We start from the raw sequence: 144,179 nt of genomic DNA, 5'->3' as shown, positions 1-144,179 counted from the left end.
AAAATGACCGCAGCCAGTAGTAAATGCCTTACTTCATTTCATGTTAAAAAGGAATCGTTATCCCTATCTATGCCCTATGAGGTATTTCCTATGAAACTACCTTGTACTCTAGGTACCTTTAGTGAGGCCTTTAGGCGGCCAAGACACCCCTGCTTTGATATGATATAAGACCCTCTACAAGGTCAATTTTCCCTAATTTGTTACATCTTAAACATCAATGACGTATCAATCAGCCGAGTTCTGTGTCACCTTTTTGTTCAAACACTCCCATCATGCTGCCATAGGAGCCTGCCTAAAACCCACTCTATTCAAGTTGTAAGGCTAGAGTAATCTAGCTTTGGAATCGTTCCTGATCTTCTCTCCAAGGTTGGATCATGTCATTCACCAACCAATGGAACCCGGTTTCAAACAACCAACATCAAAGGATCACCACCTGAACTTACTTCTACTCTGTATTAGGATTGCATCATAGGGATGCAAGTCAAATCTTCGAGAACATGTTCCATTTGGTCATAATAAGAACCTAGCCTGGGTCAACTATAAGGCACCACTTGGGTGCAGAACTACTAAAAATTCATGGCTTTACCATATAAAGACTCCCGTTATGAATTGTTTTCAGAACGCTCTTAACGACCAAATTACGTTACAAATCAATATAAGATAAAGCTTAGTTAGAAACTCACGACGCATAGCCATTCTAAAAACTCCTTATCATCTCACCCTTAAACATTTTGTTGAAAAGTTCTTCATCATAGACTCGCGGGTGCGATCATACCAGCACTAATGCACCGGAGCCCATCAGAACTCCCCAGCCAAGCGTGTTTGGACACACATGATTCTAAGATGGGTAAAGCTTGACGCCCGTATGAAACCTACCCCTACCCACTGCTGTAACCCTATTTCAAGAATGTTAGTGGAAACACTAGGAGTAGTACAGTAATGTGCAAAAATTTATATGCGTTAATATAAATTGTAAGGATGCACTTAAGATAACCATTTCCACTAACGAAGATGTTTTTCATCGTGAAACAGAACTATGTCTTCACCAAGAGGGAACCAACCAACTAGCAAGGTGCCAACTCTGCAGATAGACGCTGCTACTTTTCAGGCTGCAGTCACGGCAGCCGTGGCAGCCGTCATGGCACAGTTCAATGCTAACAACGCCAGCAGAAATGGAAGCGGTGCTAACAATACAGATAATGGTAATATTCAGGAACACCAGCGGGTGTCCGCCAGCAAAAATACCTCAGGTCTCAAACTTACGAACAAGAAGAGAAAGTTTTGGAACATGAAAGAGCGCCACCAATCACAAAAATCCATTAAAAGGCAACAACCTATAGCCACCCCCACCATCGCAACAGCAGTTACGACGCATGCCCCGATACTAGCCACAGGATCTACCACCCAAACGTCAGCCAGACCATATGAGGGATCTCTCCCAAAGTGTGTCAAGTGCAGTTTCCATCACACAGGAGCTTGCCGAGAGATGCATTGTAAAAACTGCGACAGGAAAGGACATACCACCCGTTTCTGTAAGGTCCCGACCCAGTACCTCCCTTCAATCACCAGCACCAGGGCGGACCCAGTATGCTACTCATGCGGTGAAATGGGACACTTCAAGAGAAAGTGTCCATCCAAGAAGAATGACGGAGGAGCTGGAGGAATGTAACAAACAAACCGGCAGGATCAGTAGGAAACCATATTAGAACTTTTGTAATGTGTCCAACGACAAAAACGTTTAAGTACTATATGTTTGTAATGAAATGGTTATGCTTACTAAAAGTCACCGTCTTTCTAAAAGTAGTTAAAATACTCTCTCGTTCAAATCGAACCAAATACATTCATTTATGGTCTAAAGATCATTACCTCTAAGATGCGATGACCTTGTACATACATCGGGGTTAATCATAATCGAAATACTGAAGTTTTGAAACAAATAATTTCATCCCAACTCCTAATCCGTGTCTAATAGTAAGAGTTGAGTGGGGCCACCCACTCGACGACTCCCCAAACATCAGACCACATACGACGTTCATATACCATTCGATCATAGAGAGACCTGTCAGGGGTCATGATGTCAAATATCATTACTAATTCTCGAAACACACCTGCCGCCAGTACTAGGCACTGTGGCATAAATCATCTACGATAATGATAACATCAAATAAAGTTTATCACCCTAAAAAGAAACACAAGATACTTTATCACTCTAGTAATCTCTTCGTGCGAATACAGCTTAGCTAGTTTTATCTAAAAAAAAATATTGCTGTCGTCATCCAATCTTCATTGATATATCCCTCATCTTCCCAATTTAACATCTACAAAAGGACCTTTCACCTAACCCCTCCGAACATCGAAACCTTCGTCTCTCATAAACATCCAGCTCGAACCTACGGATTATCTTTTACTATGGAACCCCAAAACACGCATCAAAGGAGTGTTATACCTCCTAAACCTTATCACAAGTGCTTACAGGAGACCCTTGGGAATGTCATGCAGGTAGCAGACAAGGTCCAAGCACAGAAGCCTAGGAAAGATATGGTATGAGTTCTGCCATGAACTTCGAGCCAAGGTAGCCCAGGAGGGCGAGTAAATGTCCTACCATCTAAGAAGGCCTAATCGTATAAACCAAACCCACGGGCTTTCTACCGAGCCGCAAGAACTCTTAGGTCAAACCTGTCGATCTACTCAACAATAAAATTGAAGAACCAAGCTTTTCACCCTGGAAGGCTCTGTTCTTATTCTTCAAATAGAAAGACAAATTGCTCATAGTTCCATTAACCTCAGAGACCCTGACAATATCTCCAGTAGAAACCTTTACTATCTGCCTCACATAAACGAATAGGCCGACCAACCACAAGGAACGAGGTACCCTTTAGGAATCAGACCTGAGATCTAAATATCACCAGTCGCGAGTATTGGATAAGGATGTCCGAGAACAACCCTCCAAATTCGATGCGGACGCTGCAAGTCTGTAGTGATACCCCTCGGATGGGACCAACCCGTTCGCAGTATTCATAGGATGTGTCATACTTACTAGGATCAGTTCATCGTTATCGTTATAAGTGACTTGCTTATCTACCCTCGTAGTAAGAAGGATTACTAAGTTATTTGCTATGACTTCCTCACTTATACATTCCCCAGTTATATATAACGAATACCTGGTAGATAATAGCATGTGAGAATTCTGACTTGTTTCTTTTCCTCGTTGGGATGTGAAACTGAAGTAGAATCACACATTTTACTATCCGCCCCGTATTGGTTATATCATAATGTGTATGAACTAAGATTTCGTGTATAATAACTCATCTCTTAGTCAGAATCAAATAATGTAGAGCCGACCCTAGTCATTTACAAACTCCTTGCCTAAATTCGAATTTCGGGACGAAATTCCCTCTAACGGGGGGATGATGTGACAACCGTCAATTTTCGGGCAAGTCAAAGTCAACTAAAGTCAACAAGTCAAACCGGTCAACTCAATTTGTCGTGAGTACTAGAGTTTACGTTACGTAACTTCTAAACAACTCTCTATTCTAATGAGAGATCATAAATCGAAAAGTGCGTTCACCTAAATCTCCTTAACCTAAAACGGTGGTACGTAGAAAGCCAAACCGATACAACAATGTTACATACTCATCGGGAGTATGCAAGATCCCTAATCAAGGCTTAGCAGGGTTTAAGGACCTTGCAGTGCGTAGCCGGACACTCAAAAAGGTCACCAGTGAAACCTCTCCCACATATCTCTAAGTATGTGAAACCTCTCCCACATATCTCTAAGTATGTGAAACCTCTCCCACATATCTCTAAGTATGTGAAACCTCTCCTACATATCTCTAAGTATGTGAAACCTCTCCCACATATCTCTAAGTATGTGAAATCTCTCCCACATATCTCTAAGTATGTGAAACCTCTCCCACATATCTCTAAGTATGTGAAACCTCTCCTACATATCTCTAAGTATGTGAAACCTCTCCCACATATCTCTAAGTATGTGAAATCTCTCCTACATATCTCTAAGTATGTGAAACCTCTCCCACATATCTCTAAGTATGTGAAATCTCTCCCACATATCTCTAAGTATGTGAAACCTCTCCCACATATCTCTAAGTATGTGAAACCTCTCCTACATATCTCTAAGTATGTGAAACCTCTCCCACATATCTCTAAGTATGTGAAATCTCTCCCACATATCTCTAAGTATGTGAAACCTCTCCCACATATCTCTAAGTATGTGAAATCTCTCCCACATATCTCTAAGTATGTGAAACCTCTCCTACATATCTCTAAGTATGTGAAATCTCTCTCACATATCTCTTTGTATGCGAAATCTCTCCAAGTATGTCAAATCTCTCCCAAATTTCCCTAAGTATGTCAAATCTCTCCCAAATCTCCCTAAGTATGTGAAATCTCTCCCAAATCTCTCTCCGTATGTGAAATCTCTCCCAAATCTCTCTCCGTATGCGAAATCTCTCCAAGTATGTCAAATCTCTCCCAAATCTCTCTAAGCATGTGAAATCTCTCTCACATATCTCTTTGTATGTGAAATCTCTCCAAGTATGTGAAATCTCTCCCAAATCTCTCTCCGTATGTGAAATCTCTCCCAAATCTCTCTCCGTATGTGAAATCTCTCCAAGTATGTCAAATCTCTCCCAAATCTCTCTAAGTATGTGAAATCTCTCTCACATATCTCTTCGTATGCGAAATCTCTCCAAGTACGTCAAATCTCTCCCAAATCTCTCTGAGAACGAGGAATCTCTCTCAAATCTCTCTCGAAATCTCTCCCAACTTTCTATAATCACTCGGGGCATCCCGACCCTCGAAATTGGCGAAAAGTAGCCCAAGAATGGAAGTCTACGCGAAAAACGGACCTTAGGAACCGAAACCCCTCTTAAGGAACCGAAAGTACTATTCATGAGGGTCTGAACCGAAAGTACTATTCATGAGGGTCTGAACCGAAAGTACTGTTCATGAGCCGAACCGAAGCTGCTGACCCATGAACCGAACCGAAACCACTGTTCATCCGAGCCGAACCGCGCATAGAAGGAAGGTCCGAACCGATCATCGCATAAGAGGAAGAACCGAACCCGAAGGTACTGTTCATTACTGTTCACAACAGTTCCTTCGGTTCTGGCTTCCCTTTGGACCGAACCTCCTGACCCTCGCTTCTGACTTCGGACCGAGCCTTCTGACCGAACCCCCGCCTTCGCCCTTCGCCTCTCGCGCCTTTCGTTCCGACTCAGCATCAGCATGGACCGAGCCTCGGCCTAGGGACCGAACCTCGGCCTAGGACCGAGAGGTCTCGCTGGGAAAGCCCATTTTTCACCCGTTTTTGCATATTTTTGCATTTTAAACCCATTTTTAATTATTTTAACATAGGATTTTCACCCAAAACTTTATTTTAAAATATAAGACCCCTAAATTAATGATTTAATCACATTTTAAGGGTAAAATCATATATAAAAAGGAGTTGGTAAAGTACAAAAAGAAGAGTGTTGACCTTACCTTAGTTATGACGCAAGCAACCCCCACACCCACTCCATGACAACCCACACTCCTCTCCCCCATACCTTGTACTTTTTACCTCCCTCACAAGCCATCTCCATGATTTGAGAGCTGGATATCCATCCTCTCTCCTCATTTTCTCTCATTTATTCTCATTTCACAAGAAGATTAAACTCCTTTCTCTCTCACTTTCTCTCTCTAGAAATCCGAGATTCAAGGGCTGATCTTGTGAATTTCCTCCACCTTTGGTAAGCATAATCCATTTCCTTTAAGATTATCTCAATTATTTCCACTCAAATCATGAGTATCTTACACAAACTCCATTAAATTTGTGTTAGAGCTTCGAATCTTCAAGCGATTCTTCTAGTGTTCTTGGGTTGAACACTTCTCTTCTTCAACACTTATCTACTGAAATCACACAAGGTGAGTTCATACCCCTACATTTTCATGTTTTCTTAAGTTTTTAGGGGAGGAATACAAGCTAAAACACCAAGAACATAACTAAAATTTCCTAACAGCTTTCATCAGAAAAGTTGGACTCCATTCACGGACTGTTTTGGACACCTTAAACATTTTAGTTTTCAAAACTGTTTTAGGTGCATGTAGTTCCACTTCTTAGCTTTAAAATGACTACTTGCACATCTCCATACGATTTTCCTACAATTTATGGTGATTTTTACAAAACTGCCTATCATTTCAAACACCAATCCGGACCAGTCTGTGATTATGGACTTTTTCACCTAGGTTACAGGTCATTAAAAATCATGATAAAAATTATGAGTAAACTAGACACATGTTGGAAACTCCCAGAATTTACGGATTTAGTTTTCGACTTCGTATGATTTTTCTGTAAATTTTCAAAAACAGTGTAGGAAGGCTGAAAATTTGTTATCAGCTTGTAATTTTTACAACACTTTGTATTATGTTGAGCAAAGTGTATAAGGTCAAGTTCTAAGTATTGAATGTGATACGTTGTAAATTTTATCATCATAAACTGAAAATAAGTCATTCATGATAAGATTATTCATTCATTTAGAACATGTATATATATAAACTATAATAAGCATAGTTTAATGGATTTCATAATCCTACGCTTTTTCATAAAAGAGTTCTTATATATTACAAACGTTTTGGATAAAACTATAATAGGTATAGTTTTCGATACATCACATAACACACACGTACGAAAAGGGGCACATTCATACAGAAAGGTTTTACACTCCCGCATACAACTTGTAAACTTGTTAACCTAGATTGTGAGACATTCTCTTTCCGTACGTCCGCGTGCGGAATATAAAATCCTGTACGTTATAATCAGAGTCTCCCGGATGGAGAACGTGATAGTTGTATATAGATCTATATTGGGATTGACACCCCACACCTTGCTGCTAGCTACAGTTGGACCTGCAGGTCTACGGGTGATAATTGTCATTTCAGTTAATCGACGCCTGAGAAACGTCGTGGCAGGTTCATTAGTCTTAAGTATGATTATAGCGGCTCACATAAGGATATAACAATACACAAAGTTTACGGGATTTTTATAAAACTTTAATGGGTTTTTATTTCGATTTTAAAATCACTTTTATCTCAATAAGTACCGATATTACTGTCTACATTCGGTTTTTGGTATTTATGTCTACACATCATTTGAAACCACATTTATAGCTTTAAGTATAGGCGATACTTGTTATTTTCTCGGTCCTAAGACTTAGGACTACATATACATCAAATATTAACATACAATAGAAGTTTCGGGAACATCATTTAATTCAAGTGCGTTTATGTCAATTTAAGCACATTTTATTTTCCTTTAATAAGAAAGGTTACTTATACATTTTGGTCATCGGTTATGAGACTACATTACATAAACTTTATAAAGAAAATATCGGATTTTCTGAATACATATCATATCATTTTTACAAGGAAAATGGTCTAATTCTCCAATAAAATCTCTTATGAACTCACCAACCTTTGTGTTGACACTTTTTCAAAACTACTTGTATTCTCAGGAATTCAGTGAAAACAGGAAACCAACAACGTTTTGAGGATGGGACGATAAATCGTCAAACAGTTCATTTTGTTTCATAATGTAATTGATTCAAATCATGTAAACATATACTTTGGTGTAACTTTTTCAGTTATATTTATGATGGTTGTATTTACTTTGAGCACTATTATACTCGTTGTTGTGATACTCTACATGAAGTCCTCCACCCTCGAACGTTTCCGCCATCCTTGGTTTGGGGGTGTGACATATAAATAAAATGATTTAGTAAAGAATGTTACCCTTGATATGATGTATTTCTATGTAAACGTATAAATAAAACACTATTTCTATTTATAAAACATATTGTATCCCAAGAGGGTAAAGTTGTGTTGTGAGGTGTTTTGCATGACAATGACTTCATAAGATAGTTAAAACAACAGTATGAAAAGTATAGCAAAAGATCGATGTTTCACACGATTTTAGTCGTGTGTTTACTTGTTTTCCCCCCCTTAAAAGTGTTTAAAAAGAATTTAAAGTGTGGTTGTAGGGGTATGAACTCACTTGATAGATTGAAGAAGGTGAGACAAAAACCGAGCAGAACTTCGACATGAAAAAGCAGATTTTCTCGAGATTCTCGGGAATCTCAGGAGCATGAAACTTTCTTCGAGGCTTGAGTATGGGAACCGGGGCTTCGGGATAATTATTTCACAGAAAACGAGGCAAAACGTAAGAAAAACGAGAGAAAATTAGCAAGTTTCCCCGGAACCCTCGCATTCCTTTTATAGGGGTGCTGAACCGCCTCGGTACGCTGGGCGTACGAGGGTACGCGGGGCGTACTGGGGCGTCACTGCTTACGCACTTCGGATGGGAGGGCATAGAGGCGTAGGGGCAACGTGGCCGAACCGAGGCCTAGCACCCGGTTACGCTGGGTGTACGAGGGTACGCTGGGCGTAACTCGGATCAGACCGGTGACTCCCCCTTCGGATAATACCGAAATTCATTTTAAATTTATATATTTATTATTTAGCAAACTTCGAAAATTCATATCTTCGTCATACGAACTCCGTTTTCGACGTTCTTTATATCCACGTGAAGGTGAGACTACGATCTACAACTCTCATTTAGACTTCATCGGCAAATTTTGACATCATTTTTAATATTATATTTTTAATACGTCGGGACAGGAAAAGTCCGTTAAAGTTCCATAACTCCTTCATCCGACGTGCGTTTCCGTCAGACTTTTGACCGTTGCGCTTCTATTGTTGAGACCTTCTATTCTTATTTAGTTTGCGTCGGCTAAATGTCTCTCGATCTCTATTTCGAGTTTTTAGCCGTCTACTGTTATATTCGTAACTTAGAAAAATCATAACTTCCTCATACGATGTCAGATTTGGACGTTCTTTTTATGTATGTTCACGGTTTAATGATATCTACGACTTTCATTTAGATATTTAAGGCTAAAAAGTATTGTATTGGAACTTCACGTTTTTCGTTTAATAGGTGTTACCGGTTTTGTCGGAAATCTTAGAATGGTCATAACTTCTTCGTTATAACTCGGATTTTTGTGTTCTTTATATGTATGAAAACCTTGTTACGATATCTACCACTTAGTATACTTAATTACGGTTTTCAAAAAGTTTAAATTTTGACATGAATTTTGCTGTTGTTACACCTTTGTCTAAAACCCAAGCCCTACTATGTTTTGGGCCTATATCTCCTTGGTTTCACGTAAAGTTTGCAACTTTATGTGAGGATTAGATTGTAGAAGGGTGGATCTATGGATTGGAGCCCTTGCATGTCTCGAAAAGCTTCTGAATGGATTGAGAACTGGAGAGACTCGGCGAGTCACATGGGTGTACTTGACGAGTTGTATGAACATGTGCATGGACTCGACGAGTCTGTTGAAGATTGCCTTGGACTTGGCGAGTCTGTTCTTGGACTCGACGAGTCTGGTCGCAGACCCGAACCTCTTTTGGTTAAAGCCTTGGATTAAGTGAGTCGGTCGGCGACTCAGTGAGTCGGACAGATAAGACTTAGAGATCGTTGGACTCAGCGAGTCTTGGGGGCGACTTGGCGAGTTATGTTGTGTCATGAGAGTTTTCTGGGAATTGGAACTCGGCCAGTTGACGGGTTGACTTGGCGAGTAGAATCAACCAGGATGGTTGACTTTAACTGAGGACTTTGACGTTGACCAAGAGTTGACCAGTTTGACTTCCAAGGGTATTTTGGTAATTTTGGGTATTTATGGAATTGGTTCTTTGGTAGTGTTCTGTGGTGAAGATCGTGTCGGTGGTCGGAGCAGCTTGGTCTTATCTTTCCAGTCGGCAATTGCAGGTGAGTTATCCTCACTATATCGACAGGGTCTACGGCACCAAGGCCGGCCCTTTATCGGATGGAAATCCGAGTATTGTTGTTATGTTATTGTTATGCTAGATATTCATCCTGGTATTTTGGATGGTGATATGTTAGTGACCTGGTTAAGGTCAGTACCCAGTATATAGGATAATGTTATGCTAGTGACCGGTTAGGTCAGAATCCTGGTTTAGGATGGTTGCTATGTTATTGATAGGCTAGATACATCCTGGTTTAGGATGGTTGCTATGTTACTGATATGCTAGATACATCTTGGTTTAGGATGGTTTCTATGTTACTGATATGCTATGTGATCTGTTAGACTGATTGTCTGCTTAAGTATTGTTATGCGATTAATTGTTTTATGTGCATATGGTTGTTTGATGGGGGTTGGGTTGAGGCGAGTCCTGCTTTGTGCTGTAGGCCAACATACCCAGGGCGGACCGGATATTCCGAAGGCCCAGCGAGCGGTCCGGATAGGCTGAAGGCCCCAAGAGGGCGGACCAGACGTGCGGAGGCTGGGAGTGTGGACCAGGCTGACTGAAGGCCCGGTGTGGGCGGACCAGTCATATTATGGACTTAGAGAGTGGACCAAGAGGATTGAAGGCCCGGTGCGGGTGGACCAATCACACTGTAGACCCAATGTGCATGGCTATTCTATTAGTGATATGTTCTGAGTATGTTTATGTGTGGTTGGTATTTTGGGGGTAACTCACTATGCTTTCGGGCTTGTAGTTCAGTGTTTTGTTTTAGGTACTTCAGGAGATCGTGGCAAGGCGAAGGCGTGATCGTACCGCTCCTCATATTTTATGATTTTTATGATATAGTTCTGGGAGATACTCTGATGTTTAAACTATTTTGGAGACATGATTTATGAACTTAATGGTTTTTGAATGAGACAAAATGCTTTAATTTGGCTCGAATTTTATGGGTGTTACAAGTTGGTCTCAGAGCCTTGGTTTGAGTGAATTGGAGGAACATTTGTGTGAATCTAGTCTCAAATCAAGGAGAGATTTTCAAAAATAGTTTTCAAAAGGTTTTCAAAATAAGTAAAGGAGGACGCAGAGGGTACTATCATCCGGAGGCAGTAAGTAGACCCCAAAATGCCATGCAAGTTAATTGATTATGTGATATGTTAGAACAGCATGCTAGTACTAGGCTAGGGATCTTCAGAAATTGCATGATAGAATTGCCTGATTATATGATGCCTGCTAGCCTAGGGTTTCCTGTGTATGAAATTGAAATCATTACTATAGATATTTAGTGTATGCATCATGGTTATACATAACTAAGATCTTATAGCTTGAGAATGTCTGATTTGGCCTTATGTTCTGTTCTTGTATGATTGGGAGCTTAGGGTAGGATTGGATATTCAAAAGTCTATTAGGTCCAGTGTTATGTATGACTTGCATACACTAGTGCTGTAAGGTTGGTGGATGTTTCATGGATGTGAGGATTGCGTGAGATCGATAGGTCGGTTATGGGAGAGTGGTGCTCCTCTAGGAGTGGAGGATTGAGTGTTCGTTTTGTATATGCTATTGTTAGGGTGTTGTGGTGATACTTGATACAAATATGGGTAGGTGCGGAAGGTAGTATGGGCCCGTACTACTGAAAGGACAAGACCCATATGTGTATCAAGGAAGTCACAGCCCCTAGGATTTTGTTGGGAGCTAGTTCTCAGGATTATTATGAGGAATTCCTAATATTCTTGTGGCGTGTTTTCAGTATGGCGATTATGAGACGTCTCGGAGCAGCATCCGGTTCGGGATCGGGATCAGGGGAGGGTAATCAGGGTGGATCGGTACCACCCGAGGTCATTTGTCAGATGAGTACGGACAAGTTAGATGCTAGGATTCGTGAGATCCTGCATGATGAGGTTGTTGCTATGTTTCGGGCTGAGTTGCCGGAGATGTTCGAGTCGATCAAGAGCGCCATGGTTGAGTACTTTGATGAGCGTTATGCAGCTCTTACGGAGGAGGTTGTATCAGCGGCATGGGGAGGAGCCGGTCGAGGTTTTCAGTATCGGGACTTCGATAATACGAAGCCCCCAACTTTCGATAGAGTTCAGGATCCGATCGTTGCTATGAGATGGTTGTCAGACATGGAGGGTTGTTTCTTCACGTGTTCATGCCCTGCAGATCAGAGGGTGATGTGTGCTCTGAACCTTTTGAGGCTCGGGGCGAAGGATTGGTGGAGGTTGACTATGGGATCTTATTCGGATGCGTAGTGGGTTGCAGTTACTTGGGATCAGTTCCGGGAGATGTTCAACACTCATTATGTTCCACGAGTTGAGAGTGAGAGGTTGGCTCAGGAGTTCCTGGAGCTGAAGCAGGATTCAGAGTCGGTGACGGAGATCACCAGGATGTTCACTGAGAGGGCGATGTTTTGCCCGAAGTTTGCTTCAGAGCAGGCTCAGATGTCCCGATATCTGAGTACGCTTAAGAGGGACATCAGGTAGTTTGTGTCCACGCAGAGGTGTGATACCTTTTTAGAGCTGCAGGAGTCCGCTAGGCGGCGGGAGTTAGAGATGGAGTTGCAGTTGTGAGAGCAGAGGCATGCCTTGGTGCAGTCGCAGCCGGCGCCGAAACGGTCCAAGACCATTGACTCTATGGTTGGAGGTCAGAGCAGCCGCACTTGTGAGAAGTGTGGGAAGGGTCATGCCGGAGTTTGTAGTTTCGATGGTGCATGTCGCAAGTGTGGGAAAGATGGGCATTATGCGAGGGATTGCCAGCAGTCGGTCCCGGATCAGGATATGAGGATCTATTATCATTGTCATCAGGTTGGACACTTGAGGGTCAACTGTCCACAACTTGTTGCAAGACCATTGTAGGCTCCAGCACCGGCCACTTTGAGGATTATGGGTAGAGGTCAGGGTGGAACGGAGCCTCCGAAGGCTCAGGAACGCGCTTTCCAGCTTACGACAGAGGAGGTCAGGTCAGGGTCGGATGCAGCTGCGGGTATGTTTCCATTCTGATATATTGTTATTTGAGGATTATGTGGTACTGTAAATTTGTTCACTTCTTTTCGTATGCTTCATAGTATGATTGAGAATATAAGTAGTTAGGATTGTAGTTGGTTAGCGTTCAAAAGGATTCTTGCTTGAAAGATAAGGTATATGATCCCGTTGCTTGGAATAGCAACTGTGTCGCGAGAGGTGTTCAGTTGAGATTTGAACTTCCTTGGAGTTCGGGATGTGCAATGTCGGGGGAGTGACATGTGGAGCTTGCTCACTCCGGAGGGTTTTAATCCAGGAGAAGAGGGTATAACTTTCTAAAGTAAAGTCGATCTTGTTATGTCGGTTTGTCAGCAGAAGTTAGTAGCAGGTACGCTAAGTGGGGAGAATTGGAAAATTCTCCGGTGAAACAGCAAGTACCCAGGGTTGGTTTGTTGTTTAGATTTATCAGTGTTGTTAGCCGAGAGTGTGACATGATGGGAGCAAGTGATAGACAAGTGGGGCAGGGAACATACCATGGTTTTAGGGAAGGTAGTTGGTCGATGTGAGGCCTAGTTTTAGGCCACGGAAAGGATTCCGGGAATGGAATGGGAGTTCAGAACCCCTAGAGGGGTAGAACAGACTACATGGGAGAGATTCCCAGGAAGAATGGTTTAGGGCAACGTACATCGTTTTTGAGCGGTCCGGATAGACTGAAGGCCGGGAGGCGTACCAGTCAGGCCGAAGGCTCGGGGAACGGTCCAGATAGGCTGAAGGCCCATGAGGGCGGCCCAGACATGCTGAAGGTTCTGAGAGTGGTCAACATAGGCTGAAGGCCTGGAAAGGCGATCCAATCATGCTAAAGACTCTATATGTGTTAGTGGATCGATATGAGGAGAATGAGTAAATGTGTCGCCATGCAATAGTAAGCGATATGGTTTGGCCACAAGTATTGATCATGATGATGGAGTTGATTGGAGGCCGTGCGTGGGCATAGTTAGTTATGTGATCGGATTCGGAGTATATGGGAGTTAGAGAATAGCAGTTGCTCTACATGGATAGTGTAGAATGGAGTTTAGCTCAGTGTCACTAATAGGTGAGGTAAGGGTTGTTGAGTAGACTTCCTGCAAAGGAAGGGTGTGTAGCTCCAGAAGGAGTGTGGGTCCTCTGAAAGGGAGGCAGCATAGTAAATCGATGATCGAAAGTAGTTCAGTTATTGGTAGTAAGCACTGGGATTGTACCAGATATATGGAAGCACATACGGGTTGGATGCCCGTTAAGGTTATGGCAATGTTGGATGATCCGCCGGCATGTTTTCAGTCTCCTGGGAAGAGGAGGAGGATAGTGGTTTTAGATTGGAGATTTGGAACAGGGGAAGGTGAGACAGCAGGTTAACAGACTCGGGAGTAGTTTGGACCGGTGCTGAGGACGGTATAAGGATATTTCACTCGAAGGTCAATGACCTAGAGATCGTGATAGGGAGGTGTAAGTGGGTTGCACTCCATTGTGTCGAACCGAAGGGTTCGAGGGTGACGCAAGGATAGGATCCTTGGTTTCGAGTTTGGTTGTGGTCATGAGCTCTGAATGTAGTGGTGTTCCATCCTAGGGATGGCTGGGCCATCGTAGGCATGCCTGGTTTTCTGGCCCGAGGTTGTTTGAGCCAGGTACGGTGTGTATAAACTTTATAGTTGGATGTTCGGGAAGGTTGCTCGGAAGCTGTGAAAGGTTTCTTCATGTCAGCACGGTAAGGGATTTGATCCAGGGAGGAAACGGGATGAGTTTCCATTGGTGCAAGTTGAAAAAGGTAGCGCCAGTTGGGCGAACGATAGTGAGCTAATATTGGTTCAAGAGTCGGTGGTTTAGAATGGTATCCAGTTTTTGCAAGTGGCGAATGAATGTGTAAGTCAGATGTAGGGTAATGTCTTCTGGTGACATTTAGTCGATGAGTGTTTTTATCAGAGAAGCAAAGCCGGTGGCCGGCTTGAAGCAATATTCAGCACCCTGAAAGGGAAGAGATGGATTTTAAGGATTCGATAGCGGTGTTTGAAGGAATCTGGGTCGGTTAAGATCAGTGGATGCATTGTGGGAGTATCATCCGGAAGTTTGAGTTGCCGCAGGCTTCGAGGACAAAGCCTAATTTAAGTGGGGGAGAATTGTAACATCCCAAGTTCGGAATAAGAAGTGAAGGGTGCTAAGTGTAAATAAAGGAAAGGACTCGATGAGTAGGTACGCTTACTCGCTGAGTCGGAGCGGGTTTGGATCGCGAATTAAGTGACCAACTCGCCGAGTCAGAAGATGGACTCGACGAGTTGGTGCTGGAATGAGAAAACCCTAATCTTAGAGCTTGCACCCTATTTAAAGGACATGATGTCCTTCTCCCAGCCTCTTATTTCCCGAAAGAGTTCCAGAAAACACTAATTTCATAGGAGGCTTCATTGTTGAAGAGATTGGGACTTGGAAGAGGAAATTCTTGGAAGGAGCTTGAGAAATTAGAAGCTAGCATCAAGGGGCTTGTATAGATTTGGGATCTACATCAGATTTGGGCACATCTCTGAGGTAAGGAGCCCTTATCTTAAGTTATTTCCTTTGTGGTTCATCCTTGGTGGTTGTTTTGGGAGTTCTTTAGCTTGTTTGAGACCTATCTCGGATTTGGAGTTAGATCTAGGGTTGTTACTCTAGATCTAGACTCGTGATGGCCTAGAATGTCATAAAGCTTCAGTCTTTGAGTGGTTGGTCAAGCCCCTTTGTCTAAAACCCAAGCCTTACTATGTTTTGGGCCAGTCCTGGATACTCAACGAGTTGTATGAACATGTGCATGGACTCGACGAGTTGGAAGAACAAGTCGGCGAGTTTGTTGAAGATTGCCTTGGACTCAGCGAGTTTGTTCTTGGAATCGACGAATCTAGTCACAGACCCCAACCTCTTTTGGTTAAAGCCTTGAATTAAGCGAGTCGCTCGGCGACTCAGTGAGTCGGACAGGATGGGACTCAGAGATCGTTGGACTCGGCGAGTTATGTTGTGTTATGAGAGTTTTCTGGGAATGGGAACTCGGCCAGTCGACGGGTTGACTCGGCGAGTAGAATCAACCAGGAGGGTTGACTTTGACTAAGGACTTTGACTTTGACTAAGTGTTGACCAGTTTGACTTCCATGGGTATTTTGGTAATTTTGGGTATTTATGGAATTGGTTCTTTGGTAGTGTTCTGTGGTGAAGATCGTGTTGGTGGTCGGAGCAGCTTGGTCTTATCTTTCCAGTCGGCAATTACAGGTAAGTTATCCTCACTATATCGATAGGGTCTACGACACCAAGGCCGGCCCTTTATCGGATGGAAATCCGGGTATTGTTGTTATGTTATTGTTATGCTAGATCTGCATGCTGGTATTTTGAATGGTGATATGTTAGTGACCTGGTGAAGGTCGGTACCCGGTATATAGGATAATGTTATGCTAGTGACCGGTTAGGTCGGAATCCTGGTTTAGGATGGTTGTTATGTTAGTGATATGCTAGATACATCCTGTTTTAGGATGGTTGCTATGTTACTGATATGCTAGATACATCGTGGTTTAGGATGGTTGCTATGTTACTGATATGCTATGTGATCTATTAGACTGATTGTCTGGTTAAGTATTTCTATGCGATTAATTTTTTTATGTGCATATGGTTGTTTAACGGGGGTTGGGTTGAGGCGGGTCCTGCTTTGTGGTGTAGGCCAATATACCCAGGGCGGACCGAATATTCCGAAGGCCCAGCGAGCGGTTCGGATAGGCTGAAGGCCCCATGAGGGCGGACCAGACGTGCCGAGGCTCAGAGTGTGGACCAGGCCGACTGAAGGCCCGGTGTGGGCGGACTAGTCATACTGTGGACTCAGAGAGTGGATCAGGTGGATTGAAGGCCTGGTGCGGGCGGACCAATCACACTGCAGACCCGATGTGCATGGTTGTTCTATTTGTTATATGTTATAAGTATGTTTATGTGTGGTTGGTATTTTGGGGGTAACTCATTAAGCTTTCGGGCTTACAGTTCTGTGTTTTGTTTCAAGTACTTCAGGAGATCGTGGCAAGGCGAAGGTGTGATCGTACCGCTCCTCATATTTTTTGATTTTATGATATGGTTCTAGGAGATACTCTGATGTTTAAACTATTTTGGAAACATGATGTATGAACTTAATGGTTTTTTAATGAGATAAAATATTTTAATTTGGCTCGAATTTTATGGGTGTTACAAAAGATGGTATTGTCAACTTAAAAGACCATTCGTCTACATGTAGGAAATCGAAATTGCGTAGTATACCATGTTCTCGTGATATGTCGACTTTCAAAGAACTAAGATATAAAAACTACCATAAATGGGTAGAATGGTATTCGACAAAAACAAATGTAACAAACAATCTATAGAGAGGTGGTGTATCAAGTGTCAGTTCCTACTGAATATGAATAACTAGATGAAGTCATGGTTGTATACTTGTATTACAACCATTGATGGACAAAAGACAAACCGGGCGTCCACAAAAACCATAGATTTATCCTATACCAAGGTGAAGGTCTGATTGATAAACAATTTAGTTGTTCCAAAAGACCGAACACACACATACACATACAAACTATGACAGTCTATTCCAAAAGAAACAACAAAAAATGAATTATCTAGTAGGACTAAATTGAGAGTTAAAACTAAGGCTAAGTTTAAGTATAAGATAAAAGCTAATCAAGGACATAGTCAAGAATATATTAGTGTTGATCTAAAAACCCCTTGTTCGGTTTAGACTAATTTGTAACTTCATAAATATAAAGAATACCTTATTCTTTAACTTGTTTATATCACACCAATGAAACAAATCATTTACATAATACAAAAAAGAAACACATCAAAAAGGTAAACGGGTTGTGTCTATCTATGGCCAACTTTTAGACAACTACAAAAATTCCACGGTCTTGGTTAGTAGACGGTAAGGTCAGGATCGGGGGATTCTACACAAAATAATAAATAAAAGGTAATTAATAACATATTAACTTATAGAATATTACAGGAAAATGGTAAATTAGCATTTTACCAGAGTAACATCAAGCACATGCCTACATTCGGCCACTTAGGAACCAAATCTACAATTTTCCATTTCACGGGATTTGGCACATCCTTTTTGTTAAAATGTAACACATATCAAGAGGCATAGAGAAAACACCACACATACCTTAACATGTAACAACTATTGTCATGGAGCACTGTTTTCCATTTCACGGGGTTTGACACATGCTTTTGACCTTATTTCAATTACACGATTCCTAATTAGGTTAATAACGAATAAACCAAGTGTTTATGAATATTCTAATAGTAAGAGCATTTTGGAAATTTTAGTAATCTACCTTGTATTGTATTGGTGGTGTTTGAGGAGGCCTTTCATTGAATAAAATGATTGATCTAGAACGCTATAGGTTATGGTGATTTACTGAGAGCATACATCCCTTATTAATATTTTCTATTTTGAAACTATGTATCCCTTAACTTGATTGTTAGTTTCTTATATGTGAATATACTTGTTTACGTTCATGCAAATAGATTTTGAAATAATTTTGATGGAATATAATACTTATTCTGAAAGTGTCTTGACATCCTAATTATGCATGAATATTAGGATGGGTGACCTAAGTTGTCAAGTCCTTGTCATCCCTTTTTTGTGTGTTGATATACCATCTGCTTTCCAAGTACACATCTTTTGAGTTTGAATCATTAAATCTAATATTTTGTAAGTTTTTGGCTTGCCCATGGCATGGTGGTGGAGGCACCATGACTTGGCATTCCCAGTTTAAGGGATACGCATTCGCAAGGTACGAGGATGTGGCAAGGCCTTGGACGCGACATGGTGGCGGATAAGGTTTAAAACCCTGGATCATGAGATTAGTTCCTTATTTAAAGAAACTAACTCCTAAATTGCCTCATTTGGTAGCCTCTATCCCTGAGATCATATTCAACCTAAACCCTAGCCTCTTTGTGTTTGTTATGAGTGCGTGATCACATTTTGTGAAGGTTGAATGAAGAAGGAGCATCTCTTGTTGCTTGTGTGCTTCATTCAAGCTTAGATCTATCATCTTATTCACATTTATGAACATTTGGAGGTATAAAGTTGCTTTATTGCTCATTACCTTTCTAGATCTATTGTTATGACATTTTATGAGATCTTTAGTCCAAAGTCTTCTTTACTTGGAGTTTGAGTGAACTCAGAACCCTTGAGTGCATTTTATGGCTTCTGGACCATGGTGGTGGTTAGAAAGATGGCTTGCATGACTTAGGTAGTGTTTGTTTTTTGTCTGCAGATCTGCGTGACCTCTTCTGTCTGCGCCGCGTAGACCACGCGTAGACGTTGGCCTTTGTAGACTGTTTGTTTTTTTGAAGACTGCAGACCTAAAAATGTTTGTGCGCCCTCTTCTTGGCGCAGATGTGGACCAGAGTCTTCTAACATCTTCAGACATCTTGTAGCCTAAAAAACATATATATCTTTAATTTTTTGAAGTTTTTTTTAATTTATATTTTTTCCAACTTTTTTAATGATAAAAAATTTGAAAAAAAAATTAGAAAACCTAAAAAAAACGTTCGATGATACAAACATGATATTTTTGACAAATTTATAAATAAAGATTTATTACAATAATAGTCGTTGGAGTTGTTTATATTAATATGAAAAAAAAATCATAATATATTCTTATATTTTTTGCGAAATTTTGTAAAACATTATTTAATACAGTATCATCAATTTGTCGAGAAAATATTTATGGTATGTTTTTAATGGATTTAATTGAAAAATCGAACTTTATTTTCATCCATTTATGTATCAAATTCTTTGATCACTAATTATAATGTTTAGTTATAACTTTGTAATCAAAGTTGTTGGTTTTTATCAAATATATACGTTAATACATACCATTTTTATTTTTATTTTTTATACGATAATACATAAACGTTGATCTAGATTCGTTAATTATTTATAACCAAGTCATAAAAATATTAAAAAATCATTTTGAAAAACAAACAATCTTCTTTTTTCAGACTGCAGATGTTTGTTCCACCTCTTCTACTGTAGAGGTCTACAGATGTGGTCCGCCGAATGCAGACATTTTGCCTCAGAAAAAACAAACAACACCTTAGTTTGGTGTCCATTCTTTTGGTGCATTCATTAAGAACCTACATTTAGAGATGTTGACTTATAGGGATAGCTTAATGGATAAATTTGGAAAGTCTATCCATCAAGACCTTTGGTAAGATTAAATCTGAGCTTTTGAGTTATGGATATTAAGGGTTAAGAGCTTAACCCATTAATCTATTAGAAGCAATTCCCATGACATGACAAGTTTCTTGCTATAATGTGGTAGCCAATTTCTCCACAATTGTTTTGACATCTAGTCACCACGATGTGGCTATGGTGTTGGCCACAACGTGGTGACTCGTCCCTTGAATTTTTGACATAGTTGACTTTTTGGTCAACATGAAGGTTTTAGGCTGTACACTGAGGATTTGCCTCTGATTGATGTATAGATGGTTTGTAGTGTCAGTCTGTACTTCTGCATGAGTCGTGGTTTTTCTACTTGTATGCGAGGTGAGTTTTCTCATTATACTTTGTACTGCAGTATGTATCCTTTGTGTGTTATGATGTTGGTATGTTGTAGCAATCCGTTAGATTGGTGGATCTGTTACACTTACATGTGTTTTCTAGTTAAGGTTATTTGCATTTGTCGAAATATTCCGGTTGGGTTAAGATGGGTCTGCTTTATGTTATAGGCCAAGATACCCAAGCGGACCAATTAATACTGTAGGTCCAAGGAGAGTAGTCCAATTACATGTTGTAGGCTCAGGATAACGTTCCAATTCATACTGAAAGCTTAGGAGAGCGGTCCAACAATACGCTCTAGGCTTAAGAGGCGGTCTAGCCTTGTGTTGTAGGCTTAGTGTACATGCATTGTATGCGTATTGTCATGTGGGGTATTTTGGGTGTAACATCTAAGATTTATTAGGTTGGCTTCTAAAACTTTGAATTTTGATTTTACTGTATTTTTGCCCCCAAGATTAAAATCTTGATTTTTGGCTTGATTGTGTACGCGGGGCGTAAGCCTTGGTACGCTAAGAGTACTAGGCATTGTTCGAGTACACAAGGCATACCTCTTGGTACGCTTAGCGTATTAGCCTCCATGTATGTATGCTGGGCGTACGTGGCTCAGACCAAAACCCTATTAATTAGTGTTTGTGCACTACTTAAACCTCATTATGGCCCTAAGACCTTCCCCTACCTCATCCCATATTACTGTTTCGACCGTGTTAGAAAACCCTAGCCATTTTTTAGCCTCTTGAGCTTTTTAGAGTGATTTTGAGCTTTCTTGGTTGTGAAGAAGGTGGTTCAAGAAGGAAGATTTCCCCCCCCCTCCCAAGACTTCGGATACAACAACTTCTCTTCATTTTGTACCACTTGGAGGTATAAAGCTTAAATCTTGGTTTATGTTTCTCTAAATTTTTGGTCGAGGCTAGATCCTCCCTTTTTGTCCCAAAAAGTTTAGATCATGGTGACAATGAGCTAATCCCAAGCTTTCAAGTTGCATTTCCCTTCATTTCTAGGCATCTTAATTCATAAAGGTGTAAGCTTTGATGTTGTGTAGTTCCCATTCTAGAGTTAGAGTGTAATAAAGGGTGTAAGAGGCTTGATTTTTGTGTTTGGGCTTCTTTTTGCCATGCAAGGGCTTAAAGTTGGCAACTTTATAGCCCTAGAGGTATTAATGGGTTCGGATCTGAGTTTTTGGTGATAAATCTTAAGTTATTAAGACGTTCAATGGTTCTTGCATGGATGGCACGTATGCCCATATACTCCGCGCGTACTGCCTCTGGTCGAGTATGTTGTGCATACCAGTAGGTACGCCGGGCGTACAACCCAGTCAGCTTGGGTGTGTGTTGGGCCTTGACATTTGGGCCTTAAAGTGGTTTTAGGTTTTGATCTGTTTAGAGAAGACGGGCCTTAGGTTTTTGCTTTTGGGCCTTAAGTTGTATTAGTTGGTCCTTTTGGGCCTTAGAGTCTATTTTTGTATTTTGGGCTAAGTATGGTTTCGCCTATTATGGGTTTGGAGAATGAACCTTTATCCTTGGAGTTTGGACTTTTGGTTTAGGCCCACGAATATGGATTATAACCTAATTTGGATAGGGTTATTTGTTTAGTTAGCATGAGGATTCTGCAATCCAACAGCCTAAGCGTTTATTAGAGATTTGCAACAGTTGAGATGAGTTTCCTCCCTGTATCCATGGGTCGAAGGCACCAAGGCCCACCCATTATTCGGTTATGTAGAATGATAGTTATTGTGTGATATATATATTGTCTTTGCATGATCTGGTTGAAATATACCCTAAGGCGTGGCCCATTATGGCATGTTCGGGTTGAAATATACCCTAGGGTGGGGCCCACTATCATATGATCAGGTTGAAATATACCCCAGGGCAGGGCCCATACTTGTTTATTAGGTTGGAATATACCCCACGGCTTAGGCCAGTTGTATGTTTGGTATATGGTATTTTGGGAAAAACTCACTAAGCTTTTGCTTACAGTTTGTTGCGTGGTTTTAGGTACTTCCGGTAACTAAGGGAAGGGCCCGACTAAATGGCGCAACATTCACTCTCCACTATTTGCCGCACTTACTGATATTCACACTCTAATGATTTGTTATGATGATTATGTAATGGATTTTGGAATCAAACTTATGGTTGTGAAACATGATTTAAAATGAAAAAATTTCTCCTGGTTTTTGGATTGTTACAAGTTGGTATCAAAGCCTTGGTTTGAGGGATTCGGTCATACTCCCGGATGTGTCAGAACTCAAACTGAGGAAGTGATAATCTTTTCAAAAGAAAAAGAACCGAATTTTTCTGAAAAAGGTTTTCTTAAGAAAAAGGCAGAGTGTAATTGTATGAATTGTGTGATGCCTTATATCATAGGAAAACCGAATGCCATGTATTACTTGGAATTAATGTTCACCCTATTATTTGCTAGGTGTATGCTTTCAAAGTTATATATGCTTAGGATTGGATAGCTCTAGAATGATGGGTTCTGCCTCATTTCTTGTTCCATGTTTGGTTGTGGAGTTATGGTACAAACTTTATTTGACAGTCTATATGATTCTATTTGTGTATAACTTGCATGCATAAGACAACCAACTGTGTTGATTAAGGTTTCTGGTTCTGCGAGGATTCAGAAATCCTACAAGAATCTAGGATATACGTATTATGTTGTATAAATTATGTTTCTAAGTATAGTATGGTGAATTGGAGGAATCATGCCTAACCTTTAGGAAGGTTCAAGTAGGTTTGGAAGGTAGTATTAGGCTCGTACTACTGGAAGCACATGTCTTGTAACCGAGACGAGTGCAAATTTGGAGACTCCAAGGATACCTATGTGGAGAAGTCCTCTCGAACCTCTTTATTGATTGTTTTCTATGTTGTCTTTTCAGTTTGAGGATGGTGATGACTACACGAGGAGGTTCAGGTTTAGGATCGGGTTCTGGTTCAGGTGCTGAGCTGATTGATGAGAGGCTATGGGAGCTTATCACAGTCGAGGTTACGCATGGCATCCTTGACGCTACCCCAGTGATTTTCAATACCGTCAAGGAGGGTATTATGGAGATCATGAAGGAACATCTCAGGTCATTTCAAGTTGAGATTGTCGTGGGTCAGGTTGGGGCTCGAACTCCTTCGTTCCGGGAGTTCAAGGCATGTGGAGCACCTGAGTTCTTTGGAGTTAAGGTCCCAAGACGTCGCTTGATCACTGACATGGAGAATGCTCAGCATACGAGGTATTGACCCAAGGAGGCAAATATGGGATTCACATCCTGCTTGCTGAGGGAGCGAGTTCGGGACTAGTAGGAGGAGGTTACCTATGGGATTGGATGATTTTGTGGCTTGCTGTGACCCTTCTATATAAGGATTGGGAGTTGTCCTTACACAGAGAGGGTATGTGATTGCTTACGCCTCCATGCCGCTGAAGCCTCATGAGGCGAAATACCCCATGCATGACTTGGCGTTAGGGGCGGTGGTGTTTGCCCTAAAAAACTAGAGACACTATCTTTACGAGGTCTGATGCACTATTTACACCGATCCTAAGAGTTTGAAGTATTTGATGGATCATATGGATTTGAATATACAGCAACGGAGGTGGTTGGATGTGGTGAAAGACTATGACTGTGAGATTTTATACCAGCCTGGGAAGGCCAAATGTGGTAGTCGATGCATTCCTTAAGGAGGTGTTCTTCTTAATCCAAGATATTTGTTTGAGGATGACTCCCACTTCACCTTTGATGGATTTGATCAAGGAGGCTCTGGTGGAAGGATTGAAAAAGGAAAAGTAGAAGACTAATAGGATTAGAGGGCAGATTCCTTTGTTTGTTAGGGACATTCAAGGGTTACTGACTCAGTGTGGTAGGGTCTGGGTTCAGACATCAAGTGGCATGAGGCGGACAATCTTGGAGGAGGCGCATAAATCAAAGTTCTCTATTTACCCGGGGGCCACAAAGATGTACCGAGAGTTGAGATTGAGTTACTAGTGGCCCTGCATGAAGAGGGAATTTGCTTGGTTTGTTCAGCGGTGTTTGACTTATAGGAAGGTCAAAGCCAAACATCAGTGACCCCACGACAAGGTCCAACTGTTACCCATACCCATGTGGAAGTGGGAGGAGATCACTATGGATTTTATCACGAAATTGCCCTAGACTGTGTAAGGTGTAATCATTATAAACTATGTATATGTTGCATGCATTCATATGAGTACATATGGGAGAATATTAATGTGGATCTAACACTTTTACGATGTATACATATCCAACTTTATGATGTGTTTTGGCATTCTAGAAAGGTCAACATTGCACTAGGGTGTGGCAAGCCCTTGAGTTAGTAAGTGTGGTTGTGGTTGTTAACATGTTACCTAGCATCTCATGACATGATCTCCTACCAAGTGTGGCATATTTTTCTTTGAAGTGTGGCAAAATAGTAGAAAAAATATTCAAAATTTTTTACACTGCATACAGAAAAAGCAGGCGTTGTTGGTGTCAGTATGTGATGAACAAACTCGGTGGAGTGTTTGTAGGTATTTGTGTGCCAAAAAATCATAAGGATATAAAATCATCATGTGTAACAAACATAACAAGGTGGACAAACAAAAAAGATAGAAGAAGAAAAAAAACTAGGACTAGAATTTCATAACATAAATAACCCTATAGATTTATGACTCCGAAAACAAACATCAAGATTAGCATAAGCATATTCACAAGTCATAAACTATGGGAATTAACAAAAAAACTAGTAATAAAAACCTAAAAATATGAAAACAAAAGCAATAGCCAAATATATCTTCTTCATCTTGACCTTCCCTTTTCTACTTCTCTCATATAATGAGGTAAATAACCAAAAACCAAAAAAAAATACTTTTAATTCTTCACCTACCCAATAATGAATTACAACTTACAAGAACTAGAAGGGAAAAAAGGCAAACTGTACACAAGAATAGAAGAAGCCACCCAATATTCCCATAATGATTCTTTGAATGTTTCTGCCTGGGTCGGGTCAGGCAGTGCAATGAATCTAGGGGAGCCAAGTCCACTAAAAATCCCACAATCCATCAAGTTTTAGTGTTAAACTAATTCAAAATCTCGGACAAAATAATCCAAGGTTATTTTGGGAAAAACTGCCATACCTTAAGTTTTTGATATTTGAATAGAATTTTATTTTCCAATAGCCGTATTGCATTAGGTTTCTTTCATTGTTTAATGTAAATAGGATTATTTCTTATTGTTTTTTTTAACTCTAGTTCAACTAGTTTTGTTTTTACCTCTTCTGTCCCCTGTTCTTTTCATCACCTGATCATGTTTCCTTTTTGAAGGTTTCTAGAACAAAAACCCGCACTTGTTCTATTCTTGCATCTGTGTTTATTTACACTTGAAAGACTTGGTGAACAAGTAAATTTTCCAAAATTTCTTTGGTTACCTGTTCTTCCTTTCCTCTCCCCTGTTTTCCGTCCATGTTCCTTTGTTGCTGTCAGAAAGCTTAAACCTTACACTTATGGTTGAACTGTGTGTATATTTTTATTTTAGTCCCTTAATTTCACATTAATTAAAAGGCTGCAAAAGGCTAGTTATTGATAAGTTTTTGTTTAGTTTGATATATTGGCTGTTGTGTCTTGTTGATCGAACAGGTAAGTTCAATCTAAAAAATTGACTAATTGACAAAGACCCCCTTACTCAAAAAATGACACACACATTTTTTAAGGTTTACATGTTAGATAGATGATTGGCTGAGAATGGTTCCCCATTCTCAATCTTTTTTTTTCTCAATTGAACTTTTATATATATATATATATATATATATATATATATATATATATATATATATAAAGAGAGAGAGAGAGAGAGAGAGAGAGAGCTAGGTTCATATGTGGATGGGCATCTATTGTGTGGACGTAAGGACTAATGAGAATTTAGGAAAAATTAAATAATTAATAAATAACATAAGGGTATGATAGTAATCTTATCTGACTTTAACTATAGTAACTGTAATGCCCGATTTCCCAGGTACATTAATTAATATTATAATTTGAATTGTGTTGAGGTGACTCGACGAGTTGGTGCTTAGACTCGTCGAGTCAGGTCGCGAATGGGTAACATGGAAAATGATTAGACTCGACGAGTCAGGGGAGTGCACTCGCCGAGTCAGAGTTGACAAAAGAAACCCTAATTTCTCGGGTTTGGGACCTATTTAAGGACCCTTATAGCCACCATTTGCGGCTACCAGACCCTTGAGAGAAACCCTAAGAGTGCTTGAGCGTTTGTGAGAGGAAAGAAGCCATTATTTGATCTTTGTGGGTTGGTTTTGCAAGAAGAAGGTGGTTCCAGCTTAGAGGAGGCCAAGGAGGTTGCATATCTATGGATCTCAAGCAAAGAACATCATCCTTGAGGTAGCATATCGATCCTTTTTCTGTTTTGTTGAAGAATCCATGGATCTAGGGTTTTCTATACCCTTTATTGGGATGATTTGTTGGATATATGGTCCCTTATCATGTTTAGACTTTGGATCTGGACCCATAGTGGTCCAGAGAGCTTTATCCATCTTGCTTTATGATGAGTTATGGAAAAAATGGACTTAGGATGTTGTATTTGGGGCAATTTCTTCAAGTAGAGTTATTTGAACATTGCTTGAGTATCAATTTTGAACCTTTACGTGTTTATTGAGCTTGGGAAGGTCAGATCTACAGATTAGAGGAACAAATCTGACCTCAGAAGGCCATTTGAGTTCGAGCATGGAATGAACTCGCCGAGTCCATGAGCAGACTCAACGAGTCTGACCGGGTTGACCCATGACTCACACAGTTGGTGACTCACCGAGTTGGGGGAATGAATCGGTGAGTCAGTTGGGATTTAGGGGACTTGAGTTCACGTCTGAACTCGCCGAGTCAGTGCCTGACTCGACAAGTTGGGTCAAGGGTGGCCATTGACCAGCGTTGACCTGAGTTGACTTGTGTTGACTTAAGGGAATTAGTCAAACTAAGTCAGGGTGGTATTAATTAGAGATGTATTTATGCTATAGGAGGAAGCCAGGTCGGAAGATTGAGCACGAGTGATCATCCGACATCTTCGAGGTGAGTCTTCTCACTATGCCTTACCCGATGGGGTGATTATGTGTGACCGGAAGGTCTTATGTGTATAATGAATATGTGATGTATGTTGTATATGTAATATTTTATGATATGAGTATGATGATGTGGACCAGAAGGTCAGGATGATATGGACCGGAAGGTCAACAGGGTGTGGACCGGTAGGTCAACAGAGTTATGGGATGGAAATCCCCTGAGACACTTGGATCAGAAAATCCCATAAAGTTATGGCCTGGAAAGGTGTATGTGCTGTATGTGGTATTTTGGGGAACTCACTAAGCATTATTGCTTACCATTTGCATGTTATGTGTTTCAGGTACCAGTGATGATCACGAGAAGGCGCCGACATGATCAGTTCACTCTTATAGTGGAGATGTTTTAAGATTCTGGGGATTGTGATTTGCACTTACGTTATCTGAAAACAATTGATGCACGTTTTTGAGAACTGTGATTGGAGTATTTTATTAATTTAAAATGAAAAATTGTTTTTGAAAATTTGCGGTGTTACAGTAACTAGTTAAAAACATTTAATATTCCTTTAAATTAGGGAATTCAATATTAAACTCGCTAAAATCCCAGATTATCTTTGTAACCCTATTTGCCTCTTTTTCTTTCTTCTATACACAAGCACAATCCCAAATCAATGAATCTATTCATATTTCCATGGAAAACCGAAAATTCACAGCACTTGAGATCAGTAGGAGTGCGATTCAGCAATATAATGCCTCAATTTCTGATTTACATCCACATATAGAGACGATAAGGCAGAACATGTAAAGGGATGTGATGTGGGTTGTTGATTCACATGTAGAGATATTATTATTTTTGGCATTTATTCAGATTGAAGAGGCTGCCTTGCCTAACATATTCGTTTTTTATTTTCACACTCCTTAATTTTTGTTCCTGTTTCCTCTATTCCACCAGCTCAATCTATTCTAATTGATCCTCTTAAACAAGTGCAATCTCATAATACCCCTCGTGGTCGTAATAGTGTAACATCTGAACTTCCAGGTATAATATTTTATGTATTTTATTTTTAGATATGTGGAGTGAATCGACGAGTTGGTGCCTCAAATCGTTGAGTAGAGTCGCGTCTGGTGACGTGGATTAATGAGGGGACTCGAAGAGTCTGTGAGCTGACTCGCCGAGTCAACGCTGCTGAAGGAAACACTAATTTATCAGGCTTGTGGCCTATTTAAAGGTCTTTATGGCCTCCATTTGTGGCCACCTTCCCCAGAGAGAAACCCTAACCTTCCTTTCATTGTGTAGAGAGAGAGAAAGAGTCCTTTTTAAGCATTATTGTGCATGTTGGAGGAAAGATTTGAAGAGCTTGGTGGATCTAATTAAGAGGAGGCTGTGGTTCTTGCATTCTTCTGTCATTAGCTTCACTTCTGAGGTAAAAAGCTATTAGCTTGGCCTCATATTTGTTAGATCTCATTTTGGGGAGTTTCTAGGGTTTTCTCCCAAATCATCTTCTGCTTTTGAGTTATTTGAGCATGGTTGAGGTTAGAACCTCATATCTGGACTCAAGGTTCTAAATGGTGTGAGGCATGGCGTGGCGGCAAGGTCAAGCCTCAAGCTTAACGAGCCATGGCGATCCATGGCGTTTTTCAAGGTGTGATGTAAGGCGGCGATTTTGTATTAATTTAAAATTATATTACCACATAAATATAATTTATATTAAATATAAATACCTTTTAGAAGTGTTAGATCAATAACTAATAACAAAAATTTAACAAAAACCACAATACTTGTATCTCTGATTAGAAAAGACATAACAAAGAGCAAAAAACCGTGTCTCAAACGAAAAAACACGCGCTATAACACGCCATAACGCGCCTTGGCCGCCATATCACGCCTTGCCATGCGCCACACCTAACAGCAACGTTATGAGGCTTTTCGTAACGGCGGAGCCACGCCGCATGCCATGGCGCGCCTTGGCACGCGCCATGGCACGCCTTTTAGAACACTATCTGGACTAGAGAAGGTCTTATGAGTCCAAAGATTCGAGCTTTATTGAGCTAGAGACAAGCTCATGAGCATTTAACCCTTTTTGGAGCTTGTAATGACGTTATGGTGAATATATGCCATGAATGAACATAAAGATCAAATCTTTACGTGACTTTCAAGCCTAGGGAGTCTAGATCTAGTGTTTGGAGTGATAGATCTGCCCAAAAACGTCTGAATGGGGGTTTAGACTGGATGGACTTGTCGAGTCCATGTGCAGACTCGACGAGTCGATTAGGGTTTACTCGATAAAGTCTATGCACTGTAACTCGACGAGTAGGCGGGACTACTCGACGAGTAGAGTTGGTTCATGAGGCCCTGGAGGGATTGAGGGGACTAGACGAGTCCTCCCGGTGCACTCGACGAGTTAAGTCAACATGGACTGTTGACTCAAGTTGACTTCCGTTGACTTTTGGAGCTTAGACGAATTAGGTGTAATGGAGACCATGGAGGGGTAGAATAGTCTTTGACAGGTTTGTTTCTAGCAGCTCACCATGTCTCACTATGATTCGCAAACAAATCAAATCAGCATCTCAAACAGCATTGGATCCACTACCAGAATACCCATACTCTACACTCAGGACTATGAAGTGTGGGCACATCACTTTGAAGACTACATGGTTGGATATGAGGATAATGGCTATCCCATATGGGAAGCCATCACACTCGGACCGTTTGTTCATTCTGGAACGAGCACAACAGTTAAGACTCAAACAGAATATAACAAGTTGGTTGCTGAGGAACAAAAGATGCCACAGGATGAAAAAGACAAGTTGTTGTGTAACGTGAAGGCCATGAGAATGATAAGATTCGCGTTACAATCTGACATATTTCGGTTAGTAAGTTCGTGCAAGACGGCCAAAGAAATCTGGGATAGGTTGAAAGAGCTCTATTGGACCGATGAAGATCTTGAACACTCCATTCAAACATTGATGTTGTCGGAATCTAGAGTCTTCGAACAGAAACCTGAGGAGAAGCTAATACAAAATTTTGATCGGTTCAATCATCTCTTAAGTAAGATGATAAAAAATGGAATAGAGAGGGAGTTGATTGAGCAGAAAGTAACTTTCATGAACGGACTCAGACCAGAATGGATGGCTGTGGTTTCTACCGTAAAAGCACATGAACAGTTTACGTCTTATTCGTTAGCGAAACTTGTGGGAATACTTAAGTCCCATGAAAGTTTCGTAACCAAAGAAGCAAAAGTGGTTTCTGGTGTAGGATCGTTGGCCCTTGTCTCAAAAGCAAAAGGCATTGCAGAAGAAGAAGATTAGTCCGATTTGTCTAAATGTGACCTTACAAGTGAGGAGTATGCTATGATGGTCACTAATCCAAAGAAGTTTACAAGAAGAAAATTCCCGGTCAGCAAGAACCAAAACTGGCAGGGAAGTTACAGCTCTGAAAAGGTGAAGGATGAAGCGAATATCTCTTCTCAATAGGATGAAGACAAGAAGGAGAGAAAACTTGCAGGAGACTCTGGATACGATTGTAACTACTGTCACGACAAGAATCACTTTGCCAAGGATTGCATGTTGAGAAAAAAGGCTGAGAAAAGAGATGGTGAAGATGATGAGGCGTACTACATGCGCAAGCTGGAAGAAATAAAGAAAAAAAGACAACTAACAGTACAAAAGGTACTATGAATGCTTTGATTGTGCAAGAGAATGCAGAGGATGACGAGTTCGGTGGCGTAAAAGTTTGGTCAACCGACTCTGAAGATGAAGAGGTAAGAAATCCCCCTCATGGAAAGGATTATGTTGCAAAGGAAGAAGGTTCAGCTGCTAAATGCTTGATCGTCACAGCCAGTCCCTCAACCGAAAGTGCAAGTGAGGAACCGAATATGACAGGAAACAAATGTTTTGCAACAAATCCAGTAAGTGAGCAGATCAACGACTGTGATAGGTTGATCAAAAAGGTACAATCCATCCTTGAATCACTTAAAGTTCCATTAACAAATTATGAAGAAGAATTAAATGAATTAAAATCTAAATTTTGTAACTTAAGTGGTAGTCTCATTCAAACTCGCTTAGCGAAATCTAACCTAACCAACCAACTCAGCAGGGTGTCTTCGAAGAATGAGGAGAGAAGGATGTTGATTGATCTGAAGGAGGCGGAGTTAATTAAAGCTAGGGATGAAAGTTTTTATTTACAAAAAGAAAATTTGAAGTTTTTAAAACAAAGAAATGTTTTTTTAATAGCTAAGCGTTTGTATACAAATATTGCTCAGTTACATTTAAGTTGTGAAATGGGAAAGAATATTCACAAAATGATTTTGACCTTTCATGAATTTAAGGAAGACGAGATCATAGCAGAATGTGAATCAGAAGTGTCATCGGATGAAACATCTGTGTCTTACAAAATTGGTCTAGACAAAATAGAAACCTTCATTGATTCTAAGGAACATAAGTGTATGCTAAAAGATATTTTAGATGAAAATGATAAATTAAGAATAAAGTCAGATACATTAAAATCATTTGACATGTCCAATGCCAAATTGGCTTCCGAAAATAGAATGAACCTTGATACTACATCTGAATTTGATGAAGAAAGCGAGCTTAGTGAAATCTCGGTAGAAGATGTCATTGATTGCTCCGAGTTTGTAAAAAGCGATACTAAGAATGAGAAACCCCTCATCTCAAAAAATTCGGTTGAATTGGTTCACTTAACAAAATACAAGCCACAAAAACTCAAGGAAAAGGCGGTGGTTTATCAAAAAGTTCAAACTGTGCCAAATCAGGTGTATGCAGCAAAAGGAGTCACTTCTAGACAAACATCAGAACTAAGAGTCTTGGTGGAAAAAGACAATGCAGAGGGTGCGAAGATTTCTTCTGGTCTGCCCCTATTGACAACGCAGATGAAACCAAAGGCTTGTCTGAGCAAACTTCATGGAGGGTTAAAGGAAGATATGTTGCTGAACCCATCAAAAAACCCTCAAGTTTCGACAAACCAAGCACAAGTGGAACTAAAGAAATTCCAGAAGAACCAAAGAAAGAACCGAAAGTTATAAACAAAACAACCGAAACTCAAAGAGAGAAACCAAAGGCCAGCTTCAGTATAGATAAATCACATAAGGAACTAGCTGAACAGAAATGCTTAAGAAATCAAAGATATGTAAAGAATCTGAATGAGCGAAAGAGCTACTGGGATTCCCAAAATCCCAACCATGTGCCTCCTAAGAAGGTCTCAACGGACAAAGGAAAGGAAAAAGTAAAGGAAAATTTCAGCCCAAGTTCCTACTAGTCCAAGTCTCAAAACCGAAAGTCAACATTCGGTCTTAAACCCAGTTTTGGCCCTAAACCCAGGTTCGGTCCCAAATCCAGTTTCGGTCCTAAAGCGAGTTTCGATACATCTAAGTCCCAATGCAAGGCAAATTCTTTTAAGGACATCAAAGGAAAGGGCAAACTAACTTCAGATTCTATGTTCCACTCTAAGAAACCGTCAGCTAACCCAAGATCTCAAAAGAGAAATCAAATGCCAATACCATCTAACAAACCAAGTAATCCACTTAAGTTTAAACAAGATAAAACCAAAATCAAAGTGTATACAATAAAAAGAAAAGATCAAACCACTTTAATAAAAAGAACATATTTGGTTGATATTTCTACTGCAATTCCTTATTCTCTAAAAAACTCACAATGACCCAAGAGACTTTGGGTTCCTAAATCTGCTTAAATTTGCAGGTAATCAGTGATGAGCAGTTCGATGATGAATGGTATATCGACATTGGCTGCTCACCTCACATGACAGGGAGGAAGGAAGAGCTGAGGGAGTTTCGGTCCCTGAAAGATGGTGGGTCTGTCAAGTATGGAAATAATTCCTATGGAAGAATCAAGGGATATGGCATGATAACAAATGGAGAATTCTCGATTCGAAAAGTGGCATATGTAGAAGGATTACAACATAACCTCATAAGTGTGTCTCAACTAGTCGTAGGAACAGGTCTGAAAGTGTCCTTTGATGATGAAGGATCTAAAATAATTGAAAAACAATCCAATAAGGTACTCTTGAAATCAGAGTGAAAGGGAGAGATGTATCCATTAAATCTCAAACCAATACGTTGTAAACCGGAAATAAGTTTGCTATCAAAGGCAAATACAGATGAAAGCTGGTTATGGCATCGAAGATTGTCACACCTGAATTTCAAAGACATGATTAATTTGGTGCTCGGTGATCATGTTCGAGGACTCCCTCTTCTCAAGTTCGACAAGGAACATCTGTGTGCAGCCTGTGAGATGGGTAAACAAAGCAGAAAGAGCCACCCTACAAGGATCAATACAAATATTGTTGAAGCTCTTGAACTATTGCACATTGACTTGTGTGGACCTTCGTCTATCGAAAGCATCAATGGTAGTAAGTACATACTTGTCATCGTAGATGATTTTTCACGTTTCACTTGGGTTTTCTTTCTTAAACAGAAATATGAAGCAACTCCCAAGTTGAAGACATTTATTAAGAAGGTGGAAGTGCAACTGAAAAAGATTGTGAGAAATGTCAGGAGCGACAATGGGTTGGAGTTCAAGAATAATGACTTTGAGGAATTTCTAGCTGATAAGGGGATCACTCACAACTTTTCAGCCCCGTATACACCACAACAGAATGGCATCGTTGAAAGGCAAAACCGTTCCTTATGTGAGGCCACTAGAACCATGCTTTCTTTTGATTCACTTCCTTTATACTTCTTGGCTGATGTTGTGGCAACTACGTGTTACACTCAAAACCGATCCTTTCTTAATAAACGATTATCACTTACTCCTTATGAGATTTTAAATAATAGAAAGCCCAATGTCAGATTCTTCTATGTGTTCGGTTCAAGGTGTTTGATCCTCAACTCAAAGGCGAACCGAAACAAGTTCGATGTTAAAGTTGATGAAGGTTTATTTCTCGGTTATTCACTCTCCTCGAAAGCTTATAGAGTTATAAACAAATGATCCAAAAGGATTGAAGAAACATATTACGTCACCTTTGATGAGAATTACATAAAGAAAGTTCAAAGAAACGAAAGTCACTTAGGGGAAATTTTTCCTACATCAGGACAAGTCTCGGTTCCTATATCCAACCTGTTCGAGGAATACATTCGGTTATTCGATGAACCAGAGAAAGTGGCACACTCAGAGGCAAAAGTAGCCGATAACAAGATTGATAATCTCCAACAGATTATTGATGATGCGGCAAAAGAAATGACAAGTGACATTCCAAAACTGCAGGTAATCAATCCTCTGCTGACTCTCAAGACTACGACTCAACGTTCAAGGGGGAGAGTTCAAATGCACTAAGTGCAACCAATGTATCTTTTGAGGGGGAGAATTCTACAACATCCCCATCTAATAAAGGTATATTTGAGGGGGAGAATCCAACTCTAACAGAGGAAGCAAACTTTGATGCTACCTCTGGTTTCGCTTCACCAGTCGAGGGGGAGAAAGACCAGGTAACTGATGAAGGCGAGAGTGATTTCTCAGAATTTGAAGAAGAAGTGAATGCTGAATTGGATTTGAAATATGATCCAAATTATCCTCCGTTAGTGAAATGGACCAAGGCTCATCCTAAAGAGAAAATTATTGGTGAATCTTCTGAGAAAGTTCTTACTTGTTCTCAAGTAAAAGCGAAACAAACTGCATTACTATCTAAAGTTGAGTTCTGTATGTTTAACTCGTTCATCTCCAAAATCGAACAAAAAAAATACATGTTGCATTTGATAATTCTGATTGGGTTCAAGCAATGCAAGATGAGCTCCATGAGTTTGAACATAACCGAGTTTGGAGATTGATTCCCACACCAAAGGATGCTTCTGTAGTTGGCTTGAAATGGATTTTTATAAACAAATTGGACAAAGAAGGGAACGTTATTCGAAACAAGGCTCGATTGGTGGTAAAAGGATATTGCCAAGAGGAAGGGATAGATTATGAGGAAACTTTCGCTCCTGTGGCAAGGTTGGAATCGATTAGAATATTCCTAGCATACGCTGCCCATAAAAACTTTGAAGTCTTCCAAATGGACGTCAAATGTGCTTTCTTAAATGGAGAACTAGAAGAAATAGTGTATGTTGAACAACCTCCCGTATTCGTGAACGAGAAATATCCTGATCATTGCTATGTGCTGGATAAAGCAGTTTATGGTTTAAAGCAAGCATCGAGAGCCTGGTATGAAACCCTAACTCATTTTCTTAAAATGTCAAAATTTAAGCAAGGTTCGGTTGACCCTACCTTCTTTCGAAAGAAAGAAGGCGAACATATAATGATAGTTCAAATTTATGTTGATGATATCATCTTCGGCTCTACGAATCCTAGCTTAACAACTGAATTCAGAAAGTTGATGGAGACTAAATTTGAAATGAGCGCAATGGGTCCAATTAATATTTTCCTTGGTTTAAATATAAGACAGGGTCCAAAAGGCATCTTTATCAACCAGGAGGCATACACGAAAAGTCTGTTAAATAAATTCGGCATGACAGGTGACTCTAAAGTGAAGATTCCTATGGCTTTTGGTACGAAGTTAACACCGTCTCTGGAGAAACCTGTTGTTGACATTATGCTTTATCGACAAATGATAGGGTCCGTTATGTATCTAACAGCTAGTAGACCGGACATTATGTTTTCTGTTTGCTACTGTGCTAGGTTTCAAGCTAATCCAAGAGAACCTCACATGCTGGCTGTAAAGAACATCTTCCGTTATCTAAAGCGAACTTCATCTCTCGGTCTTTGGTATCCTGCTAAATCAGGATTCTTTATTCAAGCTTTTTCTAATGCTGCTCTTGGAGGGTGTGGACTAGACCGAAAGAGCACTACAGGTGGATGCCAATTTCTTGACGGAAAACTTGTTAGCTGGCAGTCCAGAAAGCAAACCTGTGTGTCACTTTCTACAGCAGAAGCCGAATACATAGCTGCAGCTTCTTGTACTTCTCAAGTTATATGGATTCAAAGTCAACTAAGAGATTACGGACTAAAGATGAAGAAAATTCCTCTCTATTGTGATTCAGAAAGTGAAATAAGGATTTGTCACAATCCAGTGCAACATTCCAAAACTAAGCATATTGCACTTAGATATCATTTTATCAAGGATCATGTCGAAGAAGGGAACGTAGAAGTACATTTTGTTCGATCTACTGATCAACTAGCCGACATATTCACTAAGGCATTACCTGAAGCTCTCTTTAACAAAATCTCACAAGGCTTGGGTATGAAGGAAGCAGATTCGGTACCAAACACTCAAATCTCTCATTAAAATTAAACAAGCGAAATGGAGCGAACGCTCGGTCTATTTCAGCTCCTTAATTTTTGGGAACCGAAATCAACCAAACGCTCGGTCTATTTCGGCTCTGAAATTTTTGGGAACCAAAGTGAACCGAACGCTCGGTCTATTTCGGCTCTGAAATTTTTGGGAACCGAAATGAACCGAACGCTCGGTCTATTTCGGCTCTGAAATTTTTGGGAACCAAATGCTCGGTCTATTTCGGCTCTGAAATTTTTAAGAACCGAACACTCGGTCTATTTCGCTTCACTCAATTGAGATATGGTTTCGGTTGTATACTGTGTAAATTACTTCTCTTCTCTTCATTTGGTATATGCTTATTTAATTTATATGTTTTCTGTTTTTTTTTTAGAAAACTTCAAAAATCCAAAAATATTTATTTTATTTTATTTTTATTTTTGTTCAGAAAACTCAATATTTCAAGATATTTTTCGATTTGTTTGTTTTGTGTGGTGTGTTTGTTCTTACTTTAATTAGGTCCCAAAGGTTTCAGAACCAAAGAATTTAGAGTTTCAACAGGTACAATTATTTCTATATGAATTAGTTAAGGGTCACTAGAAGCATGCTGCAACATGTTGACCAAAGCCTCTATGACGACGAATAGGCCTTAATGATTCGATCTATACCTATCGTTTCTTCCCAATAAGGCCATCTACATCAACTCCGTCTATAGCTACCTTACTTTTCTCATTTGAGTCAATAGTTTCTCTGCTTGGTCATATTTTTACAGCAGAAGGTACTTTCGGTTCTCAAACCACCTTCTTATATTTTCCATCGACTTTCATTTCACCAATGTAAGCCTTGAGACTCTTGGTTCTTACCACTGGGGTTTATGGTTGCACAATTTCTATTTTTGTGATCTTGGATATGTATGCCATGTGCTGAGTGAAACCCATAATCCAACTCCAATAATGAATTGATGGTGAATTATTAAATTCAAGAATTTACTGGTTACCCAATGAAATCCTTTTTTATTTTTGCGTGGTCTTTATGAAATTGTCTAAAACCAAGGCATTTCTTCCTAACAAGATCCAATTTATTTATTTTTTTGGAATTCTATTACATCCATTGACCCTCCAAATTATATCTCACCTACTTGTTCAGTAGACCACATTTGTCTCACAAGTACTTCTTCCAACACTTGATCTTATGTTAAGTATTAATGTTCGGTTGAAGATAAGCCACCCTTAAGCCTATATCTTGAAAAGAAGCCTTTCAATATTTCTTTATAAACATTTGATCGTATTTTTCGGGATTCCACACAAGCACTTCAAGTCTATTTTGACCTTGAAGGAAGCGATTCTTGCCCATAATCACCTGCTTTCTGTCTTTTCTTAAGACATCACGCACATTCCATACACAATTGCTTTATTTCTTTGTCGGTTGTCACTCTAATGCACGAAAATTTTATTTTCCAAAACTCTAGTTGCTATTGTTTCATGTTTTGTTTACATAGGGGAATTCATGTCTCTTAAAGTCATATTGAAGTTCAAAAGACGATTAAGGATAAGTATTTGGCGCATGAATTTAGAAGGTCCCTATCTGCACGCGTGCTGATGTATTTCTTGGAGCACCCAACCTGTCACATAGCACTTTTTCAGGAGACGTTTTAGTGATCACGTCATTATCCTCATGATTTTTCTCTCTCCTAGCAACGGTATATAAAGGGTTTTGACGATTCTTTGTCTTTTACCAGTCACAAAGTTTCTCTACTATAGCGGTGATTTGAACTGTTCATCTTCCTTCTTCGATCAACAATGGCGACTTCTTCTTAAGTTCAAGATCAGACTACTTCTTCGGCATTTCTTTCCATTAAGCCAAATCAAAACATGATCAACAATGGAGACTTCTTCTTCAGGTCATTCATCGGACTCCCCGAGTCGTCTATGCGACTCGTCGAGTTCATGCAGTCCATTTCTTATCCAGATGTTTTTAAGCCACCCCAATGCTCCATAATGCAGATCTAACCACTTAGGGCATGGTTTCCATGTAAAGTCGGAAACTTTACGTGCATGCATGGTCCTAAATGCCAAAACCAAGCTAAGGGAAAGGTTTAACCCAAAGAGAAAGGCCCAAGCTTGCTAAAGCAAATAACTTTATGGCTATAGGGACCAAGAGGAGTCCAGATCTAAAGTTACAACTTCAGATCATGCCCAATACACGAAATGTCTCCCAAAAATGCTAAAAATGGCCTTAAACCTAAATATGAAAAGATCTAGCTAAGGATAAGCCAAGGTAGCGACTTGTTACCTTCAAAATGATGACAAGATGAAGTAGAGTCAGATCTACAAGCTCCTCTTTGCTCCAAGCTTCTTATACTTCACACCTTCTTCACAAAATGCACCAAAATTACTCTTTAACCCTAACAACACTCAAGAACAAGGTTAATAACGATTAGGGTTTCTTATGGCCATCAAGAGGTGATAAGGGACTGAATGTAAGGACTTAAGGTCCTTTAAATAGGGTTCAAACCCTAAAAATTAGGGTTTCATCTCACAGCTCCTACTCGTCGAGTCCGGGTCCTCCGACTCGTCGAGTAGATCCAATAATCCATTCGGGCTACCCCGCCTCTACACGACGATTTGGGGGCAACCAACTCGTCGAGTAAGTCCATAAACATTTATATAATGCTTTAAAACTTATACCTGAGAGTCGACGTGTTACAGAGGGTATTTGCGTCCTTTAATAAAAAGGCAAACATAATTGAATCCCTTGCACCATTCCCTAGGGATGTTGAAATCTATCATGGTATTTAAAGAATTCTGACCAAATTGAATTCCATCCATCTGATAACTAAACAAGTCGTAAAAAGTATACTAGAAAAACAGCCTTTTACGACGCCCATTGCGCATCGTAAAAGGCTCAGACGACGCGCAAAAGCGCGTCAAGGAAGGCCCTATCATAAAGGAAGACGACACACTTTTGTGCGTCGTCTATAGACGACGCGCATTTACGATGCTCATTTACGACGCGCATTTACGACACGCAATGCGTATCAAGGAAGGCCCTGTCATAAAGGAAGACGACACGCATTCGCGTGTCGTAAACTTACGACGCGCGTGTTAATGACACACAATGCGTATCAAGAAAGCCCCTGTCAAGAAAGGCCATGTCATAAATGAAGATGACACACATTTTTGCGTATCATAATTTTAAATGTTTAAAAAAAGTATTATTTATAGATTTACTAATTGTCAAATTAAATAATACATTAAAAATCTCATAATACAAAATAAAATACCATAAATAACAAAGATAATTCATTTCACTAATATGTCAAATACAAATAATTATTCCAATAGTGAGTAAATGTTATAAAAAATGAACTCATTTATATACAATTGCATTATCTAGCTTACTATGTGCCAACAACTCTCTGTGTGTTTACTTTTGCTTGAGTATCGCTTCCTCCAAAGCTTCTACCCATGCCAAAATATGATATCTTAGGGTTCATGTCCAAATCAAGCAAAACATTGCTAGCTTAAATTCATCAAGTCCTTGGCGTGAAGTCTTAGATAGAATCTTAACTGCAATCTCCAATCCTTCTAGCTAACCCTAAAGATTATTATTTGCCATGTACCAGGATCAACCTGCAATCTCTTATTACTTGCAGCATCTTCTACCTATTTGACCAAGGTTGTGCCTTCAGCAGCAACATGCTGCGTTGCGTCAAAAAGATAAAAATAGATGACAACAAATACAAATAACTGCATTCTACTTTAAAAAAAATAGAATCCAACTCCTAAATCACAAACCTTTTTAAACATGCAAGAGACAGGATCCAATCCATGGGGTATTTTTGGAAAATAGTCTGAACATTCTTGACAAATCATCAACCTGCAAGTGAAGGGTAGAAAGGGAATTGGAGCTTGGTGATGCTCATGCTGGTAATTGAATCTTCAAACGCCAAGCCAGGTAGGTGATGCTCATGTTGGAAATTGACGCTTGGAATTGCTTTTCCAATTGTACGTACACATACACATGAGATGAGAATAAGAAACTACTGTATTTGATTAGGTTTAGCTTATAATAAGCTAAGGAAGGGGAATGTGCTAAGAAGTTATTATGTATAGAATGAGAAAGAATAATAACCAAAAATCATGTCTTAGACTTATTAACTTTTCACCTATTTGTCTTTCTTCCTAAAAATATTCATTTGATCTGAATAAATATTATGAAACTTGGTTTATTGAAAGCAAGTATTAAATGGTCATGGTCATGGTCATGGTCATGTTCATGTAATGTAGTAGTAGTCTTATTCAATCTAGAAAATTGCTAATTTTGTCCCACTGCCACCCAGGCGAAGAGTAAAGACGTAAATGCCCTTCCTCATAAAGCCTGTGTTATTATGATTATGCTTAAAGTAAAAGACAGAACAGAAAGAATGGGAATGGAGGTTGAGTACCTTATGAAGTAATAGTAGAATAAATCAGCATAAAGATTTGTTTGTATTAAGCCAGAGAAACAGGTTGAAAAGAAACAAACAAACAAACAAACAAAAAATCAAATGAAATACATGTATAGACAATAAGAATAAGAGAAAAGCTTTAACTTACATATCCATCCATTGAAATGGGGATGTGTGAGATACCGACAAATCCAGTTGAGAATATTCAATGCACGATATGCCCTAACAATACAATGCAAACAAACAGATTTTCATTCATAGCATCCTATTTTCTAAATGATTATTATACTATTTTTGATCATTTAAAAAACCATTTTTCATGGTTATCCAGCTTCATAATGATATCATGCCAAAATATAGAAGGGAGAATACCCAAGAAAGAAAACATATTGACCGATCAAATTGTCAACATTTCAACTTTGCTGCAGCAGAACCAACTGTGGGAGAATAGCAACAGCTTCCAAATAGATAGAAAATGCCCAACATATCTGCACATTCCTAATAATATTAAAACTATACAACCTTATCTATTGCTACATTTTTATATCTTTATAACACTCCAATTAGGCTAAGCTTTTTTTGAGGAGGGCATTCAGGTCTTTTGGACAAGAGCCAGTCCATGTTCTTTTCATATCTTCTTAATAATCAATATAACCGCACTTATTCTCATATATAATTTTGTAATGATTAATTGATTATAACATGTTTCATCACAAAGACAATGAATTAACTTAACTGTAGTCTGCTTATAATCCTGGCACAAGGTGAAATCTTTATAACATCGGGTGGGTCCACACTGATATTCAAACATAAAACAAGAGCAACACATCCTGTTTTCATCTACATTTAAAAAACATCATTTTAGAGCTAACTATAAAGAAATAAACTACCAATAACAACCCAACAAATCATAGCCTCTGATTTCAAATGCATAGCAGTATTAGCAACGAATGATCACAATTACAAGAACAGCAACACTAATAGCATGTTGGGTTTAGCATATAGCAACAGAAGCCTCCAGCAAATCTCTAAAGCAAATTACTTTGACGATCATGTGAACTCCAACTAACAAAACTAAACCACCCACTACAAGCTTTTTGCTTAATAACTGTTGGTGCAAGTAAGCCAGGTATGGCAAAATACAGCTTTATGTGGCAAGCATACATAATTATAGGTTACCCTACTCATCTAATCAGTAATAGTGGGAAACTAATAGGTCCAACAGAAAAAGGGCATACACCTTGTCTGATAGCAGATTATCTCATAAGCATATAAAATGCAAAAGGAAATCGAAAATGATGAAAGGGTAAATGCAGGAAACAACAGATTACCCGGTCCTTAGGCCGCCATTTGGAGACCAACCCACTTTCAGCAGGAAACAAAATCACCACTAGCAAATACACACTTATAAACTTCCAACCCAAGAATCTCTTCATTCAGTTTCATCAAGTGGCTTACATTTACTTTTTAGCCATTGCAACTCTCAATCAGCTTCCTCCTCTTGTAGTCTTTGGAAGAACAGTCTCTCTCTTCCCTCTCCTTTTTATTCTCATAGTAACTTCTATAAAAGATGGATACAAGGATTGGAGAAGACACAGATCAGACAGAAATCAGAACAACAAAGAATCTCTTGTGACAATCCCTTGTGACATGGTGCTGATGTGGACAAGTGATCCTAGTGGCATTGCTTACATACAAACCATGAATTTAGATGGAGAGTCGAATTTAAAGACATGTTATGCTAGACAAGAAACATCCTTAATGCCATTAGGGTCAATATCAGGGGTAATTAGATGTGAACAACCTAATAGAAACATATATGAGTTCACAGCTAATAGAGTTAAATGGTCATAAAGGTTCCCTTAGTCAATCAAACATTATCTTACGTGGGTGTCAGGTGAAAAACACAAAATGGGTTATAGGTGTTGTTGTGTATGCTGGACAAGAGACAAAAACTATGCTAAATAGTGCAATTTCCCCTCAAAAAGAAGCAGACTTGAACAAGCAATGAACTCAGAAACTATCTGGTTATCTGGTTTTCTATTCATATTGTGTCTTGTTGTTGCTATTGGGATGTGTTTATGGCTGATGAGTCATCAGGATGCAATTGATACGATTCCTTATTACAGAAAGAGCTATCTTATAAAGGGGAAGTTTCCAGGAAAACCGTATAAATACTATGGGATTCCAATGGAGACGTTTTTTGTGTTTTTGAGTTCTGTTATTGTGTTTCAGATCATGATTCCGATATCTTTATACATCACCATGGAATTGGTTCGATTAGGTCAATCTTATTTCATGATAGAAGACAAACACATGTATGATAGCAGTACAAACTCAAGGTTTCAATGCAGATCCCTAAGTATAAATGAAGATTTAGGTCAAATTTGTTATGTGTTTTCTGATAAAATTGGAACACTTACTGAAAACAAAATGGAATTCAGAAAAGCTTCTATTTTGACACGTGTATATATACTGTGTGTTTACTTGATTTCTTCAATTTTACCCCAGACCATGACTATTGACTAGCCTCTAAAAATCAGGTATGCATGCTGAAATGGTGTTGACACGTGTATATATACTGTGTGTGTGTGTAGATGTAAAATTGTAAAAAGTCGAAAATAGTGTATTGTATAGTTTCGCATTTTATGTTATTTTACTAATTCATTTGTTATGCGAAGTTAAAATGTCTAGACTTAGTATATTTTTGTACACTCATGTTTCCTATAAATAGGGACTGAGGTTAGATGTAGAAAGAGACTTTTTAGCAATAGATATCTCTTATCTGCTTATTTTGTAATCGGTCTTTATCAATATGAGATCTGACTAATATTTACTCCTTATGTTCTTAATCTTCATTCACTCAAATCTAACTTTTCTTTTCTCAAATCTCGATAACAATTCTCATCAATTGGTATCAGAGCAGGATTCAAACTGCTTAGATCTGATTTTCGTATAAGAATCATTTGCTTTTTGAGTTGCAATATTACTCAAAATTTTCCGCGCATTTTGGTTTTGAAAATCACTTTTGATCTTCAGATTTGAATTGATTATGTATTTGAATTGTTAAGTCGAGTAATCGATTAGTGATTTGTGATTAATTCGTTTGATCTAATTCTCAAATTCATCAAGTTTTCAAGTTTTTGGATATTTTCTGTGTTCATCAATGGCGAACTTCAACATCAATACAATGACTTCTTTCTCTCACTTGCTTGGTTCCTCAACCAAAATTCCGATGTTAATTCCAGAATACTATGATCAGTGGGCCGATCGAATGGAGGATTACTTAAATGGAATTGATGAAGAACTTTGGAATTGTATCGATGGAACAGTACAAGCTCCTGCTAATGTTCAACCAATTGGACCATCCACTGCATCTACTGATGTTGATGATCAACTAAAACGACTGAAGGATAATGAAAAGAGGTGTATGAGGGAACTAAGAGGTGCTCTACCTCCTGTGGTTTACAATTACATTCGTAGTTGTAAAACAGCCAAGGATATCTAGAACACTCTAAAAGAAAAGTATCAAGGTAGCAAAAAGACGAAGATCAACTCTGTGAAGCAATGTCTAGTTGAACTGAAGGAATTCAGACAAAAGGATGCAAAAACTCTTGAAAATTACTATGATCGTCTGAATGAGCTTATGTTTCGCTGCAATAGGTATGGTATCACTAGATCTCTCATGGAATTCAATTTAACTTTCATTATGGGTCTTCGCAAGGAATGGCGAAGTGTGAGCATGATGATTAAGAATCAACAAAGTTTTGATACAACTAAATTGAATGATCTCTACAATCAACTGAAAACACATGAATGTGAGGTCTCAGAAATGTATGAAGAATCAAAACAAGTTATTGGTGGTCCTTTGGCTCTTGTTTCAAAGGTATCAGAAACTGATGAAAAAGATGGTTCAGATGAAGAAGGATTTTTGATGAACTCCGATGATGAAGCTGTAGCATTCTATTCAAACAACAGAGTTAAGAAGTTTTTCAAAAAGCCTTTTAATCCAAAAGGAAAGACTAGTGATGTGAAGAATGCTGTCACAAGAACTGGAGGGGAGGAGAGGAAGAAAATGGAGAAAACAGATGAGAAATAGAAAGATGCGAATGAAGAGAAAAAGTTGAAAGGTGATTCAGGAATTTACTGTCACTATTGCAATGGTGCGAATCGTTTCGCAGCTGATTGCATGTTGCGAAAGAAAGAAGAGAAGAAGGAAAAAGTTAAAGATGAAGCTTACTACTCTGAAAAGATTGAAGAATTACGTGCTAAGACCAAAGGAGTGTCTTTAGTTGCTAAGGGAGAATCTGCTGATGAAGAAAGTGGAACATATCAGATCTGGTCTTCAGGATCTGATGACAAGGAAATGAGGCATCCCACACATGGGGCAATGTTCGCAAGTTTTGAGGATTGCAAAGAGAACATTTCAGGGAGATGTTTTGTATCTAAATCCACTGACAAATCACCCATGACAACCAAGGTACGTGCAATTCTTGAATCTTTTAATATTCCTTTATCTGCTTATGATGCTGAAATTGTTTCATTTGATGATATTGTGGCTTATTTTGATTTTGTTATTGTGTCTGCTAGTAATGAAGCTAAAAAATTAAATTTGCAACTAAGTGAGACACGAAGAGATTTAGAAATAAAGAAGAGCAGAGTAGAAAAACTGGAAATGCAAGTCAAAAATATAGATTGTGATAGGAATAATCTTACAAATGATGTTAGGTTGTTGCTAGCACAAAGAAACATATATTGTAATTCTGCAAAAAGATTGTATGCAAAATTAACTGCTTTACATCATTCTTCTGACATTAGCAAAGAACAACATAGGAAACTTTTACCTTTTCTTGAGTATGAACGTGAAAAAGTTGATGTTGTTTCTTATGATTGCGAAAGTACAATTGCTCAATTTGACAAAATACCTGATGATAGATATCCATATGGTATTGTCAAAATTGATGAATTTCTGAATGCTGATGAATTGGTTAACATTGTCAATGAAAGTTTGACAAAGAGTGAACAAGTGAAAATCATAAAGAAAACCAAAAATTCAATTCTTGCCTCACAATTCAATTATGATGATATTGATGAAAATTCAGATAATGTGAGTGAAATCAGTGAGATAGAAGAGGAAGAAGAGGTTGATTGTTCTCAATTATCAATCATTAATATCACATCTAAGATCAAAGGTAAAGAAATAATAGTTGATTCAATAGTAGAGGATGAAATTGATAAACCTTCAACTTCGCAACATTGTAAGTTTGATAATGTGGAAGTTGAAAGCTGGAAAACTGATGACACTGATGAGAACAAAGAAGAAAAGAAAGTTTCAAATGAAACACCTCAAAGAATTATGGTTGATCAAGTGTTTGAAAATACAAAAGAATTTGACAAAATTTTAAATGACAAAGGCTCACATTATTTGGAAACCAACACAGTGGTATATCCAAATTTTGTATGTACTGATAAAACCATTTTTCCAAATCAAGTTTTTGTCACTACTGGAAATGCTGAGAAAGTTCATCCTGAATTCAACAAAATGATTAAAAAAGATAATCAAAAGTCCACGACAGAAGGTTTTTTCGCAAACCAAAACACAGAAGAAAACAATTTAACTCAAAATCCTTATGTGTTTCAAAAACAAAAATCATTACAAAAATGGGTGGTTAAAGGTGAAAAATCAAACAAAATTTTTGAAAAAGTTGAAAATTCAAAGGTTGAAGTGAAACTAAATTCACACGAATTCAAATTGATGGTTGGAAATTATTCAACAGAAAATAATGTTTCAAAAAGAAAAGCAAGAAAAGCAATATTATGGCAAGTTCATAACAAACCAAGAGATGAAAAAGAACAAATTTCGAAAACATCACAATTTCAAAACAATAATACACAAATAAATTCAAGTTTTCATCAATCAATAAACTTTGTTGACAAGGTTCCATATATTCGCAAGTATGAAAACAATCGAAAATTTGAGAATTCGCAAAAATTTGCAAATAGTCAAAAGTTTTAAAATGTTAGCAAATTCACGAATACTTCATCAAGTTTGAAAAATTCAACTCAAGCCAAAGTGAAATTTTCACCAAAACAACCAAATTTTCAAAATCCTTCGGTCTCAAAACCAACCAAAGTTTCATATACAAAAAGAAAATCTGATGTAAGTACGATCAATCATTGGTTTGAAGGGAAAGGTAGAAAATATCAAAGTGGGAAGTTTTTAGAAGAACAAATCAAGAGTGCATTTGATAAGTTCGCAAATAATTCTTCAATTGCTAGTGCATCATCTCATAATTCGCAAGTTCCGGTTCAAAAATGGAAACCAGTTATCAAAAATGCGAATGTTGTGAAGGATAAGAATACAATCAATGGAAATCCAAAACTATTGAATGACTATATCTCAATATCTAGATCTGATGATGTTGATATAATGGATTTTGTTACAAAAAAAGTGAAAACATGGTTTTTAAATTCCAAAAATTTGTTTCATTCTACTAATGATGGACCCAATAAGTCTTGGGTTCCTAAATTCTTTCAATAAATGCAGGTGATGTGTGACGAGCAATATGATATGAAATGGTATATTGATAGTGGTTGCTCTCGTCATATGACTAGAAGAAAGGAAAATTTGCGAGATTATAGAAGCTTGGAAAATGCTGGAGTAGTCAAATTTGGAAATAATCACAAGTGTCAAGTGAAAGGATATGAGAAAGTGACAAATGGAAACTTCAAAGTAAACAGAGTTGCTTATGTTGAAGGACTTCAACATAATTTGATAAGTGTGTCACAACTTGTTGTGGGTACTGGAAATCAAGTTGTATTTAATGAAGAAGGAAGTATCATTTCAAATGCAAAGTCAAGTGAAATACTTCTCAAATCCAAAAGATATGGTGATATGTTTATACTGGACATCAAACCAATTATGGGAAAACCTGCTGTGTGTTTACTATCAAAAGCATCTAATGATCTCAGCTGGCTTTGGCATAGAAGATTGCCACATTTGAACTTTCGAAATATAAATAAACTTGTAACTGAAGATTTAGTTCGAGGGTTACCAGTACTAAAATTTGACAATGATTCTTTGTGTGCAGCTTGCGAACAAGGAAAACAACATCGAAAAGGTCATCTGATTGTGATAGATTCAAAAATAGTAGACCCATTGGAACTTCTTCACATTGACTTATGTGGACCATCAACTGTTACAACAATCAATAAAAAGCGGTATATTTTAGTTGTTGTAGATGATTTCTCTAGATTCACGTGGGTGTTTTTTCTCAGGTTGAAATCTGAAGTTGCTCAAACGATGATTGATTTTATCAAAAAGATTGAACTTAGTCTGAAGAAGAATGTACGAAAAATTAAAAGTGATAATGGTTCTGAGTTTAAAAATCAAACTCTTGATATTTTTCTCACAAGCAAAGGCAGTTCGCATAATTTCTCATCACCATATACTCCACAACAAAATGGTGTTGTTGAAAGAAGAAATCGATCTCTATGCGAAGCAGCCAGAACCATGTTAACATATGCGAATCTACCTCAATATCTTTGGGCAGAAGCAGTGTCCACAACATGTTTTACTCAGAATCGATCATTCATTCATCGAAGATTCAATGTTACTCCATATGAAATAATCAATAATCGGAAACCTAATGTAAAATTCTTTGATGTTTTTGGTTGCAGGTGCTTTATCATGAATCTCAAAGATAATTTGTCCAAGTTTCAAGCTAAAGCTGATGAAGGCATATTCTTAGGATATTCACAGAATTCAGTTGCATACAGAGTGCTTAATAAACGAACAAGAAAAGTTGAAGAAACTTTCAATTTAACATTTGATGATTACTATCTTAAACAAATTGATAGTAAATTTGAAAATAAATCAATACTTGTGGATTCAAATACTTAAATGGATAATTCTGAAATCAATGATTTTGATTATGACTTAATTTTTGGAATTCCTGACAGGGCAATTGACGCAGAAAATAATGCTCCTGATAATAAAAAATAAGAATCTTCAAAACATACTGATGATTCACCAATAACTACAACATCGATAACTTGTGAAAGTACGTCTGATGTTCGTATGGAGGAGGAAAATACGAGTATTCATGAAGATAATCAGCCAACTTTTGAGGGGGAGAATGAAATTATGAATCATCAAGTTGAGGGGGAGCATTCGTAGAACCAACAGGAACATCATTTTGAGGGGGAGCATCAAGATGAAGATCATGTTGAGGGGGAGCATGATGCAACAGAGACAATTAATCTTGATGAAAATGATGAGTTTCATGAACTAAATGATAACTTTTCTGTTGCAGGATCTGAAAATGAAGATATGTATGAAGATGCACCATTAGAATTTGATTCTAATTTTCCACCACTTGAGAAATGGACATGAAATCATCCAAAAGAACAGGTAATTGGTAATCCACAAGAAGGTGTGTTGACTAGAGCTCAACTTTGTGCGAAAAATGAGGTACTGAATGCAAACCAAGAACTATGTATGTTTAATGTCTTTATTTCGAAAATAGAGCCAAAAACAGTAAAGGATGCTATGGAACACTCAGATTGGGTTGTTGCTATGCAATCTGAATTGGCTGAATTTGAACGAAACAAGGTTTGGAGATTAGTTTCTAAACCTTCTGATGTTTCAATTGTCGGATTAAAATGGATTTTTAAAAACAAAACCGACAAAGATGAGAATATTATTCGAAATAAAGCAAGACTAGTGGTTAAAGGTTATTCGCAACAAGAAGGCATAGACTATGAAGAAACATTTGCACCTGTTGCAAGACTTAAAGCAGTTCGCATATTTTTAGCCTATGTAGCTCACAAAGACTTTGATGTTTATCAAATGGATGTTAAATGTGCATTCTTAAATGGAGAACTAGAAGAAACAGTGTATGTTGAACAACCACCAGGATTTGTAAACAATGAACATCCTAATCATGTTTATATCCTTGACAAAGTTGTATATGGATTAAAACAAGCACCAAGAGCCTGGTACGCAACACTTACAAATTTCTTGAAACAATCTAAATTTAAACAAGGATCAGTCGACCCCACATTATTTCGCAAGAAAGTTGGGTGTCATCTAATGCTTGTTCAAATTTATGTTGATGATATTATCTTTGGCTCAACTGATCCAGCATTTTCAATTGAATTTGAAAATTTAATGAAAAGTCGGTTTGAAATGAGCATGATGGGAAAAATTAATAATTTTCTTGGTTTAAACATAAGACAGAACAGGGAAGGAATCTTAATCAATCAAGAAAAATATACAAAGAACTTGCTTGAAAAGTTTGGAATGCTTAATAGCACAAAACTCAGAGTACCTATGGCAGTAGGAACAAGACTAACTCCTTCGTTAGATGCTCCTACTGTTGATTTAACACTTTATCGTAGCATGATAGGGTCTTTATTGTACTTAACTGCAAGTAGACCTGATATTATGTTTTCGGTTTGTAATTGTGCTAGATATCAAGCTAATCCAAGAGAACCTCATTTGACTGTAGTGAAAAATATTTTTCGCTATCTAAAGGGAACTGTTTCTTTAGGACTTTGGTATCCTGCGAAAACAGGGTTTTTCATTCAAGCTTTTTCAGATTCTGATCTAGGAGGATGTACTTTGGATAGAAAAAGTACGACTGGTGGATGTCAACTATTGGATGGGAAGTTGGTGAGCTGGCAATCAAAGAAACAGACTTGTGTGGCTATATCAACCGTTGAGACAGAATACATAGCTGTTGTTGCTTGTACTTCGCAAATTATTTGGATTCAGAGTCAACTTCGTGATTATGCAATAAACATGAAAAAGATTCCTTTGTATTGTGATTCGCAAAGTGCTATTCGTATTTGTCATAATCCAGTACAACATTTAAAGACAAAACACATTGCTCTTCGATATCATTTTATCAAAGATCATGTGGAAGATGGGAATATTGAAATTCATTTTGTTAAAACAACTAAGCAACTTGCTGATATTTTTACAAAACCTCTTGATGAAAAATCATTTGTTAGAATTTTAGCAGGTTTGGGGATGATTAATGCGAATTCAATTTCAACAACACACGCCTAAAAGTTTTGTTCAACAGATAGGAGTTAAAATTATTCAGAGGTTACCGTTCCTTCAGAGGCTTTGCATGGCTTCGCATCTACATCTTTTCGCATCTGAGATCATAACAACTAAGGTACCGTTTACAACAAATTTTTCATTTTGAAAAATCAAAAATCCAAAAAGATTTTATTTTGTTATGTTTTTTTTTTTATTTTGAAAAATCAAAAATCCAAAAAGATTTTATTTTGTTATGTCTTTCATTTTGAAAAAATTAAAAATCCAAAAAGACTTTATTTGTGTTGTTCTGTTCTTTAATTTTGAAAAATTCAAAAATCACAAAAATAATTTTGTTGTTTTTGTTCTTTAATCTTTGTGTGCTGAGATTTAAATACAGGGCTAAAATGCAAAGAGGTCTTACTTATGTGTTTCTATGGGAAGGTATCAAATTTGTTTTAAAAACTAGTTAGATTGTCCCTAGAAGCATGCTGCTGTATGTAGACCAAAAGCCTCAATATGATTCTATGTGTGTAAAGAAAGCCTTGATGAAATGATCTCATGAAAATTTCTTCCCAACAAGGCTTGTATTCGCATAAGTCAACAAGAGCTACTTTACTCTTCTCAAATGAGTTAAGAGTTTTCTGTTTTGTCCATTCTAACAGAGGTACACTTCGATTCTTATCCAATCTTTTTAAACCAAACAATTCTTACACTCCAAATTTTTGAAGAGATTTGTCCTTGAGGTCTTTGATAAAACCAATCAAAACCTAGACAAATCACAAGTCTGTGTTTGTGATCTAACATCATGAGTCCGTGATGAAAGTGAAAACCAGAAATCATAAACCTTAAGGAATTGACGGGGAACTTTGTTCCAGATTTTCACGAAACCTTTGTTTCAGTATCAAAACTTTCAAAACTTCAAATCATATTCAATTCGCATGTGTGGTCTTGATCAAATCTTCACAACCAAGAATGTTTGTTACCCAACAAGATCCAGAACAAATTTTCTTTTGAATATGATTTCAGTGTAAGTTTCATTCGCAAATCCTTATCATGATAAATATTCTCACAAGCAAACTTGTCACTGACTACACTGGTCAAACAGGTAATTTCATTTACAATTTCTCACCTTATGTTAAGGCTGGTATGTAATGAAATTTCAAACCAATCCCAAATGCCTTTTAAAAAGAAGCCCTTCGATACTTCTCTACAAGTATTCGATTGTAATTCACGGGAAACTACACAAGCTGTTGATTATCTCTCTTGATGATTAATGAAGCATCCTCTGCCTGGGGTTTTACTGCATTCATGTCAAATTAAATTTTTGACATCACAACAATCCAATTTTTTTTTTTGTTTCTCATCTTATTTTGTTGACACAATGCACACACGAAATCCTTGAGGTTCTTAGTAAAACCAACTCAGACTGATGATTTCGCAAATCTGGCATATGACTTCACTTTACATCCAAAAAGTAAAAGAGCATTGATTCCATGCGAAGGGTTTTAACGGTTCAGATTCTATAACGGGAAACTTGACAGGTTGTATACTCAAAATGGTTGGTATTCTATCCGGTTTTCAAGGAGATGGGACAATTACTTTTTGAAGCATGGTTATCTTTTTCAGTCATGATCCGATTTTCAAGGTGCCACATCGAATAACATTAAATATATCCCGCTTTAATTTCAAATCAATTTTGAGTAACCTATAAAAGGGGGATCAAGAACACTATGTACGGTTACGCAAACAAGAACTCTCACAAAACTTCAAAGTTTAAACCTTGATCAAACTTCATCTTTCTCAAAACCCTAACAATGGCAGCCACTCATTCCAACACTGATGAAGTTCTTTCTCAATCCCTAATGAAGATTCAAAGCACAAATTACCAATTTGATCCAAACGTTTCCTCTTATCCTGAAGAATTGAAGATGCTTATCGTTGCTCTGAAACGATCACCTCTGTCAACTGCTATGTTCAGTTCATTCTCTGTTCCAATGGTATGGCTATCCGTGGCAGCTTCAACGGCATCATACAATCACACGGCGGATGTGATTACTTTCAATTTAACCAAAAACAAACAGGTTAAACTATCCAAGAAGATGTTTGTTGAAATCTTGCAGATTCCAAACAACCCTCCGTTTGTCAAACCTATCAACTCGCAGATCATTCACATGTTCAATGAGATGGGTCATCAACCGGAGCTTGAGAAAATCAGTGACTTCAGAAAGTCTGGGTTGCCGTGTATCTGGAATTTCTTATTTGGCATTTTTCTAAGATGTCTTACAGGAAGATCAGTCGGATTGGATAGAGGAAGAATGGAAGTCTATGCTATGATTATGGGCATCTACTATGATATCAATGTTGATTATGCAACTCAATTGTGGAAGGAATTTGTTAAAAGTCTTGAAAATACAAATTCGGAGAAAGGGATTTCTTGTGCAAGATATTGGAGCTTAATTATGGAAAAAGTTTATGAGAAAGAAGCAATTCCAGTGATGACAGATGTTGCAGTTGCTGAATTTTCCTTCTATCAATTTACAAAGACTGTAGAAGATGATGAGGCAATTTTTTCTCATGTGGCTCGCATTCCAGATGCGATGCTTCGCAAAGTTTCTCCAACTCACAAAGTTTTGGTAAGATATTTGCGAAATATTGATACATCATACCAGACTGGAGTATTACTAGACGTTGCTACTCCGTCAAAGAAAAAGAAGGTTAGCAAGAAAGATGTGAAGGGTTCATCCTCACCAAAAGTTCAAGATGAAGCTATTTCAACTGAAGAAACTTTATCAAAGTTGAAGAAAGAACTCATACCTTCTAAGTCTGGGGTATTGAAGAAAATTCGCAAAGCTGAAGTGAGTAGTAAAGGCGTTACTATTCGCAGTATTCCCGCACCGGTTTCTCTACGCAAGAAAAGACAACGAGCTGAAGATGTTGCCAAAAATATGCAACGTACACTTGTAAAAAGGAGAAAGATGGTGATTCACAATGAATCATCTGATGAAGAAATCATACCGGAAACTCCACCAGTCACATTTATGGTAAATGTTTCTTTACCACTTATTCATACTTCACAATTTTCTACCACTTTACCACAAACCAAACCACTCGAAATAGTTTTTACCAAATCAGTTTCTGAGGAGGTACCTATTTCCGATACGGTTGTCAACGTATTTGATACGGGGGCACCTATCCTGAGTGTTGCAACCACAATCCCAATCTCTTTACCCATTTCATTACCCGTTACCACTTTATCCACCACTTCCTCAATATTTGATCATGCTCTTCAAAATCCATTCACAACACTTTTTCCATCTCAATCACCCGAAAATCCTCAACCTTTGCAACTGTTGTCTGATACTGAAGCTGAAGGAGGAGCCTTTGGAGGGATACTTGATGATATTCCTTTTGATTCAGATGAAGAAGATATTCCTGATCATATGCTGATGACAGGAAAACAGTTTAAAATTCTGAATCAGAAATTGAAGGCCATTATTCAAACGCAAGCTGATTCTGGTAGAATATCTTCTATATCAGCCATGGAGTTTGATGTCATGATAAAAGGGACTGAGAAGCGTATCATGGAGAAGGTTGATCAAACAGACAAAAATAATGAGCTTAGAATTAAAGCACAAGGGAGCAATTTTACTTCTGTTGTTCAAGATTTAAAAGCTGCTACAAAAGAACGTCATATTCTTTTTGTACAAGATGTAAAGAAAGTTCGTGAGGATGTAAATTTGAAGATTCAAAAGTTGAAGTCTGAACTTGCGAAGGATCTTCAGGATATTCATACTAAACATGCAGATGTTCAATAGAAGATTGTGGAGGTTTCTTCCAAACTCCAAAAGTTTATTGATGTTCCTGTTCTTGAAGCTCATAAAGAAGAAACAAAGGAGAAGTTTGATCAGCTGACAAAGTTGGTGACTGAGCTTAAAACAGCAGTTTCATATTCTTCATCAACTCAAATCATTACTCCTGAATTCTTGTCTCTAAAGATTAATACCTTAGAACAAGCAATTCGAAAAGCCCTTGCTCCACTTACAAATTTCACTTCTTTACTACAGAAAAGTGCTCCACCTGTTTTCACAGGGGTGCAAGGGGGAGAGAAAAGTCGAAGTAAAGAAGAGGAGGCAAAAACTGTTGGAAAAGTGATATCGACTCAGCTTATAGCCACTCTTCCTATACCTACGAAATCGATTTCTTCAACTACAATTACCACAAAAACAGTTTCCAAAGGTATTGTTATTGAAGAAAATGAAGGAGGTTCGAGTTCAAAACCTCAAACAGATGTTGTGGGAAAAGGAAAAGGGATATTGTACGAAAAATCAAAGGAGGAGAAGAAAGCTGAGGCAGAGGCTCAGTTGGAGAGAATGAGACAAGTACAAAGCATCATGAGGCAAAGGGCAAGTGATCCTCCCTCCATGAACAAAGGAGATCCTGCGAAACTTTACTCTTACGAAACAATAGAGTCGAAAGTTGTGGGAAGGGAGATGTATGAGTTCGAGAAGAAGCTGAAAAGAAGTTATGATATTGCGAACTCAGATCATTGTCAATTGGATTTCCCGATAAATGAAATGTTGTTCATCACTGCTCAATATCAGATTAGTGAGAAATTTGATAATCCTGATGACTATACTCACATGAAAATCAGATTTCATGCAGTCATGGGGAAGAATCCAGATGATGTTTGGTCTTTAATGAAGATCAAAAAGGTGCTGACAATTAAGAAGGATATTTTGTTTGAAGACATGCTTCAAAATTTCCGTTATTTTGTTATCAGAGTAAACAACAAGCAATATGACTTCACAGTAGCTGATTTTCCATTGATGAACTGCAATGATTTAATTCAAGTGGCTCTGATCTTGAAGCATATGGAAGAAAACAATATTAAAGGCTCTGAGATAGATGTGTTCAAGGTTGGCTTCGCACATGTGAAGACATTCATCGACAACTATTTCGACTGTTTGGCCCTTACAGATGATGAACTAGCTAATGTGTTGGGTAGAGAAGTAAAAGTTCATTGAGAAGAAACTTTATCTCAATCAGCTTTGTCGAAGTATGTTGTTGGTGAAATATGCCTAAAACCATTTGGCATGGTGTTTTCTGGAAGAGACACAAAAGGAAAACCAAAGAAATTTTTGTTCAAAGTCTCGAAGATTGAAAATATAATTCTTCGCAATATACGCACTTTATTGTACGTATGAATAACTGCAAGAAGAATAATGAAGGAGACAAGAAAGATCTCAAGAAGGTGATCTCCTAGTATGGAGAAGGGCGAAGGACAATCCACTCTGCAGTTCAAAAGCTTATGGGTTGAATTGCATCGACTGTTTACAAAGGGGGAGATTGTAGATGTAAAATTGTAAAAAGTCGAAAATAGTGTATTGTATAGTTTCGCATTTTATGTTATTTTACTAAGTCATTTGTTATGCGAAGTTAAAATGTCTAGACTTAGTATATTTTTTGTACACTCATGTTTCCTATAAATAGGGACTGAGGTTAGAAGTAGAAAGAGACTTTTTCGCAACAGATATCTCTTCTCTGCTTATTTTGTAATCAGTCTTTATCAATATGAGATCTGATTAATATTTACTCCTTGTGTTCTTAATCTTCATTCACTCAAATCTAACTTTTCTTTTCTCAAATCTCGATAACAATTCTCATCAGTGTGTGTGTTGAAGAATAGTTGAGATGAAAAACATACATGCCAACTAGAAATGGTTCTACATAAGAAAACAAGTGAACTTAAATCCACTGATGTGTTCACTTTCACCTGCAAACCAAAAAAACATAAGTAAGTTTCTGCTTCAAATCAAATCAAATTCAGGATCTTCCTTGTCCTTCTCCTCCTCTTGAATGAGTTTCCCCTTGACAGTTTTCGTCAAGTTATTGATAGCTTGCAGGACTTCTGTGAATTGTGCAGCATTCTCCATCTTGGCGAGGTCAGCTTCCTCTCGAAGCTTGGTAAGATCCTGCTCCAGGGCTGCAACACCTGCCTCCAATCCAACTATCTTCTCAGAATTTGTTTTTGACATGTTGACACCAGAACCGTAGCAGCTCTGATACCAATTAATAGGTTCAAGATCCTAACCCGCAGGTAGGAACCTTAACCAGGCCTCTTGTAGTTCGAGAAACAGGGAATTCTTCAGCAAATCGTCTAAGACTTTTATTCCAACATAAAACGTGATTTATCCCTAGAACATTAATTATATAGTCGTATTAACCTAATCATAATCCAAAACCAGATCCTAAAAGATAGGAATTCTAAACTAAATAAAAAACTATTATTCTAATTAAAAGGAAAGCTAAATAAAAGGAAAACATTTAAAAATTATTTCTTGAATCTTGATGCTTATCCCTTCGTCGATATACTTGACCAAAACGACCAACATGGGTCGTATCGGATGATTCAGATGATAAACAAAAAAACAAATAAATAAATAAAGGACATTTGACACTTATAAAAAAGATAACTGATACTTGTCGCCATACCAGTTACTTAGCAGCAACCTCAAGAAACTCAGCTAGGCGTGGGTGCAAATGAGTTGGACAAACCTACTAAACAAAAAACACCAAAAAAAAAAGTTAATATATAGTTAACATAAACTATTGTTAACAACTAGGCGTAATGAAATTGGATGACTATATTCCCAAATTACCCTTGCCAGGTCTCCAAGCAATGCAAATTGATATCTCGTACAATAGTTTTGATTCCAACTCCATCAGCGTGTGCTTTTGAGTGAATTCCTTGGGATAAACCTTCCATATACGCTCTGTTATCCCTTTCCTTTTTGAACAAAACACCATAGCGAGACTCCAAATATGTAATAATAATCGATCGATAGAGTTTCTACATAAGTTGTAGGTGATCAAAAATGGCGGAAATCAGGAAATGTAAATTGTACCTTTAGCGAGATTAGGGTAAAGCCATCACGAATTAGAGCCATCATTACCTGTGGGAGACCTAGGGGAAGTTGATCGCCTCTATCCACCTGCCAAAAAAGTGAATCGTCTTCCTGTAAGTTTTCGGCGCTTTCTCCCGATCTTGCCGCTCAACCGGACCAATGACGCCGGGAAGGAAAAGGACGTCGCTCTTCACCTCATACTCGTGGATGTGCCACATCGGCTTTTTTGAGTCCGGCAAGGTTAAGAACAGTTTTTATGTTATGACGTTTTCAACTCCTATTAACCGGGCATCGGCGACTGGACGATCGTAGATCAAGCGCTGTCTCATATCCTCGTTTTGATGGCGACGAAGACGGCGGCATAAATGGAAGGGGGATATCAGAGCACAAAATAGATAGACAGGGGAGGCGGGAGAGAAAAGAGTCGAATGAGTGTTTTAAAAAGCCCTAGAAATTATCCCAATGATTTTCTGATATATGAATTGTTGAGGTATACAATAGAGATGGTATCGTGATTAGGGTTTGCAGAGAAAAGGGAAGAATAGAACGAAGGGGATCTTGAAGCGGGGTATTAAAAATTTTAAGAATTTTGAGGGGATTTCATTTCCCCCTTTCAAGAACGCGCGTTTTAGTAAAAATCATAAAGCGACAATCACAGAGGACGCACGTTTTATATAATGTGCCCTCCGTGTTTTTATTTTTTTTACATTAGACACTAATTTAAGGGCACGCAATAATGCGTGACCTAAATCCTCAAATTTTTTGAACAGATGACACGTTTTTATTGTCACTCTCTTTTGCGTAACATAAATCAGTGAGCGTCGTGATTTGCGCGTCGTGAAAGGGTCTTTTTGATATTATATATAGAATGAATTACCATTTATTGTCAGGGATTACCTGAGGAAGAAACTTTTGCTCAAACAAATGGCTGAATTGACCATGACTTACATCATGCAATAATCCTACAAGAAAAGATTACATAAAATTAATAACAAAAAAAAAAAACAAAATTGATAGTAGATTATATAAACATATACCAGCTAGTTTATAGTATGTATATTTGTGAATTGGTTGGAAAAAATAGGTCAATGGTCAAATATGTGACATATAAAAAGGAAACACCCATTTTTTATACAAAAAAGGTTGACAAAGATGGATATTATTACTATTAAATTTTGACAAAAAGATGATCCAATTCTCTCTCACCTTTACTGTGTGTATATGCGGATCTAGAAATAGTTCAGGGGTAGCACAAAGTTTTACCGCAAGATATATAATATGATTTGTTTTTCAAATTTAGGTTAAATGGGGTTCAATTTTTCAGGTTTGGGATAAAAATTAATACCTAAAATTTACCTATTTGTCAATTTGTAGCCACCAATAGTATACATCAACATCTGTCGACTCATTATCCCAACCAATTGCATGATAACAATTTATTTCATTGACCACTTATATTCTGATATAATCTTTCACAAGTGCATCAATGAAAACACTTCAATATAATGTAAAATACTTCCGTCCGTAAGCAAACACAGACAAATAAACCAAATTGCAATCAATGCATAAGCATATGCCCCAACACTAGAAGAACTTGATGAACAAACAGGATTGATAGTAAAAGTTTGTTAAGGCATTGACTGCCATTAAAAGAGTGCAAACTAAAGATGGTAGAAATATGTATAATCCCACTTAACTACTTAAAGCATGGAATCCTAAGGATATATCAGTTGTGTCATCTTGCTTGACTAGACAAATAAATTTTTAGCTTGATCTAGTAGAACAAGAAGCTAACAAATGGTTGAAGTAATGACAAATGGTAGAACTAATACCAGTACAAACAATGATATTAGACAAATATCAATATAAACAATGACCCCCACTTAGAAATTTAGCAATCTGAGTCAATTCTATCTTATAAAAAATTTCACTTGTAGTTTAGGCATTTGATCAAATAGTTAGTATGCATAAAATACAATGTGTAATTAATACCATAAGTCATTCAACCATAGAAACCTTTTGTGAAACAATAATGTTAACAACCAGACACAAAATTAAGCGCACACACACACACACACACACATATATATATATATATATATATATATATATATATATATATATATATATATATATATATATATATATATAGGGGAAAAGCTCAATAGAGAACCATAATTATTGGTTTTTCAAGGTATCAACTCCTTTTTATAATTTCTAGAGCTTATTCTTTATCGAAAAAAAAAATCTAAAATATCTAAATTCATATATTAACATTATGAATGTGAAAATTATTTTTCGGATTCATCGTGTGAATCCGGATTCACGTTGTGAATTTTCAAAGATTCACATTGTGAATTTGACGTAAAAAATAAAAAATAAAAATAAAAATCATTGGAAAAAGGATAAAAAGTTATGAATTTCTGTATTTTTAGTTTTTTTTTTTGATAAAAAATAAGTTCTAAAAGTTGAAAAAAAAGATTGGTTCTTTGGTTCCTTAGTTAATTATGGTTCTCTATTGAACCTCACCCTATATATATATATATATATATATATATATATATATATATATATATATATATATATATATAATTAGGTTGATGTGAGACGGCCTAATTTTGTGAGACCGTGAGACACATTTTATTTATTTATTTATTTATTTTTAATTTTTTTAGTTAATTCAATCCCGAAAAATAAAATTTAAAACAAGAATTTTTGGATTTTCCATTTATTTTGCATTTTAAAATTATTTTTTAAAATATGTATAGTGTAATATTCTATTAGAATATTTCATGTATTTTTCAAAAAAAATGGAGTTTTTTTTTTATTTCTTTAATTTTTTTTAGTTAGTTCAATTTTAGAAAATAATATTTAAAAAAAGAATTTTTAGATTTTTTCATTTATTTTGCATTTTAAAATTATTTTTTACAATATGTCAGTGTAATATTCTATTAGTATATTTCACGTATTTTTCAAAAAAACGGGATTTTATTTTATTTTTATTTTTATTTTTTTTATATATTCAAGTTCCGAAAATAATACTTAAAAAATAAATTTTTATATTTTTTCATTTTTTTTTCATTTTAAAAGCATTTTTTAGAATATGTCAGTGTAATGTTCTATTAGAATATTTCATGTATTTTTCAAAAAAAACCGGATTTTATTTTACTTTATTTTACTTTTTTTTAGTTAATTCAACTTCCGAAAATAATATTTAAAAAATGAATTTTTGGATTTTCCATTTATTTTGCATTTTAAAATTATTTTTAAATTTGGTCTCACGATCTTAGAAAATTAAAATGGTTGCAAATGAACCTGAACCTCTATATATATATATATATATATATATATATATATATATATATATATATATATATATATATATATATATATATATATGAACATATGAGATTAATACCTTTTGTCTATGTTCCTCACAAACAACAATAAAGATCAAGTTTTAAAATAAGTTAGCAAATCCACTTAAGTTGAAATCTCGGCAAAAAAATGACTTGCAGAGAGTGATTCTTGAGAGAATATGATTTTCAAAATAAATAGGATTTTAAATCCAAACTAAATCATAGATTCTCATTATTCAAACAAAAATTAAAATACACGAACATAATGTGTTAAAGAACAAAGCATATTTCTTCCTTTCATTGGGGAATAAGTTCTAACCATGTATTTCTAGACTTCCAACGATTGCTTCCTTCTAACAGATGGTTTAAATAAAGATAAATTGTAGAACTAATACAGTACAAACAATGATATTAGAGAGATATCAATATAAACAATAACGCCCACTTAGAAATTTAGCAATCTCAATCAATTACATCTTCTAAAAAATTTCACTTATAGTTTAGGCATTTGATTAAACACTTAGGCCTCATTTGTTTTTCTACAAAAGTACTTTTTGAGCACTTTTCTCTTTTGGTGGGTAACGTTTCGCAAGTACACGTTTTCTTCCGCAAATTTGAAAAAAAACCAAAGATATTTTACCACTTCTAAAACAAACAGCACCTTAGTATGCATTAAATACGAGACGTTATACCATAAGTCATTCAACCATACAAAGATATTGTGAAACAACAATGTTAACAACAAAACACAAAATGAAGCGTGTGTGTGTGTATATATATATATATATATATATATATATATATATATATATATATATATATATATATATATATATATATATATATATATATATATATATATATATATATATATATATATATATATATATATGAGATTAATACCTTTTTTCTATGTTCTTCACAACCAACAAAAAAGGCCAATTTTTAAAATAAATAAGGGAATCAATTTAAATTGAATTTGTTGGCAAAAAAAAATGACTACCAGAGAGTGATTATTGAGAGAATATGATTTTCAAAATAAATACGATTTTAAATCCAAATTAAATCTTTAGATTCTCATTATTCAAACAAAAATTAAAATACACGAACATAATGTGTTAAAGAACGAAGCATATTTCTTGGTTTTATTGGGGAATAAGGTCTAACCTTCTAGTTCTAGACTTCCAATGATTGCTTCCTTCTACAATCCTTATGTTATTCCAGCATAGGGTAACAAACCAGTATTTTTGGGTAGCACCTAACAAATTAATTTACAAAATGACAATAAAAAGAAAGGAAAAAGAAAGTTTTACCGCACATATCCGCCATTGGATCTTGTGCTTATGTTGATGAAGCGTTTGATTGTCAAGCTAATGCAAGATATGACAAAAAATATATGAAATGTCTATGGGAGCCTGATTCGTGTGAACTTCCAACGTCTGTCTGATTATTCAAAAATGTTTTTTTTAAGAATTAAAAATAAAAAATAAAATAAAATAAAATAAAAACTTATGCATTTGTTAAAAAATAAAATAAAAACTTAGGTAAATAAAGTTCCGAAAATAATAATTAATTTTTATTTTTGGATTTTTCCTTTTACTTTACATTTTAAAATTATTTTTAAATTTGTTCTGATGATCTTACAAAATTTGCATGTTGTAAAATGAATGTGAATCTCTCTCTCTCTCTCTCTCTCTCTCTCTATATATATATATATATATATATATATATATATATATATATATATATATAAAATCGTGAACACAATTTTAAAAAATTGGTGGAATGACCGAAGTTTATTCCGTAGTGCGTGTAAAGCGTCTTTCTAAAGTCTATATAAGGATGATAACCTGTGCTTCTTCCTTGCATACGAACTATATATATGGTACTGTCACTTTATTTTAAATGCAATGAAACAGTACCTGGGCCTTTAGCAGTGAAGCTTTGTACATATAGTTTCCTAGCTTAAGGATTGCACATGTCTAATCCATATTTTATCTATATCGCGGCAATCTATAAAGGTGAAGGGTGGTGGTGACAGAAGAGAGTGAGCACCCATGGTCTTTCTCGCAAATAGTGCGCTTTCATGTGCTTGAAGCTATGCGTGCTCACCCTCTGTCTGTCACCCCTGCTATGTTTTTCTTCCAATCTATCCATATATATCTTTATTGTCTTTTTATCTTGCATGTCTATGATTAATATATAGTACCATATAGTTGCATGGGGTAAGGGAAGGAGAGCGGTGATTGAAGAGAGTGAGCACAGATGGGCTCTTCTTGCATGACATACGGAGTCATTTCGGAGAATTTGTAATTTTGTATGCCTAAAGTTAATTATGCGTGCTCAGGCTCTTTTTGTCAGCTGTCTTTCTTTTCTCATTTTCTCTAGTAGGATCAGAGTGCGTGCTTTCTGAACATATCTAGTGATTCATCGCAGCATCATGTGATTTCATATTATCTCATTCCGTGTTTTAACGGAGACGTGACCAAAAAGCATTGAACGTCTTAGAAAATCAATATATCTAGATGAGATCTAGCTTACTTCCCTAAAAAAAACGAATAATCTTAGAAAATCAAATACATTGAACGTCTTTTAATTAAGTTATTATCTGTAACCGACAATCATTCCTACTGTATCTGGCATGGGGGAAAACACGTGATCCGCAGGTTCCTCCATGCTTCTAAACTTTCTCTGTTGGGCGCTTCACGGATATGGTCCAGATTAATGCACCAAGAAAGATTCCTCAAGCATTGGAAAACGGTCAACAAAGTGAGTGAGAACACAGGTATGTTTCTTGAATGGTGCAACATTAGTGAAACTATGTGCTCGTTCTTTATCTACTCCAAACCACTCTATCGCACCTTTATAATCTCTATTTTTTCGTATTATTGCTATATAACTAAAAGTTTTCTCATAATTGATATATTAATTTTTGTTTTGAATACTTCTAAAAGAAAAGGACTGAATAAGAAATTGAAACGAGTACTTCGATCCTCCAGAACACCAATTCACGTTTTCGTCGTATAATTTATACTATAGAGCAAAGGGTCTTTCTTTTTTAGTTGGGTACATCCACCATGCAAAAGTTCTTCTTTAGCCAATTATTCTGTTCATTATCATTTAATTTGTTACTTATGAAAATTAGACGTTTTGTTTTTCACTTTTTTCTTTCAAGTTAGGGTTCCAGGTATAGTTTGAATATTTATATGAGTAACGTTTGCATTATTCTCAAATGTTTTTGTTTGATCAATGCATTAGCATTATTCTTTTTTTAGTTGAGTTACATTCATGTGCCCTAAATAATACTTTAAAGTACATATGAATATATTGTATATATGCTTTTCATCTTCTTCCTTAAGCCAATATCAGGCCTAGGGGTGAGCATTTGGACCAGTTGATCGGACCGGACCGTACCGTTTTTTTGGACCCATGGGTCGGTTCTCAGTTCTACGAATCCATCAAAACCGGTCTGGTTTTTTTTTCCGGTTTGGTCCGATTTTACCGGGTTTAGAACCGGTTGGACCCGATTTAAAAAAAAATTGTAATCTATGAAAAATTTTAAATAGCCACAACTCATTCGTTTTAAGTCGGATTGATACGTGGTTTTTTCCAATGTTTAATTTACAGTTTGTAAAGGAGTTTAGACTATAGTTTTGTTGATTTTGGTATTATATTAAATGAGTTACACTCTTTCAAAGTTGAGCTACCAAAGCGGAAAAATTTCAGCTTTTTAGCAACATTTTTAAAATTTTTTAATCTTTGAAAATTTTTAAACAACCATAGCTTATTCGTTTTAAGTCGGATTGACGCACGGTTTTTTCCAATGTTTAATTTACAGTTTGTTATTAATTTAGACTATAATTTGGTTGATTTTGGTATTATATTCAATGAGTTACATATTTTTTAAGTTGAACTATCAAAGCTGAAATTTTTTTAGCTTTGCAGCAAAAATTTAAAATTTTGTAATCTGTGAAATTTTTAACAACCATAACTCATTCATTTTAAGTCGGATTGACCTGCGGGTTTTTCCAACAGTTACTTTATAGTTTGTAGATGAATTTAAAATATAATTTTGTTGATTTTGGTATTATATTCAGTGAGTTACAATCTTTCAAAGTTGAGCTATCAAATCTAAAAGATTTCAACTTTTTAACTATTATTTTGTACTATAATTCTGAATTTTATGTATCTTTTACAGATAAATCACATGAAAAAGATCTTGGTGAACGTGATTTATATGTTATTTGCTTTTATTTGACAAATTAATTTTGCAACTTATAATATTATAACATCAAGGTATATTAGTTATGCATGACACGGAAATATAATCATTTTTACAAGTTGTATCGTATCAAATTTAATAATATATTCGTTTTAACGAGTTCTATCAAACCCAAAAACTTATTTTAACGACTTGTACTCGATGCAATTAAAGTTGTACCGGTCCAAACGCATCCAAAAACCAAAAAACCCGGACCCGGACCCGGACCCGGACACGATTCATCCGGTCCGGTCCACGGTCCACAATATTCTCCATAACCGGTCCGGTCCAAATGCTCACCCCTAATCAGGCCATGGTCTATTGGCGTATGTTTATGACTAGGTATGTTTAGGATTAGGGTGTTTGTTACCTAGCCACTTTAATAAAAGAAAAAAAAAAAACAAAAAAAACAAAAAGTGACAGCGAGAGTGCGAGACTGCATTATCCCATCCTAACCATTAACCATTTGATCAAACCAGCAAGATTTCAAATTGAGAAGTTGTATATAGAGTTAGCATGTCACGGGTTTATATTTATAATATGTACATAGAAAATCAAAGGGCTTCGATGGCGACTTCTAACCTAATCGGGTGTTGGCGATTGAAGGTTCAGTTTCATCTCGTCTGAGGCAATAGATGGAATTAAAGTAGTTTGTAAGCATAGATTAAACTTTCCGTTAAAGAAAATGTACACAGAAAAGTGAATGTCAAAGTTGATTATTTTCATCGTAGAAAAAGGAATGATAATATATACCGGTGTAGGTGCTATTTGGCCCTCACATAATTCCACTAATTCTATTTGGTTAAGTAGACATTTAATACCAGCTCTTAGCCTCTTACGGGCTCGATATGAAAGTATTAAAAATCAAACAATTTTATTTACATCTTCATACATAATATATATAATATAAGCAACAATAATGAGAAACTGAAACCATACATTTAAGAATCTAATATATTATGACTTCCATGGTTGGGGTAGCACCATGCATCATTCCCCCACTCCAGTGGGGCACCAAGAAGCTACTAGTCAAGCTTACTGTCCAGTGGATGATTGTGAGTTAAAGATTTCATTATATGTATATGGACAGAATAATTTGTTCCTCTATTTCGGCAATCAACAAGAAAGGAAGAAAAAAAAAGTTACTCTAGTTGTTATCATAGATTCACCACCAAATGATTATATTCAGGCGCAGTGGATGAAAAGGACTTAAATATTTGATTAGAACTTTATGATGCGGAACCTATTACCCAAATTATTATATCATAGATTCATCATTTTAAATTTCGTGCTCATTTATTACGTTTTTGATCTTATAAAATGAGTTCATATAATAAAAGACAAATTGTCCTAATATGTTATTTTGCAAGTGTTTTCACGGTTTTTAACAATATATATATAATCATATTATTTTTAAACATCTATTTCGTATAAAGTGTTTGAAATGGATTATTCAAGAAAAATATTGTTGTTGAAGTTTTAGAAATAGGAGTAAAAATTAAAATATATAAGTTGATACCTATATTATTGTTTGGTATCAAATTTTAAACATCTCTCTTCCTAATAAAAATCTCTCTAGGTTTGCTACATGTCCATCTTATAACCCATAACAATCCACGTGTCATTACCTCCTATATTCATAGAAAAAACTTCCCGTCCTAAACATTATTATTGGACTCTAATCTAAATCTAAATGTAACACTAAATTATCGGAGTCTAATCTAATCAAACTCAAATTCAAATTCAAATTCAAATTCATCTCAAATAAAATCACTATACTATAAAACGAAAATTTTGTTTGTTATCAATCTTTGACCGCCCAATCCACATATTCTGCTACTAATCAGCAAATATGTTTCCTTATTAAAACCTGCATTAAAATCCATTATATCACATAAAATCAGCAATGAGTTTTTAATAAGTTTATATTTTTCCAAATATATTTACATCATAATAGGAATTAAATCAAATCAAATCAAATAAAATATTAACTTCGAATTTGAATGTTTTCTTTCACTTATAAATACGAAACCTTTGAATTCATTTCCAACATTTGCCTATTCACATTTTGCTGATTAGCTGAATCATAAAACACTATGATTCTGGTAAGGCATCCCCAAACAACAATGTCGTTATTCTTCTCCTTCTGTTTTCTTCCTTTTGGTATAAACCATGCAATTCTGTTATGTTACTTTGAGATCTTTATCTGATTCATCAGTTGTTCATCGTGTGTGTGTTAGATCAGAACAAGAAGAATAGGAAGAACATGAAGAACACAAAGAACATGATGAGCACAAAGAACATGATGAACACAAGGGCTTCAGATTTAAGTGTGTTTGTTAGATTTGAACATGAAAAACACGAAATAGATCAAAAACTGAACCTAGATCAAAACACAAACCCATATCTTCAAAATCGATTTCTGGGTTTGAAAACCCTAACTCGAGTTCATCTTCAAGCTCGATTTTGGAAAACCACCACATGTGAGTGTGTTCATATTTAAGGAACCCAAGACACACAAAATCAATTTCTTCATTGTTCCTGGAGATCATTTAATTTCAGATCTGATGTTAGAGCATGAACACATACACACACAGTTTTGGAGCTCGTTTGGTTTTTAGGGAGAAAGTGAACATGATGAAGACAAACCCTCCTGAAATCGATAGATGCACCAGGTCTGAGGGATTTCAAGGGTAACTTCGAGTGTCAGATTTGGGCTAAAGACGATGGAAATCAGATCTGGGTTGGAGGTTGAAGACAATGAAGAGGTTGAAGATGATGAACATTTATGGAACAACACTCTGATTTCAAAACCGATGGACCAACTTCGTGTTCTTAAAATGAATTTCAAAAGTCCCAAAGCTCGATTTATAGTTTGAACTCCGTTTCATACCGCCGTAATAATCATGAAAGTCGGAGTCTTACCGAAAAAGATAACGGGAGGATCGCCGAAGTTTTTTAAATGATTAAACCTACGATTTAAGGTCATAAGGATGTTTTTTAAATGGTTCAACAAGTTCACTGGGAAAATATATACAAAAAAAGTCAATGACTAAATATATACAAATCGAAAAATAAATTACCCTTTTAAGTCATTATCCCTTTATTTTTTGACAACTTAGTTTTTTGGTGTAATATTTTTTCTTCTATGAAAGATAAACAAAATCTAAAAAAACTAGAGTATTTAAAATTTCATTCATTATCAGATGAACATAATTAATAAAAATTTGAATTAAAATTAAAATTTTTTACATTTATAAAAAAAATTCAAAAAGAATTCTCAAAAAATCAGAATACTTCTACTCACTATATTAGCGAATTTGTAAAAATAAGTTTTAAAATATAAAAAAAACATCATAAATGGTCCCTTTGGTTTCCCGATATCTGAAGTTACCCTAGGGATCAAAAATTTCACAGATGGTCCCTATGCTTCTAAAACTTTTGATGTTTGGTCCATTTTTCTAACTACGTTAGCTTTTGGCCATTAACTATTCTGTTATTTGATTATAATATCTAGAGGACATTTCCGTCAGTTCACTACCACAACGACTATTTATGATATTTTTTGAAAATAAATAAATAAATAAAAACAAAAAACAAAAAACAAAAGAATGGGACCACCCACCCACCCCCACTGATGCCCTTCCTCCCTTCCCATTTTTTCCCTCTCTCATACGCACTCAACCCAAAAAAAACTCCACCCATTTTCTTCTTCTTCAAGTTCATTAACCGACATCTAAAGATCGATGAAGAACTATGAATCACATCTCCCCCACCATACCTAATTCCCCTCACAATCTCATCTCACCCCACCCCCCTCTCTCATTCTTTTCTTCGACAAGACCATCGTCCGCCACTGGCCATGCCTCCACCGGCGATGACATCGACTTCATCCTCTTCAATCCCCACGGCTTCTCCTCTATCCTCCATCTTCACCTTTTGAACTACATCTTCTTCCACCCCTTTCCACTAACCACCTCTATCATTAAATATACCCATTATGACCTAATCGATTCGAAAGTTAATATATGTGAAATTAAAAATGAGATGCGGGTGCTTCTTGTTTCTCAAGATCGATGTGTGTGACCCTTGTTCTCAAGGTCGATCCAACCGTCTTCTCTTTCATTTTTCCTTCCAGTCACACAAAAATCAATATTAGCCCCTTTTCCTTTCCATCGACCTGCAGTTGTGTGTGTGTGTGTGTGTTTTCTCTCTAGTCGCCCCAAGAACTCAACTAGAATCAAGATAAATCTATCTATTTTGAATTTCTTGGTCTGATTTAAGAGGAAAAAAAATTAATAACGATATGGGGGAGGGAAAATGTGTTGATTGTTTAGTGCTTCTTTCATGTAGGTATTAATAATCATGGCTGGAATGGATAAATAATTGTTGTATTGGGGTTGTGGTGAATATGATGGTTAGTTCAGGGATGTCGGTGGTCGGAATGGATCATTGGTGGTGTTGTGTCTTTTATCCTCAAAACGAACAAAGTGAAGAGGATTGTTAGATCATTCATCCCAGGTTCATCACTTATGTGTTATTTAGTTTTAAGTGTATATGTATGTGGTTTGATTTGGAGAAGGAATATGTAATGAAGAAGTTGATCAATAGGAAAGAGAGACAAAGAAAGAAAGAGAGAGAGTGAGTGAGAATTTGAAAATTATATATATATATATATATATATATATATATATATATATATATATATATATATATATATATAAGATAAAATATCAAAAATGGTCCTTGCAATAGTTGTTGCACTTCTAACATTTCATATTATCATTGCATGAGAACATTGTTTCTTGTATTTTTGGAAGCTTACAAAAGGAAACTTCATATACCACTCAACACTTATTTTCAATCTTAATCTAACATAATCATGTCCCAACATTGTTCTTTAAATGTTTCCAACATCATGAGTAGCTCCAAAAGAGCTCTCATAATCACTACTGAAGAATACCATCATTGATCAAGTAGGGTGTGACAACTGTAGAAATTAGGTCGTTGTTAAACGAACAATATTTACCTAATCACTATTGTAATAAAGCTAATGTGTAATAATAATATAATTTTGATGTTAGGGTATTATACTTTGAAAACACATCCAATATATCAATTAAGTCTTTGATTGATATGAATCCCTAATAAACAACCAGTTTTAGCATACATAAGGAATGAGTTAATGCATATGATTGAACGAGTTATATGTATTAGACATTATTATGTGGGATCAGTAGGCTCATCCCATAGTCCTTGAAAATAGGAAAACTTGGACATAAAGAACGTCAGAAACGGAGTTCGTATGCAAAGATACGACCATTTTATGAAAATTAATAACCGAGTAAAAGCTCACCACCTGATATGTTTGAAAACCCGACTCCAAATGAAAAACGAGAAGTCTTAGGAAATGAAATTTTATTCCTGATCAATTTCCTGTGAGTCTCTTTCATTTTAGGATAGTATCATGCTCCTACATTTTTCCGCCATAAAATACCGCATGTTGTTGTTGGTAAGGTTGGTTAGCCAACAGTTCACCTTCTTCACCAAGTAAACCTCGAATGATCTGTAGGGTCATTTTCGGGTATCACAACGATAAATTAGTTATATATTACAAATTAGTTTTTTATGTAGCATATTATTTTAGAGTTAACTTTTCTATCCCGCATCATATCGTCACATTTAAGAAGTGAAAGTTCGCAACTGTAAACGAATTATGTCTGAAAAGAACTTTCAAACACTTTGTTAGGATAGCTACGCTATTTCATAATTACTAGATATCGAACCGTTTTTCTTAGCCAAATCTTAGTGAGTTCCCCTAAAATACCACCACACAAGCATATAAAAGCATGTAGAGTGGGTCCAAAACCATCGAACTGGATTAACCCTGAGACCATATCATAACTTTGGATTGCCCTCTTGGTACACAACTTATGTCCTGATTGCTCCTGAGTCCACTATATAACTGCGGCTTGCTTTCCTAGCCCTCAGATTATCTATTGGTTGATCCCAAGTTTGTTGGCTTTCGCACAGAGCAGTATTGCCTCAACCTAGCTGCACTATGTCAACATATGCAACAAATAAACATATAACTAACACATAGATAATCATGCAAATATACTAGTCTAACATAACACTACATCATAGCTACATCCTATATATCAGGATACATCATACAACCTAGTGGGCTGACATTGGTGCCTTCGACCCACAAGTGCAGTGAATAAAACTCACCTCACAGTCTCAAAGATAAGTGAATTGATCACTGCTCCAAAAACTAACTCTACAAATCATTATACCATAAACAGGAACCAAGCCTCAATCTACTCCTCAAATTAACCCATTTAACATATTCAAACTTGGTCAAAGTCAATGGTTAGCAGTCAATAGTGAAAGGTCAACCTTTAGCTGGTCGCCGCTTCATGGCCATCCTTGGCTATGTCATGTCAGCGAAACGACCAAAAAGATGGATCGTGCCCATTCGCCACATAGTGACAAACTAAGGCCACGCCGTGGGCGTTGGGTTCCTAACAACTCAACAGTTTAAGTCGTTTTCTTCAATTCTAAGGGCTCCAAGGCTTGGATCTGGTCCATTCTACAGAGTAAATGGATAAAGTTTCTATATTTATCCCTTAAGACCCTCCAAGAGATAATGATCTCAATCCTAGGTCCAAAAGGGCAAAAACACAACATGGCTTAATCATTAAGCACTTAATCTTGAAAGTATCTTGTCGAACAATTCCAGAAGGGTTCCTAGCACCATTACTAACATAAAAATTCATGGCTTTCACACATGCATGTCCAATGCATGTCTTTAACTCCTGTTAGGTCAAACTAAAGGTTAATGACCAAAATTCCATGCATGACACCAAATCTCATTCCTACTTCAGATACAAGGCACCAAATACTCCAAAATGGCCTAGAGAGTCCTAAAGTTGCAAACTTAATGAGATCTCACCACTCAAACCCATCAAAACATGAAGAAACGGGAAGAAATCTATAGATCTAGAAACTTAACAAGGAAAATTTTGGGTCTTGAACACTCACAAAGGTCCAAAAGATATTCTAGAGGATGTAGATGATTCTTGCAAGGTAAATCACCACACTAAAGGCTTCCTTCTCCTTCAAAGATCAATAAAAACACGAAAATGAGTTAAAATTTGAAATAGAGGCTAGTGTTAGAGTTTCTAAGCTTGAGAGGGTGATGGAGGCTAAATGATCATGAAACCTAGCCATAATAACAGTTAAATATGACCCAAAGGCCAAGAATTAGGTTTTTCTCCCAAAACACCTGCCACACTGTGGCACTTATGGCCTTGCTGTGGGAGTTATTTAAATCCACAATCAAAACAATGTTTCCATCTCATGGTGAAACTCCACCGTGCCATGGCCACCCAAAATAAAAGTAGAACATTCAAAAACTAACTCTTACCTAGAAAGGTTGTTACAAGGACTACAACCTGAGTTTGGAGTTCTAACTCTGATACCCTTGTTTCATGAGCTAAAGTTGATGCGATGATGGACCTCCATTATAGAATCCTGATCCTGTGTGCATTTCCCTTCAAGCCTTTTCACTCGCCTAAAAAGGTGCACATTATATCATGTGATGATACTAAGCATATCAATAGCTCTGAGTTGATGCCCAAGTCTGGCACTATGTTCAAGTATAAGAGGTAAAATTTTACTTTACGTAGTAGGTAGGGGATGTGTCCTAGATTTCTAACAAGTTTCAAGCCTACAAGTGACTCTTCCTTCAATAACCTAATCATCAATAAAGTTATCAAGCTACGTATAATTGTTTTGAAGTCTTTTTAGATAAGATAATGTCTCTCAATGGGTTTTCTTGATTCTACCACAAACATGGAAGGATTTATGTATTGCATATCATCAATGGTCCTCTAGGGTCTGGGAGGTAGGGAGTGTTTAGGGGTGGTATAGGAAGTGAAATATGATCAGTCTCATCCAGGGGCTCAACCTCTTCCGATGACTCATATTCTGCGTATGTATCATCACTCCCAGAGAGCTCAAGATCTCCATCATCTTAATATAGATTGAACAACATAGGAACAGACTGGAAATTAGGATCTTTCCTCAAGTTTGTGCGAGTGAGGGACATCCTCTTCCTCATCACGGTCTACCAGATTCATCCACCCAAGAATTTTAGCCATGATTTGGTCACTATCGTGTAACAAGATTGATTTAATTAGTATACAATTTTATGATTAACTATAATACATATATGTATCACATATAAGTATTATAACGTTACAACAAAAATGACCTATGAACACACTTTTTAATAGTACTTTTGCCACATTTCGGAAAAAAAGGTGACAATCTCTTTATAAAGTGAGGCAAATTATCATTAGTAGAATCCTAGATTATTTTTGCCACATTTAGAAATCATAATAGTTATAGATGAGATCCTTAGTGTGTGTCTATATATATATATATATATATATATATATATATATATATATATATATATATATATATATATATATATATATATATATATTGTCACATATAAAAATCTAATGTGGCAAAAAGGTAATACCTATGGTCACCTGAATTGTTTATATAACCATATGTATCATTTAGCGAAACATATAGAAATCTTATGTGGATAACATTAATACCTATGACCAGATGAATTGTTTGTATGACCATATGTTTCATTTAGCCACATATAATACATGTGACAAGCCATGTGGTTGTAAGCATATTATGGTGGTGTTTTTTTAATTGTTCATGTGTCCAAATGTATTGTTCAGCCTTGGTAAAATAATGTGGCCAAATATGACAATCTTCCACATACTTGTCTTCGTTTTATTACAAATAATGTGCAATGGATTCTAATGTGGCTAAAGGTAATACCTATGGTCACATGAATTGGTTGCATGATGGTATGCATAATTTAGCCATAAATAATAAACATGACAAACCATGTAGCTGTAAGGATTTTATGGTGGTCTTTTTTAATAGTTTGTGTTTTAAAAGGTATCGTCTAGCCTGAGTCAAATAATGTGGCCAAACATGACCATCTTCCATATCTTTTATTCATTTTATCAGAAATTATGTGCAATGGATTCTAATACGGTTAAAGGTAATACCTATGGTAAGATGAATTGTTTGTATGGTCGTATGTATCATTTAGCCACATATAATAAACATGGCAAACCATTTTGCTATAAACTTTTTATGGTGACATTTTTTTAATAGTCGTGTGTCCAAGTGTATCATTTAGCCTCAGTCTAATAATGTGGTTGAATATGACCATCTGCCATACCTTTTTGTTCACTTTATCGGAAATAATGTCTAATGGATTCTGATGTGGCTAAAGGTAATACCTATGGCCACATGAATTGTTTGTATGTCCATATGTATCATTTAGCAACATATAATAAGCATGACAAACCGTGTGGCTGTAAGCATTTTGTGGTGGCATGTTTTTTAAAGTTTGTAAATCCATATGTATCGTTTAGCCCTTGTCAAATAATGTGGCCAAATATGACCGTCTGACCCAAAAGACTTAATGACATAAACCCTAACCCATACAATTTAATTAAAACACAATCATTTTTACTTTAATAATAAAATTACCTGAGGCATTACTTTATATATATATATATATATATATATATATATATATATATATATATATATATATATATATATATATATATATATATATATATATAAGTGTTGTCTACTAACCAAACATCCAAAAAAATAGCCAAAAGATTATGTTCACAACAATTACCATAAATTTTCAACTAAAGATACCTATGAAAATGACAAAATGCACTGTACTCCCTTTACCAACGACAGACAGAGAAATCATGCAATATGAAATCAAACTCGACATATTGATGAAAGACATGTTTGGTTGAATGATCATCCTCTTGACATTGCACAATGATATCATTTTTTTGGCTTATGAGCAAGTGATATATGCACCATAAACTGCTTCACATTTGTTGAACAATCGAGAAATTCTTCATCATATGGTGACATTACACCAAAATCATCTTCAAGTATCTCCAAACGTATAATTAAACATTAGAAATAACAATCACACAATTTAATAGTTTCATTTTTCCTTCCATATACAAAATAATAAAATATACTTAACTCAAGATTTTGACATGAATAATAAATTAATAGTCTTACATAGATAAAACATTATAAAAAGTATCAAAATATATTAACAACAATGTATACTATGTATATATTGATAGCATCGGGGCTGCCCTATTGAGATGTGTAACATCCAAAAAACATGACCAAAAATTTGGTTTTAAACCATTAAATAAAATCATAGTTACTAAGCCATTCCATAAAAACATGAGTCAAAGTATTTCAAAACATTATTGTCAGAGTTTCCAAAACAAAACATTAGAGTAAACATCCCAAGCTAAACATCATGGTGTGTGCAATGCAATTATCCCGAGCTCTTCTCTTTGCAACTGGAAGTACCTGAAACCAAAACTAAAAACCGTAAGCACGAAGCTTAGCGAGTCTCCCCAAACTACCACATAACATACATATAATCACATAAACTGGGCCCCCTCCCTTCATCGGGCACCGCTTGGCATCAGACAATGTCCCACATCAGGACCCGCCTGGCATCAAGCCCCACTCGTTATATAGATCCGTTTCTCCCAGGTCGCGCCTGGCATTGGGCCCCGCCCCTTATACACATACAAACGATACCATATAATCATGCTAGTACATAATGAATCATACACAATACTCCATGTTCTAGTGGTAAGGCCTCGCTTATCTTGGGCCCCACCCCTACTCTGTTAATGATGAGATATGGAACCCCGTCCACACTAAGCTAGTGATGAGCTAGGGGACCCTGATAGACTCACCTCCCTACCAGGCACATATAAGTATCACAAAGACAACTAGTATAACTAAACAAGCATACATTAATAGGGCACCACCCGACATCGAATCGTAGCGCGAAAACATACATATAAACATTCCTCGGACCCCACCCAGCATCAGACCGTAATTCGGAAAGCATACACACATTCTCAGGCATTGCCCGACATCGAATTGTAATATGGAATTATACAAATAAAGACACATGCAAGAATCACGAAGACATTAAGCATACCACCATTCCACGGGCACCGCCCGACATCGGATCGTAATCTGAAAACACATAACACAAATACGGGCAGACATTGGTGCCAACGAACTATTGAAACAGGAGGAAACTCACCTAAAACGCTGAAGCTCACTGCATGAAATCCCTAGTTGTAGTCCTACCGACTCCCTGAGCTATCCATGCCAAAAATCACCCAATTGACCATTAGGTTCCACATCGTAATCCTGAATACTTACTTGGGGTGAAATGAATGTTTCACCCCTTGTACAACAAGACACACAATCGAGGCACAAGCCCAAAACAATAAAATCCATAAAACCCCATCAATGGCCCAATTTTCCAAATTAGCCCCAACCCCTACATGAAACAACCCTTTTGAATCCATTCCATACTTCATAGCCCTCCAAGGGTCAACCTCAATCAAGTTCAGGTCAAAGTCACCGTCTAGGTCAAGTCAAATTCAATGCTACAAGTTGACTAAACTCGTCGGGTCATTCCTTCAACTCGCTGAGTTCCCGAATATCAAAAAATCGCGATATCTCGCCTCAACTCGTCGAGTTTCCCCCAAACTCATCGAGTTCTTCTATTTCAACAGAATCGGGACATTTTAAGTCAACTTGTCAAGTTCCTATATGAACTCGTCGAGTTCTTTCCTTTTTAGCAGAATCGGGTCATACTCACATCAACTCATCGAGTTCATTCCTGAACTCATCGAGTTCTTTAGTATGTTCACTCCTTCTTAATGCATTAAGCCTTTATTCAACATATCTGAACCCAATACTCTATATCTAGACTGGAAACACCTTTTAGAAGGGTAAAGTTTCCAACTCTACCCATTAATCCCTTACTAAAGAGATTAAGCTCAAACCTTAACTCTAAAAAGGCTTAAATCTATCTAAAAGTCCTTAAAACTTCATGATAGGACATAAGAACGTAGATCTGGACCTTAGCTACCAGATAATCACGTAAAGTCTCTAGCTTTCTCTACATGCATGGCTATTATAAGTTCAAAATACCAAAATGGTGACTTAGAAGTTTCATGGGACTTCTATGGCCATAAAGTTGGCACCTTTATGCCATGAAAGTCCTTCAAGAGTCTAGATCTGAGGTGCTTTCCACTTAGGACATCCAACTCTCAAGAACCATATCATTTGGACCAAAAACAAGCAAAAGATGCTAAAAAAGAGATCTAATGAACTATTAGTCAAGTCTGAGACTTGATTACCAGAAAGTGACGAAAATGGAGTGAGGTTTCTGGATCAGCAAACTCTTCCTTGTTCCTTCAAACTCTCCTTCCTTCCAAGACTTAAAACACCACAAGAACACTCCAAAATGGCTCAAATTACTCAAAATAACATTAGGGTTTCGAAATCTAGAGTTAGAACAGTGGAGGCTAGAAATGAGGCCAAACCCTAAAGCATAACGTGCTTAAATACAGTGCATAATCCTGGATCTAGGGTTTGCCAAACCCTATTCAACTCGACGAGTTAGGGACTCGTCGAGTTGATCCTCCCCAACTCATCGAGCTAGTCTTCCAAAACGTGCATTCCAACTTTCCAACACGTCGAGTTTATTCCTTAAACTCGACGAGTTGGTCTTTAGAAATAAGGTTTTATTTCCATATTTAACCTTTTAGATTTCCAGGTGTTACAACTCTCCCCCACTTAAACTAGACTTCGTCCTCGAAGTCAGCTACGGTCACCTGCCCTGAAAACCACTCACGCCCTACGCTCATGGTTGTCCTAATCTGTTATGAACTAACTGAGGTTTACCATGAATACTGAAACCCGCACAATCAATGGCCTTCCCAAGGCATTTAACCCAACTAACAAGAATCTTTACTAACCCTAGGTAAGATGAACCCTCCGCTTCGAGTGTAAAACCTCCTTTTGCCTTTCCGAAGTCTGAAATCTATAGTGGTTTGTCTCCCCGAAAAACTGCTAATGCATAACTAGCTGTAGAATACTTATACTTGACAGAAGGCTTAGATAATCCTTCGATTAAAAGATTCATCCATGAAATGGTTAGACTCAGACAAGAGCTGCGCAACAGGGTCAAATGAATTACTTGAATGAAGGAAATGACACAAAAGTTAGCCGACTGTCAATATCTTGGATATTTACGGCGTAAAGGTTCAGGAAAATGACCTTGTAAAGGTCTTACATCATATCCACAGGAGATAGTTCCTGACAGCATAAAGACCTAACTAAAGTACTTACGGTACCAGATAATTTCATAGAAAATGCCACATCAGGCATAGACAGAAAAATACGATTCCTCTTTTTATAAGGGAAATAAAGTAAAGCATCTACTACTGGCGACGGTAATTCCTCTGGTGAATTCTTAGTTCAACCAATTGACGTTCCATGTCAAGTAGGTGTCTCTAGTACACCCTCTGGTGTACTTGGAGCTCTATGACTTTGGCTCGGGTTTTCAGCTAGTGTTTGCAGCAGGTTCTCATGGTTTCTTTCTGATCTCTTGTGAGCATCTTCTAGATGAGTGGTGTGGAGGGTATGCATTCTCGCATCGGTGACAACTTCGGCAATCTGATGTTGGGCTGTCCTGCCTTGAATCTCTTTTTGGGCCACTCTGCGGACCATAATTGGTAAGATTCTACCTGCTGAGCCCCCATTGCTCAGGTCGTAAAAGTTTCGGTCGCCAATAAATGGCATGGGATGATCTTGTTCTTGGCTCCATGTTTCCAAGCATTCCACCGAATCAGGCGTCGGGCCATGAAGAGCCGGACGAGGGTTAGGAATTGGAAAGGGAGTTGCTCGGGGTAGGTTCTCAACCTCTAGCTCGGAATTAGCATCGACTGAAAGGTTTTCATCATGGTGATCATCCAAAGGGATAGGATGATCAATTCTCTGGTTCTTCTCCAAACCAACCAGCTAAGACTTCATTCGGAAGATACTGGTTGTCAAGGGGATGGAGTCCAACTATGATTTCTATGCGAGAATTTAGGGTAAGTGGATAATTATTAGACGAACTATCTAGATAATTATTTAGAAAACCCTCATTAGTTACATCACTATTTGTGAAGTGCATACCAGCTATGTGTAATCTAAACAGGATAGACCTTCGAATAAGTGACCTTATTTCCAAATTCACACAGAATAGGGGTAAGGCAAAATTACCACTGATTCTATGTCTATAACATCCTAATTACATGTGGCCTTAGTGTATCCTCTTAGCAACTATCAACTTAGTAATGAGGATCCCGTTTTAATTCTCAAGTATAAAGTACTTATAGTAACACCAAATACTCCTATAGTATTTTAATTTTTATGTTATGTTCTATTGTTCTCATTGTGGTAGGGTTGGTAAGATTTTAGCATTGCTGCGACTACACACTTAAACTTAGGCACATGCTAGTCAACCCTCGGATAATATAGGCGATCAGGCTATATCTTCCCAGTTTTGACCATATGTCTCTAAGCCTACTTGTGTTGCCCAACAATCGTAATTCTTTTGTACTGTCCTAGTGACACTGATTTTAGTATGAATTTAGCACGTATACTTACTTAAATATCTTATTATTTAAAGTATATACTCTAAATCAGAGTATTTTTAATCCCATTGTATTTATAGTTAGTATATCTTTTATGGGTTGATATACTCAATTCACTATAAACAATGCTCTGATACCAATCTGTCACACCCCAAAACCAAGAACGGCAGAAACGTTCTGGGGTGGAGGACGTCATGTATAATATCAACAACAATGTAAAGTAGTAAACAAGTAACAACATCATCCATTGCATTAATAGTATAATTTTAGTTACAAGTGTTTTCTTTCATAGTACAAGACATGATGATAACTTATCAAAATAAAAGACGAGTCTTGACTGCTCCGTCTTCTCTAAACCTTGTATCGATACCTGTCTATTTGTAACCTAAGAATACAAGTTATTTTGAAAGAGTAGATCAGCATTTAAGCTGGTGAGTTCATAAGTATTTAATGTCATTGCTTTGATTAGTTGATATGAAAAACTGGTAAATGAATGATGAAACATTTAGTATAAGTATGAAAAGCTCTAGAAAATCCCATATTTCCTACTAGTATAAAAGTAGTCTTCTACCAAGACTCGAATGTTTTGAAAGTACGCATCTCTTGAAAATGTGATGGTTTTTCCTTGTTTAACTCTTATTAGTAGCCCCTTAAGTATACCTGAAATGGTATCAACTTTAAAACATCCGTAGATTGTTCATTTACCTCTGTTGCTAACAGCCGGGTTTAGGAATAGTTAGTCCCTTATGTATACCCACGATGGTATCAACCTAGAACATCCGTAGATTGTTCATTTACCTCTATAGCTAGCAGTGGTTGTCGGAATGGTTAGTCCCTCAAAGTATGATGTGGTACTAGGAGATAAAGTCCCAGTCTACCTCGTTGATGATGTGATTGAATCACAAGGTAAAGATAGAAAGGCGAACAATATAACCGTATCTAGACATATAACATGTAATATTAAATTGCCATATAATGTCTATGTAAAAGTATTCATGTATAAGTATTCATGTAAGAGTATTCCTTCATATAACATGTAGTAGTAATTTGCCATATAATGTTTATGTAAAAGTATTCATGTATAAGTATTCATTGATATAACATGTAGTAGTAATTTGCCATATAATGTTTATGTAAAAGTATTCATGTATAAGTATTCATGTAAAAGTATTCCTTCATATAACATGTAGTCTGGACTCATGAATGAACTGACTCTGGTGTAATTTCTTGTAGTAGTGAAAATGTTTTGTTACTCTAAACTATTCCTATAATAGTTTACTAGGATGTAATTGATGAGTGACCAAGTAGGTTTATACACCATTGATATCTATTTGTATCGGAACTAAATTAACTGATGGAACATTTATGACCATATATGTATACATGATATATAACTAATATTTAAACGACTTTCGGACGAATACCCAATATCCCACCAGACCACATCTCAAGGCGCGAAAAGGAAATAGGGTGGATAGCCTTTCTAAGTCTTTTAAACATTTCTTATATAACTATACATATATAGGCATGCAATTTATAATATAAAAGCATAAAGAAGTTTTGTAAAACTGTTGAAAAGTCTAATAAAGATTTGTGACTTGATGTCAGTTTATAAAATGATTGAAAGTATTTTGTTTGATAAGACAGTTTAAGTACACGTAAAACCATTGTTTGAAAACACCTTTGTAACCGATTTTGAAAGGAAGCTTACAGTATGTAAGACAGTTTGATAACGAGCTTTAATCATGTAAAAACGTTTAAGAAAGTCATTTGAAGTAATATGTTTAGTGAAACTGTTGAACTTGTAGTGAATCTATTTGTATACTAGTTAAAAATCACATATGATTGATTTATTAACAAGAAGTATCCCAAAATAATCGTATGTTTGTAGTATAAAAGGTGGACACATATACATGCAGTATAAGCGGAGTGTTTGATTTATATATAAATAACAACACTTTTCAATTTCCGAAAGATATGATATTATCGTGATACATTTTGCACACGAAAGTTTCTTTATAATGATTATAAATCACATGCGATTCCGTTGATAAAACGTATAAAACGAAACTTTATATAACATACGATAATCATCGTGTGTTTTACTTGTATTCCCCCCCTTAAAAGCATATAAAAATATTCATAAAACATTTAAAAGTATGGATTATAGGGGTATGAACTCACCTGAAAGTTTGAAGATAGCGAGATGGAAAACCGGGCAGAGTTTCGTCTCGGGAAACAGATTTTTCTCGGGATTCTCGGGAATCTCGGGAGTAAAATCGACCCTCGGGACTTGAGCAAAAAGGCCAGAGCTTCGGGTTTGAACAGGCACGGAAAACGAGCCAAGACCGCGAGAGAAATGAGAGAATTGAGCAAATGTTTCGGAAAGCCTCGCATCCTATTTATAGGAAGCCTGAACCGCCTCGGTATGCGGGGCGTACGCTCGTACGCAGCGCGTACGCGTACGTCATGCATGACCGAAGCCTCGACTGCCTCGGCTTCGGATGGGACGGGTTGCTGGGGAGGCGGGTCAGATGGGTCGGCGGGTCGGACGGGTCGGCGGGTCGGACGGGTCTGGCGCTTCGGACGGGTCGGATGCCTCGGATAGGGCGACGTGGACGATCCGAGGCCCTTGATCTCAGTACGCGGGGCGTACGAAGGTACGCAGGGCGTACTTCGGTCCTATCCGATGACTCCCCTTTGGATAATACCGGGGGTTTTTAATTAAATTTATAATTATTTTAATTCAACTTCAAAAATTCATATCTCCTTCATACGAACTCCGTTTTCGACGTTCTTTATATCCCCGCGAAGGTGAGACTATGATCTACAACTTTCGTTTAGATTCCGCTGGCAAATTATGAAATAATTTTTATTATTTATTTATTAAAATGACGTGATTAAGAAATTTCTTTAAAAATTCATAACATCTTTATTTGACGTCGGTTTTTGCTAGACTTTTTACCGTTGAAATACCATTGACGAGACCTTCAATTCTCGTTTAGGTCATTTCGGCCAAAAGTCGCTCGATCTCCGATTCGAGTTGTACGTAACTTCGTATTGTCGTTTTTCTGTCGGAAAACTTAGAATGGTCATAACTCCTTCGTTATAACTCGGATTTTAGCGTTCTTTATATGCTTGGAAACCTTGATACTATTCCTTCTACTTTATTTACCCCAAATAAGATTTTAGGAAAGTTAAATTTTGACCTTAATTTGACTTGCGTCCCAACATATTGTCTTGAAATATCGGGTTGTCACAAGTATCGTGTCTTGTGTGCTTCATTCATGACAACCTCTCTGTAACCACCGTACTTTGTTGTCCAGATTCGGTTCATGAGATATTAGGCTCCATCACCTGTGATTTCTAAGTTCTTTTCCATTCCTCTCAAAGTCTCACCAACCACATTCTCGGGTTTCAAGGCCACAAGTTGAGCCTCTTTGATCTGTGTGGACAGGTGTGAAAGGATAGTCATGGTTAACGACTTTACTCGACGTCCCGAGTATTCTTTTCTACTAAGGGCATCAACTGCTACATTGGCTTTACCGGGATGGTAACGAATTTCACATTCATAATCATTTAGTAGCTCCACCCAACGTTGTTGTCTCATGTTCCGTTCCTTCTGGTCGAAGATATGATGAAGAATTTTATGGTCCGTGAATATTATGCATTTCGTGCCATACAAGTAATGTCTCCAGATTTTCAGAGCAAATGTCACTGCTCCCAATTCAAGGTCGTGAGTTGTATAGTTAACCTCATGTGTCTAAAGCTGTCTCGAGGCATAGGATATAACCTTTCCTCGCTGCATAAGAACACAACCTAGCCTTTGGTTAGACACATCGCAGTATACTACGAAGTCTTATGTCCCTTCTGGTAGAGACAAAATAGGTGTGCTACACAGGGCTCTCTTTAGCATTTGGAAAACTATTTCTTGTTTCGCTCCCCATCTAAAATTTTACGCCCTTCTAAGTCAGAGTGGTAAGTGGTCTAGCAACTCGGGAGAAATTCTGAATGAATCTGCGATACTAGACAGAAAGGCCTAAGAATTGGCGGATTTCTGTAGGCGTTTTGGGCGTTGACCAATTCTTGGTTTCCGTTATTTTGGAAGGGTCCACGTGTATTCCCTCTTCACTGACCACATGATTTAGAAATCTACTTTCCTAATGCAAAATTCGCACTTTGAGAACTTCGCATATAGCTTCTCTGCTCTCAATGTTTGCAAGACTTGTCATAGATGTTGGCTATGCTCCTCCTCACTTCATGAGTAGATAAGGATATCATCTATGAAGACTATTACAAACTTTTCCAATTATGGACGACACACCATGTTCATCAAGTCCATGAACACTACGGGCGCATTGGTTAATCCGAAAGGCATCACTACAAACTCGTAGTGACCAAAACGAGTTTGAAATGCTCTTTTGGGAACATCTTCCTCTAAAACTCGTAACTGGTGATACCCGAATGTTAATTCAATCTTTGAAAATTAGCTTGCTCCTTTAATGTGACAACCCGAAGTTGTCCATCGCCGAAACCCATTCCGCCCGTAAAATCCGCCCTTATTAATCGTTCCAATTTCGTTTTGGGCTAAATTATTTAAAGTTATATGTTTATTTTAATATCATGAGTGTCCAAACCCCTTAGGAACTCATGAAATTGGCCCAAAATGTTTATTTGAGAATTTTTAGAAACGTCCCCGCCGGGTTACGACAACTTAATCGGGTGTGACCAAAAGCACCGTTTAATGTTGGTATCGGGTAGAATTCCACTGTGTCCAAATCTTGGAACCTATTTAAAGGGGTTTAAGCTTCCATTTGAAGCTTTTGCTCTCTCTCTCTCTACTCTCTCTCTAACCTCTCTCCTCAAATCAAGTTTAAGGGTCCAAAATCATCAAATTAAGGCTTCTAATCATTAAGGTATCTTCCCTAACTCCTAGTATATCATCTTTGGCATTCAAATTCGAGATTAAATCATGATTTACGACCTTGTTCATGTGTTTACGGCCCTAGAACATGCTTGGGCCGTAAACACATATAGAGGGGGTATTTAAGCCTTTAAACCCCTCCAAAACACCATTGAGGCTTAGATATGACTTATAGGATTATGGAATGGGACTTGGAACACATTAAACTTCAATTTTGAGGAGTAAACGTGAATTTACTGCCCAAGAACATGCTTGGGCTGTAAACTCATCTCCATCGGGAGTAAACTCCTTCTAATGTGTTAAGATGCCACTTAAACACACTATAAGCCTTGGGATAAATTCTAGAAGTGACCACAATCAAGTTAAGGACCTTAAAACATATTAAAACACCCCCCTAAGGAGTTCACGGCCATGAGGTGGAGTCATGGGCCGTAAACTCCTAAAACCATGTCAAAAGTCACCCTAAATTCCATACAAGGCTTGTAGAATTATTTGGAATCACATGTGATTAATTAAGGACCCAAAACATCAAGGATTTAGTGCGAGGGAGAGTTTACGGCCGTAAACTCCATGTTTACTGCCGTAAACTCCTATAAATGGTCCTTAAGCGAGTTTAATTCATCGCAATGCCCTAGATGTAATCCTAGCTAATTTATCAATATGATATGAAGCCATTTAGGAACCAAAAGTACCTCACCATGAGTTTACGGCCTTAAATCATGGGGAATATGTCATTAGGGCCGAAAATTCTAGTAAGATTTTACTCTTGAAGAGTAAACTCCATATCCAAGCCTTATGTGTCTTCAAATGCCACCCGGGTCCTTCAAAACACTTGTAATGAAGTGTTTTCGCATCTAGAAGCATTTATCCCTAACAAATAAATAATTTAAGTTCTAATTAGATACAAATGTGTATCTTTTCATAATACATAGGAATCTTGTGCGTTTGCAAACCCAGAACTGACGTTTAGGATCCAAGTAGACACATTCCTCATCCGGTGAGTTCATACCCCTACCCTTTTTCAATGTTTTTCAATATTTTCAGGGAGGAATACAAGCAAACTACAAATGTTTTCAAAACATAAAACTGATGTATTTCTATTAATATCTGGCAAACCTATAGATATCTTTACCCCTTATGTATTATGCCGAGCATAAGGGATGTTTTATCAATTATAACTACATGGATTTCAGTAAAGTAAACAATCAAACTAATCAAGTTATTATGGGAATAATTTGGGATCTTCAATTCTCATTTTATGAATTTGAATTTCAAGTAATGTTAATAGATAAACTATGTCTGGTTCAATTTATCTCTGTTTCATTTAGAATGTATTGCCAGATAAATTCATTGTATATATCTGTATTCACTGTATTATGTTTCATAACGTTTAGTATGTTTGTATCGTATGTGAACTCCGTGAATAATTTAATACTAGCTTGTGAGTTTCGTCATTACCCTTCGGTTTATCAGTAAATCCTCCCCGGAAGTGTAACCAGAGTCTCCTGGAGGGAGAGCGTGGAATTTGTGAATTGATCTATTCGGGACTGACCATCCCACACCTTAACTGCTAGCGATAGTTAGGCGGGCACGCCTGGGGTGACAAATTTTGGATATCGTCCGACGTCTGAAAAACGTCAAGGAGGTCTCACTGTCGTATCAGCATGGTTACCCGACTCACAATACGTATTAATATAAGCTTATTCACGGTTTGGTTTTGGTTTTTGATTTCAATTTATATCTATCTTCTATCGGTAGTTCTTATATCTAGTATGGGATGGTAGTCCCATGGTTTTGAATCTATAATCTAGTATGGGATGGTAATTCCATGATTTTCAGTCTATATCTAGTACAGGATGATAATCCCATGATTTCAATCTATATCTAGTACAGGATGATAGTCCCATGATTTCAATCTATATCTTGTACGGGATGGTAGTCCCATGGTTTCGAATCTATACATAGTATGGGATGGTAGTCCCATGGTTTTGAATCTTTATTTAGTATGGGATGATAATCCCATGGTTTTCATTCTATATTTAATAACAAATTTCACGTATATCAAACTATCTTATATCTAGTTCGGGATGACTTTCAATATATAGTTTTATGTATTAAACTATACACTGTGATATTTAACCAAACTTACACTTAGGAAAATATGGGATTTTCCTGCGATAACATAACAACTTGTAAATTAATTAAGAAAAGAATGGATAACTAAACTATTAGGAAACTATGAATTTTCCTGGGGTAACATACAACACGTAATCGAATTGGTAACAAATGATAACTAAACTGTTTTACATAAGAAAATATGGGATTTTCTTGGATAATAAACTTTTTCATAAAACTAAATGAAACTGGTACATTTTTCAGAAAACAAACATCTTATGAACTCACCAGCTTTATGCTGATTTTCAAACTGCTTGTATTCTCAGGTCCGCATTAGACAAGTACCCGATCATTTCTTTTGGGGACGATGGAGTGCGTAGAAGACACGTCTTACTTTTGTTTATATATACTATGTATCACACTTGTACAATTTACTTTTGAAACAAATGTAAACTTTTATATATGTAATGTAATGGTTGTTTACTTTGCTTACTATGTGCATTGGATTTGATACTCAACGTGGAGTCAACCCCGGAAATGTTTCCGCCTTTGGTTTTCGGGGTGTGACAGATTGGTATCAGAGCCCTTGTTTATAGTGAATGGAGTATACCAAACCTTACATGGTATAAGACTATAAACACTAAGGGGCCTAAGTGCTCTGAACTAAAAGTATCCTTCAAAATATAAGTATTTTCAAAAGTATACAAGTATATTGTGCCGTCGAGATCCGTAACTACAAGTAGAACAAAACATAAGTAAATGGGTGTTGTACGCTGCGGTTAAACATGGGCAGTTATGTAGTCGTGTCTATGATCAATATAGCCTGGCCAACTATATTCATTCGAGACACGACCAACATGTGCTTGGGAGTGACTGTGGTACGCAGCATACCTAAAACTTACCCAATACCCCGAACAACGAGTCGTCGTTGCATCGAATCATGAAATACTATGGGAGTATTTCTCGAGTCAATCCTTTGTAGAAATCCTCATTCAAGCATTGTTCCTTGATTATTCCTCTAGCGATAAATTATCTGTTTCGATAACTCTTTCCTGCTTTATCTCTTATTCGGAATATATATATCTGTCATTTCTCTTGATTCGATTCAGAGGACTTATGATCCTCTCTTTCCTGATCTTTTTAGATCAAGATGCCTCCAAGAAAGAGACCCAGCTCAAAGACCAACAACCCTCCGCCACCACCTCCTACTGAAATTGATCCCGTGGTATTTCAGGCAGCTGTTACCGCCGCGGTGGGAGCTGCTATGTCTCAATTGAACACCGGTGGTTCCGGTGGTTCGGGAGGTGATACTCAAACCCAAAACCAAGAGAGTAGTCAGGGACACTGAAAACAGGGTTCCTATAAATACTTCATGAACGTGAAACCCACATCCTTTTATGGCACTGGAGGTGTCATTTCCCTTACCCGAGGTTCAAGAAAATCGAATCAATCTTTGAAATATGTGCCTGTTCGGAATCTAACAATGTAAAGTTTGCCGCCTGCACCTTCCTTGACAAAGCCCTGACTTGGTGGGACGGCCGAGTCAAATCCTTAACTCTACCGGTAGCAAATGCTATGGGTTGGGAAGTTATGAAGGAGCTTCTGATTTCGGAGTATTGCCCTCGGGGCGAAATGCAGAAGCTAGAACACGAACTCTGGAACCTGAAGATGAAGGGTTTCGACATATTCGCTTATACTTCAAGATTTGATGTCCTGGTGTTACTCTGTCCGGGAATGGTTACCCCGGAGAGTAAAAAAGATTGAGAGGTTCATCTGGGGGCTGACCCAGCCAACAAAAGGAAACGTCTTAGCGGCGAAGCCGGAAACATATGACAGTACTAAATGTCTTGCGCAAACCCTGATCGATCACGAAGACAACCTCGATGAGGAGGCTACCACTCTTGAGCCAGTCACAAGTGGAGGTGGAAGTAAAATGATATTTTGGAACAAGTGGAAGGCCCAAAGTACGCAAGGGTCCTCTAAGAAACGGCAAACGGTAGCAGTCCATGTTGCTAATGACCCTGTTGCTGTTTCTACTGTCGGATCCACGGCCCAGACTCCCACCAGTGGATATACTGGCACCCTTCCTTGGTGCACAAAGTGTAGCTACCATCACCGCACTCCTGGTGCATGTCGCGAAATAATCTGCAACAACTATGGCAAGAAGGGCCACCTTGCTCGAACCTGCAAAAAACCAGCCAAGTCAACAAATCAATCTTCCGGAACGGGCGTTGGTCAGGCCTGTTATAATTGTGGTGAAGTTGGACACTTCAAGAGTAACTGCCCCAAGGCAGCAACAACCGGCAACGCCGGGAGAGTCCTAGCTATGGGACAAGTTGAGGCAACCACCGATCCCACCGTCGCCGCAGGTATACTCCTCTTTGACAACTCTTATGCCTGCAACTCTTTTCAATTCTAGTACTAAAAGAGAAACATGTTATCTATCCATTAAAACATATTTCTAAACTCAATCCTTTGTTAGTAATCGAAAATGTGTACCGTCAAGTTGGTTAACCTGTGAGAAAGAGAACGCTAACATCATACCCATAGATTATATCCTCAATCCGGACGATTATTCTATTCCATTCGATTTAATGGCAAACTATTCATGAAATGCTTTGATGCTATATTTGGCATGTAATGACCGAGTCTCATTCATGTTGTTATTTTTGGTTTCGAAAGGGTCGCCCGTCTAAATCTTTCCCCGACCCGACTCTCGTGATCTTCGGCATCAAACCTAAATCCAACCTTCGCATCATTTTGTGCATCAAAGTGTAAAAAGTTTTCCCGATAGCAGTGCCATGCATTCTTTGTCCATGTGATCATCGGAAAACGGGAAGTTTGCAGCTCTATCCCTAATGTCTTTCCCGAAGGATTCCCGAGAATTCCTTCTGAACGTCTAGTCTAGTCTCGCACCGGCCTAATCCCTGGAACTACCTCGTAACCAAACCTCAGTAAAAATGACGTGTCCAAGACGGTGACCAAGGCTTGATATGATAACTACGAGTTAGTAGTGGTGCCCTTCGGTCAAATCATTTTCCATGATCATGTAGTTAAGCAAAGCAATCATACACACGAACCTTTCCAAAAACTAAGGCGATAGGGAATTAGTCGGCACCAGAGATACCCATAGAAACCTATCGATTCTTGGGTCCCATCGACTATTATCGCAGACCCACCCAGAAATTTCTTCTAGAACCATCAGACCCTTAACTACTCTGCTACATGAAGATGTGCCTTCCTGTTTGAGCGTGTGTCTTGTTGAAGGCCTTATCCCAGAAAAGCATGATATGCTTTGGGAAGTGCGAAATACTTCACTCGTGATACATTAGACCCTTCAAGATCCTCGTTAGCATTGATTCCGTAACCTTCGAACTCTGGCTACCTTCAGAACTTAGTAACATCCATCTTGTCTTCCACGTTTCGAATCCTTAGAAGCACCTACCCAACGAAACCCTAGTAATTCCTTTGATGAGACCGAAGTCAACGAAAGTTTGAACCTCCATGGGAGAACCAATTGAGATCATGGATTGAGAGAGTGAATGTACCAAATAAAGACGCATCGCGATAGTGAGGGTTTGCTGGAACGTCAAGCGGAGACCCGATTCCACTTGGGAGCATGAAGATCCGAAGCAACAAATCCAACCATATCTCATTCAAATTCATGATCTGTAGCTTAATCTTTGACTTTCGGGATGAAATTCCCTCTAACGGGGGGATAACGTGACAACCCAAAGTTGTCCATCGCCGAAACCCATTCCGCCCTTATCAATCGTTCCGATTTCATTTTGGGCAAAATTATTTAAAGTTATATGTTTATTTTAATCTAATGAGTGTCCAAACCCCTTAGGAACTCATGAAATTGGCCCAAAATGTTTATTTGAGAATTTTTAGAAACGTCCCCGCCGGGTTACGACAACTTAATCGGGTGTGACCAAAAGCCCTGTTTAATGTCGGTATCGGGTAGAATTCCACCGTTTCCAAATCTTGGAACCTATTTAAAGGGGTTTAAGCTTCCATTTGAAGCTTTTGCTCTCTCTCTCTCTACTCTCTCTCTAACCTCTCTCCTCAAATCAAGTTTAAGGGTCCAAAATCATCAAATTAAGGCTTCTAATCACCAAGGTATCTTCCCTAACTCCTAGTATATCATCTTTGGCCTTCAAATTCGAGATTAAATCATGATTTAGGACCTTGTTCATGTGTTTACGGCCCTGGAACATGCTTGGGCCGTAAACACATATAGAGGGGGTATTTAAGCCTTTAAACCCCTCCAAAACACCATTGAGGCTTAGATATCACTTATAGGATTATGGAATGGGACTTGGAACACATTAAAATTCAATTTTGAGGAGTAAACATGAGTTTACTGCCAAGAACATGCTTGGGTCGTAAACTCATCTCCATGGGGAGTAAACTCCTTCTAATATGTTAAGATGCCACTTAAACACACCATAAGCCTTGGGATAAATTCTAGAAGTGACCACAATGAAGTTAAGGACCTTAAAACATATTAAAACACCCTCCTAAGGAGTTCACGACCATGAGGTGGAGTCATGAGCCGTAAACTCCTAAAACCATGTCAAAACTCACCCTAAATTCCATACAAGGCTTGTAGAATTATTTGGAATAACATGTGATTAATTAAGGACCGAAAACATCAAGGATTTAGTGGGAGGGGGAGTTTATGGCCGTAAACTCCATGTTTACTGCCGTAAACTCCAATATATGGTGCTTAAGTGAGTTTAATTCATCCCAATGCCCTAGATGTAATCCTGGCTAATTTATCCATGTGATATGAAGCCATTTAGCAACCAAAAGTACCCCACCATGAGTTTACGGCCGTAAACTCATGGGGAATATGTCATTAGGGCTGAAAAATCTAGTAAGAGTTTACTCTTGAAGAGTAAACTCCATATCCAAGCCTTATGTGTCTTCAAATGCCACCCGGGTCCTTCCAAACACTTGTAATGAAGTGTTTTCGCATCTAGAAGCATATATCCCTAACAAATAAATAATTTAAGTTCTAATTAGATACAAATGTGTATCTTTTCATAATACATAGGAATATTGTGCGTTTGTAAACCCAGAACTAACGTTTAGGATCCAAGCAGACACATTCCTCGTCCATTAAGTTCATACCCCTACCCTTTTTCAATGTTTTTCAATGTTTTTAGGGGGAATACAAGCAAACTAGAAATGTTTTCAAAACATAAAACTGATGTATTTCTATAAATATCTGGCAAACCTATAGATATCTTTACCCCTTATGTATTATGTCGAGCATAAGGGATGTTTTATCAATTATAACTACATGGATTTCAGTAAAGTAAACAATCAAAGTAATCAAATTATTATGGGAATAATTTGGGATCTTCAGTTCTCGTTTTATGAATTTGAATTTCAAGTAATGTTAATAGATAAACTATGTATGGTTTAGTTTATCTCTGTTTCATTTAGAATGTATTGCCAGATAAATTCATTTTATATATCTGTATTCACTATATTATGTTTCATAACGTTTAGTATGTTTGTATCGTATGTGAACTTCGTGAATAATTTAGTACTAGCTTGTGAGTTTCGTCATTACACTTCGGGTTATCAGTAAATCCTCCCCGGAAGTGTAATAATTTAGTACTAGCTTGTGAGTTTCATCATGACCCTTCGGGTTATCAGTAAATCCTCCCCGGAAGTGTAACCAGAGTCTCCTGGAGGGAGAGCGTGGAATTTGTGAATAGATCTATTCGGGACTGACCATCCCACACCTTAACTGCTAGCTACAGTTAGGCGGGCACGCCTGGGGTGACAAATTCTGGATGTCGTCCGACGTCTGAGAAACGTCAAGGAGGTCTTGTTTTCGTATTAGCATGGTTACCCGACTCACAATACGTATTAATATAAGTTTATTCACGATTTGGTTTTGGTTTTTGATTTGAATTTATATCTATCTTCTATCGATAGTTCTTATATCTAGTACGGGATGGTAGTCCCATGGTTTTGAATCTATAATCTAGTACGGGATGGTAATTCCATGATTTTGAATCTATATCTAGTATGGGATGACAATCCCATTATTTCAATCTATATCTAGTACGGGATGATAGTCCCATGATTTCAATCTATATCTTGTACGGGATGGTAGTCCCATGGTTTTGAATCTATACTTAGTACGAGATGTTAGTCCCATGGTTTTGAATCTAATTCTAGTACGGGATGATAATCCCATGGTTTTCATGTAATATTTAATCACAAATTTCATGTATATCAAATTATCTTATATCTAGTTCGGGATAGAAATCCCATGACTTTCAATATATAGTTTTATGTATTAAACTATACATTGTGATATTTAACCAAACTTACACTTAGGAAAATATAGGATTTTCCTGGGATAAGATAACAACTTGTAAACGAATTAAGAAAAGAATGGATAACTAAACTATTAGGAAAATATGGGATTTTCCTAGGGTAACATACAACACGTAATCGAATTGGTAACAAATGATAACTAAACTGTTTTACCTAAGAAAATATGAGATTTTCTTGGATAATAAACATTTTCAGAAAACTAAAGGAAACTGGTACATTTTTCAGAAAACAAACATCTTATGAACTCACTAGCTTTATGCTGATTTTCAAACTGCTTGTATTCTCAAGTCCGCATTAGATAGGTACCCGATGATTTCTTTTGGCGAAGACGGAGTGCGTAGAAGACACGTCTTATTTTTTTCATATATACTATGTATCACACTTGTACAATTTACTTTTGAAACAAATTTAAACTTTTATATATGTAATGTAATGGTTGTTTACTTTGCTTACTATGTGCATTGGATTTGATACTCAACGTGGAGTCAACCCCGAAAATGTTTCCGCCTTCGGTTTTCGGGGTGTGACATTTAAGCTGGTCGAACAAATCATCTATGCACATACGGAAAGATCCATCCTTCTTCTTCACAAACAAGACCGGTGCTCCCCAGGGTGAGAAGCTTGGTCTAATGAATCCTTTGCTAAGAAGTTTGTCCAGCTAGCTAGATAGTTCTGATGGGTTTGATCTATAAGAACTTTCCTATGTGCACATGCAAACCCTAATGCTTGGATCTAGGTTTCTCTAATTGAACATGCAATGTATCCAAGGCTTACAATTCTAGATCTAGTGTAAACAATTGAATCATATCATATGAAATTAGATCTAAAAGAATACCTTGAGTTGCTTGCTTGAAAGATCTTGTTCTTGGAGCTTAGAGTCACAATTGTCACTTCTCTAATGGCTTACAAACACCAACTAGCAAGAGGATGACCTTGAGAGAGAGAGGAGGTCCGAAATCGGCTCTAGGGTTCTTCCTTTCAAGAGTATGGCCGATTTCCCTCACCCAATAGGGTCTATTTATACTATGAGATACTAGGGTTACACCCTTAACACTAATTGAATAACTTAGGCCCTAAGCAATCCAAAGATCCTCCTAGATATGAGGCTTGGACGATTTTAAGGTATCCTAACCCTAAAATCCGTCCACCCTAGTATCCATAAGGATACATAGCCCAAAACACAACTATCACACATTTGACAGTTGATGCCCCTTTATTCAATTAACCTCTTTAAGTCACCAAATTAATTCTCAATTAATATATGACTTATATCAACCAAATAACATTATTATTCATTTAATATATTACCCTCTTAATATATTAACAATAATATCTATTCTCTCTTTACATATCATCCTGTCAAGTTGCTATGGTGAAGGCAACCGAAAAGGACCATGCACAACCGGGTCAAGTACTTACCAAATATAGTTACAGCCTTAGACACTAATCCAACAGTCTCCCACTTGGATAAGTCTAGTAATTATATATGCAAACATAATCCGATTAGCAATCGTAGCTCTCAAAGACGCTGTCAAACTCTGATCTTATCAGTATCATGTCCTTTAGATAAGGGATCGTACAGTCCTCTGTTTTGATATTGTGTGGACAATCTCATGGAACTTATTGTCCAGCAATTGGTTTCTCGGTCTCAGATTCATTTGACATAGAACTTAATTGAACACATCAATTCAGTCGTGATCATCAAGGGGCCCTGATATCGCTTTTACCCTCTTAGGATAAAAGTAACAGATAAACTTTCGACTTGTATGCATTTACTATTTACTAATCAACTATACACAACAATGCATTTTATGACATCAATTTACTGATGCGGATTCGTATTGTCAATGCACAACCAATTAATAAACAATAAACCATATATCTTGGTTTTAAGACCATATGATATTATCGTCTTGCGATCACTTGCGTTACGTTCCATAAAGTGATTCCAGCAAGCGCGGGTTTATTCCAATGCTCAAAACTTGTTCATAAGCACTCATGAACGTTACCGCAACCTTTGTTATGTCTAATACCTTTTAGACAATCTACACACCAATTCATGAAAATCTTCATTCATACCTACTTCCGACATATGAACGATTGTGGACCATTCGAATAACTCGATTATTCTTAATAACTAAATTATTCAGGAAGTCAAAACATGCAAAGTGAAACAATAGTTAAACAATTAACATAAGACAGTAGCTTTACTTATAAATAATACTCCTTTATTTAATCATCAAATGTCAATTACATTTATCTATTACATGTTTCCAAACTATCTAATCTAAACTAATATCGCCTTTCAGCCTAATGCTCTTAGCGTGCTGCAAATGCTTAACCCTACTCAGTCCCTTCGTTAGCGGATTTGCTGGGTTATCCTCTGACGATACCCTCTTAACTACGAGGTGTCCTTCTTCTACTCGATGTCTAATAAAGTGATATTTTCTATCAGTATGACGAGATTTACCGTGATCCCTCGGTTCCTGGGTCAAGGCAACCGCTCCTTCATTATCACATAAAATTTCCATAGGCTCCTTTATGGCAGGCACAACTCCAAGGTCACCAATGAAGTTCTTCAACCATATCGCATCCTTTAACGCTTCGCTCGCTGCAATGTACTCTGATTCGCACGTTGAATCAACTACAGTCTCTTGCTTGGAACTTTTCCAAATCACTTCTCCTTCATTAAGAGTAAAGACCCAGCCTGACTGCGAACGGTAGTTGTCCCTGTCGGTCTGGAAGCTTGCGTCACTATACCCTCGCACCTTTAAGTCATCACTCCCTCCGAGGACTAAAAAACATTCCTTGGTCCTCCGAAGGTACTTAAGTATATTATTGACCGAAATCCAATGAGCTCTATCAGGGTTACCTTGATATCTACTGACCATGCTCAAAAAAAGGCCACATCAGGGCGAGTACAAGTCATAGCGTAAGAGATTGAGCCAACTGTGGAAGCGTAGGGTACTCGACTCATCTCAGCTATCTCGGCTTCTATACTCGGATTTTGAGTCTTACTCAATTTGACATTACTCTGTATCGGTAGTTCTCCCTTCTTCGAGTTTTGCATACTAAAATGTTTTAGTACCTTATCCAAGTAAGTATTCTGACTAAGTCCTATTAGTCTCTTACTTCGTTCTCTCACTATCCTTATTCCCAAAATATAGGAAACTTCTCCGAGGTCCTTCATAGCGAAACACCTCCCGAGCTAGGACTTAACCTCCTGTAGAGTCGGTATGTCGTTTCCTATGAGTAGTATGTCATCGATATACAAAACGAGGAAGCTAACTATACTCCCACTGGCCTTGACATATACACATGATTCATCTTCACTTCGTACAAATCAAAACTCTTTGACTTTCTCGTCGTAGCAAAGATTCCATCTGCGAGATGCTTGCTTAAATTTTAAATGTATTGAGAATTCCTAGATTTCTTTGAGATTCATTGAACCTTTCAATGACATGTTTAAATCTCGATATGCCCCTCTAGTTTGTGACTGGGATGCCGAGGATCATAAAGCAGGTGTGAATAACCATGCAAATATATATGGTGCCTTCATTGTTACAGTCATTTATTCGATGTGCCGGTAGACGACACATGCTCCATTGAACTATGACAAACAATGAATCAACCTTTGCCACCTTTGCTTAGAAACAATTTTGTGCCGATTCACCACACACGCTCCACTAATATCTTAACAAGGGTGCAAAGTGTAATTTCATGGGATTGCGTCAATTCACTTTTCCTAAAGTAACTCAGATTGGGAATTTTATGAAATACGTTTAGTTACTTTATATAGATTCATTATACTTATTAATGAGGAGAGGATTTCCCTATCCTACCCGTTCGGCTAACGACCCTCCACCAGTCAAGCAAGCGGTGGGTGTGAGTGTACACCCGTTAAGCGCCATTTTATAAGCAGCAACCTTATACCCACCTTATAGACTGGCACCGTGAATGAGGCCTACTAACGGTAAGACTAGCATTTTTAAATCATATATATATATATATATATATATATATATATATATATATATATATTTAGCTTGTAATAATATAATAGTATAGTGTTGAATTTTAAACTTGTAAAATTCTAGGGTTTGAAATTTAAATTATTCAAATTAAACTTTTAATCACAAAACTTAAATTTCAAAACTTGAGGAAAAGTTTTAAACTTTTCAAAACATAAAGATTAAATAGCGAATAATAGAAATCAACTAATTAGATTATTTAAATTTGATCTAATCAATATTACTTGCAAGACAATCCACCAATTTAATTCAAATAATCAATTATTATCATATAACGAAATTATTATTCAATTAAACGGTAATTATCTTTTGTTTGGTCAAGAATATACTCCAATATATCATAAAATTCGAATTTTAATGACCAAAACAATTAAGGCAAATATCCTCAAGCAAAACAGCAAGAAATCCCAGTATTGACTCTTTCTGGCGCTAGAACTCGCCGAGTTCCTCTGTGAACTCGCCGAGTTCACCAGTCAGAAGCATAAAAATCGAATTTTTCAAGCAACAAAAAATTAACCAAAGCATCAATTCAATAGAAACCAATCAAAGCTCTGATACCACTAATGGGTTTGAGACATAAGAACTTTCCTATATGCACATGCAAACCCTAATGCTTGGATCTTGGTTTCTCTAATTGAACATGCAATGTATCCAAGGCTTACAATTCTAGATCTAGTGTAAACAATTGAATCATATCATATGAAATTAGATCTAAAAGAATACCTTGAGTTGCTTGCTTGAAACATCTTGTTCTTGGAGCTTAGAGTCACAATTGTCACTTCTCTAATGGCTTACAAACACCAACTAGCAAAAGGATGACCTTGAGAGAGAGAGGAGGTCCGAAATCGGCTCTAGGGTTCTTCCTTTCAAGAGTATGGCCGATTTCCCTCACCCAATGGGGTCTATTTATACTATGAGATACTAGGGTTACACCCTTAACACTAATTGAATAACTTAGGCCCTAAGCAATCCAAAGATCCTCCTAGATATAAGGCTTAGACGATTTTAAGGTATCCTAACCCTAAACTCCGTCCACCCTAATATCCATAAGGATATATAGCCCAAAACACAACTATCACACGTTTGACAATTTATGCCCCTTTATTCAATTAACCTCTTTAAGTCACCAAATTAATTCTCAATTAATATATGACTTATATCAACCAAAAAACATTATTATTCCTTTAATATATTACTCTCTTAATATATTAACAATAATATCTATTCTCTCTTTACATATCATCCTGTCAAGTTGCTATGGTGAAGGCAACCGAAGAGGACCATGCACAACCGGGTCAAGTACTTACCAAATATAGTTACAGCCTTAGACACTAATCCAACAGTCTCCCACTTGGATAAGTCTAGTAATTATATATGCAAACATAATCCGATTAGCAATCGTAGCTCTCAAAGACGCTGTCAAACTCTGATCTTATCAGTATCATGTCCTTTAGATAAGGGATCGTACAGTCCTCTGTTTTGATATTGTGTGGACAATCTCATGGAACTTATTGTCCAACAATTGGTTTCTCGATCTCAGATTCATTTGACATAGAACTTAATTGAACACATCAATTCAGTCCTGATCATCAAGGGGCCCTGATATCGCTTTTACCCTCTTAGGATAAAAGTAACAGATAAACTTTCGACTTATATGCATTTACTATTTACTAATCAACTATACACAACAATGCATTTTATGACATCAATTTACTGATGCAGTTTCGTATTGTCAATGCACAACCAATTAATAAACAATAAACCATATATCTTGGTTTTAAGACCATAGGATATTATCGTCTTGCGATCACTTGCGTTACGTTCCATAAAGTGATTCCAGCAAGCGCGGGTTTATTCCAATGCTCAAAACTTGTTCATAAGCACTCATGAACGTTGCAGCAACCTTTGCTATGTCTAATACCTTTTAGACAATCTACACACCGATTCATGAAAATCTTCATTCATACCTACTTCCGACATATGAACGATTGTGGACCATTCGAATAACTCGATTATTCTTAATAACTAAATTATTCAGGAAGTCAAAACACGCAAAGTGAAACAATAGTTAAACAATTAACATAAGACAGTAGCTTTACTTATAAATAATACTCCTTTATTTAATCATCAAATGTCAATTACATTTATCTATTACATGTTTCCAAACTATCTAATCTAAACTAATATCCCCTTTCAGCCCAATGATCTTAGCATGCTGCAGATGCTTAACCCTACTCAGTCCCTTCGTAAGCGGATTTGCTGGGTTATCCTTTGACGATACCCTCTTAACTACGAGGTGTCCTTCTTCTACTCGATGTCTAATAAAGTGATATTTTCTATTAGTATGACGAGATTTACCGTGATCCCTCGGTTCCTGGGTCAAGGCAACCGCTCCTTCATTATCACATAAAATTTCCATAGGCTCCTTTATGGCAGGCACAACTCCAAGGTCACCAATGAAGTTCTTCAACCACATCGCATCCTTTAACGCTTCGCTCGCTGCAATGTACTCTGATTCGCACGTTGAATCAACTACAGTCTCTTGCTTGGAACTTTTCCAAATCACTTCTCCTCCATTAAGAGTAAAGACCCAGCCTGACTGCGAACGGTAGTTGTCCCTGTCGGTCTGGAAGCTTGCGTCACTATACCCTCGCACCTTTAAGTCATCACTCCCTCCGAGGACTAAAAAACATTCCTTGGTCCTCCGAAGGTACTTAAGTATATTCTTGACCGAAATCCAATGAGCTCTATCAGGGTTACCTTGATATCTACTGACCATGCTCAAAAAAAGGCCACATCAGGGCGAGTACAAGTCATAGCGTAAGAGATTGAGCCAACTATGGAAGCGTAGGGTACTCAGCTCATCTCAGCTATCTCGGCTTCTATACTCGGATTTTGAGTCTTACTCAATTTGACATTACTCTGTATTGGTAGTTCTCCCTTCTTTGAGTTTTGCATACTAAAATGTTTTAGTACCTTATCCAAGTAAGTATTCTGACTAAGTCCTATTAGTCTCTTACTTCGTTCTCTCACTATCCTTATTCCCAAAATATAGGAAGCTTCTCCGAGGTCCTTCATAGCGAAACACCTCCCGAGCTAGGACTTAACCTCCTGTAGAGTCGGTATGTCGTTTCCTATGAGTAGTATGTCATCGACATACAAAACGAGGAAGCTAACTATACTCCCACTGGCCTTGACATATACACATGATTCATCTTCACTTCGTACAAATCAAAACTCTTTGACTTTCTCATCGTAGCAAAGATTCCATCTGCGAGATGCTTGCTTAAATTTTAAATGTATTGAGAATTCCTAGATTTCTTTGAGATTCATTGAACCTTTCAATGACATGTTTAAATCTCGATATGCCCCTCTAGTTTGTGACTGGGATGCCGAGGATGATAAAGCGGGTGTGAATAACCATGCAAATCTATATGGTGCCTTCATTGTTACAGTCATCTATTCGATGTGCCGGTAGACGACACATGCTCCATTGAACTATGACAAACAATGAATCACCCTTTGCCAACTTTGCTTAGAACCAATTTTGTGCCGGTTCACCACACATGCTCCACTAATATCTTAACAAGGGTGCAAAGTGTAATTTCATGGGATTGCGTCAATTCACTTTTCCTAAAGTTGTAACGACCCATTTCCGGTATGTTAATTAATTTGTTTTGGGCTAAGTTTTTTTAAGAGGGACTCGGCGAGTTCTAGCCTGACTCGCCGAGTCGGGTCGCGCATCTTGGGCACGCGGGAGCCGGCAACTCGGCGAGTCCATATCCTGGACTCGGCGAGTCCATCCGTCTGGGTGAAACCCTAACTCCCCGGGTTTTGCTCACTATTTAAACCCCATTATAGCCTCCATCTCGTCACTTTCCCCTGTGAGCACTGTGAGAAACCCTAAACCTTCCTCTTGTGAGCTTATAAGTGATCTTGTTCCATTTTGTGAAGGGGTGAAGAAGGAGAAGAAGAAGGAAGCAAGGAAACGAGTTCTAGTGCCAAGATCCAAGGTCAAGGGTGAACTTATTCAGGTATTTTCGGAGTCCTCTTCTGGTTTCATGCTTAAACTTCCATTAGAGCTCTTTTAAGGGCTATTTGATGCTTGTTCCAAGCTTCATGCTTGCTTGATTGTGTTATTAAGCCGAAATACCTTTGGATCTGAGTGTTGGGGTGTTGAAGAGTCCGGATCCACTGTCTTTTTGGGGTTACACTGCTTATTAGCCATGGATCTACCCTTATTGTGCATATTTTAGTCTTATTTCCCTCATTCATGTGGTTGTGCACGTAAAGTTGGAAACTTTACGTGGTAAAACAGCTTAATGGACCTAGATCTATCATTTGCATGTGTTGGATTCAAGAGAAATCGAGTAAAAATATGTTGCATGGCGGCGACTCGGCGAGTCGGAAGAACGACTCGACGAGTCACGTCGCGGGTCCCGAGTTCTCCAGTTTCTTCAGTGTCGAGTGGTCGAGGTGAGTTAGGGAGTGGACTCAGCGAGTTAAGAGTAGACTCAGTAATGGAGGGACTCGGCGAGTTGTTCATACAACTCGGCGAGTCCAAGGCAATCTCCTTGAGGATTAAGAACAACTCGGCGAGTCTGTTCATCTGGCTCGGCGAGTCGGATGAAGATCATCTGAGTTCTTGGATCCAGAGGGTACTCGTCGAGTCGATGCCACACTCGACGAGTAACAGCATGTAAGAGTTGAACGGAGAGTCTAGGACTCGGCGAGTCGGGTATCCCGACTCGGCGAGTCAGCCCTGAGTAAGTCAACTTTGACCAAGGGTAAAAGAGTCATTTTACCCTGAGTATAGTGCTAGTGATTGATGGAGTGTGTTTATGAATTTGTAGCCGAGGAGATTAAGGAGCAGCAGCCGTTAGCTTTCCGAGCCACACACTCATCCGCTAGCTTACGAGGTGAGTCTCCTTTCCGTAGGGACGGGTCTAAGGCCACAATGCCGGCCCGTCCAGTTAATAGTAGTTTCCGGACTTCGGTCCGATGTAGTAGTTCGTATGTTTGATGCCTTCGTGGTTCAGACATGTTTTATGTGCTATGTGTATGTGTTTATGTTCCGGGCCACGGCCCGATGCAGTATGCAATATAAATGGTTATGATATGCTATGCTATGTGCAGTCAGTTCCGGACTCGGTCCGATGCAGTCAGTTCCGGACTTCGGTCCGATGCAGTCAGTTCCGGACTTCGGTCCGATGCAGTTAGTTCCGGACTTCGGTCCGATGCAGGGGACAAGGTCCCAGCCAGTTCCGGACTTTGGTCCGATGCAGTTTCCGGGCTTCGGCCCGATGCAGTGGGCAAGGCCCAATATGTGTTTATGTGTTATTGTATGGTATGTGGTAGTTTGGGGGAGCTCACTAAGCTTCGTGCTTACAGTTTCAGTTTCGGTTTCAGGTACTTCCGCAAGCAAAGGGAAGAGCTCTGGATGACGGCATCGCACACACCACCGCCTCAGCTTTAGCCTGGGATTGATTTAGATGTTTGATCTGATGTAGTATGATACAGTTTTTCCGCACAGTATTTTATTATGTTTGGGATACATCACGTATGGTTTTATTATATGATGCTCTGATGGCAGTTTTGATTATATTAAAAACAAAAATTTTTGGGTCGTATTTTTGGGTCGTTTCAAGTTGGTATCAGAGCCCTGGTTTGAGGGATTCGGATACACTCTCGGGTGTATCTGAACTCAAACTACGGGGAAATAAAAGATTTTTAATAAAATGTTTTTACAAAAGAATTTTGAAAACACTTAGGAGGAAAAGAATTGTTTTAAGATAGAGGTGTGTGCATGCGGTCAACCGAGCTCAAGTAAGTACTCCCAAATTACCCATACAAGTTAATTGTTCAATTTCAGTTTAGTAGAACAGCATGCTAGAATAGGACTAAGGGTGTAGGAGGATGCCTTATGTGCCTGCTTATGTGTTACAACTCTATGAATATTGCATGCTAGAATTGAGTAGACAGCAGTAGGATAGCCTGTTTAGGTTATGCCTGATAGTGTGAGCCTAGCATCCTATGATGGTGCAATTTCTTGTTATAAGAATAGCTTGCGTGAGTCTGTTTCCCTTGTCCGAATGCTGCTTGCTTTGTGCTTAGTGGGAATTCGAGTAATGGGAGTTAGCCATTAGGTGGACACGTCACACCACATGTAATCAGGTTTGAATAATCCCAGAGTGCTGGAACTGGCCCTACTGCGCAGCTCTTGTTTGAGTCCAACCGTTGTAGGGACGGATCTTTTACTTGAAGGATTATCCGATCCTCATCACATGTGATGGTGTTCAGGTGATGGCTAACTGGCAGTGCAAGGAGACCTACAGCAGCTGAGGGCCAGTCGTATTGAGCTCGAGTTTTCTCTAGGGCAAGCCTAGGGTGAGGGTAGCAGAAAATAGCAGCGGTAGAAGTGACTTGGGGAAGTCGAGGCAGTTCTTGAGGAAAGTACGGATGGATGTGGAAGGTAGTAGGGGCCCATACTACTGGAAACAGAGGATCCGTACTCGAATCAAGGAAGGCCAAGATTAGACCAGGAAGCTAGTAGTCGTATTATGATCCCTTGAAATATTTCAATGTTCTGATATTGTTATGATATGTTTCAAAATGGTAGTTTTGCGTCCGAGGCCAGCAGCCGGCAGTTCAGATGTCGGAGGAGGATCAGGATCGGGATCCGACCCGGAGGTCGGACAGATGGATGAGCAGACCAGAGAGTTCCTTTCTTCTGAGATTACTCGCATCATACTTGAGCAGACTCCTGTGATCTTCGGTTCGATCAAGGAGGGCATTTTGGAGATGATGGATGAGAGACTGAGTACCTTTCGTGCTGAGATGGCGGCCATGATGGGGTCGCGCACACTCACTTTCAGGGAGTTCAGGGCGTGCGGGGCTCCTGACTACCACGGGGCACGGGACCCCATAGCGAGTACCAGGTGGTTGGCGGATGTGGCCAACGCATTCCGCACTAGCAGATGTCCCGAGGGGGACAAGGTCAGATTGGCGTCCCGTCTCCTGAAGGACAGGGCACGTGACTGGTGGGAGGAGGTAGGACATACCATCGGGGATGATGCGGCATTGGATGCCATGACCTAGGCTGATTTTTCTACCAGGTTCAGAGCGGAGTTCGCACCGGTCATTGAGGTGCAACAGTTAGCCAGGGAGTTCCAGGATCTTACCCAGACTACCGAGACAGTGGCGGAGATCACCGCCAAGTTCAGGGAGCGGGCCCTTCTTGTTCCTCAGTATGCAGCAGACGAGGAGATGAAGAAGGCCCGTTATCACGAGATGTTGCGGAGCGACATTCGTATGTTTGTGAGCCGGTCCAGTTGCAAAACACTGGACGACATGATTGCCAGAGCCAGAGAGAGGGAGATTGATCTCGAGATGGAGAGGAAGAGGAAACCGGAGGCGGTTTCGGGTGCAGGCGGTGTGGGCAAAAAGCCCAAGGTTTCAGATCACAGATCTAGGAGTCAGTAGAGCCACGGTCGATGTGGCAAGTGTGGGAGATTGCACGAGGGAGCGTGCAAGGCAGGGAGTTCCGGCTGCTACAAGTGCGGTCGGATTGGGCATTTGAGTAGGGATTGTACGGCCCCTGCCACTACGGTTACAGCATCGGATCTGATTTGCTTTCAGTGCAATCAGAGGGGACACAAAAGGTCCCAGTGTCCCAGTTTAGCTGCAGCAGGGAAGGTGCATGCACCCGCCCCTGCTACCTTGAGGATCACGGATGGCCGTCAGGGCCGAGTTGATGTGCCGGTGGCGAAGAGCAGGGCATTTCAGATGACAGCAGAGGAGGCGCGAGCGACTCCTGATGTGGTGACGGGTATGTATTTTCCCTTTTATCTCTTTATTATTATTGATTAAATGTTGCTTATGGTTGTATGTTTTATTCAGGGTCGTTCTCTGTGAACGGCATTTCTGCTTTGGTATTATTCGATTCGGGGGCTACCCGATCATTCGTATCTCTTGCACTTAGCAAGAGGTTCAGTAGAGCTCCAGGGAAACTGGATTGTCCGTTAGAGGTGGAGATAGCAGATGATAGGACCGTGAGGGTCGACAAAGTATATAGAGGGTGTTCCCTTCAGATATTTGAGGAACAGTTTTCAGTGGATTTGGTTCCGATTCCCCTGCGCGGGAATAAAGTTATTGTGGGAATGGATTGGCTAAGCCCCAACGGGGCGGTGATTGACTGTGAGCTTCAGCTAGTGAGGGTTCGCACTCCCAGTGGGGGAGAGATAGTGGTTCAGGGCGAGAGGCCCCAGCGAGGATTGACCTTCTGCTCGGCCGCTAGGGCGAGGCGCTACGTTCAGCAGGGTTGCGCCGGTTATGTAGCCTACGTCTTGGATGCCCGGGATAAGGGCAAGACGACGATCGATGATGTTCCTATTGTTCGAGATTACCCGGATGTGTTTCCCGAGGATTTGCCGGGGATACCTCCTGAGAGGCAGGTTGAGTTCAGGATCGACCTGGTTCCTGGTGCGGCTCCGATAGCCAAAGCACCATATCGACTTGCTCCCCCTGAGATGCAGGAGTTGTCTACACAGCTTCAGGAGCTGTTAGACAAGGGTTTCATTCGACCGAGCAGTTCGCCTTGGGGAGCGCCGATCTTATTTGTGAGGAAGAAGGACGGGTCGCATCGGATGTGTATTGACTACCGGGAGTTGAACAAGGTAACGGTAAAGAACCGTTACCCACTTCCGAGGATAGATGACTTGTTCGATCAGCTCCAGGGAGCGTCTTGGTTCTCCAAGATCGACCTACGCTCCGGTTACCACCAGATGAGGGTCAGGGATGAGGATGTACAGAAGACTGCTTTCAGGACCCGGTATGGTCATTATGAGTTTGTGGTGATGCCATTTGGGCTCACGAATGCCCCCGCCGCGTTCATGGATCTCATGAACCGCGTGTGTAGACCGATGCTGGATCGGTCGGTGATAGTGTTCATCGATGACATCTTGGTGTATTCCAGGACGCAGGAACAACACGAGGAGCACTTGCGGGAGGTGTTGGAGACTTTGAGGAGGGAGAGACTGTTCGCTAAGTTCTCCAAGTGCGAGTTCTGGTTACGCGAGGTGCAGTTTCTTGGGCATCTCGTTAATCAGAAGGGTATTTTGGTTGATCCGGCCAAGATTGAGGCCGTGATGCAGTGGGAGGTCCCGAGGTCTCCATCTGAGATTCGGAGCTTCCTAGGATTGGCAGGGTATTATCGGAGGTTTATTCAGGATTTCTCCAAGATAGCAGTGCCGCTCACCCGACTGACCAAGAAGTCGGTAGTTTTTCGTTGGGGGCCTGAGCAGCAGGCGGCGTTCGAGACTCTCAGGCAGAGATTGTGCGAGGCTCCGATCCTTACCTTGCCAGAGGGCGTTGAGGATTTCGTGGTCTATTGTGATGCTTCGATCACCGGTATGGGAGCAGTGTTGATGCAGCGAGGCCATGTGGTGGCTTATGCTTCGAGACAGTTGAAGCCTCACGAGGCTAATTATCCTACCCATGATTTGGAGCTGGGGGCAGTTGTATTTGCCCTCAAGATATGGAGGCATTACCTGTATGGGGTCCGCTGTACTATCTACACGGACCACAAGAGTTTACGATACCTTATGGATCAGCCGAGTTTGAATATGAGACAGAGGAGATGGTTGGACGTGCTGAAGGACTATGACTGTGAGATCCTGTATCATCCAGGGAAGGCCAAGGTGGTGGCCGATGCCCTGAGCCGCAAGGTGTCGGCGGCCCCTATCAGGGATTTGTGTATGAGGATGACGGTAATCACTCCTTTGTTGGAGCGGATCAAGGAGGCTCAGATGGAAGGTCTCAAGGAGGAAAGGCAGAAGTGCGAGAGGATAGTGGGTCGAGTAGCTTCGTTCGACCACGACAGTCGGGGATTGATGACGCTTCATGGTAGGGTGTGGGTACCGTACTGGGGTGGGGTACGGCAGATATTGATGGACGAGGCTCATAAGTCTCGATTTTCTATCCATCCAGGGGCGACGAAGATGTATCGAGATCTTCGACCTGATTATTGGTGGCCCTGCATGAAGCGGGACGTCGCTTGGTACGTTGAGAGGTGCTTGACCTGCCGGAAGGTCAAGGCGGAGCACCAGAGACCTCACGGCAAGATGCAGCCGTTGGATATTCCAGTGTGGAAATGGGAGGACATCACCATGGATTTTATCACCAAACTTCCCAGGACCGCACGTGGAGTAGATTCGATATGGGTAGTGGTGGATCGGTTGACGAAGAGTGCCCATTTTATTCCGATCCAGGAGAGTATATCGGCGGAAAGGTTAGCCGATATCTATGTGCGAGAGATTGTGGCACGTCATGGAGTGCCGGTATCGGTAGTGTCGGACCGAGATGTTCGCTTCACGTCCAGATTCTGGAAGCGGTTTCACGACGAGATGGGTACTCGTCTCCATTTCAGCACCGCTTTCCATCCTCAGACTGACGGGCAGAGTGAGAGGACGATTCAGACTCTCGAGGACATGCTTAGGGCATGTGTTCTGGATTTTGGGGGCTGTTGGGATACGTATCTTCCCTTAGCGGAATTCTCGTATAACAACAGCTATCATGCGAGCATAGATCGACCTCCTTTTGAGATGTTATATGGCAGGAAGTGCAGGACCTCGATTTGTTGGGGCGAGGTCGGTCAGCGGGTCATGGGGAGCACCGAAGTGGTGCTCAAGACGACGGAACTGGTCCAGCAGGTCCGTAGTAGACTGCAGACTGCGCAGAGTCGGCAGAAGAGCTACGCCGACAGGAGGCGTTCAGACTTGGAGTTCCAGGTGGGAGACATGGTTCTTCTGAAAGTCTCACCTTGGAAAGGTGTCATCAGGTTCCGGAAGAGGGGCAAATTGGGCCCCAGATTTATTGGTCCTTTCAGGGTTTCGGCCCGGGTAGGTCGGGTTGCTTATCGGTTTGATCTTCCGGAGGAGCTCAGTTTGTTACACAACACCTTCCACGTGTCGCAGTTGAGGAAGTGTTTAGTGGACGAGACAGCGGTCGTTCCCTTGGAGGATATCCAGGTCGATAGCGGCTTGAATTATATCGAGAAACCGATAGCAATTTTGGAACGGAAGACCAAGACCTTGAGGAACAAGGTAATTCAGCTGGTAAAGGTGCAGTGGCAGCATCGGAAGGGGTCTGAATGGACATGGGAGGCTGAAGAAGAAATGACAACGCACTACCCGGAGTTATTCGCAGATCCAGCCGTAGCAGACTTCGAGGACGAAGTCTGAAACAAGTGGGGGAGAATTGTAACGACCCGTTTCCGGTATGTTAATTAATTTGTTTTGGGCTAAGTTTTTTTAAGAGGGACTCGGCGAGTTCTAGCCTGACTCGCCGAGTCGGGTCGCGCATCTTGGGCACGCGGGAGCCGGCAACTCGGCGAGTCCATATCCTGGACTCGGCGAGTCCATCCGTCTGGGTGAAACCCTAACTCCCCGGGTTTTGCTCACTATTTAAACCCCATTATAGCCTCCATCTCGTCACTTTCCCCTGTGAGCACTGTGAGAAACCCTAAACCTTCCTCTTGTGAGCTTATAAGTGATCTTGTTCCATTTTGTGAAGGGGTGAAGAAGGAGAAGAAGAAGGAAGCAAGGAAACGAGTTCTAGTGCCAAGATCCAAGGTCAAGGGTGAACTTATTCAGGTATTTTCGGAGTCCTCTTCTGGTTTCATGCTTAAACTTCCATTAGAGCTCTTTTAAGGGCTATTTGATGCTTGTTCCAAGCTTCATGCTTGCTTGATTGTGTTATTAAGCCGAAATACCTTTGGATCTGAGTGTTGGGGTGTTGAAGAGTCCGGATCCACTGTCTTTTTGGGGTTACACTGCTTATTAGCCATGGATCTACCCTTATTGTGCATATTTTAGTCTTATTTCCCTCATTCATGTGGTTGTGCACGTAAAGTTGGAAACTTTACGTGGTAAAACAGCTTAATGGACCTAGATCTATCATTTGCATGTGTTGGATTCAAGAGAAATCGAGTAAAAATATGTTGCATGGCGGCGACTCGGCGAGTCGGAAGAACGACTCAACGAGTCACGTCGCGGGTCCCGAGTTCTCCAGTTTCTTCAGTGTCGAGTGGTCGAGGTGAGTTAGGGAGTGGACTCAGCGAGTTAAGAGTAGACTCAGTAATGGAGGGACTCGGCGAGTTGTTCATACAACTCGGCGAGTCCAAGGCAATCTCCTTGAGGATTAAGAACAACTCGGCGAGTCTGTTCATCTGACTCGGCGAGTCGGATGAAGATCATCTGAGTTCTTGGATCCAGAGGGTACTCGTCGAGTCGATGCCACACTCGACGAGTAACAGCATGTAAGAGTTGAACGGAGAGTCTAGGACTCGGCGAGTCGGGTATCCCGACTCGGCGAGTCAGCCCTGAGTAAGTCAACTTTGACCAAGGGTAAAAGAGTCATTTTACCCTGAGTATAGTGCTAGTGATTGATGGAGTGTGTTTATGAATTTGTAGCCGAGGAGATTAAGGAGCAGCAGCCGTTAGCTTTCCGAGCCACACACTCATCCGCTAGCTTACGAGGTGAGTCTCCTTTCCGTAGGGACGGGTCTAAGGCCACAATGCCGGCCCGTCCAGTTAATAGTAGTTTCCGGACTTCGGTCCGATGTAGTAGTTCGTATGTTTGATGCCTTCGTGGTTCAGACATGTTTTATGTGCTATGTGTATGTGTTTATGTTCCGGGCCACGGCCCGATGCAGTATGCAATATAAATGGTTATGATATGCTATGCTATGTGCAGTCAGTTCCGGACTCGGTCCGATGCAGTCAGTTCCGGACTTCGGTCCGATGCAGTCAGTTCTGGACTTCGGTCCGATGCAGTTAGTTCCGGACTTCGGTCCGATGCAGGGGACAAGGTCCCAGCCAGTTCCGGACTTTGGTCCGATGCAGTTTCCGGGCTTCGGCCCGATGCAGTGGGCAAGGCCCAATATGTGTTTATGTGTTATTGTATGGTATGTGGTAGTTTGGGGGAGCTCACTAAGCTTCGTGCTTACAGTTTCAGTTTCGGTTTCAGGTACTTCCGCAAGCAAAGGGAAGAGCTCTGGATGACGGCATCGCACACACCACCGCCTCAGCTTTAGCCTGGGATTGATTTAGATGTTTGATCTGATGTAGTATGATACAGTTTTTCCGCACAGTATTTTATTATGTTTGGGATACATCACGTATGGTTTTATTATATGATGCTCTGATGGCAGTTTTGATTATATTAAAAACAAAAATTTTTGGGTCGTATTTTTGGGTCGTTTCAAAAGTAACTCAGATTGGGAATTTTATGAAATACGTTTAGTTACTTTATATAGATTCATTATACTTATTAATGAGGAGAGGATTTCCCTATCCTACCCGTTCGGCTAACGACCCTCCACCAGTCAAGCAAGCGGTGGGTGTGAGTGTACACCCGTTAAGCGTCATTTTATAAGCAGCAACCTTATACCCACCTTATAGACTGGCACCGTGAATGAGGCCTACTAACGGTAAGACTAGCATTTTTAAATCATATATATATATATATATATATATATATATATATATATATATATATATATATATATATTAAGCTTGTAATAATATTATAGTATAGTGTTGAATTTTAAACTTGTAAAATTCTAGGGTTTGAAATTTAAATTATTCAAATTAAACTTTTAATCACAAAACTTAAATTTCAAAACTTGAGGAAAAGTTTTAAACTTTTCAAAACATAAAGATTAAATAGCAAATAATAGAAATCAACTAATTAGATTATTTAAATTTGATCTAATCAATATTACTTGCAAGACAATCCACCAATTTAATTCAAATAATCAATTATTATCATATAACGAAATTATTATTCAATTAAACGGTAATTATCTTTTGTTTGGTCAAGAATATACTCCAATATATCATAAAATTCGAATTTTAATGACCAAAACAATTAAGGCAAGTATCCTCAAGCAAAACAGCAAGAAATCCCAGTATTGACTCTTTCTGGCGCTAGAACTCGCCGAGTTCCTTTGTGAACTCGCCGAGTTCACCAGTCAGAAGCATAAAAATCGAATTTTTCAAGCAACAAAAAATTAACCAAAGCATCAATTCAATAGAAACCAATCAAAGCTCTGATACCACTGATGGGTTTGAGACATAAGAACTTTCCTATGTGCAAATGCAAACCCTAATGCTTGAATCTAGGTTTCTCTAATTGAACATGCAATGTATCCAAGGCTTACAATTCTAGATCTAGTGTAAACAATTGAATCATATCATATGAAATTAGATCTAAAAGAATACCTTGAGTTGCTTGCTTGAAACTTCTTGTTCTTGGAGCTTAGAGTCACAATTGTCACTTCTCTAATGGCTTACAAACACCAACTAGCAAGAGGATGACCTTGAGAGAGAGAAGAGGTCCAAAATCGGCTCTAGGGTTCTTCCTTTCAAGAGTATGGCCGATTTCCCTCACCCAATGGGGTCTATTTATACTATGAGATACTAGGGTTACACCCTTAACACTAATTAAATAACTTAGGCCCTAAGCAATCCAAAGATCCTCCTAGATATAAGGCTTAGACGATTTTAAGGTATCCTAACCCTAAAATCCGTCCACCCTAATATCCATAAGGATATATAGCCCAAAACACAACTATTACACATTTGAAAATTTATGCCCCTTTATTCAATTAACCTCTTTAAGTCACCAAACTAATTCTCAATTAATATATGACTTATATCAACCAAATAACGTTATTATTCCTTTAATATATTACTGTCATAATATATTAACAATAATATCTCTTCTCTCTTTACAAATCATCCTGCCAAGTTGCTATGGTGAAGGCAACCTAAAAGGACCCTGCATAACCGGGTCAAGTACTTACCAAATATAGTCACAGCCTTAGACACTAATCCAACAAGTTCCTTCATTTCTGCCAGTGCATGACGATAAGGTGATTTGGCTATGGCGCTAGCTCCAGGGATTAAGTCAGTTCTGAATTCGACTTATCTTTTAGGTGGGAGCCCTGGAAGATCATCAGGGAAAATGTTGGGGAAATTACAGACTTTGGGAATGCTCTTGAAGTCCTTCACTTCTTGTTTCTTGTCTACCATGTGAGCTAGAAAAGCATAGTACTCCTTGCGAAGATACTTTTGCGCCTTGATACACGAAATGATTTGTAGGTTCGCACCGTATTTGTCGCCGTAAATGATAAGGGTTTCGTTACTTGGCATGTTAAGGAGAATAACTTTCTTGTGACATAGGATGTCGGTATGATTAGGACTTAACCAATCCATACCAATGATGACGTCGAAACTTTTTATGGATACCGACATCAGGTCGATTGGGAAGGAAAAGTTATTTAGAGAAAGGGTACATCCCATGTATATATTGTTAGTGCTCTCGGTTTTCCCATTAGTCATTTCTATAGTGAGGTATCTTTTAGTGGTTGGGAATTTTGTTTTTAATAGATGTTCGAATTTATGGCTCACGAAGCTTTTCTTTTCACCACTATCAAATAGAATGCATGCGTATGAATTGTTGAGAGGGAACGTACCTGTGACCACAGTAGAGTCTGCAACAGCTTCCTCGTGACCAATATCCAGTATTCTTCCCACACCACTGACATTCCTTGGCTTTGGAAAATCCTATTTGAAGTGTCCAGTTTCACCACACTCATAATGTCACACCCCGAAACCGATGGCGGAAACGTTCCGGGGCGGAGGACGTCATGTAAAGTATCACAACCAATGTACATAGAACGCATTGTAAACACAACCATTACATTACATAAGAATATTTACATTTGTTTGAAAGCAAAGTAGTACATGTTTATATATACACCAGTATAACAAAAGTATAGCCTGACAACCTGTAATTAATCAGTCACTAAAACCATTCCCGTCGAATAAAACCGTCGTATTCAATTTGTTCTGTTAACCTTTGCGTTAAATTAATTTTATCGCGACCTTTATTTTGATTTCGTAAGTGTCGGGATGTGTTATAATCATTAAAATATTTTCCATATTTGTTTGGAAAATTATTAATTTCATCTAAATCGTGATTATGGCATATTTATCGGGTTCGACCAAAAGCACCGTCTAACGGCAGTATCGGGTAGAATTCCACCGGGCCACAAACTCAGCCCCTATATAAGGGATTGAGTGACATCATTTTGAGGCTTTTACTCTCTCTCTAAAAACATTCTCTCTTTACACTCTCTCTCTAGAACTCGAAATTGGCCCAAAAACCCCATTTCAAGCATCATTTGGTAAGAAATCCATCCTAAACTTGTTGTTAAACTTGAATGGTTTGCAAATTCTTGTCAAAATTGGGGACCCTCCCAAAACCGTGAACACCTCATATGAGTGTTTTGAAGCCTCAAAACCCCTCGAAAACACTTCTAGGGCTTAAATTCGGACAAGAAACTTGCATGCATGAGCTTAGGACCCCAAAATCATATCATATGATGTGTGGACATGATTTTACGGCCCAAGAATGTTCTTGGACCATAAACCCTCATTCATGGACCATAAACACATGTTAGTAAGTCAAAATGCCCATTAACACCTTCAAATGCTTCCACGGGAGTGTAGAACCTCATAATCTTTCATGTGATGCACCAAAACATCCTCAAAGGCATCAAACTTGAGTTTACGGCCCAAGAACATTCTTGGACCGTAAACCCACCTCCTTACGCCGTAAACACCCCTCAAAGGGTGTTAAGGTGCCTTTAACCCCTTGAATAGCTTGGTTTTGGACCTAGAATCACATGTGATTGAATTACAACCACCAAAGCCCTTGATTCATGGACAAACATGAGTTTACGGTTGTAAACTCATGAGTTTAAGGTAGTAAACTCTCCAATAACATCTCCTTAGACCTTAAACTCATTTCCCAAGGGCATTTCAAGTTCCGATCACTTCCTAAGTCGTGGAATCGATCCTAGAACCTTCCCGTGTGCATTGTATGACCATTTTGCATCCAAGAACCCACCACCACTGAGTTTACGGACATAAAATCATGGGGATATGGTCAATGGGCCATAAACTAGTCAAGGAGTTTACTCTTGAAGAGTAAACTCCATATTTAGGCCCTACACACCCTTAGATGCTACCCGGATCACTCCTAACACTTGAATTGAAGTCTTTTCACGTTTTGGAGTGCATATTCATGTCTAATTAGTGGTTCAAGGTCTAATTAGATACATTTGTATTTCATTTCATATTACATAGGAACCTCGCGTGTAATCAAGCCCGGAACTGACAAATAGCATCCAAACCGACTCGTTTTCTCGTCTGGTGAGTTCATACCCCTACCATTTTTCAATGTTTTTCACTATTTTCAGGGGGGAATACAAGCAAAGTACATCGGATACTTGAACTCAAAACTTATTTTACATGTGTTATGTTTCATATTACATACTTTTAACACTGATAATCATAATAGACAACAGTTTGAACTTACAGAACACTATTACACATTATTTGTGAAATACATTACAAACTGTTATGTTTTATATTTCAAAAATAGTTTTCCACATTATATTAGTTAAAAGCATGATATTTGAACTTTGAACATGAAACTTAGTACATTGTTTTTTCATCGGTAACACTCAACATAGATACGCGAGTGGAGGATTATTGTTCATAACAGGATATTTCTATATTATTACTCGTAAATTTGTTATTCCTATAAATTGGAGACACGTCCTCGGTGAACACTGCACAGAGATATGTGAGTGGAGGACTGCACCCGTGACCACAATCTCTTGGATAGGACTTGAGTGTATAGATCTATACGGGGCTGACTACCCCACACCTCGTTGCTAGCTACAGCCGAACCAAAAGGTTCAAGGGTGACGAAAGTCATAAGGTGATGTGGACTACTTGTTGCCATATCTGGTCTATCGTATGGTTATGGAACTCGCAAATTTGGATAACAGAGATTTACTAAATAGTAATAATGAATAAAGTAACTATGTTTACTTTGTATATATTAGTTTTATATATGTGCTAAAACTAATACATTTCACAAGGACACCCAGGTTTTCGGTATACGTCTTTCACATTTAGTAACCAACATTCAGGAAAATATGGGATTTTCCCGGGGTAACATATGTACATAACCAGATTTGTGTAACAAACCAGATAACTAAACCTTACAGTTCACAAGAGTAACCATGTTTTTCAGTGTACATCATTTACATTACACTTTGGATTTGATAATCAACCTTTTAAGAAAATATGGGATTTTCTTGGTGTGTAACTTTTTCGGAAACAAAAAGGAACTTGTACATTTTCAGAAAACAAAACCGCTTATGAACTCACCAGCATTATGCTGATTTTCAAACTGCTTGTATTCTCAGGTCCGCATTAGACAGGTACCCGATGATTCCTTTTGGCTAAGACGGAGTGCGTTGAAGACTTGTCTTATTGTTGTTCATATATACTATGTATCACACCTGTACAACTTTACTTTCAAACAAATGTAAACTTTTATATATATATATATATATATATATATATATATATATATATATAATGTAAATGGTTGTTTACTTTACTTACTATGTGCATTGGATTTGATACTCAACATGGAGTCAACCCCGCAAATGTTTCCGCCTTCGGTTTTCGGGGTGTGATAGATTGGTATCAGAGCCCTTGTTTATAGTGAATAAATTATACCAAACCTTACATGGTATAAGACTATAAACACTAAGGGGGCCTAAGTGCTCTAAAGTAAAAGTATACCGAACCATCGAGATCCGTAACTACAAGTTGAACAAAACATAAGTAAATGGGTGTTGTAAGCTGCGGTTAAACCTGGGCAGTTATGTAGTCGTGTCTAGGATCAATATAGCCTGGCCAACTATATTTATTCGAGACACGACCAACATGTGCTTGGGAGTGACTGTGGTGTTCAGCATGCCTGAAACATACCCAAATACCACAAACACTGAGCCAGTGTTATAGTGAATCATGAAATACTATGGGAGTATTTCTCGAGCCAATCCTTTGTTGAAATCCTCGTTCACGTGTTGTTTCTTGATCATTCCTTTAGCGATAATTTATCTGTTTCGATCACTCTTTCCTGCTTTATCGTTTAGTCGGAATATACTTATATCTATGATATCTCTTGATTCAATTCAGAGGACTTACCATCCTCTCTCTTTCTTGGTCTTATTAGATCAAGATGCCTCCAAGAAAGAGACCCAGCTCAAAGACCAACAACCTTCCACCACCACCTCCTCCTGAAATTGACCCTGTGGTGTTTCGGACAGCTTTTACCACTGCGGTGGCAGCTGCTATGTCTCAATTGAACACTAGTGGTTCCGGTGGTTCGGGAGGTGGTACCCAAACCCAAAACCAAGAAAGAAATCAGGGACACCGAAAGGAGGGTTCCTATAAAGATTTCATGAATGAAAAACCTACATCCTTCGATGGCACTGGAGGTGTCATTTCCCTTTCCCGATGGTTCGAGATGATCGAATCCATCTTCGAAATCTATGCTTCTTCGGAATCCGATAAAGTAAAGTTCGCAGCTTGTACCTTCATTGATAAGGCTCTGACTTGGTGGAACGGCCGAGTCAAATCCCTAACCCTACCTGTAGACAATGCCATGGTTGGGAAGCCATGCAATAACTCCTTCTAGCTGAGTATTGCCCTCAGGGCGAAATGCATAAATTAGAGCATGAGCTTTGGAACCTAAAGATGAAAGGCTCCGATATTGCTGCATATACTTCTAGATTCGATGATCTTGCACTCCTCTGCCCGGGAATGGTTACCCCGGAAAGTAAGAAGATAGAGAGGTTCATTTGGGGGTTGACCCAGCCAACCAAGGGAAATGTCTTAGCTGCACGGCCGGATGCGTATGATAGCGCCAAGAGTTAAACCAGACCCTGATTGATCACAGTGATGATGTTGAGGAAACAACTACCACTCCTGAGCCGACTAAGAGGAGTGGTGAGAAAAGGAAATTTTGGAAGAAGAAGAAGGGTTAATCTTCTCAAGGGTCCTCAAAGAAACAACAGACTGTAGCAGTCCATGTTGCTACTACCCCCGTTGCTACTGCTTCTGTTGTGGGATCTACAACTCAAACACCTACTAGCAAATATGCTGGTAACTTTCCCTTATGTGACAAGTGCAAATACCACCACAACCCTGGTCCCTGTCGTGAGCTGTCATGTACCAACTGTGGTAAAAAGGGGCACACAATCCGATTCTGCAAGGCACCAGCCCAATCTGCAAATCAATCTTCTGGGGCAGGTGTTGGTCAAGCCTGCTATAATTGTGGAGAGGTCGGGCATTTCAAGAGAAACTGCCCCAAGAAGGCGACAACTGATAACACCGGAAGAGTCCTAGCCATGGGACGGGAGGAGTCAGTCGCCGATCCCACTGTTGTCTCAGGTAGGTTCCTTCTCGACAACTCTTATGCTAATATTCTTTTCGATTCGGGTGCTGATAGAAGTTTTGTTAGTCAAATGTTCAAACATAATCTTAAACATAATCCCCAACCATTAACCAAAACGTTTACCGTCGAGATGGCTAATGGTGAGAAAGAAAGCGCTAATGAGGTGTTCGTAGGTTGTACCCTTACCCTGAATGACCATTCATTTCCCATCGATCTTATGCCAGTTTCCATAAAGAGCTTTGATGTCATCATTGGCATGGATTGGTTGAGTCCCAATCATGCTAATATTCTCTGTTTCGAAAAAGCCATCCGTCTCAATCTCCCCTCGGGTAAGACTCTCATAATATATGGCGATAAACTCAGCTCCAATTTTCACATCATTTCCTACATCAAAGCTCAAAAGCTCCTACGTAAGGAGTGTCATGCATTCTTAGCACATGTAATCAATGAGAAATAGGAAGTTAAAAACCCGCGAGCATCCCCGAAGTCTGTAACTTTCCTGATGTATTTCCCGAAGAGCTTCTAGGAATTCCTCCCGAACGTCAGGTCGAATTCCGCATTGACCTATTACCTGGAGCTACCCCCGTAGCGAAATCTCCATATCACTTAGCACCAACAGAAATGCAGGAGTTATCCAGCCAACTCAATGAGTTGCTCAGTAAAGGATTCATTAGACCAAGTTCCTCACCCTGGGGAGCTCCGATATTGTTCGTTAAGAAGAAAGATGGATCCTTTCGAATGTGTATCGATTACCATGAGCTGAACAAGTTGACTGTCAAAAATTGATATCCTCTTCCGCGAATAGATGACCTCTTCGATCAACTCCAGGGAGCCAGCTACTTCTCAAAGATAGACCTTCGGTCAGGGTACCATCAACTACGAGTTCATGAGAGTGATGTTTTCAAGACAGCTTTCAGGACTCGATATGGACACTACGAGTTCGTAGTGATGCCCTTCAGTCTAACCAATGCACCGGTAGTGTTCATGGACCTGATGAACTGGGTGTGTCGCCCTTTCTTGGACAAGTTCGTCATTGTGTTCATTGACGACATACTTGTCTACTCTAAAAGCAAAGAAGATCACAAACATCACTTGAGGCTAGTGTTGGAAACCCTTAGATTCGAGAAGTTGTACACTAAATTTTCCAAGTGTGAATTCTGGATTTGGAAGGTAACTTTCATTGTTCACTTAGTAAGCGAGGAGGGTATTCACGTGGATCCTTCCAAGGTTAAAGCAACAGAGAATTGGTCGGCACCGAAGACACCCACAGAAATCCGTCAATTCTTGGGTCTCGCCGGCTATTATTGGAGATTCATCCAGAGCTTTTCCAGAATCGCCAAACCCTTAACCACTCTGACATAGAAAGGTGTACCCTTTTGTTGGAGTGAAAAGCAAGAAACAACGTTCCAGACATTAAAGCAAGCCTTGTGCAGCGCGCCTGTTCTGTCCCTACCCGAAGGGACAAAGGACTTCGTTGTCTACTGCGATGCGTCTAATTAAGGCTTAGGCTGTGTGCTTATGCAAAGAGGAAAAGTAATTGCTTATGACTCTAGACAGATGAAAGCACACGAGGTCAACTATACCACGCATGACTTGGAATTAGGAGCCGTAGTCTTTGCACTGAAGATTTGGAGACATTATCTCTACGGAACCAAGTGTACGATTTTCACTGACCATAAGAGCCTGCAGCACATCCTCGATCAGAAAGAGTTAAACATGAGGCAACGGCGATGGGTAGAACTACTCAGTGACTATGAGTGTGAAATCTGTTACCATCCCGGCAAGGCCAATGTGGTGGCAGATGCCCTTAGCCGAAAAAGAGAGTTCAAGTCGAAAAGTGAAGACCCTGACGATGACTATCCATTCCCACTTATCCATGCAAATCCGAGACGCCCAGTTAGAAGCCCTCAAACCCAACAACGTGTCAATCGAAGCCTTGAGGGGAACGGATAAAAAACTTGAGATCAGAGGTGACAGAGTCTACTATTTCATGAACCGAATCTAGATTCCAAAGTCCGAAGGATTCAGGGAGATTGTCATGGAGGAAGTACATAAGACCAAATAATCTGTTCACCCAGGTTCGGACAAGATGTACCTGGATCTCAAGAAACAATACTGGCGGCCAAACATGAAAGCTGAGATCGCTACATACGTGGGCAAGTGTCTGACTTGCGCCAAGGTGAAAGTCGAGCACCAGAGACCCTCGGGTCTGCTCCAACAGCCCCAGATACCCGAGTGGAAATGGGAGATGATTACCATGGATTTCATCACCAAGTTACCCAAGTGTCCAAGTGGGTACAACACCATTTGGGTGATTATCGATCATTTGACAAAGTCCGCTCACTTTATTTCGATCAAAGAATCATTCAAGATGGAAATACTTGCGCGAATTTACATCCAAGAGGTAGTCCGACTGAACAGTGTACCTGCATCCATTATCTCTGATCGAGATAGTAGGTTTACCTCCAGATTCTAGTAGTCTCTCCAGAAGGCTCTTGGAACCAAACTAGACATGAGTACGGCCTATCATCCTCAGACCGATGGACAGAGTGAGAGAACTATCCAAACCCTAGAGGACATGCTTAGAGCATGTGTCATTGATTTCGGAAAGTCATGGGACACACACTTCCCTTTGATCGAGTTCTCATACAACAACAGTTACCACACCAACATCAAAGTTGCTCCGTTTGAAGCCCTCTACGGTCACAAGTGCAGATCCTCTCTGTGCTGGGACGAGGTAGGGGACACGCGGCTAGCCAAGAGTCGAGTCCCCGACAGTGCTCTCACTGGTCCTGAAATCATCCGCGAAACCACCGAGAAGATCATTCAAATCCAGGAACGATTGAAAGCTTCGCAAGATCGTCAAAAGAGTTACGCAGATAATCGCCAAAAACCTCTGGAATTCTAGGTTGGAGACCGTGTCCTGTTGAAGGTCTCGCCCTGGAAACCTCTGGAAATTTAATCCGAGGTACATTTTACCCTTCGAGATCCTCGCCAGGATCGGTCCCATAGCCTATAAACTTCGATTACCTCATGAGCGCAGTAACATTCATCCCGTCTTCCATGTGTCAAACCTCAAGAAGTGTCTATCTGATGAAACCCTAGTGATTCCCTTAGATGAGATCGAGATCAACGAAAACTTGAACTTCATGGAGGAGCCGATCGAAATCATGGATCGAGAGATCAAACGTACGAAACAAAGTCGCATCCCGATAGTGAAGGTTCGTTGGAATGCCAAGCGGGGACCAGAATTCACTTGGGAGCGTGAAGACTCGATGAAACAGAAGTATCCGCATCTCTTTACAAATCCATGATTTGTATCTTAATTCTGAATTTCGGGACAAAATTCCCTCTAACGGGGGGATAATGTGACAACCTGTAATTTATTCCGTCACTAAAACTGTTCCCGTCGAAATTCCCTCTAACGGGGGGATAATGTGACAACCTTTGCGTTAAATTAATTTTATCGCGACCTTTATTTTGATTTCGTAAGTGTCGGGATGTGTTATAATCATTAAAATATTTTCCATATTTGTTTGGAAAATTATTATTTTCATCTAAATCGTGATTACGACAAATTTATCGGGTTCGACCAAAAGCACCGTCTAACGGCAGTATCAGGTAGAATTCCACCTGGCCACAAACTCAACCCCTATATAAGGGATTGAGTGACATCATTTTGAGGCTTTTAATCTATCTCTAAAAACTTTCTCTCTCTACACTCTCTCTCTAGAACTCGAAATTGGCCCAAAAACCCCATTTCAAGCATCATTTGGTAAGAAATCCATCCTAAACTTGTTGTTTAACTTGAGTTGTTTGCAAATTCTTGTTGGAATCACCCAAAACACATATGAACATGTGTTTACGGTTTAAGGACCCTCCCAAAACCGTGAACACCTCATATGAGGGTTTTGAAGCCTCAAAACCCCTCCGAAACACTTCTAGGGCTTAGATTCAGACTACAAACTTGCATGCATGAGTTTAGGACCCCAAAATCGTATCATATGATGTGTGGGAATGAGTTTACGGCCCAAGCATGTTCTTGTACCGTAAACCCTCATCCATGGACCATAAACTCATGTTAGTAAGTCAAAATACCCTTAAACACCTTCAAATGCTTCCACGGGAGTGTAGAACCTCATGATCTTTCATGTGATGCACCAAAACATCCTCAAAGACATCAAACTTGCTTTTACGGCCCAAGGACATTCTTGGACCATAAAACCACCTCCTTAGGGTGTAAACACCCCTCAAAGGGTGTTAAGGTGCCTTTAACCCCTTGAATAACTTGGTTTTGGACCTAGAATCACATGTGATTGAATTACAACTACCAAAGCCCTTGATTCATGGAAAAACATGAGTTTACGGTTGTAAACTCATGAGTTTAAGGTGGTAAACTCCCCAAGAACATCTCCTTAGACCGTAAACCCATTTCCAATGGCCATTTCAAGTTCCGATCACTTCCTAAGCCATGGAATCGACCCTAGAACCTTCCCGTGTGCATTGTATGACCATTTGGCATCAAAGAACCCACCACCCATGAGTTTACAGCTGTAAACTCATGGGGATATGGTCAATGGGCCGTAAACTCATCAAGGTGTTTACTCTTGAAGAGTAAACTCCATATTTAGGCCCTACACACCCTTAGATGCTACCCGGATCACTCCTAACACTTGAATTGAAGTGTTTTCACGTCTTGGAGTGCATATTCATGTCTAATTAGTGGTTCAAGGTCTAATTAGATACATTTGTATTTCATTTCCTATTACATAGGAACCTCGCGCGTAATCAAGCCCCAAACTGACAACTAGCATCCAAACCGACTCGTTTTCTTGTCTGGTAAGTTCATACCCCTACCCTTTTTTAATGTTTTTCATTGTTTTCAAGGGGAATACAAAAAACGTACAAGGGATACTTGTACTCAAAACTTGTTTTACATGTGTTGTGTTTCATATTTCATACTTTTAACATTGATAATCGTAATAGACAACCGTTTGAACTTACAGAACACTATTACACATTATTTGTGAAATACATTACAAACTGTTATGTTTTATATTTCACAAATGGCTTTCCACATTATATCAGTTAAAAGCATGATATTTGAACTTTGAACATGAAACTTAGTACACTGTTTTGTCCTCGATAACACTCCACAGAGATACGCGAGTGGAGGATTATTGTTCATAACAGGATCATTCTATATTATTACTAGTAAATTTGTTATTCCTATAAATTGGAGACACGTCCTTGGTGAACAATCCATAGAGATACGTGAGTGGAGGACTGCACCCGTAACCAGAATCTCTTGGATAGGGAGCGTGACTTGGGTGTATAGATCTATACGGGGCTGAGTACCCCACACCTGGCTGCTAGCTACAGCCGAACCGAAAGGTTCAAGGGTGACGAAATTCATAAGGTGATATGGACTACTTATTGCCATATCTAGTCTATCGTATGGTTATGGAACTCGCAAATTTGGATAACAGAGATTTACTAAATAGTAATAATGAATAAAGTAACTATGTTTACATTGTATACATTAGTTTTATATATGTGTTAAAACTAATACATTTCACAAGGACAACTAGGTTTTCGGTATACATCTTTCACATTTCGTAACCAACATTCAGGAAAATATAGGATTTTCCTAGGTTAACATATGTACATAACCAGATTCGTGTAACAAACCAGATAACTAAACCTTACAGTTCACAAGAGTAACCATGTTTTCAGTGTACATCATTTACATTACACTTTGGATTTGATAACCAACCTTTAAGAATATATGGGATTTTCTTGGTGTGTAACTTTTTCGGAAACAAAAAGGAACCTGTACATTTTCAGAAAACAAAACCGCTTATGAACTCACCAACATTATGCTGATTTTCAAACTGCTTGTATCCTCAGGTCCGCATTAGACAGGTACCCGATGATTCCTTTTGGCGAAGACGGAGTGCATTGAAGACTCGTCTTACTTTTGTTCATATATACTATGTATCACACTTTTACAACTTTACTTTCAAACAAATGTAAACTTTTATATATGTAATGTAAATGGTTGTTTACTTTCCTTACTATGTGCATTGGATTTGATACTCAACGTGGAGTCAACCCCGAAAATGTTTCCGCCTTCGGTTTTTGGTGTGTGACATATAGACGAGACTTCTATATGCACCGTCTTCTCCAAAAGTAAGCGGGATACATGTCTAACGAGAACCTGAGAATACAAGCAATTTTAAAATATCAGCATAAAGCTGGTGAGTGCATAAGCAATTTGTTTCTGGTAAAAGAATGTGTTTCCTTTGGTTTTATGAAAAGTTGTTTCCCAAGAAAATCCAATATTTTCTTATAAAAGAAGTTTTTCGATTTACATAAGATAAAAAAAACCCTGGTTATCACCAGTAAGATAAGACAACCATAAGTTATTATCCCTGAATTACCCTCCAGTACGAAAGTAGGTAGTTTTATTACCTAAAACTATAGGTTAAGATCCCTGGAATACCCTGCAGTACGAAAGTAGGTAGTTTTATTACATAAAACTATAGGTTAAGATCCCTGGAATACCCTCCAGTACGAAAGTAGGTAGTTTTATTACATAAATAAAACTATAGAAGAAAGAAAGAAAGAAATCTGTGACCAAAGTTAGTTTGTTTAATACATATTGTGAGTCGTATAACCATACTGATTTGACCCGCGACCACCTTGATGTTCTTCAGGCGTCGATCGATTTCCAAAATTTGTCACCCCAGGCATGTCCGCCTAACTGTAGCTAGCAATTTAGGTGTGGGATTGTCAGTCCCGAATAGATCTATTAACAAATTTCACGCTCTCCCTCCAAGAGACTCTGGTTATACTTCCAGAGAGTATTTACTGGTACCCCGAAGGGTATGACGAAGACAATTCTCACAAGCTAGTGTTAACTAATTCACGAGATAATTGGTCGTTATCGAGTATCGAAATCGTTTGGAACAATGTAGAGTATAAATAATTAAATACAAAGTAATTATTTAGCATGATACTCTAGATTAAACATGGATAAACTAAATCAGTCATAGTTTATATATTGACTTTGCATGAAATCTGAATCCGTAAAACAAGTAATAAAGATCCCAAATTATTCCCATAATAATTTGAATGATTTGATAAATTCCCACGCTGTTTTGAAAACTACATAATTATATTCAGAAAACGTCCCTTATGCTCCGCATATTACAAAAGGGGTAAAGTATCTTAAGTATGTCAGAAAATCGTACAATTACATCAGTTTTTAAGTTACGAAAACCTTTATGATTTGCTTGTATTCCCCCCTGAAAACATGTAAAACTCGGAAAAAGTGTAGGGGTATGAACTCACCAGACGAGAATGTGCCGGGTAGGATGCTAAGTGTCAATTTAGAACTTGAACACATGCGAGGGTCGTATATAACATGAAGTGATACATAATTGTATCTAATTAGAAAGTGATCCACTAATTAAGTAAGATAATACACTCCGATGTGCGAAAACATTTTATCTCAAGTGTTAGGAATGATACGGGTTGTACCTAAGGGGGTGTAGGGCCTAGTTAGGGAGTTTACTCTTCAAGAGTAAACTATTAGAAGAGTTTTCGGCCTAATGACCATATCCCCATGAGTTTACGGCCATAAACTCATGGGTGGTGTGTTCTTGGATGTTAAAAGGTCCTACAACACTTGGGGAAATAAGCTAGGTTCAATTCTAGGGAATAGGAAGTGGCTAAGTCTTCAAATAGACCATTTATGGGAGTTTACGGCTGTAAACATAAAGTTTACGGCCAAAAACTCTTACTTGTCCCTTCCTTTGGTGTTTTGGTGGTTCTAGGTTAAGCCCATATGATTCTAGACACTATTCGAAGCCATAGGAGGTGTTTAAGGGGCAATTTAACACCTTAAAAAGTGTTTACAGTCTATGAATGAGTGTTTACGGTCCAAGAATGTTCTTGGGCCGTAAACTCATGTTTAATCCCTAAATGACAAGATTTTGGTGTTCTAAGTTCATTCATGCAAGCCTGTAAGTCATAGCTAAGCACTAGAAAATGATTTGGAAGGGTTTTGGGGCTTCAAAACTCCATTTATCGGTGTTTGCGGTTTGGGGCTGTTCTATGGCCGTAAACACATGATTTTTATACTTTTGGATGATTTAAACAAGGATTTGCATGCTAAACAAGCTAAACAACAAGCTAGGATAGATTACTTACAAGTTTGGAGCTTGAAAGAGGTATTTTTGGATCAAAATTGGCTTGCAGAGAGAGAGTAGAGAGAGAGTGTGTTAAGAGAGTGGAAAAGCTTCAAATGAAGGTCCACTCACCCTATATAGGGTTTGAGTTTGTGGCCCGGAGGAAATCTACCCGATACCGACGTTAAATGGGGTTTATGGTCGGACCAGATTAAGTGTTCGTAAGCCGACCTGGTCGTGAATTAGAAACTTTTAAAAAAGAATATCGAGGGTGTTTCACGTGTTTTAATGTGTTCTGTCACTTACGAAGTCATAATAAAAATATTAATTCAATTAACCTAATTCAAAACGTTAATAGAACAATTTGATAAAGACGGGTTTTATTGACCGAAACCGGTTACAATGACGGGATAAATTTCAGGTTGTCACATAATCCCCCCGTTAGAGGGAATTTCGTCCCGAAATTTAGAATTAAGATGCAAATCATGGATTTCGAAAGAGACGCGGATATTTCTGTTTCATCGAGTCTTCGTGCTCCCAAGTGAATTCAGGTCCCCGCTTGGCATTCCAGCGAACCTTCAATATCGAGATGCGGCTCTGTTTCGTGCGTTTGATTTCTCAGTCCATGATTTCGATTGGTTCTTCCACAAAGTTTAGGTTTTTGTTGATCTCGATCTCATCAAGAGGGATCACAAGGGTTTCATCGGATAGGCACTTCTTAAGGTTAGAGACGTGGAATACAGGATGGATGTTGCCAAGTTCTTGAGGTAGTCGGAGTTTGTAGGCTACAGGACTGATTCTAGCGAGGATCTCTAAAGGTCCTATGTACCTCGGGTTAAGTTTTCCGTGCTTTCCAAAGCGTATCATGCCTTTCCAGGGTGAGACCTTCAACAGGACACGATATCCAACCTGGAATTCCAAGGGTTTTCGTCGTTTATCGACGTAACTCTTTTGTCTGTCTCGTGAAGCTTTCAGTCGTTCTTGGATTTGGATGATCTTCTCTGTGGTTTCACGGATGATTTTAGGACCAGTGAGAGCAATGTCGGGGACTCGACTCTTGACTAGCTGCATGTCCCCTACCTCGGCCCAGCACAGAGGGGATCTGCACTTATGACCGTAGAGGGCTTCGAACGGGGCAACCTTCATGCTGGTGAGGTAGCTGTTGTTATACGAGAACTCGATCAAGGGTAAATGGGTGTCCCAAGAATTTCCGAAATCGATGACACATGCTCTCAACATGTCTTCCAGGGTCTGGATAGTTCTCTGACTCTGCCCGTCTGTCTGTGGATGGTAAGCCATACTCATATCTAGCTTAGTTCCAAGAGCTTTCTGAAGGGACTGCCAAAATCTTGAGGTATACCTACTATCTCGATCGGAGATAATGTACACATGCACACCGTGTAGTCGGACTATCTCTTGGATGTAGGTTCGCGTGTGTGTTTCCATCTTGAATGATTCTTTAATCGGTAGAAAATGAGCGGATTTTGTCAATCGGTCGACAATTACCCAAATGGTATCGTATCCACTCGGAGATATGGGTAACTTGGTGATGAATTCCATAGTAATCATCTCCCATTTCCACTCAGGTATCTCGAGCTGCTGGAGCAGACCCGAGGGCTTCTGATACTTGAACTTTACATTGGCACAAGTCAGACACTTGCCCACGAAGGTAGCGATTTCGGCTTTCATGCTTGGGCACCAGTATTGTTTCTTGAGATCTAGGTACATCTTTTCCGAACCTGGGTGAGCAGAGTATCTGGTCTTGTGAGCTTCGTTCATGACAACTTCCCTGAAACCTTTGAACTTTGGGGTCCAGATTCGATCCTTGAAACAGTAGACTCCGTCACCTCTGGTCCCAAGTTTCTTATCCATTCCTCTTAAGGCTTCATTCAACACGTTGTTTGGTTTTTGGGCTTCCAACTGGGCTTCTTGGATCTGTGCGGATAAGTGGGAATGGATGGTCATTGTCAATGTCTTCGCCATGTTGCTTGAGCTTTCCTATCGGCTAAGGGCATCTGCCACCACATTGGCTTTTCAGGGATGGTAACGGATTTCGCACTCGTAGTCACTGAGCAGCTCTACCCATCTTCGTTGCCTCATGTTTAAGTGCTTCTCATCGAAGATGTGTGGCAATCTTTTATGGTCGGTGACGATCGTGCACTTGGTTCCAAAGAGATAATGTCTCCAAATCTTCAATGTGAAGACCACTGCTCCTAACTCCAGGTCGTGAGTCCCATAGTTAACTTCGTGTGCCTTCAGCTGTCTCGAGGCATAAGCGATAACTTTTCCTCTCTGCATAAGCACACAGCCTAAGCCCTGATTGGACGCATCACAATAGACAATGAAATCCTCTGTCCCTTCGGGCAAGGATAGGATAGGTGCACTGCACAAGGCTCGCTTTAATGTTTGGAATGCGGTATCTTGCTTGTCACTCCAACAAAAGGGTACACCTTTCTGTGTCAGAGTGGTTAGGGGTTTGGTGATTCTGGAAAAATTATGAATGAATCTACGATAATAGCCAGTGAGACCCAAGAATTGACGGATTTATGTGGGTGTCTTCGGTGCCGACCAATTCTCTATCGCCTTAATTTTAAATGATTCCACGTGTATACCTTCCTCGCTTACCACGTGACCAAGGAAAGCTACCTTCCGAATCCAAAATTCGCACTTGCAGAATTTTGCGTACAACTTTTCTGATCTAAGAGTTTCTAACACTAACCTCAAGTGTTGTTTGTGATCTTCTTCGCTTCTGAAATAGACAAGTATGTCGTGAATGAACACGATAACGAACTTGTCCAGAAAGGGGCGACACACCCAGTTCATCAAATCCATGAACACTGCCGGTGCGTTGGTTAGACCGAAGGGCATCACTACGAATTCGTAGTGACCATATCGAGTCCTGAGTGCTGTCTTGGAAACATTATTCTCATGAACTCAAAGTTGATGGTACGCTGATCTAAGGTCAATCTTTGAGAAGTAACTGGCTCCCTGAAGTTGATCGAAGAGGTCATCTATTCGAGGAAGAGGATAACGATTTTTGACGGTCAATTTATTCAACTGACGGTAGTCTATACACATCCGAAAGGATCCATCTTTCTTCTTCCCAAATAAAATTGGGGCTCCCAAGGGTGAGGAACTCGGTCTGATGAACCCTTTGCTAAGTAGCTCATTGAGCTGGCTAGATAACTCCTGCATTTCTGCTGGAGCTAAGCAATATGGAGACTTGGCTACAGGATTTGCTCCGGGAATTAGGTCATTGCGAAACTCGACTTGGTGTTCGGGAGGAATTCCCGGGAGCTCTTTGGGAAAGACATCAGGAAAGTTGCAGACTTCGAGGATGCTCTCGAGGTCTTTAACTTCTTGTTTCTCGTTAATTACATGAGCTAGGAATGCGTAACACTCCTTTCGCAGAAGTTTTTGAGCTTTGATGCAGGATATGATGCAAAGATTGGAGCTAAGTTTATCGTCGTAGATCATGAGAGTCTGGTGAGGGAAGATTGAGACGGATGGCTTTTTCGTAACAAAGGATATCAGCATGATTGGCACTCAACCAATCCATGCCAATGATAACATCAAAGCTCTTTATGGAAACTGGCATTAGGTCAATGGGGAAAGAATGATTGTTCAGGGTAAGGGTACATCCTATGAATATATCGTTAGCGTTTTCCTTCTCACCGTTAGCCATCTCGGCGGTAAACATTTCGGTTGATGGTTGAGGATTAGGTTTAAGGAGATGTTTGAATGAATGTCTAACAAAACTTCTTTCAGCACTAGAATCGAAAAGGATGCAAGCATAAGAGTTGTCGAGAAGGAACGTACCCGTGACGACAGTGGGATCGGCGACTGCCTCATCTTGTCCCATAGTTAGAACTCTTCCAGCGTTGCCAGCTGTTGCTGCCTTGGGGCAGTTTCTCTTGAAATGCCGACTTCACCATAACCATAGCAGGCCTGACCGACACCCGCTCCGAAAGCTTGATTGGTTGATTGGGCTGGGTTTCTGCAGTTTTGAGCAATGGGGCCCTTCTTGCCACATGTGTTGCAGAGCTTTACACATCAAGGCCCAGGAGTACGATGGTGGTAATTGCACTTGCCACACAAGGGGAGGGGACCAGTGTATCCACTGGTAGGAGCTTGAGTTATAGGAGCGGCAGCAGGAGTTGTAGCAGCGTGAACTGCTACAGTTTGCTATTTCTTCGAGGATCTTTGCGAACCCTGATCCTTCCGTTTGTTCCAGAATTTCTTCTTATTTTCACTGCTCCCTTTAGCCGGTTCAGGAGCGGTGGCCACTTCCTCGAGATCGTCACCATGATCAATCAGAGTTTGCGCCAAGCATTTAGCGCTATCGTAGGTGTCTGGCGTCACAGCCAAAATATTTCCTTTGGTTGGTTGGGCCAGCCCCCAGATGAATCTCTCAATCTTTTTGCTTTCCGGGGAAACCATTCCTGGACAGAGAAGCACTAGGTCATCAAATCTGGAGGTGTAAGCGGCGATATCAGAACCCTTCATCTTTAGGTTCTAGAGTTCGTGTTCCAGCTTCTGTATTTCGCCTCGTGGGCAGTATTCTGCAAGTAGAAGCTCTTTCATGCTCTCCCAACCCATAGCATTGGCTACATGTAGGGTTAAGGATTTGACTCGGCCATTCCACCAAGTCAGGGCTTTACCGGTGAAAGTGCAGGCGGGGAACTTCACCTTTTCAGTTTTTGAATAGGCACAGATTTCGAAAATAGACTCGATCTTCTCAAACCATCGAGTCAGAGTAATAACACCTGCAGTGACATTGAAAGGTGTGGGTTTCGCGTTCATAAATCTTTGTAGGAACACTCCTTCCGGTATCCCTGACTACCTTCCTAGTTTTGGGGCTGAGTACCACATCATGGCCCACCGGAACCACCGGGGTTCATTTGCGACATGGCAGCAGCCACAGCAGCAGTAACAGTTGCTTGGAACATGGCGGGATCAAATGGAGAAGGTGGTGGAGGAGGATTATTGTTCTTTGAGCTAGGTCTTTTCCTTGGTGGCATCTTGATCTAAAATGGCGAGGAAAGAGAGGATAGTAAGTCCTCTGAATTGAATCAAGAGATATGGAAGAAGAGATATCTCATTATGGCAGATAAAGTGTTCTACTATGCGATAATATATAGGAAAGCTACCAAAGCAAGGAAATTTATCGCTAAAGGAAATGAGTAGCAACACTTGAATGAGGATTTCTATGACAAAGTTGGCTCTAGAACATACTCCCATAGTATTTTGTGTTTCGTTGAGACGATGACTCATTGTTTGGATATTACGTAAGTTTTAGGCCTGCTGCACACCACAGTCATTCCTAAGCACATTTTGGTCGTGTCTCGAATGAATATAGTTGATCAGGCTATATTGACCCTAGACACGACTACATAACTGCCTAGGTTTAACCGTAGTGTACAACACCCAATTACTTATATTTTGTTCTACTCGGGTTATGGTTTCTGGCGTTTAGGTATTCTTGTATACTTGAAGTAAAAATACTTATATTTTAATGTATACTTTTAGTTCAGAGGGCTTCGGCCCGTTAGTGGTTATAGTTATTGTAACAGCCCGGAATTTCAAATATTAATATAATTATGATTTGGGGGTGTTTTAAGAAGGGACTCGGCGAGTTGGAGCCAGACTCGCCGAGTAGGGTCGCAGAGTTGGTCGCGGGTTCGCGACTGGACTCGACGAGTCCAGGTATGGACTCGACGAGTCCAGGTATGGACTCGGCGAGTCGAAGCTGTTCAGTGGAAAACCCTAGCCGTTCGGTTTGGGAAGTATTTAAGGGATCTTATGCCTCCCTTGTTCGCCTTTTGGCCGACTGAGAAGGACCCTTAATCGTTGGGGACGTCTAGGGCAGGAGAGGGAGCTTTTGGAACCTTGAAGAATTGTTAAGCAAGAAGAAGAAGAGTTTTGGCCAAAGGAATATCAAGGGGATCGAGTTCTGAGGTTTGGAGACACAGAGGGGGTGTTATGCAGGTAATATTCCGGATCATTTCTGCTATATTGATGTGTGCACGATTTTAGGGTTTATGAAACCCATTTGGTGATTTGATGGATTATTATGTTGTTATACATAAGTTTATACCCCAGTAATAGGATGATTAGAGGTCCAGAAGTCCCATGAGTGTGTATTGCGGGAAAAACGTATCTCAGGAAGCAGTTGGATCGACTGCATGGCGTGGACTCGCCGAGTCGGATGATCAGACTCGGCGAGTAGCTTGAAGATCCACTGGGACTCGCCGAGTTGTTCTTCAGACTCGGCGAGTGGAGTCGGGGTGGCCCCGCGATTCTTCCAGGAGTGACTCGTCGAGTCAAAGAGGATACTCGACGAGTAGAAAGGGAATCTCAGAGGATTGAAGGACGACCAGACTCGCCGAGTCGTCAGGGAACTCGCCGAGTCCAGTCGAGCTGACAATGGACTGTTGACCAGAGTTGACCTGTGTGTAACGTTGTAGGGTCAGTTAGCGTGGGAGATAGAAGTATTAAAAGAGATTTATGATGAGACAGGGAGCTTGGAGCTCGGAGGATCAAGTGCAAGGGATTTCGGGAGTTGCTGTCTCCCAGTGACCGCGAGGTGAGTCTTCTCACTATACCTCACCCGGAAGGGTTTGATTGTGTGACCGGAAGGTCAAGTATGTGGTGTGTTATGTTTATATGCTATGAATGGAAAGTTAGTTGTTACGCGTGATATACATGCTTATATATATGGGCCGGAAGGCAAGGTATTATGTGACGGAAAGGTCAGGTATGATATATGATATATGTGCTTTATGTGTTAGAGTATTGTATTATGTGTTATATATGTGTATGGGCCGGAAGGCGATTATCTTGTGGACCGAAAGGTCCGGGCCGGAAGGCAATGTTATGTGGATCGAAAGATCCGGGCCGGAAGGCGATATTATGTGGATCGAAAGATCCGGGCCGGAAGGCGATATTATGTGGATCGAAAGATCCGGGCCGGAAGGCGATATTATGTGGATCGAAAGATCCGGGCCGGAAGGCGTATGTGCGTAAGGTATATTGGGGAACTCACTAAGCTTCGTGCTTACGTTGTTTATGTTATGACGTTTCAGGTTCTTACAGTAACGCGGGATGGCAACGGTTCGATTGTACACACCGAAGAAAGGGTTGTGTTTTGGAGGATCCTGGTCTTCTATTTAGATGGAAATGAAACTACGTTTTGTAATTCGAATGTGAATAAGATTTTAAATAAGTGTTTTTGGTAATAAATTGATTAATTAAATGAAAATTTTATTTTTGAAAATCACGGTGTTACAAATTGGTATCAGAGCCTTGGTTTGAGGGATTCGGACGCGCCTACGGGTAAATCTGAACTCAAACTGAGGAAGTAAGAAAAAGTTTTCCAAATAAATGGTTTTCTAAAAGTGAATAAGAGTTCAAAGAGAAAGCAAGAAAGAGCAGTGTGTACAATCAGCCAGAGCCAAACGGTGATTTCCCAAAATACCCTTACTTTTGTATTATGAAATATCTATTATGCACTTTATGAGATATTATTGTATGCTAGAGACAGGCTAGGTACTTCACATCTTAGGACTAGAGTGGCCTGATTTTGTGATGCCTTAGTCTAGGGTTTGCTGTTATATGTGCGTTATGCTTTTGTGTGTATGTGATGAGTGAGAGTATCTAGTTAGAACGCACAAGGGGTAAAGCTACGGGGTACAGAGGTACTTCCGAGGATGAGCCGAGAAGGTGGAGCTACCACAGATGGGGAGTCCTATGTATGCTTCAATGCTCGAATGCTGCTTGCTTTGTGCTTTGTGGAGTTATCGATGATGGGAGTCAGCTACCAAGTGAGTATGACGATACTCAGGAGGTAGAGGGTTGGCGTCATTGGGAACTCTTCAGCAGCTGATAGCAAAGAAGTGGGAGGACGGCGGAAGGGACTAGGGAGTAAACCTAGCCAGATGAGTGCGCTGGTAGAGTAGAGAATTTCGCTGGAAAGCGAGCACGCGCGATGAGATTGGTGAAAGAGCAGGTTTATCAGCTACTTAGGAACTCTGGGATGGTCCGTGTGGAAAGTATGGGTAGATGTGGCATGTAGTATGGGCCCGTACTACTGAAAGCAGAGGACCCATACTTGATACAGGGGGCATTCTGAAGGTCCTAAGGAACCGATTGAGGGGTGATGTTATGGTTCGGATACCATACATCGGAGCGGATACAGAGTGATGTTATGGTCCGGGCACCATACATCGGAACAGTTTGAGATAGATGTTGTGGTTCGAGTGATATACATTGGAACAGATTGAGGGGTGGTGCTATGGTTCAGGTACCATACACTGAAGCATGTTGAGGAAGGATGTCATGGGATGAGTACCATGGTTCGTAGTGGATGATGTTTGTGACTATCTTGTTATCCGGTTATCGAACGGACGAGCACGAGCGAGCGGGATGCGAGGATTCGTGAGATCCGGCGTGATGAGGTTGTTGCATTGTTGCGGGCTGAGTCGCCAGAATTGTTTGGGTCGATGAGGACTACCATGATTGAAGTAGTTTGATGAGCGATATGCGGCTTCGCAGAGACGGCTGCCGCGGCGGTTACAGCGGCTGTAACGACGGCAAAGAAAGGGGCTAGTTGGGGTTTTCAGTATCGGGACTTCTATTATGCGAAGCCTCCCACATTCGATGGAGTTCAGGACTCGATTGTTGCTATGAGATGGTTATCAGACATGGAGGGGTGTTTCTCCACGAGTTTATGCCCTGCTAATCAGAGGGTGGGGTGTGCTCTGAACCTGTTGAGGCTCGGGGCGAAAGATTGGTGGAGATTGACCACGAGGTCATTTTCCGATGCGCAGAGGGCTGCGGTTTTATGGGATCAATTCATAAAGATGTTCAGTATTCGCTAGGTTCCGCGAGATGTAAAGGAGAGATTGGCTCGGGAATTCCTGAGTTCGCTTCGGCGCAGGCTCAGATGTCCCGACATCCGAGTATGCTCAAGGGGGTATCAGACAGTTCGTGCCAGCGCAGAGGCGTGAGACCGTGTTGGTATCGCAGGAGGCCGCCATGTGGCGTGAGTTAGAGGTTGAGTCGCAGTTACGTGAGATGAGGCAGGCCCCGATGCAGTCGCAGTCGGCGCCGGAACGGTTCAGGACCGTAGATGTTGAAATGGGGGATCGGAGCGGCCACACTTGTGGGAAGGTGTGGGAGGAGTCACACCGGAGATGCTGGTCCGGTGGTGCATGACGCAAGTGCGGGAAAGAGGGGCACTATGCGCGGGATTGTCGGCAGTCAGTGCCGATTCGGGATTTGAGGATTTGTCATCATTGTTGGCAGGTTGGACATTTGAGGGTCAACTGTCCACAGCTTTTTGCAGGATTGGTGCAGGCTCTAGCACCGGCCACCTTGAGGAGTTCAGGAGGAGGACAGGATGGAGTAGAGCCCAAGGGCTCAGGGTTGTGCTTACCGGCTTGCGACAGAGGGAGACGGAGCAGTGCCGGAGGCAGCTGCGGGTATGATGCTGTCTTGATGTCTGGAGTAGCTTGCGTTGTTTGTGGCGTATTGTTTGTGCTGGTAGTGTGGATTTCGATGCGGTAGTCGTTGTTTCGCGGGATTGGCATGGTTATGGATTGGTGCTTCAGGTTTCGTTTTGGCATTCGTTGTTCCCTGATGGTTTGGTGTGGTTATAGTCTGGTGTTTTAGTGCCGGTAACTTTGTGCGGTTTTCGAGGTGGTATTCAACCTTTGGCAGGTTGTGGGTTTGGTTATGGATTATTGCTTGGGAATTTCGTTGGTCATCGTTCGTGAGGGTTGATAGTGGGGATGCGGCACTGGGTTGAATGGCGGGTAGCATCTGACGATTGAAAGATCGGATTCTTTTGAGCGGATTGATCAGGGAGGAGATGTGTTTGCTGAGGGTTGCTTACGCTTGTGGGGAGCAGTCAGTGGGAAAATGCTCTCTTTGTGCAGGATGGTTCTGAAAGGTCGTTAATGACGATCGGTGGCAGTTAGTCAGTGCTTTAGTGGGGGAGAATTGCAAATTCTCCGGGAGATCGATGAGTATGTAAGGGTGCTTAGCTGTTGGGATTCAGCAGGGTTTGTCAGCACAAAGTATAGGCCGACGAGAGCGAGTGTTGAGTATACGGGGCGAGATACAGACCTAGGGCATTTGATTGTGGAGGCCTGAGGGGAGGTCGGGAGTAAGTTTGAGTAAGTAATCGGAATTTTGCGATCAGAGTGTTGGTACGTTTGAGGTACGTGATGGTTGTACTGCATTAATTCCACTGGATTATGTGGTGCATGTTTCTAGAGCTGGAACCGGGAGGTTCCCAGAGTTAGAACCTGAGGGTTCGCGGAGTTTGGGTGTACGGACCCACGGAGATACAGCCTCGAGTGGCTAGCATGTGTTGTGGGAGTCGGTCCAGTCATACTGGAGACTCTGTTGGAATTGCTGGATTAGTTTGAGATTGGCGGATCGCGTATGTTGCAGTGTGATTGCATTGGAAGGTCTGGCCCCGGGTTATTGATTTTGTTTAGCGGAGACAGTGATTTGATGAGTGGAGAGAGTGCATGGGATTGAGAGCCCCTGCAACGAGGACCAGAGTATGTGGATAGCAGTTACGCAAAAAGGGTGGTGTCGCTTGGGGCGAGCACCGTGGCACCGGTTGGAGTGGTATTATGTTCAAGAGAGTTCCGTGGGAAAAGGAAAAGAAGGGGGTATGTAACTCCGAAGGGGGTGCAAGTTCACGAAAGTGAAAGCTGCAGGGCAGAGTTATGGTTAGAGCATTTCGAGTATGGTTTTGAGCATCGTGTTCGCGGCAGTGGAGTAGGAACCCATCCGGTTGGGATGTCTGTTGAGGCTCAGAAGGGATGCATGGAGAGAGAAAATTTTAAATTCTCAGTGTGAATCCGATCAGAGTGTAGGATGGATGTAGTGGTTCATCTTGGGAAATGTTCGAGGATATCATCAGTGTATCGGGTCTTCCAACCTATGAGTGTTGGGGTTAGCTCAGTTTGTGTATATGATGGCAAGAGGAGAATTTGTGAGAGTTACTCTGGGAGTGAGAATGAATCTCTCAGTTGGTCTGGGATGGACAAAGTGGGCTTTGGATCGGGGATCCGGTGGTTCAGGACTTCCTAACCCTTATTGGTCGAGTGATTGTTGGGGTTTAAGAGCAGAGTTGCATCTTGGGTAGTTCTCGGTTACAGAGAGAGATGGACAGTACAGAGTTTGGGCTTTAGTTGACAAAGCAGACTCAGCAGGTTAAAGAGAGTTAGTGATCGTCTAGAGTTAACAGGAAAGTTATGCAGGCAGACGCCGTTATGAGCATGTGATTCAGGTCGGCGACTTCGTATTTCTGACGGGTTGCTTCGATTTAGAAGAGGGGTAAATGGGGGGCCCCGGTATGTTGGGACTTTTCGTGAAGGTGCGAAGGTAGGAAGGGTGGCATATCGTTTGGAGCTGTCAACGGAATTGGGACGGATCCATGACACTGGTATGTGTCGCAGTTGAAGAGGTGTATAACGGATGAGTCAGCAGTGGTTCTACTAAAGAACGATTAGGTGGATGCGAGCCTGTGTTACGTCGGGAGGCCAGTGGCCGTCGGAGATCGGAAGATCAAGGTTCTGAGGAACAAGGAGATACCTCTGGTGTTAGTTCAGTGGCAGCGCCGGGGAGGATCGGAAATGAACTGTGGTCTGGAACGTGTGATGCGGGGGGCAGCATCCAGAACTATTCTCAGAGTGAGACTTCGAGGGCGAAGTCTAGTTCTAGTGGGGGAGAGTTGTAACAGCCCGGAATTTCAAATATTAATATAATTATGATTTGGGGGTGTTTTAAGAAGGGACTCGGCGAGTTGGAGCCAGACTCGCCGAGTAGGGTCGCAGAGTTGGTCGCGGGTTCGCGACTGGACTCGACGAGTCCAGGTATGGACTCGGCAAGTCGACGCTGTTCAGTGGAAAACCCTAGCCGTTCGGTTTGGGAAGTATTTAAGGGATCTTATGCCTCCCTTGTTCGCCTTTTGGCCGACTGAGAAGGACCCTTAATCGTTGGGGACGTCTAGGGCAGGAGAGGGAGCTTTTGGAACCTTGAAGAATTGTTAAGCAAGAAGAAGAAGAGTTTTGGCCAAAGGAATATCAAGGGGATCGAGTTCTGAGGTTTGGAGACACAGAGGGGGTGTTATGCAGGTAATATTCCGGATCATTTCTGCTATATTGATGTGTGCACGATTTTAGGGTTTATGAAACCCATTTGGTGATTTGATGGATTATTATGTTGTTATACATAAGTTTATACCCCAGTAATAGGATGATTAGAGGTCCAGAAGTCCCATGAGTGTGTATTGCGGGAAAAACGTATCTCAGGAAGCAGTTGGATCGACTGCATGGCGTGGACTCGCCGAGTCGGATGATCAGACTCGGCGAGTAGCTTGAAGATCCACTGGGACTCGCCGAGTTGTTCTTCAGACTCGGCGAGTGGAGTCGGGGTGGCCCCGCGATTCTTCCAGGAGTGACTCGTCGAGTCAAAGAGGATACTCGACGAGTAGAAAGGGAATCTCAGAGGATTGAAGGACGACCAGACTCGCCGAGTCGTCAGGGAACTCGCCGAGTCCAGTCGAGCTGACAATGGACTGTTGACCAGAGTTGACCTGTGTGTAACGTTGTAGGGTCAGTTAGCGTGGGAGATAGAAGTATTAAAAGAGATTTATGATGAGACAGGGAGCTTGGAGCTCGGAGGATCAAGTGCAAGGGATTTCGGGAGTTGCTGTCTCCCAGTGACCGCGAGGTGAGTCTTCTCACTATACCTCACCCGGAAGGGTTTGATTGTGTGACCGGAAGGTCAAGTATGTGGTGTGTTATGTTTATATGCTATGAATGGAAAGTTAGTTGTTACGCGTGATATACATGCTTATATATATGGGCCGGAAGGCAAGGTATTATGTGACGGAAAGGTCAGGTATGATATATGATATATGTGCTTTATGTGTTAGAGTATTGTATTATGTGTTATATATGTGTATGGGCCGGAAGGCGATTATCTTGTGGACCGAAAGGTCCGGGCCGGAAGGCAATGTTATGTGGATCGAAAGATCCGGGCCGGAAGGCGATATTATGTGGATCGAAAGATCCGGGCCGGAAGGCGATATTATGTGGATCGAAAGATCCGGGCCGGAAGGCGATATTATGTGGATCGAAAGATCCGGGCCGGAAGGCGTATGTGCGTAAGGTATATTGGGGAACTCACTAAGCTTCGTGCTTACGTTGTTTATGTTATGACGTTTCAGGTTCTTACAGTAACGCGGGATGGCAACGGTTCGATTGTACACACCGAAGAAAGGGTTGTGTTTTGGAGGATCCTGGTCTTCTATTTAGATGGAAATGAAACTACGTTTTGTAATTCGAATGTGAATAAGATTTTAAATAAGTGTTTTTGGTAATAAATTGATTAATTAAATGAAAATTTTATTTTTGAAAATCACGGTGTTACAGTTATATACCATGTAAGGTTCGGTATACTTAGTTCACTATAAACAAGGGCTTTGATACCAATTTGTCACACCCCGAAATAGATGGCGGAAACGTTCTGGGGTGGAGGACGTCATGTAAAGTATCACAACCAATGTACATAGCAAGCATAGTAAACACAACCATTACATTAAATAAGAATATTCATATTTGTTTGATAGCAAAGTAATACATGTTTATATATACATAAGCATAACAAAAGTATAGACGAGACTTCTATATGCACCGTCTTCTCCAAAAGTAAGCGGGATACCTGTCTAACGAGAACCTGAGAATACAAGCAGTTTTAAAATATCAGCATGAAGCTGGTGAGTCCATAAGCAGTTTGTTTTTGGTAAAAGAATGTGTTTCCTTTGGTTTTATGAAAAGTTGTTCCCCAAGAAAATCCCATATTTTCTTATAAAAGAAGTTTGTCGATTTCCATAAGATAAGAAAAACACTGGTTATCACCAGTAAGATAAGAAAACCATAAGTTATGATCCCTGGATTACCCTCCAGCACGAAAGTAGGTAGTTTTATTACGTAAAACTATAGGTTAAGATCCCTGGAATACCCTCCAGTACGAAAGTAGGTAGTTGTATTACACAAAACTATAGGTTAAGATCTCTGGAATACCCTCCAGTACGAATTGAATCAAGAGATATGGAATAAGAGATATCTCATTATGGCAGATAAAGTGTTCTTTGAGCTGGGTCTTTTCCTTGGTGGCATCTTGATCTAAAATGGTGAGGAAAGAGAGGATAGTAAGTCCTCTGAATTGAATCAAGAGATATGGAATAAAAGATATCTCATTGTGGCAGATAAAGTTTTCTACTATGCGATAATATATAGGAAAGCTACCAAAGCAAGGAAATTTATCGCTAAAGGAAATGAGTAGCAACACTTGAATGAGGATATCTATGACAAAGTTGGCTCTAGAACATAGTCCCATAGTATTTTGTGTTTCGTTGAGACGATGACTCATTGTTTGGATATTACGTAAGTTTTAGGCCTGCTGCACACCACAGTCACTCCCAAGCACATTTTGGTCGTGTCTCGAATGAATATAGTTGATCAGGCTATATTGACCCTAGACATGACTACATAACTGCCTAGGTTTAACCGTAGTGTACAACACCCAATTACTTATGTTTTGTTCTACTCGGGTTATGGTTTCTGGCGTTTAGGTATTCTTGTATACTTGAAGTAAAAATACTTATATTTTAATGTATACTTTTAGTTCAGAGCGCTTCGGCCCGTTAGTGGTTATAGTTATATACCATGTAAGGTTCGGTATACTTAGTTCACTATAAACAAGGGCTCTGATACCAATTTGTCACACCCCGAAATAGATAGCGGAAACGTTCTGGGGTGGAGGACGTCATGTAAAGTATCACAACCAATGTACATAGCAAGCATAGTAAACACAACCATTACATTAAATAAGAATATTTACATTTGTTTGATCGAAAAGTAATACATGTTTATATATACATAAGCATAACAAAAGTATAGACGAGACTTCTATATGCACCGTTTTCTCCAAAAGTAAGCGGGATACCTGTCTAACGAGAACCTGAGAATACAAGCAGTTTTAAAATATCAGCATAAAGCTGGTGAGTCCATAAGCATTTTGTTTCTGGTAAAAGAATGTGTTTCCTTCGGTTTTATGAAAACTTGTTCCCCAAGAAAATCTCATATTTTCTTATAAAAGAAGTTTGTCGATTTCCATAAGATAAGAAAAACACTGGTTATCACCAGTAAGATCAGAAAACCATAAGTTATGATCCCTGGATTACCCTCCAGCACGAAAGTAGGTAGTTTTATTACGTAAAACTATAGGTTAAGATCCCTGGAATACCCTCCAGTACGAAAGTAGGTAGTTGCATTACACAAAACTATAGGTTAAGATCTCTGGAATACCCTCCAGTACGAATTGAATCAAGAGATATGGAATAAGAGATATCTCATTATGGCAGATAAAGTGTTCTTTGAGCTGGGTCTTTTCCTTGGTGGCATCTTGATCTAAAATGGTGAGGAAAGAGAGGATAGTAAGTCCTCTGAATTGAATCAAGAGATATGGAATAAAAGATATCTCATTGTGGCAGATAAAGTGTTCTACTATGCGATAATATATAGGAAAGCTACCAAAGCAAGGAAATTTATTGCTAAAGGAAATGAGTAGCAACACTTGAATGAGGATATCTGTGACAAAGTTGGCTCTAGAACATACTCCCATAGTATTTTGTGTTTCGTTGAGACGATGACTCATTGTTTGGATATTACGTAAGTTTTAGGCCTGCTGCACACCACAGTCACTCCCAAGCACATTTTGGTCGTGTCTCGAATGAATATAGTTGATCAGGCTATATTGACCCTAGTCATGACTACATAACTGCCTAGGTTTAACTATAGTGTACAACACCCAATTACTTATGTTTTGTTCTACTCGGGTTATGGTTTCTGGCGTTTAGGTATTCTTGTATACTTGAAGTAAAAATACTTATATTTTAATGTATACTTTTAGTTCAGAGCGCTTCGGCCCGTTAGTGGTTATAGTTATATACCATGTAAGGTTCGGTATACTTAGTTCACTATAAACAAGGGCTCTGATACCAATTTGTCACACCCCGAAATAGATAGCGGAAACGTTCTGGGGTGGAGGACGTCATGTAAAGTATCACAACCAATGTACATAGCAAGCATAGTAAACACAACCATTACATTAAATAAGAATATTTACATTTGTTTGATCGAAAAGTAATACATGTTTATATATACATAAGCATAACAAAAGTATAGACGAGACTTCTATATGCACCGTTTTCTCCAAAAGTAAGCGGGATACCTGTCTAACGAGAACCTGAGAATACAAGCAGTTTTAAAATATCAGCATAAAGCTGGTGAGTCCATAAGCATTTTGTTTCTGGTAAAAGAATGTGTTTCCTTCGGTTTTATGAAAACTTGTTCCCCAAGAAAATCTCATATTTTCTTATAAAAGAAGTTTGTCGATTTCCATAAGATAAGAAAAACACTGGTTATCACCAGTAAGATCAGAAAACCATAAGTTATGATCCCTGGATTACCCTCCAGCACGAAAGTAGGTAGTTTTATTACGTAAAACTATAGGTTAAGATCCCTGGAATACCCTCCAGTACGAAAGTAGGTAGTTTTATTACATAAAACTATAGGTTAACATCTCTGGAATACCCTCCAGTACGAAAGTAGGTAGTTTTATTACATAAATAAAACTATAAAAGAAAGAAAGAAAGAAATCCGTGACCAAAGTTAGTTTGTTTAATGCGTATTGTGAGTCCTATAACCATACTGATTTGACCCGTGACCTCCTTGACGTTCTTCAAGCGTCAATCGACTTCCAAAATTTGTCACCCCAGGCATCCCCGCCTAACGGTAGTTAGCAGTTTTGGTGTAGGATTGTCAGTCCCGAATAGATCTATCCACAAATTTCACGCTCTACCTCCAGGAGACTCTGGTTATGCTTCCGGAGAGGATTTACTGGTACCCCGAAGGCTATGACGAAGACAAGTCTCACAAGCTACTATTAACTAATTCACGGGATAATTGGTCGTTATCGAGTTTCAAAATCGTTTGGAACAAAGTAGAGTATAAATAATTAAATACAAAGTAATTATTTAGCATGATACTCTAGATTAAACATGGATAAACTAAGTCAGTCATAATTTATATATTGACTTTGCATGAAATCTGAATCCGTAAAACAAGTAATAAAGATCCCAAATTATTTCCATAATAATTTGAATGATTTGATAAGTTCCCACGCTATTTTGAAAACTATGTAATTATATTCAGAAAACGTCCCTTATGCTCCGCATATTACAAAAGGGATAAGTAACTAAAGTTTGTCAGAAAATCATATAATTACATCAGTTTTAAAGTTTCAAAAACCTTTATGATCAGCTTGTATTACCCTCTGAAAACATGAAAAACTCGGAAAAAGTGTAGGGGTATGAACTCACCAGATGAGAATGTGCCGGATAGGATGCTTAGTGTCAATTTAGGACTTGAACACACGCGAAGATCCTATGTAACATGAAGTGATACATAATTTTATCTAATTAGAAATTGAACCACTAATTAAGTAAGAGAATACACTTCGATGCGCGAAAACACATTATCTCAAGTGTTAGGAATGATACGGGTTGTATCTAAGGGGGTGTAGAGCCTGGTTTGAGAGTTTACTCTTCAAGAGTAAACTCTTAGAGGTGTTTTCGTCCCAATAACCATATCCCCATGGGTTTATGGCCGTAAACTCATGGGTGGTGTGTTCTTGGATGTTTAAAGGACTTACAACACTTGGGGAAATAAGCTAGGTTCAATTCTAGGGAATATGAAGTGGCTAAGT

At 39.2% G+C, this 144,179-nt stretch overlaps 1 pseudogene; it reads right to left on the bottom strand.

Moving 5' to 3' along the window:
• Positions 1–57,664: 57,664 nt before the first annotated feature.
• Positions 57,665–130,829, bottom strand: LOC111876595 (oil body-associated protein 1A-like; annotated as a pseudogene).
• Between the last annotated feature and the right edge of the window lie 13,350 nt (positions 130,830–144,179).

This window comes from Lactuca sativa, chromosome 5 (assembly GCF_002870075.4).
Source record: "Lactuca sativa cultivar Salinas chromosome 5, Lsat_Salinas_v11, whole genome shotgun sequence".
Taxonomy (NCBI): domain Eukaryota; kingdom Viridiplantae; phylum Streptophyta; class Magnoliopsida; order Asterales; family Asteraceae; genus Lactuca; species Lactuca sativa.
This window is presented reverse-complemented; position numbering and strand designations above follow the sequence as displayed.